At 33.9% G+C, this 144,179-nt stretch overlaps 1 protein-coding gene across 1 annotated transcript; it reads right to left on the bottom strand.

Moving 5' to 3' along the window:
* Nucleotides 1-69,962: 69,962 nt before the first annotated feature.
* LOC117793767 (transcription factor Sp9) lies at nt 69,963-114,631 on the bottom strand. Its single transcript, XM_034634157.1, has 3 exons — nt 114,397-114,631; nt 73,055-73,455; nt 69,963-71,806 (listed from the first exon to the last, which is right to left on the bottom strand). The coding sequence occupies exons 1-3, from the start codon at nt 114,511-114,513 to the stop codon at nt 70,309-70,311; spliced, it is 2,016 nt and encodes a 671-aa protein (XP_034490048.1). The 5' UTR covers nt 114,514-114,631; the 3' UTR covers nt 69,963-70,308.
* Nucleotides 114,632-144,179: the final 29,548 nt, after the last annotated feature.

The following is a 144,179-nucleotide window of genomic DNA, read 5'->3' on the forward strand; positions in this document are numbered from 1 at the left end:
CCGTCTGTCTGTAAGTCTGTTTGAACGTGTCGATATTTATTCATCCTGCCCAAATTTGGTTCCAATCGGACCACCATATCATATAGCTACCATACACTGTAAGAAAAAATGTTCTAAAATCAAAATTTTGGTCTCAGAACTAATATTTTTGGTTCAAAAAATGAGTCGAGAACATAAAATTCTTAAATTTAGAGAACACATCTTGGTTTTAAGAACATTTAAAATAAGACCAAGTTCTCATTTTAAGAATAAATGTTCTAAAAATTAAAATAAAAAAATAACAATTATTTTTTATATTTATAATTTTCTTTTTTTTTTAATTTGATTTATATAGATTTTATTTCGTTTTAGTAAATTTATAAATGTTATTTTATTAATTTGTTACGGGATTCGAACCGGCGCCTACTGTTTCACAACTTTCAAAAAACACAAGAACTTTTCATACTAAAGGTCATGCTGCTCCTTAAGAAAGTCATAAAAATCGAAAAAACATCGATACAGATAAAAAAAATTTTATATCGCCATAGATTTCTATGAATCATGTCTTAAACAACGCCTATTTAATACAGCTATGTTAATAAAATAAAATCGAATTTAAAACAATAAAACAATTTAATTAATTTTTTTCGAGTTTTCCTTAAATTTAAATGTAAAAGAAAGCTAAGCAAAAAATCATAATTTTCTTAATTCAAAAATTGATAGCTCTAAAACTACTAGTTTAAATCTAAGTCTGTGTATAAATTAATTATAGACATATTCAAAAGCTTTTAGGAAAAGTAAAGTTTTTGAAAATCGGCTTTGGCATTAACAAGTAAGGATGACAAAAGTACGCGCACCTTTAAAAAAAAAAGTAAAAAGAAAACGACAGATTTTTAAACATTTCTAAAAAAGTGGGTTTTGTTCGATTAATTTTTAGGCTATTGCCTAGTGTAATCATAGTTTCAGTAATTTGGTCTTAAAATAATAAGAACAAAATATTTAAGATGAATGTTCTTGATATTAGAAGTTGTTCTTATTATACATTCATTGGAATTTTTGTAACAGGGTGAAGGAGGCATCTCCGACCCAAAAAAGTATATATATTCTTGATCACCATCAACAGGAAAGTCGATATAGCCATGTGTGTCTGTCCGTTTGTGTGAGCGCCTATTTCTCAGAAACTATAAGGGATAGAGATACCAAACTTTCACACACAGGCTCCAAAGGCGTTGGAGCAGGTCAAGTTTGCTTGAAATTTTTGTCACGCCCCCGTAAATCGCGAAAAACCGTTCGTTTGCCTGTTTAAACACAAGGATCTCAGAGACCATAAGAGATAGAGAAACCAAATTTATCCCACTGAATCGCATCGAGATCGGTCATGTAGAACTGCAGTTATGGCGAGTATTGCATCACAGGTTAGCGCTTTTATTATTATTACTTGCATTTTATCAGCAGGAAGCAATCGGCTTACATTTGAATTTGCATTGGCTGCTTAGACAAGGTCTCTTGCACAGTCTTACAGTCCGCTTCTCATTCAACCGATGTCTGCACCCATGTACATTGCTTGTGCATCTGATGCACTTGTGTGTTGTTGTTTGACTTGGCCAGTTTGGCATTCGCAGTTGCTTATTAAATGTAGTTTGTTTTGCTATTAAGCTTTAGCATTCTTGGAAATTGTTACTTGCTACACTTGATTGCTGTTGTTGCTGGTCCTGGTACTGCTGCCTGTGATATCTCAAGAAGATACAGCAATATCTGTTGCTCTGAATACAATTCCACCCGTTTGTGTGCATATATCAAAGAAAAAAACATTCAAATTTAAAATTCTTGATTTTAGCATGTATTCTTTGCTCTTCTTTGGTGCGGCTACAGTCGAGCACGGTCGGCAGTAGGATACCCTGTGCTCAGACACTCTGCACTAACAGTTGATTTTCGGCCGATTGTTTCAATGACAGTTTATGATATACAGGGATGCCACAGAAATCTCTGAAGATTTTGGCTCGAGCTGATTTGCAAATCTCTCAAACAATCTGACACAGAACTGTGAAAGATTTCATTTTTCAGAGTAAACAAAAACATAGCCGCACCAATTTTTTTTGGTGTATGCATAGAAAGAGTGAAGCTAGAAAAATTTTGCGATTACCGTTTGAAAGAGCATTAAAAATATGAGAAAAGAGATAACAAACAATTTCACTCTCCATGCAAAAATTAACCGTTATGCTTCATTTTCGTTTTATGCAAGGTGCAGAATTATAGCCGCACCTTATAATTTCTTATTCTATGTTTGGCTGCCGTCGCTTCTGTGCGCGCATACTTGATTGTATAACTATTTTCTTAAATTAAATTATAATGCCACGTGGACCAGTACTTTCAGATATTGAGAAAGGTCAAATTTTGGCGCTCAAAATAGAAAATTATTCATTTCGAGAAATTGGCAGAAAAATTGGTCGCTCTGACAAAGTTGTAAGAAATTTTTGGAAATATGGCAAATTAAGCCAAAGATTAACGGGACGTAAGCCAAAGATTAATCAGCGTGATCAGCGCCGATTAGTGAAAGCTGCAAGCAATTCTTTGAAAACCGCTTATGAGCTAGCTGCTGATTGTGACCTAAAAGTGTCTCGTTTAACTATTGCACGGGCTTTAAAAAAGTCTGAAGTAATAGTAAGACAAAAAATGAAGGTTGCCTCAAGGTTATTGGACCGACACAAGGATTAATAATAATATGTTTATATAGAGCGTTGCAAATATTAACTTATCTTTTCTAGATAATTTTCTCGGATGAGTAAAAGTTCAATTTAGACGGTCCTGATGAGTTTTCACATGACTGGAGGGATTTAAGAAAAGAACCCATGTATTTCTCTAAGAGAAATTTCGGAGGAGGTTCATTGATGGTTTGGGCTGCCTTCTGCGAGTCTGGATGCTTGGAATTAGCATTTCCAAGCACTCATATGAGCTCCAAGTAGTACGTGGAGCTACTGCAAATGAATTAATTTTTGCATGGAGAGTGATAATGTTAGTTATCTCTTTTCTCATATTTTTAATGCTCTTTCAAACGGTAATCGCAAAATTTTTCTAGCTTCACTCTTTCTATGCATACACCAAAAAAAAATTGGTGCGGCTATGTTTTTGCACCAGAGTTTATTTAGTCCGAGTAATCGCGCAAAACGAGAACGGCAATAAAGAGTTGCTACCGTTCACAAAAATTAATGTACTAAAATGTATTGTTATTTTTGTATTTGTTTTCAAAGTCATTCCCAAAATCTTAGCATGAATGGCTAAGTTATTAGCATATAAACAAATAAACAAGTTTCACGCAAATGTTGATTTTTGACTGATTGGTCCCATGGCAGCTATATGTTATAGTGGTCCGATTTAAACAAAATTTGGACAGGTTGTATAAGATGATACGAGGTTTACTACTTACTTTGTAAGTTTGGTACACTGATAAAAAAAATGTTCTTAAATCAAGATTTTGGTCTCAGAACTAAGATTTTTGGTCTAAAAAATGCGTCGAGAACATAAAATTCTTGAATTAAGAAAACACATCTTGATTTTAAGAACATTTTAAATAAGACCAAGTTCTTATTTTGAGAATAAATGTTCTTAAAATTAAAATCAAAAAATAAAATAAATGAAAATTATTTTTTATATTTATATTTTTTTATTTTTAAATTTTGATTTATTTATATTTTATTCTGTCTCAGTAATTTTATAAATGTTATTTTAATTTGTTACGAGGGGGATTCGAACCGCCGCCTACTGCTTCACAACTGAAGCGGCCTCTCTAACCAGAGCGCCACGGTGCCACCATTTGTTTGATACGAAATAGTACCTATTTATACTTTCCTAACAATTTAAGATTTTTATTCTTATATTAAGATTTTAAGATTTTTTAGATTAATAATCTTAGTTTTAGTAATTTGGTCTTAAAATAATCTTATTTTAAGAACAAAATATTTAAGATGAATGTTCTTGATTTTAGAACTTGGTCTTTTTTTTCAGTGTACAGGTAACTTAAAATATAAAAAGTTTTTCATACTACAGGTTGCTTATCGATCGTATCGATCGTTCCTATGGCAGCTATATGATATAGTGGTCCGATTTCTAGCAAATTTTGTAAGGGCAATTAAATTTATTTAAAAATTTAGACCGATTTTAACCAAATTTGTTCAGGATATATAATACCAGCCCTGATGCTTATTCTATTAGTTTGGTTCTGATATCTCAACAAACAACGAACTTTTTTATGCTAAAACTTCATTTTCGACGTATCGTTCCTATGGCAGCTATATAATATATAACCTACATACCAAGTTTAAAGTCTCTAGCTTTTATGGTTTCTGAGATCGACGCGTTCAAGCAGACGGACGGACAGACAGACGAACATGACTCAATCGATTTACTGTTGATCCTGATCAAGAATATATATACTTTGGGGGGTCTGCCACGCACCCTTCTGCCGGTTACATACATTCTGCCAAACACATTATACCCTTTTTTGCCCATTTTTAATGGGCTCAGGGTATAATAATAGCTTTTCTTATTTTGAACAGATTTCGATATACCTACTGTGCCGACAGGGACACGTTTAGGATGATTTTTAATTTAATCGAAAAAAAAACATGGCATCTATTTCTCACTTTGTGTAAACAACATACCACAAACACTGCAAAAGTTGCCACTTATTGAAAACAGAAGTGCTGCATTAATTTTTTTAATTTACACTAAACTCTTCCCTGCTTAGAGCTGCAATTTTGTCAACTTCAACTTATAAAAAACTTATAAATTCGAAAAAAAACACTTTTTTCGGTAAATTCCGCTTTCTATTTTCGTGTTACCATATGGGAATGCTGGGAACCACAGGGTACAGGTTTTTTTTTATACATTTTAATTGCGTTTCGGGATTGTTTTGTTCATAAAATATGATTGTTCCTGTGGCAGCTATATGATATAGTTGACCGATTTGAACCAAATTTGGTCAGGATGTATAAAACCAACTCAAATGCATATTCTGTGACTTCGGTCGAGATATCTTAGAAAACAAAAAAGTTTTGCATAATAAAGCTTACTTTTACTTCGATTGATTTTATGGCTGCTATATGATATAGTACACTGATTTGAACCAAACTTGGTCATATATATCAAGGAGGAGCCCCCTGTTGGATAAAGCTGTGTTTATTAGACTTTTTCGCACATATTCGAATTTTGTAGTATTTAAAAAACCTGTACCCTGTTATTCCCAGCGGTACCATATGGTAACAGCCGAAAAAATGGTCCTGTCGATTATCCTGTCAAGGACGAACAAAAAGATGGTATTTTTCTAATTTATTAGTCCTGAAAGTTTCATGAAGAAACTCGAAAAAAAACGTTGCTCAGGACGATTCGGGCTAAGATATCTCAAAAAACAAAAACATTTTTTATACTAAATGTCAAAATACCTCCGCTTGGAAGTAATCAAAATCGACAAAAGCATCCCTGGCAATAAAATGTTAATTATATAATGTAATTATGTAATTACTTATTTCTAGTTTTCCTGGAATTTTAAATTTAAAAATCGTAAAATAAAAATCTTAAAACAAACATAATTTTCTTAATTCTAAAATTTATAGCTCTAAAGCAGCGGTGCCCAAACACATACATTGACAGTTGGCATTTCATTTGTATGAGTGAGAAAAATACCGAAGTTGTCTGCGAGAGAGACGTTTTTTCTGTTTTACACAAATAAAAAGGAATTAACGAAACAATAATAAGAAATTACGAAAAAATAATAAGAAAAATAAAGTAAAGTAAGATTATAAAAATAAAAATTAAATAATAAATAGTAAATTTTATTTCCCACTCTTCTTTACACTTTTTTTTCAGTGTACAAATAAAAAGTTAAGCAGCGAGGTCTTTCTTAGTCGACGCCTGATCAGCAACTGTTTCTGTTTTTTCTGCCGCTCACCACGCTTTGACAACAAAAAAATGACAAAAAAAATGACAAACCGAACAGAAAAAAAGGCAAAAAAAAAAATACAGATGCTTTTTACACCAAAAGTGATTACATTTAGATGATATTATTATTAATATACTTTATTAGGCACCTCTTTTTTTTTGACCAAGTGTGCATGAATTTCATAAGTTTTAGAATTTATAAAATTGGATAGATTTTCAGCTAGAAGGTGTTTGTCATATTTTCCGTCTGACGTAGTTCTATAAAGGACAGGTCTGTTCAGAAAAATGCAAAGTTGGCAACACTGCTGAAGTGACAAAAGAGAGCGCGAAGCCGAAGCACACGCCGAAGCACATGGCGAAGCACACGAAATGCATTTATACTGTGTGTGTGCAGCAGAACGCCGGCAGAGACAAATCCTATGCTCACTGTACACTATTTCAAATCTTTAGCTCTGTTTTAGAGAGCTGCATGAAATCATTTAATAAGTTAGCTCTAGTGAGATCATAGAACACTCTTGAATGCGTTCGAGAGAACGAATTGAGATTATCAGGTGTGCTCCTGAAATCTCTAGAGTTTTTGAAGAGAACTGCTTTTGAAAACAACCGCTCGAAATGTCGGTGCTCCTCAAATGTCAGAGATTTAGTTTTTTCGAACATATTTCTTTTTAAGTAAAAAAAAAATCAACTTTCTTCCAGTTTTAACAACATTTTTAGGTTGAGATATATTTTATATAATTTACAAAATTAAAAAAAAAATGGATTTTATGCATTTTTATTCAAATTAAAAATTAATTTTGTTAAATTCAATAATTATTTCATTTTGTGAAATCTCTCAACAATTTTTTTGAAATTTGAAAGCAATGCTTGCTTGTTTTCAGGAACCCCAGCAATTGCTTTTGAGTTGCTTTGTCGCAGTTAGAGATTTGTAGAGCACCTCTGTATATGAATTTGAGTTGGTTTTTCAAAACTTAATTTGAATGAAAGGGAATTTTTGATAATCTCAAAGGTTCTGAGGCTGCTGTTTCCTATGTTTTTGACAAGTAAAGAACTTTCAAATCAAGACATCGTGAAGACTTGAAACAGTTTTATGTACTTGGTAGCTTGGTGGATAGAGCAGGCGCGTGCTAATCGGTCGGCGAGGGTTTGAATTAGAGCCTTGCACGAATACATTTGTTGAAAACGAACAAAACAAAGTACAAGCACACAATGTATTTGTTTATGTTTTGCTCAACGATCATCAGCAAACTAACATGAATATCGAACGAATACTATGAAAGAACATTTTAATCAAAGGAGTAAACAAAATACTGCAGTATTTTAGAGTAGTTTTGGTTCTTTCAAGTACTTACAAGCCTTGCTTGCAAGTAGTGTTCTCGTTATTACATTATCGTAATTTTTTTTGCTGTGTTTTTTGCTGAAAAGAATAGAAGCGAAAAAAAAATGGACAAAACAATTGAAAATCAAGCTGAAGAAAATGTATGTATTCATAATAAAGTAGTAAATAGTAATATTGGTGTCATGTCCATTACATTTTATTAAAGAAGGTGAAATGGTCAGCCTCAGGTAGAGAAAATTATTTTAACAATCCAATTTTTATTATTATTATTATTTAGAATTTCTTCAAGAGCAAATATTAAGAAAAAAAAACAAGGGGCTCCGCCAAATGCTCGCTTCGCTCGCCTACCCCCGGCTCGCTTCGCTCGCGGTACCCTGAACCCATGTACTCTTTTATAAAAGTTGATTGTTGCCCATTTTCAATGGGCTCAGGGTATAAAAATTACACACGCGAAACTATGAACAACTTTTGGTTTTCTTAAATCACTGTGTTTATTACTGCAGACTACGTTATTAATGCCCCACTGAACTAATATATCACTCGGTATTTTATTAAACGTATTTAAAATTAATTAGAAATTGATAAATTGGTAAATCGCAAGTCGTAATCGTAATCGCTTGCAATCGATGTAGAGTGTGTCAAGAGTAGCCACAAACTACAACTTTACTCAGCCTGCACTCTGGCAGCACCCATTTTCCTCTCTCACTCTCTCCCACTCACGCAACACATTTGAGCCTGCCAAATGCTGCTGCAATGCGCGCGAAATTTGAAATAAAAGACAATGGCTAATTTTATGAGATTTTTAAAGCGGAAAAGGTAAAGTTTTTTTTTACAATGATAATAAGCAGATACTTATTATATATATTTGTGAGAAATCGAAAATATTAATAATTAAAATTATTGTTTTGCAGCTTTCAGTGCTCGGCAAAGATGAAAAAGTAGTGCTGCAAAATGATCGCTTTTTCTCTCATGCAATTTCATGCATAGCTATCAGCTTCTGCCCGACTATATTGAAAATTGTGACGTCATAAGGAATTTTGCCATGCAAAAATACATACTTATATATAAACACAATTATATTTGAATCAAATTGTATATTTGTATCCCACAAAAAAAACCTCTACACGAGGTAAAAGTCAAGTGACGAAAGCCATTTCTAGCCCCAACATTTCTGATATCCAATTTAGTGACGAACAAAATTCAGTTTAATCTAAAAATTTTAAATAAAAATATAAATTATTAAAATAAAAATCGAAAATTGGCAATGTGCACTGTGAGCAAAAAGGGTGAGCTTCTTTGTACAAAAAAATTACTTTTTGCGCAGTGCCGAATGCCAATTTTCGATTTTTTATTTAATAATTTATATTTTTATTTAAAATTTACAGATTAAACTAATATATAGAACATATCTGTAGCTTCTATGGTTTGGAAACTGTTGAGGTTTAGGTTTTAGCGGGATTTAGCGTTTTCCCGCTAAACTAGCGGGAAATTGAAAAAGTCGTAAAACAAACATTTCTAGATTTTCAAAGAGAAATAAATCCCTATCATTACATCTAAGCTTTTTTAGCGCTTTGATACAAACAGACAAACAAAGAAACTAACTTTTCATTTCATTTTGAGAAGTCCACTAAAAATTTCAAATTTATTTATCTTTCGAACCAGTTAACGGATTTGGGTCATCGAGCTATCAATCGACGAGTATTTTTGATAAGATTTTTTAAAAAATAAATAATTTTACCAAAAAGCCCCAACGGCACCACAAGCTGCGATGATACAAATTTTTTTCCTCCCACTAACACCCCCGTATCTCATGACCCAGGTGAATTAGAAAAAGTTTTAGTATGCCATTTTGTAAGTTAGGACTAAACCTTTCGATCAATTTATAACTTGATCTGATCGGACAGTCGTAGCAAATTTTCCAACTTAGCTGTATATATTGTTAAGTTAGTCGCACCCTACGTGCTGCTTTCGTCACAAACGCGAACTGCCGTCCGCAGTGATATACATAAATTATACATTAACATTTTCATTACATGATATCGATAATATTGTTGCTTATCGCTCGATTCTTATTTGGTACCCAAAAAAAAAAAATGTTTACTATTTCGTAATGTCTTTGTGCGCGCCTTGCATACAAACGTATACATGCTGTCTCGCTCGCACGTTCGATTTGCCATGCAAATGTAATTATTGAATTAAATGTAATTCCGAAATAACTTCTCTAATTATGGGTCAATCGCTTTGAAGTTTTCAGGGTCGTTTAATACGCATACTTCTCAACTGATTGTTCAGTTAGGGAGTGCTATGTCATAAATTGCGCCTGTAAATCGTCTTGTGCAATTTGTGGGCGAAGGGGGCGTGTCACCTAAAATTGGAAACAAACTTGACCTACGTATGGTATCCAGGAACCTACATAACAAATTTTAAGTCTCTAGCGCTTATAGTATCTGAGATCGACGCGTTCAAACAGACGGACGGACGGACAGACAGACGGACAGGGCTAGATTGACCCGCCTGTTAATCCTGATCAAAAATATATATACTTTATCGGGTCTGCCACCCCTCCTTCTGCCTGTTCCATACATTCTGCCAAACACATTATACCGTTTTTTGCCCATTTTCAATGGGCTCAGGGTATAAAAAATAACTAATATCTTGGCCGAATTCAATTGCAAAATGGATGAGGACAAAGCAATCGTCGTTACCGATCGTGGCTCGAATATGATAAGCGCTTTTAAGCAAAATAATCATATTCACTGTATAAATCACCTTTTAAATAATGTGGTGGAAACTTCTTTTGGGAAGATTTTCGAGTAAACCGACCTTTTTCGTTGCTGCAACAAACTGGTGAAGTTTTTTTTAAAAAGTCTGCAATTAATTCTCTTCAATGTTTGTGTCAAAATATGTTAAATACTGTGTACTATACACTCATTTAAATAGAAAATAGGGGGGCTACGCCCTCTGCTCGCTTCGCTCGCCTACCCCCGGCTCGCCAACAAGCAACTTTTTCATACTAAGACTAAATTTTCGATTGAGCGTCTCTTTTGCAGCTATATGATATAGAAGACCGTTTTTTACCAAATTTGGTCAGGATGACCAATGAGTTTGGTTCCGATATCTCAGCAAACAAAAAACTTTTCCATACTAAAACTTCATTTTCGATGTATCGTTCCTATGGCAGCTATACGACATGGTGGCCCGATCCAAATATAAAAACAAACTTGATCTGCCTATGTTATCCAGGAACCTACATACCAAGTTTTAAGTCTCTAGCTTTTATGGTTTCTGAGAACGACGCGTTCAAACAGAGGGACGGACATGGCTCAATCGACTCGGCTGTTGATCCTGATCAAGAATATATTACTCCGCCACGCCCCCTTCTGCCTGTTACATACATTCTGCCAAACAAATTATACCCTTTTTCAATCAAGTTTATATTTATTTTATAAGTAGATATGAGTTAAATAAGAATAAGTTTTAAATTTCATAATTTTCAGTTGGTTGGAACGACCATCAGGTGCAAAATAGTGAAGACCGTCTGTAGACGGTCTTGTCGGTTTGAGCGGAAGAAAATATGGCCGTTCGCTTGCATCACAAGGGAATATCGCACGCGACCTTTGGCGATTACATTTGCTATTGTTTGTTTCTAAAGTTTTTTTAATGAGTTGGTAATCACTTATATAGCTATAATAATATGCAATTGGCTTAAATCAAAGTGACTTTTAAAAAATATATCAATTTATAAGCAGTTCTAAATTAACAACTGCTTGAGTTGACCATTACTACGTAATATGTGGAAAATCCTATTCACAGGTATTTTTTTTGAGTTAGATGTCTTAAAATATATTTATTTTTGTAATGGTAGTCCCAAAAAATAGTTTAATAACTGCCCACTAGGCCGTCCATCCATGGGACTCCTTCCAATGTGATTATTGTATTCCTCATTTATTTGGAGGCAACTGTTTTTTTTTATATATTGCTTCTGCATCTTACTATTATGCATTGCTTTAGCTCTTTCCTTATTATGATTGGTTCTGAAGAGTGGTGATATCCTAACATATGCCAGCCTACCGCACTTGTTATCTTTTCACAATACCGAATTTATGAAAGCTCCTTGAATCTTGGAGCAGAACTCGGCGGGAAGTAGACTGGATTTGAGGACTAGTTGGTTCAAGTATGGGCAACGAAGATTGAATGCTTTGGAAAGACTTGAAGCATGCGGTTTTTGATGAGAAAAGTTCTTCTATCCTTGGGATAGTTCTTCGCCTTGGGAAGCATGGAAATTTTTTGAATAATTTTCCAATTTTCTAATGGTTTTGGAATAGTATGGGTTTCTAGATCAAATGTTGTCGACATTACATAATCGGAGTCCCATCACTATTATAACTGCTAAACTTATCATCGCTTCTACAGAATCTATCAACTCAAGCAATTGTTCATATAAAATTGCTTATAAATTAATATATTTTATAAACATTAATAACTTAAATTAAAGAAAATTTTACTTTAATAGTTATATTACTGATTATCAACTCAAAAAAAACTTTGAAGCAAAAAATAGCAAAAGACATCACCAAAAGTTGCGTGCGATATTTCCTTGTGATGCAAGCGAACGGCCATATTTAGACCCCGTACTTAAAAAAAGTACAGGGGTCTATTGGGTTTGTTTTAACGAATATGTGCTTAATAGGCAGAAGGAGGCGTGGCAGACCCTATAAAGTATATATATTCTTGATCAGCATCAACAGCCGAGTCGATATAGCAATGTCCGTCTGTCCGTCTGTCTGTCCGTCTGTATGAGCGCCTAGATCTCAGAGACTATAAAAGCTAGAGACACCAAACTTGGTATGTAGGTTCCTCTATATTGCAAGCAGATCAAGTTGGTTTCAAAATTCGGCCATGCCCCCTTTATCGCCCACAAATCGAAAAAAAAAAGTTCATATCCAAATTATAAGAGCAATTTAAAAGCTAGTGACACCAAATTTGGTATGTAGATTCCTCTATCTAGCAGGCAGGTCAAGTTTATTTCTTTTTTGAATCGGACCACTATATCATATAGCGCCCATAGGAACAATCGGTCAAAAATCAAGTTTTAGTATGAGAAACTTTTTTGTTTTATGAGATATCGTAACCAAACTTATAGAATATTCATTGAAGTTAGTCTTATACATCCGTACCGAAGTTGGTTCAAATCGGTCAACTATATCATATAGCTGTCATAGGACCGATCGGGTGAAAATTAAGTCTTAGTATGAAAAACTTTTTTGTTTTATGAGATAACGTAACCAAACTGATTAAATATTCAAAGCAATTGGTTTTATATATCCTGTCCAAAGTTGGTTCTAATCGAACCACTATATCATATAGCTGTCTTAGCACCGATCGGGCGAAATCCAAGTCTTAGTATGAAAAACTTTTTAAATTATGAGATATCGTAACCATACTTATAGAATATTCATTTAAGTTAGTCTTATACATCCGTACCGAAGTTGGTTCAAATCAATCAACTATATCATTTAGCTGTCATAGGACCGATCGGGTGAAAATTAAGTCTTAGTATGAAAATCTTTTTTGTTTTATGGGATATCGTAACCAAACTGATTAAATATGCATAACAATTGGTTTTATATATCCTGTCCAAAGTTGGTTCTAATCGAACCACTATATCATATAGCTGTCTTAGCACCGATCGGGCGAAATCCAAGTCTTAGTATGAAAAACTTGTTTTTTTCATAATAAGTACGGGGTCTCCGACAGTAGAGTATGCTCGGCTGTAGCAACGCGTGTAAAGCGAGCAGGGGGCGAAGCCCCCTAGTTTTTCTTTATAATTAAAGAAACAATTTTTTTTAAATATGAAATACGTTTAACAACTAAATTAATATATTTTACTATTTGCCTGCATTAATGATAAAGTCACGATGTCAAAAGCAAAAGCAATTAAAAAAATTCTTAAATATCCCACAAAAAAAACCTCTACACGAGGTAAAAGTCTAGTGACGAAAGCACTTTCTAGCCCCCAAATTTCTGATATCCAATTTTGTGAAGAACAAAATTCAGTTTAGTCTAAAAATTTTAAATAAAAATATAAATTTTTAAAAAAAAAATGAAAATTGGCATTCGGCACTGCGAAAAAAGTAATTTTTATGTACAAAGAAGCTCACCATTTTTGCTCACAGTGCACAATTCCAATTTTCGATTTTTATTTTAATAGTTTATATTTTTTTTTAAAATTTTTAGATTAAACTGAATTTTGTTCGTCACAAAATTGAATATCAGAAATTTTGGGGCTAGAAATTGCTTTTGTCACTAGACTTTTACCTCGTGTAGAGGTTTTTTTTGTGGGATACAAATATACAATTTGATTCAAATATAATTGTGTTTATATATAAGTATGTATTTTTGCATGGCAAAATTCCTTATGACGTCACAATTTACAATATAGTCGGGCAGAAGCTGATAGCTATGCATGAAATTGCATGAGAGAAAAAGCGATAATTTTTCAGCACTACTTTTGCATCTTTGCCGAGCACTGAAAGCTGCAAAACAATAATTTTAATTACTTATATTTCCGATTTCTCACACATATATGTAATAAGTATCTGCTTATTATCATTGTAAAAAAAAACTTTACATTTTCCGCTTTAAAAATCTCATAAAATTAGACATTGTCTTTTATTTCAAATTTCGCGCGCACTGCAGCAGCCTTTGGCAGGCTCGAATGTGTTGTGGCTACTCTTGACACACTCTACATCGATTGCAAGCGATTACGATTACGACTTGCGATTTACCAGTTTATCAATTTCTAATTAATTTTAAATACGTTTAATATAATACCGAGTGATATATTAGTTCAGTGGGGCGTTAATAACGTAGTCTGCAGTGATAAACACAGTGATTTAAGAAAACCAAACTTTGTTCATAGTTTCGCGTGTGTAATTTTTATACCCTGAGCCCATTAAAAATGGGCAACAATCAACTTTTATAAAAGAGTACATGGGCTCAGGGTATCCTACTGTCGAGCGTGCTCGACTGTAGCCGCACCTCACCGCGAGCGAAGCGATCCGGGGGTAGGCGAGCGAAGCGAGCAGGGGGCGGAATACTTGCAGGTACATTTTTGCATTTGTTTTCTTTTACAAAACATAAGAGAATAATATGACCTACTAGCAGTCTAATTCACAAATCGATAGACTTAGTCAATAAATTTTTTTTCGGCGATTGAAATTCCAATTTATTTGTTCATAATTAAATTTGGTATTTTTCACAATTTCAATTCAACTAGAACTTGATTTTCGTCCAATCAGTCCTATGACAGCTCTATGATATAGTGAACCGATTTGGCTCAACTTTGGGCAGGTCCAACTTGAATGCAAATTCTATCAGTTTGGCTACGATTATTCATTAATTCAAAAAATTTTTCATGCTAAAACTTGATTTTGGCCCGATCAGTCCAATGGCAGCTATATGATATAGGATGTATTAGACCAACTTAAATGCAAATTCTATCAGTTTGGCTAAGATATCTCATAAAACAAAAATGTTTTTCATACTTAAGCTTGATTTTCGACCGATCAGTCCTATGGGATCTATATGATGTGGTGATTCGATCCAAAAACTGACTGCAATATAGAGGAACCTACATACCGAATTCGGTGTCTACAGCTTTTATATTCTCAGAGATAATGTGGATATGTTGATTTTCTATGTCGATTTTTTTGCCGTTAAAGGGGCCATGGCCGAATTCAGAAACCAATTTGATCTGCCTGCCATAAAGAGGAACCCACATCCCACAGTTTGAGTCTATAGCTGTTATAGTCTCTGAGATCTAGGTGTTCATACTAACGTCAGGACAGACGGACTATTATTTATTTATGCACTACTAAAAACAGTCGGCAAGAAACAAAAAAATCCAAGTATAAAAATTAAGTTAAACATTAAAAATAAAAATATATATAAATTATGAACCGTAAAGAAAAAGTTCAAATTAGAATTATAATTAGATCTGGGGTATGCAAAAATTATAAATGATCCAACATTTGCTGCAAGGACTACGGAAAAACCAGAAAAACCCAATCAGATCAATTAAGATTAGCGTTGTTATTAGTAATTGTATGAATGTTAAACTAGTATAATGTAATAAAACAAGTTATAAGTATTAGTAAGGTCAGGGATTTAACGATAGGTAATGGAAAAGTGCGGATTTTAGGGAAGGGAGAGAGAGTTCTGAGTAGAAAACGTGAAGGAGGCTATTATAGGTAGTGCATAAAACGCGAAACGAATCATGTGAGGCGTAATCAGTTGTGCATGTAGATAAAAATAAAGGCTTGTAAATTCTGGTAGACCTGCGGGGGACTGAAAAGGTGAGGCGGGCCAGAAGGGAACTAGAATCGATCTCACCAATAATCAATTTGTGAAGAAAAACAACACCAAGAGTTTCCTACGATTAATTAAAGACGGAAGATTGAGAAGACGAAGCCTATGGGAGTACGGTGGTAAACGAAGGTTGGGATCCCAGTTAAAACCACGTAAGGCGAAAAGCAAAAATTTCTTTTGAATTGATTCAATTCGATTCTGGTTTATTTGATACTGCAGGCTCCAAATGCATGAACAGTATTCCAGGATGGGACGAACTAAAGAGAAGTAAAGGAGTTTAGTGGTGAAAGGATCATTAAATTCTTTCGACCAACGTTTAATAAAACCAAGTACTCCTTTGGCGTCATTAACTATAGTGGAGATGTGCAAATTGAAGCATAATTTGCAATCAAATAAAATTCAAGATCCTTTACAGGATCCTATTAACCCTGTACTTTTTTTAAGTACGAGGTCCAAAAAGCCAAATTTTTAAATTATTTTTAAAAAAGTTACATAATAGAAAAAAAGAATAAAATGTTTTTTATCATGTGGGGCCCCAAATGTAAAACAAAAGTGGGTTTCGTTCGTGTAATAGCCAAAAAGTTCAAATTTGTTGCATTGTGTTATAAAACGGCAAAAAGAGTTTTTAAATAATGAAAGCGTCAACAATTTTACATTAAATGAGTCGACCACGAATAGTGATGATGAAAAATTCATGGAAAATATTGAAATTAATCAAGAAATTTGCAATAAAGGGTGTCCCAAAATTAACGCAAGATTTGAATTAAATAGAAAACAAATTTTTTAGTCTTTCATTGTGATTTTTTTATTGAATCATAATTGAAGTGTTTCACGGGCGGTAAGGCATGTGGCACCGTCTTGTTGAAACCACATATTGGTCACATCAATATTTTCCAATTTCGGCAAAAAGAACTGTGCTATCATGTCGCGATATCCAGCACCAGTAACAGTCACTGCTCGACCAGACCCATTTTCAAAAAAGTACATTATTTTTTTAATATTGTTCAATAATGAAGACACGTTGTTCTGTCGTGGAACGCTCCATATTTACTAACCCTAAACTAGCTGTCGATTCGATTTTATTTTAAGGCTGTCACAACTTTACTGCATAAATGACGGCAAAATTAAATCTTGCGTTCATTTTGAGACACCCTTTATTAAATCTGTTAACGACATAAGTATTGGACGATTTGATAATTACCCACGAAAGGACACATTAACTAAAGTTACAAGGTTTTGGTAGTGCTACAAAGATGATTTAAAAAGAGTTGCACACACTTTTCATTCTGTTCCAGCAACTAAAGTATCTGTAGAGCACTCCTTTTTAAGTTTTATTAAAAAGCTCTGCCTCTCTTACTTATGATTACTTATGAGCAAAAGATAAAACTCCAGTAATAATTATTATTTTATGAGATTTGTTTATTTTGCTCGACTGTAGCCGCAGCTCACCGCGCGCGCAGCGAGTAGGAGGAAGGCGATCGAATCGAGCAGGGGGCGGAGCCCTCTTGTTTTTCCCTCACACACATCTCAACAAAACTAAAAAATTAATATTACTTATAATATGTTCCTATGGCTTCCTATATGATATATGATACAGTCAGTGTGTAACAGGCTGTTCCGAAAACACTATTTGTATTTTTTGTATGAGATATCTTAAACAAAAAAGTTTTTCATACTTAAGGTTAATTTGAGCCCGATTGTTCCTATGACAGCTACACGTTTATGATATAGTAATCCGATCATATGCAAATTTGGTCAGGGTGTAACAAATGGTAAAAAAGACACAATTTGTGAGTTTGGTTGAGATAGATTGAAACTAACAAAGTTATTGATACCAAGCAATTTTCTCAATGTGTGAACTTTGACCTCCAATTTGATTCTTTCATTTAATTTGGCAAAGTAAACAAAAGAAATAAAAAAAATATTACTGCACTTTTACCTCCCACTCGTTTATTTTGATTATTTCGTAATTGAATTCGCTCCCTTTGGAGCCGTTCTGCACAGCTGGTCGGCGGACCCGAATTCATAACAAAACCAAATCTGAATTTGTTTCCCGAATACCCCTATTGCTTACGGATTGTCCCTATTGTTGACGCATTGTCGTCACCACAGTGTCGATAATCAAAAATTACGCGTTATGGCACAACGCTTTCTTTTACTGACTTAATTTGGTTCAAATCGGTCCACTATATTATTACTTGGCATAAGCCGATATATGATCTGACTCTCTCGTTTGGAATTTTGGAATTCAATTTATAATTTCAATTTGAATTATAAAAATTTACGATTTTTTTTATTAACATTTTTTTAATTATAAATTTAAAATAAAAGTATTGGTTTAATTTGAATACAAAAATTGAAATATTATATACAAATTTAATAATTAAAAATAATTGTTTTAATAAAAAAAAATAAAAATTTTTATACTAAACAAAAAATTATAATAAATTAATTATTAATTAAAGTCTTCGCAATTGTCAACTTACTAACCGTAAGTATTTAAATAGCAGGTTGAATAAGGTAGCGGGATGAAAACTATGGCTTGGTTTGGACTAATTAATGAATTAAAATTTGAAGAATGTCAAACAACTCAATTTCCATATAAAATTATGCATATGCCTTATACTGCAACCGTATAATGTAGGAGACTTTCAAAGGGACAGGGAAGCTAACAATGATTGTATAACAAGAAACCAGGCAGCTGCGAAAAAAAAAACTAAGGGATCTGAACCTGGTATCGACAGGATGCTTGAAAACCGATACTCACGCTTTGTTTTGATAATTATATGTTGCAAAAAAGATGGGGAGATGGTAATGCTTCGTATTCGGAGTGGAATGTTTGACATGTTTCATAGGATTTTAGTCAGGACTAGGATTTGATTTGCAGGAGCGCAGGCGCACAAAGCTTTGGCACCCCGTGCAGGATGCTTGGGTTACTTGGGTGCTGATGAATGCGCTTCCGGCGCTAGGTCTATAATTTTATTAGTGCGTTGTCCTTGCAAGCGTCAAAAGGGTGCAATATGTGAAGACTGCGCGAATGTAATTATGATATGCACCCTAAGGGAGAGCGAGAGAGGAAGAGAGAAAGGGATCTAGAGAGAAACTAAGCAACCAAATCTCGATTGCTTGCACGCTTGCGCCCCTTTGATGAAGTTAATTTTTGCACACTTCCGGCTGGGCATGTGACAGACAACGCGTTTATTTGTACATATGTACATACATATAAGCATATACACACGGGGGCGTGATTCGCCCGCCCGTCAAATGAATCGCTTCACAAATGCAAAACGCGCGCCAGAAATGGGCCGGCTGCTAAACAGCTACTGGGCGTTCACCAGCTGGCTCGAGGTTTTGCACCTAGTCATCGCCATCCACCAGGAGGCAGAAGCTGCTTGCATTCCTTTTCGCACTCGTGCTCGCTGCCACGCCACGTCCTGCCTTTAAAGCCGCCTTCGTCAAATTTGCTTTGTTATAGCTAAGGATTTCTTGCTGTGTGTGTGCGTCAAGACAATACTGTTTCATGAACTGTGCACTGCTGACCGAGAATTTATTCAGTGTTCCACTCATTTCCTGGAACGTGTCAACATCAACTCATATGCCTATGAATCCTTCTACATATAATCCTTTTCTACTGCAAACCAATAAATCCATATTTATAATACGGTTATGAAATGCTAGGGTTTCTGCCTAAAGACCGATGGGGTGTAAGCGAACTTGTATTTGTGTGGGCACTAAAAATGTAATGTGCTTAGCAGAAACTCAGAGGCGCAGAGTGTTCCATTTCGATGGTTTAGTGTGAGGAATATTCAATTTTAAACTTGTATGGTATGCACTTTAATGAGCTGCAAATTAAACAATCTCACAGAATATCAATTTGTTGTTGTCTTACACATTTTGATCATATTTGGTTAAAATCGTATTACTATATCATATAGCTGCCATCGGAGGGATCGGTTTAAAATCAGCCTTTTATATATATCTCACAGGATTTGTATTTGGTAACGTGTTAAATATCACTACCAAATTTGGTTCAAATCGGCTTACTATTCAATTTAGCTGCCATAGGAACGATCGGTTGAAAATACGCCTTTTGTATGAAAAGCTTTTTTATTTTCTAAGATATTTCCACCAAACTCATAAATTGTGTCTTATACATCTTTACCAATATCGGTTCAAATCTGTCCACTATAACATATAGCTGACATAGGAGCGATCGGTAAAAAACCAAGGTTTGTTATGAAAACTTTTGTTGCTTTTTAAGATATCTCATTTAAACTCATAAGACCAAATTTGGTTTAAATCGGACTGCTATAACATATCATATAACTGTCATAGGAACAATCGGTCGATCAGCAACCTTAAGTATAAAAAAACTTTTTTATTTTTTTAGCTATCTGTACAAAACTTACAAATTATGAATTTCGTATCGTCTTATACAACCTGTCCAAATTCGGACCACTATAGCACATAGCTGCAATGGGGCCGATCAGTCAAAAATCAACCTTTACTTTAAAAATTTGTTTGTTTGTTTATATTCTAATAACTTAGCCATAGATGTTAATATACCATATCTTAAACGACGCCTTATTAATACAGCTAAGAAAATAAAAGTTTAAACATTCTTTAAATATTTATTTTCTTCTAGTTTTTCTAGAACTTTAAAGTCAAAAATTATAATTACAATTAATATACATATATTAAATTGAATATCGTTCGTCACAAAATTGGATATCAGAAATTTTAGTGCATCTAAAGACTTTCGTTTCCCGAGGTTTTAAGCACAGTTTGAGTTCTTATTGTAGCACAGGACTTTTATTTAATCCTGGATTGCCAAAAGGGTTGGCCGTTTTCGTGTCAGGCATTTCCGTGACTATTTCTAAAAGATGCTGACGTCAATGTAAGTAAGTCCATAGTCTATGACTGGTGATGTTTTGAATGCAATTACATCGGCAACAAATGACACATGGTCGGGGGACAGGGCTAGAAGCAGAAACAGAGGTACGAATTCAGAACCTGGCATATGCGGTTTCTTTTTTTAAATTTTTTTGTATTCCATTTAAATTTTTAATTTGCAGCTAAATGGCAGTTCGAAATGCACGCAATACACTTTTTAGACCCGTTAATAAAATGGGTGAAGAGTCTACTTGGGTTGGCGTAACGGACAGAAAAAAAATGTTGTAGAACAGGGGGGCTCAGTGCCTATACTCACGACGCACATTTGTTTTTGTTGTGCACATACCATATGGAAATGTGTGAGAGCACACATTAGTAGGCTTCTAGTGCACAATGACCAATTACACAAACAATTTTTGACTTTTCGTTTTCCGTCCCTTTCGATTCTTTCGAAACAAAAACAATTTTACGCATTCGCTCTCTTTCTTTTCATTTTCTGACATGTCGCCGAGCTCAGCATCAACAATTTGTAATTTAATTTTTTTACTTGAAGAAACATGTTCCTATTTTTTTCAGAGTACACATTGAAACAAAAGAAAATTAAGTTTCATGTGTGCGTACGATTTATTTTATTTGTATTGGTGCGTGCACATCCATCAGTCAGTTTTGAGCACCCCTGTTGTAGAACATTGCGTTCCATGAGGTTGGTCAAGAATGAATCCAAGGTTTGTTCAAAACTTGGCTGAATAAAATACATTTGGCTTGCTTTAATATTTATATATATACAAGGCGGCTTCGCCCCCTGCTCGCTTCGCTCGCGGTATTAAAAATTAATGTTGCTGCTGTAACAAATTTTGCTTTAACACGATATTGGGTGCGATCACCAGAACTCATCGACAACAGAAAATCGATTAAATTTGCTCGATTGTTCTGCTGAACGTCTGTGATGTACAATGGTCGAATTCACCAGAAAACAGGCTCCCTGATCAAGTATCTCACAAATTTTATGCTACTGATACTTCCTGGTGAGCGCTTTATTAAATTTTCTGCCAACACCTGATAATCGAATTATCGATAATAAAAGTTATGAACAGCGCAGATAGGAAATTAAATTAAAACTATCTAATAAATTTAAATAAATTATCTGCTATTGAAAAGCTGCTGCTGCTGTTGCACATTGATAACAAAGAAAACTTTCGATAAACATTTCATGCATTTCGATAAAAAAATCTGACGTGAGCAAAAAAGTAGCACAAACTAGCAGACTTTTTTTATGGTACATGCTCAGGCAGGTTTGCTCCCTAATAATTTTTGTGATACCTATGATACTTCTGGTGAACAGCAGTGATACCGTATCATGATACACAAAATTTGGGGCAAACCTGCCTGGTGAATGCACCCAATCATGATTCCTACATTTTGTGATTGTGATGAGCGAAAATTCATCACCAAAATAGTATGCTGAAATTCTCTGATTATGATGCTTTGTTATCGATAAAACAAATCGTAAGCAAAATAGCACAAGAATTAAAAATTAAATGAAACGAAATGTATACTAAAACCACTTTATTGGTCTCTGGAGGATATGCAGCCCATTTGTAGGGCAAATGGCTTCGAAAAATGCTTTAAATCTTTTCATATATAATGTTAAATGGCCGTGCAATAATGGCTTAATATTTCTTATTACGTCATAACATCTTTTATTTCATAACTGGCATCTTGCTCTTTTGGCTTTCATTTCATTAAGCATTATGCGCCAAATTGATCTTTATTTTTAAAATATATTTACAGCTGTGACATGAAAAGAAATGACAACTTTTAATTTTTTTAAATTCCATTAAAACGTTCACCAGAAGTCCATTACAATTTTTTATAGGTGATCAGTGATGTGCCGCGTAGACTACACCATGTAGATTACACGATTGTCCACGAGTGTCAACTATAAATTGTAAACGTGTAAGCAATGTCAACAATGTAGACAATGCCGACAATGTGGAAAGAGTGAGCTGTCGCACTCAAGGGAAACAAGTTATAAAAAATTGTTGAATATAAATTAATTATATTCAATTAAAGTTGGGTAATTATCCAACTTTATTGTTCATTATTATAATATTATGGTGCACCATAATGGAGCTGTATTAAATAGTTTGAAATTAGTTCGATTTGTCGAATGACAGAAGTGATCGAGCGAGGTAAGTCCGTGATTATGAGTAATTTAGTTCGTTCATTTGATTTTTCTGTTTGCTTGTTCAGATGGAGATGTATGGAGTCTTGGGAGATTTTCGGGCTGTTTTGCTTTCTGTGTCACCCCTGATTATAGTGCATTTGAAATACATTGTCGAGCTCTATAAGAGTTTTAAGTAGAGGATCAATCGACATTATTAAAGGCGACAGAAATATTAACTACGAATACCAAAATTATTAAGAAATATATAATTTTATATAAATATAAGTTATATCTAACGTAATTCATTCAAACGCCTGTGATCTGTGGCCAAATTTGGTTGCCCTATCTCTTATGGTCTCTGAGATCTAGGCGCTCACAGGGACGGACAGGCGGACATGGCTATATCGACTAGGCTGTTGATGCTAATCAAGAATAAATATACTTTATAGGGTCGGATATGCCTCCGTCTCCCTAATACATGCATTTCAACGAACACGATATACCCTTTTGCTTAATTTTTAAGTAACGGGTGTAAAAATCGAACATTTGTTGACAAAGTTTTAAATTAATTAGGGGGCTCCGCCCCTTGCTCTCTTCGGTCACCAACCCCCGCCTCGCTTAATTGAAATGTGATAATAAGGAGCACTTCTAATTTTTTTTATTGAATAAACTTCTTTTACGCAAATATAAATTACTGTTCTACTTCAATAATTGGAAAACTTGTTAATTAGGACAACCCGGCATTTCGGACACTCAATTGTTATCTTTAATATATTCTGTAACACGGAATTATTGATTCTAAAATTTGATCATAATAACGTGTTTGTATGCAAGAATAGAATAATAATAGAAAAAAATTACAAGTGAGGGCATTTCAACTGCCGTTTCTGTCGTTTAAGAGCAAAGGGTCGCTTTTTCAGCATTGGGTTTATTCGGCAGATTTTTTTTTAGCAGTAATCCCTTCTTTACTTCTGTTGGATCAGTAATCAGTACCTGCTAAAATACATGATACCTTTTTATACAAATCAGACTACTACGTTTTTCATCGTTCGTACGAAGCAATTATTATCAGCTATCAGTTATTTGAGAAGAATTTACAATTTTTTGTTGGTGAAAATTTTCTGCTGAATGTAATAAGTAGCAACAAATGTATAAAATATAAAATTTTTTGAAAGAGAAAAGAATAATTACATTCACGCTGCCAGCTGCCCTTGCAATTGGACTTTGGGAAAATCGACAGATTTGGCGGAAAAAGGCCGGATTTGACGGAAAATTCCAGATTTGGCAGACGAGTTTGAGACTTTTTGTGCAAAGGTGAATCTGTTAGTTTGGTTGAGATAACTTAAAAAACAGAAAAGTTTTTCATACTAAAGCTTAATATGATCCCGATTGTTCCTATGACAGCTATATGATATAGTAACCCGCTTTTGACCAAGTTGTTAAATATCGTAAGATTTATAAAAATGTTTATATAATGAAATTAAAAAATAACAATAAAATCTTTCTCGGTCTAAGTTCGAACCCGCGACACCGTGCGCGTAAGTCCACGACACCACCCTCTCCACTACCTAAGTACTATACCCGTTGGCTGACCAAACGCTGCTATATGTAAGTCAAAAGACAAACAGATTTATATATATAGATGAGCCAATTTTATTTAAACGAAGAAATGTTTTTAAATTAACCAAATTATTTTCTTTTATTTAGTCCAAAGTTTAAGAACTTTCATTTGCGATTTTAAAAATGAATATATGTTGGAAAATCCGTGTATTGTACAATACATTTTTTCTGTTGGTATCGAAAATATCTAGATCTTAATTACATTCTTTGCATATTTCAAAAACCAAAAATGAGCCAATTTCAATAAAGAAGTGCCATTGCACCAACAGAAAAATACGCCAAGTGTGTTAACCGTGACTCCAGCACTGATACAAATGCTAATAGTTCGAACGGAAATAAATAATGTTTGTTGTTTTGCAAAACTTTTAATCCGAGGAGAAAATTTAAATTTCTATTATTCATATTTAGAAATAGCTAAACCCAATTAATCTTATTATAAAATGTTGTTACTTCTGTGAACATTATAGTTGCAGCCTGTTAAATGCAGCTGTGCCATCTGTTAAACAGGGCTACAGCAGATTTGGCATATTTTAAACAAATTGTATGCTGCAGCCATTTGGTTTTGTTTTTGTGTGAGATTAATAGATAAAGCAAAGATTAAAAAGCACAACAAACAACAAAAATCCAGAATGTAGCAAAATATTAGTTTTTATTTTAAAAAATACGAATAACAAAAAATGAAAAAAGAGTGATATTTGCCTGTGCTAAACCGGCAGGTCTTGAACCCGTGAAGCCTTGCGCGTGAGTCTAACAGACCACCCTCTGCAATAATTTGCCACTGAATGCCGCGCTTGACCAAATTCTACTATTTTAACTTATAAAAATACGAATAACAATAAATTAAAAAAAGAAAGTAATTTTTGCCTGTGATGAGCCGGCAGGTCTTGAACTCGTGAAGCCTTGCGTACTTTGCCACTGAATGCCGCGCTTGACCAAACTCTACTACATGTAAACTGAAAATACATGTGAATTTTGACCTCCATTATGACGCACTTGCAGGTCGAATTTGGCAAAATGCTGCCTTATCTTCTGATTAAACTATCTTAAACTATCTAAGTCAGTCAGTGAGTCAGTCGGACAAAGAGTCCTAAGTATATAGAAGATGGAAGCTAAAATGACTAAAAGAACCACTGTGCGTCAGACCAAACTACAGGATTTCTTACAGTCGCTTTTGCTCGACTGTAGTCTTCCCTACTAGCTATTGTTATTTTCAACTTTTATTGGCAAACCGCAACGGTGAAACGATTATAACGTCTATCAACCATAGCAATGAGAGCACAGATGGCCAAAAGATTTGGCCCCTAGCTGCGGCGACAAACGACCATGAGGGCCCATGCCAACTACGGGTACAACGAAGAGTCGACTGCGTGCTGTGATCTTTGGGCTAAATTAAAAGGCGAGACACTGCCAGGCCAGGGCCAATCACAGGCAGTGCAGTTGGCAGTCACAATAAAAATCGGTGGCTTACTGAGGCTTGATTCGACAGTTGATTTAAGCTTCGGGTTGGAGGTTGTGCATGGCCTTCAATGCTAGTAATTGTGCGTATCCATCAGAAGATACAAAAACAAGTCGAAAAGGGTTTATTAACTTAACCGCGTAATTATGCCAAAATGTAACAAAAGAGACAACAAAAACAGCGGTATATAAAAGGAAACGTTGTGGGCATGGCAAGCGTTCCGTTAACAGTTTCTAGTTGTCATCCATATGCATCCATGGCTCACAGTATATACTTAAAACCTTTGTATTAATTGTCTCATTCGTATTTATTATTATATTTTTTTAGTAATCAAATACTTGAAGCATGTTAATTTTTATACTCACGCATGTTAAAAATCGAAAAAAAGAATGTGTATTGTTCTTGACCTGGGCAAATGGACTTATCAGACAGATGTAAATGATTTGAGATGTCAGAATAGAATTTTACATACTTAGCATTGGAACAAAGGCAGAGTAAATAGAATTTGTTCGTAAATGTTTCTGTTTGAACATGCCCTGCAGGAAAAAGTTAACTAGTGCCAAAAACGAATAGTTCTAGATCTACTATAAAGATTATTAACTAGTACAAAAAAAAAAAAAAATAGTTAATTAAATTGTATTAAGGCAACTGAAAACAGCTAAAACTAACAGAAATGAGATGAGAATTTTACTGGTTACAAAGGACTAGATTTGTGTAAGTTAAAAAACATCTTATAACAGACATCCCAAACCAGAACTCTTATCAATTGTCATTTTAAAACTATCTATAAAATAGTCAAATGTTATGTAAGTTTAAGTGGTTGCAATGAGAGTAGATTTGGTAAGTAAGCGAGCAAAACAATTTATCAAGTTGTAAAAAAACTGAGTTTATGCGTATACGCTTTGAAAACTACACTATGGAGTTATAGGAGATTTTCGGTTTGTTTTGCTGATTAAAGTGCATTTGAAACACATTGTAGAGCGCAATAAGTATTTTAAGTACAGGATCAATCGACGTAATTCAAGGCGACAGAAATATTACCTAAGAATACCAAAATTATTAAGAAATATATAATTTTATATAAATATAAGCTATCCTAACGGTGTAAATAAATAAAAAATAACTATTATAGATTTGGGTGACATATTGCATTTATCTTTTTGTTATTTATTTTTTTTTAGCTGGGGATTCAGGCCATATTAACAACAACAAAAATCAATCAGCAGCGTAGCTAAACCTATGAAGGATATTTTGTTTTACAGATGTTTACAGATTGTCGCATTGCTTACGGATTGTCTACATTGCTTACGCATTGTCGTCACCAAAGTGTAGACATTCAAAAATTACGCGCAATGGCACAACACTGGTTCTTACAATAAGATTATTTTAAGACCATAATAATACTAAGATTATTAATCTAAAAAACCTTAATATAAGAATAAAAATCTTAAGTTGTTAGGAAAGTATAAATATGTACTATTTCGTATCAATCAAGTAATGGCCCAGTGGCGCTGTGGCTAGAGAGACCGCTTCAGTTTGTAAAGCAGTAGGCGGCGGTTCGAGTCCCACTCGCGTAACAAATTAAAATAACATTTATAAAATTACTAAACTAAAACAGAATAAAATGTAAATAATTCAAAATTAAAAAATATAAAGAAATAATATTCTTGAAATAGGAACTTGGTCTTATTTAAATTGTTCTTAAAATCAAGATGTGTTTTCTTAATTTAAGAATTTTATGTTCTTCGACCCAAAGCTCCTATTGCAGCTATATGATATAGTGGACCGATTTGAATTTTTTTTTTATTTTGTTTGTTGAGATATCAGAACCAAACTGATAGAATATGCATTGAGGCTGCTATTATACATCCTGACCAAATTTGGTTGAAATCGGTCAATTATATCATATAGCTGCCGTAGGAACGATACATCGAAAATGAAGTTTTAGTATGGAAACATTTTTTGTTGAGATATCAGAATCAAACTAATAGAATATGCATCTGGGCTGGTGTTATACATCCTGATCAAATTTGGTTAAAATCGATCCACTATATCTTAATCAAACTGATATATATATATTTAACTTGGTTTTGTCCATCCTGGCCGAAGTTCGTTCAAATCGGTGGACTATATCATATAGCTGTCATAGGATCGATCGGTCAAAAATCAACTTTTAGTTTGAACAAGTTTTTTATTTTTTGAGATATCCTTTCCAAACTATTAGAATATGCATTTAAGTTGGTTTTTTACATTTTGACCAAATTTGGTTTCATATAATTGCCATAGGAACAATAGGTCGAAAATCACGTTTTATGAGATATCTCAACCAAACTAATACAATATGCATTTAACTTGGTTTCATATATCCTGACCAAAGTTGGTTCATGTCGGACCACTATATCATATAGCTGTCATAGGAACAATCAGGCGAAAATCAAGTTTTTCTGTGAAAAACTTTATTGTTTTATGAGAAATCTCAACCAATCTAATACAATATATGCATTGAACTTGGTTTTATATACCCTGACCAAAGTTGGTTCAAATCGGACCACTATATCATATAGCTGTCATAGGACCGATCGGACAAAAATCAAGTCTTAATTTGAAAAAGTTTTTTGTTTTTTGAGATATCTTAACTAAACTGATCGAATATGCATTATGTTGGTTTTGTACATGCTGACCAGATTTGGTGCAAGTCGATTCCATAGCTGCCATTGGAACAATTGGTCGAAAATCAACTTTTATAAAAGAGTATCTGGGCTCAGGGTATCCTACTGTCGAGCGTGCTCGACTGTAGCTGCACCTCACCGCGAGCGAAGCGAACAGGGGGCGGAGCCCCCCTTTTTTCTTTTAGGTTCCGGTATCAGTATCGGAACGTACCGGTACAGCAACTATTATTTGTTATAAAACAAAAATGTATTCACAGATTTTAACAGATATATTCGTATTTTATTGAGTCAAACCTGATTAAAATTTAAAGTTGTTTTTTAGTACAAAGCAAAGTTAGAAAAATTATATGCACACAGAAAACAAAAAATAATTTTTAGAAAAGTGTACCAAAAGCGTACCGGTACAAACGATTCGGTACTTATAAAACATTTATTTCGGTTACGGTTCCGGTTCCGGTAATCAAAGTGAAACGGTTAATTTCGGCTAAAGGTTTCGGTATTATTCCCTGTTTTTTACCTACCGTTCCTATTGATTTTTATGATTTATGATTGAGGTCTGATCCAAAAATAAAAACAAACTATCCAGAAACCTACATACCAAAATTGAAGTCTCTAGCTCTTATGGTTCGACGCGTTCAAACAGACGGACAGGCAGACGGATATGGCACAGTCGACTCGGCTGTTGATCCTGATCAAGAATGTATATTCTTTAGGGGTCTGTCACGCCCTCTTCTGCCTGTTACATACATTCTGCCAAACACATTATACTCTTTTTTGGCCTTTTTAATGGGCATGGGGTATAAAAATTGTAAGCAGCAAATTAAAGATATTAGCGGTAGCGTCAGATAAAACAAAAAAAGTTGATACTGCTAGCCAGCGGCCGTAGCTGTTTTAAGTTTTAAAATAAAACTGCAATCTAACAATTACTTACAAACTTTAACTTAAAGTCACGGCATAACACTTTTGAATTTTTTATTTAAAAAGTGCAAAATAATAACTAAATATCATATTTATTTAAAAGTCCATATAATGGTAAAAAGTAGGATTCTTAATAATCGGCCTTGAAGAACATGTGATGTATCATATGAAAAATATAGCATCATAGAATAAAAAAATTTTACATTTTGGTAATACACCACCTGGTTCAAAAGATAATCAACTTAACTTTAATTTCTTGTATTTAAAAAAAATTCCGGAAAAACTCTTTTTTGTAACTTTAAAAAAAAATTTGTCAAAAATAAATGTTATTTTGTATTGTTTTAAATAAAAATTAAGAATAAGAGTTAAAAATGATTTGTATTATATAAATCGGAAATAGAATTTTTTGGCTGATATCGCTTATTACGACAAAAATAGGAATTTTGGTTTATTTCATGTTATCTTAACATATATCTTTCACATTGATTTATTTAGTTAACTCTTATTTACGGTCCTTGCTGCTCAAAATGTTAAAAAAAACAACAGAAATACATAAATATATGCAAATTTAGCATTTGGAGATAAACATAATTAAATTAAATTTGCTTTGAATTAAATTATACCGATCTTAAAATGTAAAAATAAAAATTATTTTCCAATTTAACCCCACAAAATACTTAGATTGAAAAAAAATCATCGTACATCTTAATTATAAATTTGGTTTAAAATTGGCAAGGCATTGGAAGTAGTGCATTTCATTAATAGGTTGTTGTATTATTATTATGTAAAGTTCATCTTCAACTGAATTCTCTGAGTAAGTTATTTTTACAGCACAGTCAGCAGCTTCTACAGTGTTACTGTTCGTAGGCTCAGTCATCGCATTCGGTGCCATGATAGCAGAAATAGTTTCGAATGGAATGTGTTTATCTCACCCTTTTTGGGGATGAAAACTGCACCTTGACGCAATGCTTTAATAGTAAACATATTTCTTGCTGTTCGACTCATCAAAAAACTGATTCGTCTTTTTTAAGCGTGAATGTCCTTTCTTGATACAGCTTCGATTCTTAAATGTGGTGCTACAGTTTAAGCATTAGTCAGCAGTGACAGCCAAGAAAAAAAAACCAATCAGAATTTTATCCACGTTGATCGTGCTCTAAAATAATTGGGTCTCGGTATACGATATTTCTAGACAAGAAACAAATAAATAAAAGCGCACACCGAGCGCCGCACAGTGGGACGGAAAGGGGTGGGGACTGTATTTAAATAATTTTTTCGATGAAAGCGACTGTTAAAGTAATAAATGCATTCGATAGAGAAATCTTCAAAGATTACAAATCCAAAAGATTTTTGAAATCAGGTAAAAATTGTGGGCGTGACAGCCTCTCAAAGTTGACCCTTATTTCAGTGCGCTCACAATTGTGCAAATTTTCATAAAAATGCAAACTTTAAAATTGTTTTGTTGTCTAGTTATACGACCGATGTTTATGTATTTGATTTCATCTGAAAAGCATGTTCATGTTCTAATTAAATGCCGTAGAATTTTGTTTTTTCACTTGTTAACTTTTTATCCCAGCGATGTTTTAAAAAAGCACTAAAATTAGGCTATTTTTCAACTTTGATGGAAGATAAAAAAAATTAGACACTTTTGGACACCATCCCACTACTTTAGGACGCTTTAGAAATCGATTCTCTAACTATATTTTCTAGTTCTAGAGCCTTTTTTTTTAAGTGCAAAAACTGATGCAACCTCGCGTAAAAATGGTGATGGAAGAAGAAGAGCGCAGTGCAATTTCATAAGTTTTCGATATGCCAGGCATCATACAAGATTTATCAAAAAACAAAAAAAATTTTTTTTCGAATAAGCGTAATAAAACTTTTTTATATATTATAATATATAAAACAATGCTGATTAAAGAATAAAAAAGATTGAAATGTATACTTCGAATAAAAAATAAATAATTTTTTTTTTAATTTTACATGTATAATATGCTCTGAAAATATTTTTCAACTTTCACCGAAAATAGAACACTCACTTTAAAGCTCTAGAAGTTCTTTATTAAATGCTTTTTAAATTTTTAAAATATCGTTTTTGGTTCAAAAGATATGATTTTTGTACAGAAAAATCAGAGATTGTCCCACTGTGCGCCGTTGCGACGAAAGTTGCTCCCGGGGCAAAGATTTTGTCGGGGCCCCCTTCAACCCCTACAATTTCTTTTTAGCAACACATTTTTTAAGCAAATAAACAAAACAAAGATAATTCCTTTAAAAACATATTAAATTGACAACTCCAGTGTCAAAAATGTTTACTAAAATTAATTAAATGTTACAACAATAAACACTTATAACTTGATAATGAGTTCGTTACATAAAAATGGGGACTATTAGATTCGTGACAGATTATGGTACACCATTTTGAAGACTTTTATCTCCAAGACTATTCGAGTTAGAGGAACCAAATTGGGTGACAATACTCTTGGGATGTTGACTTATCGGAAGTTAATTTTAAAATTTGGCCAGGCCCCCGTCAGACCATGTTTTTTTTAGTTAAATCAAATATTTTAGACTTCTTTGACTTTTAAAATGCTGAGTCGTTGCCATTTTATCCGCATATTGTCTGAATTTAACAATAAACCCTAAATACATACTTTAAAAATACATGATAAAATTAAGAATTTTAAACTTTAATTTTATAATGGTTTGTTATTTCTAAAATTGTAAAATTGATTAAATGTCCCCCAAATTGAGGTATTCATTGTTAGCTTTTATGAAAGCAAAATCATAAATTACTTTACCCATATTTGGAGATATTCGAATGATAGCAAACGAAGACTGCTAAGTTATCTTGTCCAATTGATGATCGTAAGTGTTTCAAATTTATTTGAAGTTTGCTAAATAAACGATGTGCTAATGCTGATGTGATGTGAAGGATGTGATGTGAATCGTTAAAAAATCGTTGTATTGTTCATTGTTCAGCTTTTCAAGTTCACTGTCCAATTTGCATTTAGTGGTAAAGTCCTGTTTATTAATTCAAATCATCAAAAAAAGTGCCTTAAATCTCAATTTTAGTTGCTAAAGACGGGGTCGATTGATTCTAAAAATGGAATTCGCAATGTAGCAGTTTCTGGTATGTTTTTGCTATCATCTGCAGCCACATATTAAAATTGTTTTCGCACTTTTCGTTGTCTGATTTATTTAATTTCAGGCTCAACGTTTTGAATGTTTTGTAGTTTTTTTATACTTTGAGCCCATTGAAAATGGGCAAAAAAGGGTATAATGTGTTTGGCAGAATGTATGTAACAGGCAGAAGGAGGGGTGGCAGACCCCATAAAGTATATATATTCTTGATCAGGATCAACAGCCGAGTCGATCTAGCCCTGTCCGTCTGTCTGTCCGTCTGTCCGTCTGTCCGTCTGTTTGAACGCGTCGATCTCAGAGACTGTAAGTGCTAGAGACTTCAAATTTGGAATGCAGGTTTGTGAATACCATACGCAGGTCAAGTTTGTTTCCAATTTTTGATGCCACGCCCCCTTCGCCCACAAATTGAAAAATAACGATTTACAGGCGCAATTTTTGACATAGCACTCCCTAACTGAACAATCAGTTGAGAAGTATGCGTATTAAACGACCCTGAAAATTTCAAAGCGATTGACCCATAAATAAAGAAGTTATTTCGGAATTTAGATTTAGTTGAATAATTACATTTGGATGGCAAATCAAACGTGCGAGCGAGACAGCATGTTCACGTTTGTATGCAAGGCGCGCACAAACACAGTAAGAAATAGTACCAATTTTCTTTTGGGCTTCGATTTCAAGTACTATATGACCTAGAGACTTCAAATTTGTTATGTAGGTTCCTGGATACCATACGCAGGTCAAGTTTGTTTCCAATTTTAGGTGCCACGCCCCCTTCGCCCACAAATTGCACAAAACGATTTACAGGCGCAATTTTTGACATAGCACTCCCTAACTGAACAATCAGTTGAGAAGTATGCGTATTAAACGACCCTGAAAATTTCAAAGCGATTGACCCATAAATAAAGAAGTTATTTCGGAATTTAGATTTAGTTGAATAATTACATTTGGATGGCAAATCAAACGTGCGAGCGAGACAGCATGTTCACGTTTGTATGCAAGGCGCGCACAAAGACAAAACGAATTAGTACCCATTTTTTTTTTGTACCAAATAAGAATTAAGCGATAAGCAAAAATATTATCGATATCATGTAATGAAAATGTTAATGTATAATTTATGTATATACAAATATACAATTTGATTAAAATATAATTGTGTTAATATATAAATATGTATTTTTGCATGCCAAAAATCAGCAGAAGCTGATAGCTATGTATGTATGAAATTGCATGAGAGAAATAGCGATCATTTTGCAGCACTACTCTTGCATCTTTGCCGAGCACTGAAAGCTGCAAAATAATAATTTTAAGTATTAATATTTTCGACTCCTTACACATATATATAATAAGTATCTGCTTATTATCGTTGTAAAAAAAAACTTAGCATTTTCCGCTTTAAGAATCTCATAAAATTAGACATTGCCTTTTATTTCAAATTTCGCGCGCACTGCAGCAGCCTTTGGCAGGCTTGAATTTGTTGCGTAAGTGGGAGAGAGTGAGAGAGGAAAATGGGTGCTGCCAGATTGCAGGCTGAGCAAAGTTGTAGTTTGTGGCTACTCTTGACACACGCTTCATCGATTGCAAGCGATTACGATTACGATTAGATTTACCAATTTATCAATTTCTAATTAATTTTAAACAAGTTTATTATATTAAAGTTTATTATATTAAACTTATTTAAAATTAATTAGAAATTGATAAATTGGTAAATCGCAAGTCGTAATCGTAATCGAGTGATGTATTAGTTGAGTGAGGCATTAATAACGTAGTCTGCAGTGATAAGCACAGTGACTTCAGAAAACCGAAAGTTGTTCATAGTTTCGCGTGTGTAATTTTTGATACCCTGAGCCCATTGAAAATGGGCAACAATCAACTTTTATAAAAGAGGACATGGGCTCAGGGTATCCTACTGTCGAGCGTGCTCGACTGTAGCCGCACCTCACCGCGAGCGAAGCGAGCCGGGGGTAGGCGAGCGAAGCGAGCAGGGGGCGGAGCCCCCTTGTTTAAGCCTATCTTATGTAATTCATTTTGTGACAAAGCTATCCAATCTATGAGCACAAAAAAAAAGAGAAAATCATTTATTATATCAAAACTATAAATTTTTTACATCATTTCTATTTGGTAACAATTAAAGAAGCTCACCATTAATGTGCAGTTTAAATTTGGAAGCGGTGTTTTAACCCTAGTCTTGGACTAAAAAGACTGCCATTGGAACTACACTCCCCGTCAAAAGGTTAGACGCAGCTTCAACTCAAATGAAAATACACGTGTAGTTATTATACGGAATCATATAAAAATTTGAAAAAAGATCCAGTATGTTCGTTTATCAAGCTCTTTAATGTGTGTTATTAAGTTCATGCATAAACATAAAGGAACAATTAAAAAACAATAATTTGCTCTGCAAGTGTCAAAACAAGGCACATTTTTCTCGTCAAATGATTAGACGCACGAGTAATATTTTGAGTTTTTGAGAAAACATTTAATACATTGCATTGTGATTTTGTTTAACACGGTTAAATCTTAAATTATTTTATGCGTGGAGACACCTATCTGATATATCCCTTCGCAAATCCCGTCTTAAATAAGGAAGTAAGGCGCATTTAAAGACTCTGTGTTTTAGATCCAATCATCTAAGATCGTTATTATAAGCGGTACTTTATGTTTGTATTAGTATTCCACTATATATATACTATATATAACATTCGATAAATCCACCCTCTGTAATTTTCTATCATGTTTATGACTAAAAAATGAGGCAACCAAGTCATAGTATTAACTCTTTTAATTTAAAATAAATTATTTTACCACTCGAGAATTGTGAATTATCGCATTATTTTATTGTAATTTTCATGGTACAACTCTGAGAAGGGTTTCCAATTTAGAATAAAAAATTTTAAGCTGAAATTTTTTCCGCAATCCATTCATTCTCTGTTTAACAAAATCGAAATCAATCGTTCCGTAAAAGGTGATAGCAATAACAGCCCAAACTGATTTATCTCTTTTCACAGATCGTGAAGATAGTATTTTAATCCATCAGGTTCATTGAAACTTAAACATTTATAATCACATGCTTTCAAAATTTTTCATTTATTTCCGTACATATTCCATGTTACAGAATCCCTTGTGATTATGATTATGATTTTTTACTGGCAAAAAGCTTTAAATAATTTTTTTTGTTTTTTTTTTTCAGTTCCTTCAAATTATTTCCTTTCGTAATAATTGGTATTTCTGAGAGAAACTACAGTTAATACCACCCAATTCTTCAATATTTGCTACTGATTCAATCAATATGGAAGCATGTCCTAATTTTTTAAGCTCTTCTTGTTAACTTAAGACTTTGTTTTCTTCTTTTAATATATGCCTATATTGTTTGTGATTTTATAAGCAATGCAAAAAAAATTTTAAGCCTTGATCGATTAATTTTAAGCAATTTTTCTGTTTTATATTAAAATAGCGAAAAGCAGGTTGTTTTTTCTCCTAATCCTGAAGATCTCAAGCTTTAGGTTATCACATTTTTCTATTACAGAAAAACTTTATTTTGATATTTTAAGTAACTTGTTATTTAAATTTTATCTGAGTATTGCTTTATTGTTGTTAAATGCGTCTAATTCATTGACAAACTAAAGCATGATGAATTTCAATAGACATATCGATAAGCTTTGATAGCAGTGTATTTTATTAGAAAATTAGAAATTTTTTTATGTGCTTTTATGGACAAAAGTTCAAACTATTTAATCCACCCAATACTAAATAGATCGCGAGTGCCAAACATTTTTTAGAGCCATTTTAGTAAAAAAAATTCGGTGCGTCTAACCAGTGACGCGCAGTGTATAAGTCGACAATTTAATGCAGTGCTCTGAAAGGACATCAAATCTTCAACGTGCCAAAAGGCTTTTGATGCCCCAAAATTTCTGATGTCCAATTTTGTAGCAAACGATATTTAATTTATTATATAAATTTTAAGCTTGAATTTTAGAATGAGTTTTTTTTTAGTGTAACTGACTAATTTTTATACCTTTTTATCAAATACGCCGATTTTTAATTATTCTATTAAAACACTACTATGTATTACATATCAAGGGACTAGCTCATCGCAATAAAGCGTTTTAGGAAGTTGTCAATGAAAAAAAGAGAATGCCGCTTAGACAGACAAAACGGACGTGCTAAGAGGACTACCTTTTTATTAACACAAATTGCAAAAAATTGCAATAACAATGAACAAAGTCAAAAGTGGCCAAAGGGCCCAGAGCATGGCAGGCAGCCGGAAACAAATGCGGGCCACAACAATAAAAAAAAAAAATGATTCCACATATGAAATGAAAAGGAAGAATAAAAGTTACGTTTGAATATATGACAAAAGTTATTGTTTGTCTAAGTAATTGATAGGGTCTCAATGGAAATCGGTGACGGGTGCATAGAGACGGGAAGCTCCTGGTCAGGGGCATTTCCAATAATAACAACAACAACAGCAGGAACAATAACAATAACACGCATAAATGTCAACTTCATGTAACTGACAAACTGACTAGGGATGCGGTTGGCCTATGCCAGTTGTTCGCTGCGTATTGTCTGTTGTTTGTTGTCCGTTGACCTGGCCCTTGGTAAGGACGCAGCATGTGACACAATTTATCAATTCAATTTTTCCTGCCACTGGGAGTTTCCAACCTTCTAATTACGTAACGTACTGACAAATTTGTCTCTATACTGGTAGAAATTTTGGTTGTAGCACTTTTCATTTCGACCCTCTTTGCGATCGGAGTCATCGAAAATTAAAAATCCGGAGAAAATCGTCGCTCGTAAATTCTAACAAATAAAATAATAGTTGTCAACTTTCCGTGCTCATTGTCACTTTTGAATTGTACTGATCGATGATTGGCCGAATGGTTGGGCTGCATTGATGGCCATAGCCCTGGCATTGACAGGCATGATGCTACAGCATTTATGCATTTATGGCATGTGTGAGTATGTCCTTGTACCAATTGTTTATCTGGCTAACCACAAAGCATCGTGCTTGACTGTCTGTCCTTTTGGTTGACTGTCTGAATGTCTGGCAGACTGCACGGCTTCTGGGCTGTTATTTTAATCAACAACAAAGCCGCAGCATGTGGTCTCCATCCAGGAATTGCGCTGTAAATACTTATCCTGCAGCTTACACAAAGCAATAAAAATAACACCAGCAACACCAGCAACGACAACGACAACAACAACAACAACAAAAACAACATTAAACAGCAAAGCTTTAAATATAAATCGCTTAAATCGTTTAATGTGTTTGCGTGTTAATTTTTCGACGCTGTTTTAAAACTTTTTAATTGATTGACAATTTTCATATTTATCGCTCAAATTAACAACCAGCGGACAAAACACAATACGGCTTTTACATACGAGTTCTTTTGAATGAGGTCCTATATTAGGTACACTTCACTGAATCATGCCGTATCCGTGTGCCATTCACAATTTGATTGAAAACTCAATGAGTTCTTGTCAGATTTGATTATGTGTGAGTTGTAGAATCAGAAGAGTTGTTTATTACTAATCTCATTAAAGACTTTCGCATAGAGTCAAAAATACAAAGCCAAAGCTAACTAGTGCAATAGTCCAAAAATATATTATGTAAGTAAGTTATAGTGTTGTCAACACTTTTTTGTATTTAGCAGACGTCGCAAATAACTGTCAACATATATTTTCAAAGCTGTCTGTTCACCTCAAAAACCAGTGTTCCCAATTTAGCATATTGTAGACATTGGAGATTCAAAATATAGTCATTTGCTGGATGAGTAATGGGGTCGTTAAGGCCTTTTGGTAAATTTTATTATTTTTTTTAAATTATCAAATATACGCGTCGATTGATACCTCGATCACCCAAATTCGATAACTGGTTCAAAAGATAAATAAATTTGAATTTCTTAGTGGACTTCTCAAAATGAAATGAAATGTCAGTTTGTTTGTTTGTCTGTTTGTATCAAAGCGCTAAAAAAAGCTTAGATGTAATGATGGGGATTTATTCCATTTCGAAAATCTATAAATGTTTGTTCTACGACTTTTTGAAAAAACCGCTAAATTAGCGGGAAAACGCAAAATCCCGATTAAATTGAAACCTCAACAGTTTCCAAACCAGCTACAGATATGTTCTATATATCATTGGAAAGGTGTGTTTGAGGGCTTTTATGCGTACCCTTAAACTTTTCTTCTAAAGTACTCAGGTAACATTTAACTGGTGAAATAAGGTTTTTAAGCTTACATTTTGGCGATTCCTGACAAAATGTATCTAACGATTTTTATTTACCTTTACATACATTTTTCTATCGGTCGAAAATCACGTTTTAGTACGAAAAACCTTTTGGTTTTATGAGATATGTCAGCCAAACTGATACAATATGCATTTAACTTGGTTTAATATAAATTGTGACAAAAGTTGGTTCTTATCGAACGACTATATCATATAGCTGTGATAGAACGGATCGGTCGAAATCCAAGTGTTTGTATGAAAAATTTTTTTTTCATGTTAGTACGGGGTCTCCGACAGTAGAGTATGCTCGGCTGTAGCAAAGCGAGCAGGGGCGGAGCCCCCTTGTTTTCTTTATAATTAAAGAATAAAATTTTTTTAAATATAAAAGAAATTCAACAAATTTATATATTTTTCTATCTGCCTGCATTAATGATAAAGTTACAATGTCAAAGCAGAAGCAATTGCAAAAATTTCTGATACCCAACTAAAAAAACCTCTCCTCGAGGTAAAAGTCTAGTGACGAAAGCAATTTCTAACCCCAAAATTTTTGATATCCAATTTTGTGAAGAAAAAATTCAGTTTAATATAAAAATTTTAAATAAAAATATAAATTAATAATAAAATAAGAAGTATAATTGGCATTCGGCACTGCGCAGAAAGTAATTTTTATGTAAAAAGAAGCTCACCCTTTTTGCACACAGTGCACAATGCAAATTCTCGTTTTTTTTTTTTAAATAATTTATATATTTATTTAAAATTTTTATATGAAACTAAATTTTGTTCGTCACAAAATTGGACATCAGAAATTTTGTGGCTGGAAATTGCATTCGTCACTAGACTTTTACCTCGAGTAGAGGTTTTCTTTAAACTTATTACATTTACTTTTTATAAAGATACTGTTTAAAGACATGTAGAGACTAATTAACATTTTTCAAAAGCGAACAGTCTGCATTATTTCACTAAAAGATAAAATAATACCATAATAGAAAAAGGCAAGTTGTTATTTTTTTTCATTTTTATAATATTAACATGTCCTATCTCCTTATTTCCTGAGAATTTTGAAATTCTTACAGATATTTTATTCGCCACTCAAATGTTCCTTTCCTTTTTCAAACGCTGAAGTTGAGAGCGTATTAAGCCAAATAAGTTGGGGTAAAACAAAGCTGCGCAACAAAATGCATTTAAAACATTAAACACAATATTATGCATAAGGTTCGATTTTAAAATTTATAAGAGAGTCGATGGCCAAGTAGCTAGTACTCGAATCGTAGCTATGATATTATAAGAAACTTAGTTACAATAATTATTAGAAAATAAATTTTAAGAAATTGTATAATATTTATAATTTAAAATTTATATAATCGGGTCTGTTCCGAAAACGAGTGGAACTGCCGCAAATCGAGTTGATTGCTGTTCCGAATTCCGCAAATCGACAAGAATTGTCGTTTTCAAAACTTGTGCTGTTGAGTGAACGGAATCAAAAGTAAATGCTACATAAAGCATTAAAATAATTCCCCAAAACAATTAGCTGAAAATTCAAATAACCATGAACATTTTAAGAATCGTTTACATCTCTGCTTCAACTGTTTAAATTTGAAGTATATTTTAAAAGAATTTTTTTATTAACAGCTATAAAATATTGCATAGAAAACAAAATCGAGCGGCAATGACTAAACCGAGCTGTTCTGAATTTCACTTTACTTTTTATTATCGATACTAGCTCTTGCAATCGAAAGTTGCTAGAGTTATTTAAATTAATAAATAATATTCGAACAACGAAATTTTAATCTAATTTAGCTTCTATGTGCTATATTTAACATGACATATTTAAAATTAATTTTCATAATAAATAATCAATTTATATTATTCAAGCAATTTCTATTTCTTCATTGGCTAAAAGAGCTGATACGGTCGATGACTTACTGCTATCGAAACGTTTTCGAAACCGAGTTCAAAAAGTAAAAACTAGTCCATTTCGGTCGGAATTGGGAACAGCAAATAGTAAAACGTTCGTTTCGTTTCGTTTTTACTTTTTAAAAACGTTTCGAATTCGAAACAGGCCTGATTGTTTTTCTATAAAATTTAACTGTCAAAAAAGGATAAAATTCAGGGACAGTAAATAATGATTATTTTGTTTTTTTTTTTCAATTGAAAAAATCAAAGTAAAATAATAAAATTTATAGAATAAGGATTATTTCTTGAGTTTTATAATAAAACTTATAATTGGGGCAGCTGGTAATTCAATCAGTAATCGCTTTTTTACATGTAATCAGTACCTGCTGAATGACATGATATGTTTTTATAAAAACATGACAACTCCACGCAGTATTAAAAATGCATTTATCTAATTAAAGTTATTTAAAAATACTGCATCAAGCTTATTTTGACTCATTTGGCAAATATATGTATATTTTTTTAAGCCAAGAATCGTAAAAAGCACAAAATAGCAACACAAAAACTGTTGTTTGTCGATAAGTATCAGTAATCAGTATCATGTGCCACATTATTTGTACGATACCTTTTTTTGTAATACCGATACCAAAATTTGGTATTTTTGAATACAAAAAGTATCATGATTGATGATCAGAATTACCTGCTGAATGCCCCCAATGATTACAGTCCCTGAATAAAATTAAATTAATGCAGTATGAAATTTTTCCTTTTTGCAACATGTATATCAAAATTAAATAATTATAGCAATAAAATAATCGAATATAGTAATTTATATTCTAAAACTTTATTGGCGAAAAGACAAACACTTAAAAAGTTTTGCTAATAAGTAGAAACAATTTGATTAAAGTGTTTTTGCTTGAGCAATGAGAATTAAAACAGAATTAAATGTTCATGTTTTTGATGTGTATTTTTCTGAGAGTCTGAGAGTGAGGCTCAACTTTTGCTACCTCTGGTATTAAGGTAATTAATTTACTATTAATAATAATATTCAAATTAATTAGTACAGTTGCTAACTACAATTAGTATTGCCGATATGCATATCTATGCATGCACTTGCTGTAATAAAGCAATATAAAACCGGCAATCCTTAACTGCTAACCCAACACCCCTGAAATTTATATACATATCAGTCGGACATTTCTAAACACAAAGAGTGTTTAGAACAGGGGTGCTAAAATATGCCTTATGGATGTGCACGCACCAATACAAACAAAAAAAATCACACGCACACATGTAACGAAAAGTTTGTTTTGTTTTAATGTACTGAAAAAATTAGAAACATATGTTTCTTCATGTGAAAAATATGAAATTACAAATGAAAAAATTCGAAAAAAATACATCGTTTTTCAGTGTGCACGAAACGGTAAGGCAAAAACAAATTCCATTCGGATTGTTGTTGCAGAGCTCATCGACATGACAGAAAATAAAAAGAATGAGACTGAATTCTTAAAATTGGTTTTTGTTTTAAAAGGAACGAAACGGACGGAAAACGAAAAGTCAAATATTGTAATTGTTATTTGTCAATGTGCACTAGAAGCCTTCTAATGTGTAAGCTCACACACTTCCATATGCTATGTGCAAAGCAAAATCAAATGTGCGTCGTGTGCATAGGTGCTGAGCACCCCTGGTTTAGAATAACTACATAATCGAACTTGTATGCGGCATTCGAGTGAAATCTGAATCGAGCAATAAAATCGAAATAAGTGCGGCTATACAATTGTCTCTAATTTTCTAATTAAGTCGTTAAATTTAATAATAAGGCGTGGCCAAAGACAAGGACAGTCATCGACAGTCGCCCGCGTACAACTTACTCGTAGAATTGCATTAAGTTCAATTGAAGCCGGAACTCGTCTACCGGAAAAACCCTTTCTGTCTTGGCCCACGTTAAATATGATTTCGAGGGCTCATGAAAATGAAAATTAGTATAAAGTTTTCCATGAACGTGACAATTATTGCGTCTCAGTTACTTTTGTGCTGGCTTTATTGGGATACATTAAGTAAGTATGTGTAATTGTCTGTAGTAGGCAGAGCACGACGTGTCAGATACCATATTTATAATATATATATAGTATATACAATATAAATATGTACATTCTTGATCAATATCATCAGCTGAGTCCATTTGACCATGTCCACCGAGAGGTAGAGACACCAAAATTTGTTATAATGGTTCCTCTGTATCATAGGCAAATCAAATTTATTTTATTCTTTTCTATTTTTATATATATAGCCCTTTGCTTTGCCAAATATTATATCATAGTTCCAGTGTACACTTACTGAGTTTTACATCACACAAAAACAAGCAGAACTGTTCGAATCTAAGCTGCGGGAATAGGAGAGTCGTCTGATGAGTATGTTGGAAGCCAAACTTGGTGCAATATCTCACGAGCTGCTGACTCAAACCAAAGGGTTCAGAAACTTGCAGCTGACGATGGATCTACGCAAATGATCTTCGTATACACGGCATACCATGCATGGCTGACGAAAATCTCAGAACCATTTTGAACTCACTGTGCTTCGCGTTGAACATCACGCCGACTCCTAGACCACTAGACATCTTTAGGGTCAAACCGGGCAAGTCAGCATCATCTATAGTTGACCCTGCAATTATAATTAAACTGGAACACGTGGGGGACAAAGCGAAAATTCTGAGAGCGAACGGACAGCATCGTAGATACAAAAAACAACAACTTGCAGATGCTTGGCTTTGACTCCGAATGAGCCGCTCACAAGAGACAATTATGAGCTTTTTAAAGAGGCGATGCACCAGAAAAAGCTTTACTCGGCGAGGTCAGGTCATTATGATTTTGCATTTGTGTGGTTTTGTATACTGTTAACTCATTTTCGTTTTGTGTGCTGTGAAGTAAAAAAAATCAAAATAAAAAGCAATGGCATGTGTTTATTATTTTTATTAATTAAAGCACATCACGACGACCTTTGCATTCGTAAAAAGCAATCGTGGACCCGAAAAAGAGGCAGCGTCGAGCGAAGCCACCTCCTTATTATAATTTCATCATGGGTCAGGTGTTTGTAAAATTAAGAGAGCACGAAAGCCCGCAGTGCATAGAGAGCAAGCACACTCTCTTGGCTCTTATCAGTATAAGCGGATTGCCATTGAACGATCTCCCTTTTCCCTCTATCGCCGACGGTATTGCAGCCGATGTTAATTGTCAACAGCCCTCAACCAGTACTGTTAACAATAATTCCTTTAGTTAACCACACAGTCTTTAGTATTTTATTTATATTTAACATTACTCATAGATGAATTGTTTGTTTATGTACGGTGTGCAGGTTTTCACTTTATTTTATTATTTGTAAATTGTGTACGCAGACAATTGTTCCTAAATCAGTATTAGGTCTAGAGATTTAAGTAATAGTTCCACAGCGAACAGTCATACAGCTCTTAGGGTGTTATGCAAGCCAAAAAGGGCCTGAAAGTATGATATATCAATGCTCAAAGCCTGGCCAAAAAGATTGATGAGTTTAAATTTATGTTTGTAGATTCTAATGTAGACGTTGTGTGTGTGTCTGAAACGTCCCTGTGGTTCTGAATGTCATTTTGCTTGATTGTCCCTAACATTGTCCATGATGTTGTTGTCATTTCTTGACATTTTGTTGTTAGATTTGTAATAATTCTGCCAGCGTCAACTGTCCGCTGCTCGTAGGCACTTTAAAATTTGAGTCAATTGGTACATTATTGTTAGGTGATAAATCTTAGGCCGAGTGGCGTAATGGTTAGAGTCGCCGACTTGCCACAGGCAGACCTATTCAGTTTGGGTTCCCGGGCTCGAATACCGCTCTAAACAGTCTTCATAAATAAAATGAAATAAATATACACGCCCGTCGTCAAAGTATTAAACATGTAGTTTTAAATTCTAAAATAAAAAAAACGAAAAAAAAAATTAAGAAATAAGCAAAAAATTTTAAATATTTTTTTTCACTTTAATGCTTAGGGATTTTACGGCAAAGTTCCACGAGGAGTCCCTAAAGTTTTTCGAGAGGACTATTTTAGGGAATACCTAGAGAGGTGTCCTCTGTCCTCAATCCTAGGACGTGACAATGGTAAAGTCCTCAACGTTTTTCCTATCGATTAGGGACAAGTCCACATGGATTCCACAACTTGTCCTTGAGGTCTGGAACTACTGGGGTGGCTTACGTTCAATATCTCCAATCTAGCCGTGTCTTGTGTGGGTTTTAATTTGTTTCATTCAGATCGTGTTGGCCATGGTGGTGGGGTAGCGATTTATGTCAGGAAAAGTGTTTAATGTAAAATTATATGCAAACAGCCGTTTGACAGTCCCACAGAATATCTATTCCTTAGCTTAGAATCTGAACTTAACCACAATAAAGCTCTTATTGGCTGTGCAAATCGGCCAAACAAATACGTCATCTGCACTGATTTAATGAATGCCTTATCAGAAATCTCAATAAGGTATAGTAACCTAGTTCTGACCGGAGATCTCAACAGCAACATCTTGACTGAACGAAATATATTAGACGAAATGCATTCGCTAGGTATGTACCTCGTGAATACAACACAGCCCACCCATTTCGCAAGTACCTGAAATACTTAACTTGACGTATTTTTTGTTAATAATGTTTATAAGTCAACACTTTTTGACCAGCCCTCAGTCCCTGCGTTTTTAGACTTAAAAAAAGTACAGGGGTCTATTGGGTTTGTTTTAACGAATATGTGCGTAACAGGCAGAAGGAGGCGTGCAGACCCTATAAAGTATATATATTCTTAATCAGCATCAATAGCCAAGTCGATATGGCAATGTCCGTCTGTCTGTCTGTCTGTCCGTCCGTCTGTATGAACACCTAGATTTCAGAGACTATAAGAGCTAGAGACACCGAACTTGGTATGTAGGCTCCTCTATATTGCAAGCAGATAAAGTTTGTTTCAAAATTCGGCCACGCCCCATTTATCGCCCACAAATCGAAAAAAAAATTTCATATCCAAATTATAAGAACAATTTGAAAGCTAGTGACACCAAATTTGGTACGTAGATTCCTCTATATTGCAGGCAGGTCAAGATTATTTATTTTTTGAATCGGACCACTATATAATATCATAGGACCGATCGGACGAAAATCAAGTTTTAGTGTGAATAACTTTTTAGTTATATGAGATATCGTAACCAAACTTATAGAATATGCAATTAAGTTAGTCTTATACATCCTTACCGAAGTTGGTTCAAATCGGTCCACTATATCATATAGCTGTCATATTACCGATCGGGCGAGTCTTAGTATAAAAACTTTTTTGTTTTTTTAAGATATGGTAACCAAACTGAAACTGATAGATTGTAAATAAAACTTGGCTTTATATATCCTGTCCAAAGTTGGTTCAAATCGGAGCACTATATCATAAAGCTGTCATAGGACCGGTCCAAAATTAAGTCTTAGTATGAAAAACTTTTTAGTTTTAATGAATATCGCAACCAAACCTATGGAATATGCATTTAAGTTAGTCTTATACATCCTTACCGAAGTTGGTTCTAATCGGTCAACAATATCATATAGCTGTCATAGGACCGATCGTGTGACAATGAAGTCTTAGTATGAAAAACTTTTTTGTTTGATAAGATATCGTAACCAAACTTATAGAACATACATAAATTTGGTTTTATATAGCCTGATTCAAATCGGACCACTTTATCATATAGCTGTCGTAGGACCGATCGGATAAAAATCAAGTCTTAGTAAGAAAAACTTTTTTCCATTATTAGTTTTTGCATAGTAAGTACGGGGCCGACTAGTTTAAACATGACCTTTTTTGTATTAATTATGATATATTTGTGGATAGTAATTCGTGTTCATTTATGTATAGGGATTTTAAAAGAATTGATCTGGAAATGTTATATGTTGAATGTGTTGATTTAAACTTCGATGAACTTTATTTATCGTCTAATGTGGACTCTAAACTCAACCTGCTCAATTCCAAATTTGCATATTTGTTTAAAAAATTTGTTCCAATACGTCGTAAAACAATTAAGCCAACACAACAATCATGGTTTAATGACAATATTCAAAATCTTATAATACTCAGCGATAAGGCGTATGAGAAATGGAAGCGATACAAAACTTCATACCATAGCTCTCAATTCAAAAGCTTAAGAATACGGGTAAAACGAGCAATAACGTCTTCAAAAAGAAATTTCTATTTTAACAAATTTAATAATGTGAATGCTACTGCTCGTAAGTGGAAAGATATTAAGCATTTGTGTATTGGTAAGAAAACCGGGTCAGCTAATGTGGATATGTAAATGACTTGAACAGCACGTTTGTAAACTTATCCATTCCCGAGGCTAATGAAATTTTGTACCTGAGCTCTGTACCTGATTTTAACTGTAATAAGAGCTTTAGTTTTGCGCGTGTTAGCCAGTGTTATGTTATAGAATCAATTTTTAGTGTCAAATCGAATGCTGTAGGTTTAGATAAAATCCATCCCAAGTTTTTAAAATTACTGGTTCCTATTATTATTAATCACTATTATTATTATTAATACAGCACTTACTTTCTCAAATTTCCCTAATGCGTGGAAACTCGCTAAAGTTATTCCTATCCCGAAACCCAATAACGATTTCAGACCAGTGGCCATCCTGTCATTTCTATCAAAAGCTTTTGATAAAATTATGGCGAAACAAATCTCAAGCTTTTTGACAGATAACACTATGTAACAAGTTTTTTGTCCTTGGGATGTAATTGTTATTTCCTAGTCAGTTAGGTCCCAAAAGTATAGAAAACAGTTATTGTCACAAGATAACTTTACTTTTGTGACCATGGCAGCGCTTTTTTGAAAAATACGTTATGTTCATGTTCAATAAAGCATACCAATTAAAGAATGCATTTGAAAACTATTTTACAAACATTGGTTAAACCCTAGATGCAGTACACACTACATTAGAGATTTGTTGTGGTTTATTTAGAGTTGTTTCTTATTTTATTACAGATAATTTCGTTCAAACATGGCTTCACGAGGCTGCAAGTATCCTGCAGATGCCTGGTGACAAAAGCAAAGTTTTCGAGGAATATTAGGTGGTTTCCATACTTTTACAGTCCGGGTTTCGGAAAAACAGAAGCTGCATTACAGCTGTAATTGGTGTAGTAGAAGATATAAGGAGTAAATTGATGATAGCTCTGTCACATTACTTTCATTACTTGATTTTAGTAAGGCTTTTGACACCGTCAATCACAAAATTCACTGCACAAAACTAAACAGATTATATAATTTTAGTGATAGTGCAATAAAACTAGTCTACTCATATCTTTGTGACCGTCTTTCGTCTTTTTTTGCCGATTGGTGTCCCGCAAGGATCGATACTAGGGCCTATATTGTTTTCAATGTATATAAATGATCTTCCATGTTCTTTGTCGTATTGTGAATCACACATGTATGCAGATCACGTTCAGTTGTATTTAAGTGGCAGGTTAACTGAACTAGACAATATTATAGATTACTGTAACAGTGACATTGACATTGAGGCAGTAGGTGAGTGGTCCAAGATGAATGGTCTGGCAATAAGTCCTAGTAAATCGAAGTGCAATTTACAAAAATAAATTAAACACAGAAAATTTTCGGAGGCTAACCATTGATAATTCTCCGATAGAATATGTATATCAGGCCGTTAATCTTGGACTCACAATAAACGGAAACCTGTCTTTGTCTGATCACATAATCAAAGCGGTTGGTAGATCATATGGCCTACTTCGACATCTTAATATGACAAAGCGTATACTCCCAGTAAAAATTATTGATTGACAAAAGCTATTTGATCCCTTCGCTGTTTTATGGACATTGGAAGCACTGACGCTGCTAGCCTTCGCAAATTAACAGTGGCTTTTATTAATATTGCCAGATATATGTTCGCATTTAAATTTGTCTCTTCAAGAAGAGTTATAAGTCTTGTCCCTATAAGACATAAGCTTGCAGCATCCGCAAGACATGTTTTCATTAATGCTGTTTGACTGTGGAATAGTCTACCTCAAAACTTAAAAACAATTGTCAGCAGTACACAATTTAGGGCCAAACTATCCTCACACCTAAAATCAAATCATAGTAATTAATTATTTAACTAATATTTAGTCTAAAATAAAAAACTAAATAAAAATAAATATAAAATTAAACCCTTATATATTAGCAATAATTAAATCAATAACTAAAATTAAATTTAAGCTAAAACAATTTATAATACTGAATACAAAAATCAATTATAAAAATTTGGGATTAAGCAATCTTGTGATTAGGCTTAGTTATCATTATACTTATATAAATTATGTTTGTCGTGACTAGTGCGATAAATTATAAGTAACTTAATACTTGTAGCGCTGGGAATCAATGAGATAAAATTTAAAAAAAAAATTAAATTAAACTAAAAAAATTTAAAAGAAAACCTCTACAAGATGTAAAAGTCTAAAGACGAAAGCATATTCAATCGCCAAAATCTTCTGAGCCCCTTACTCAAAAGCTATGTATCATATACCAAAAAACTCGAAATTTTACAAAATATTGAAATTCAACAAAAATCGTTAGCGCCATTTTGTTAGAAAACGTCAAAATGTAATATAAAAAGGACTAAAATACCTCAAAAATACCCATCCAACTACATATATATAGGACATATATGTAGATTTTATGGAAATTTGTTAGAAAACGTCAAAATGTTAGCTAAAAAACCTTATTCCACCTGTAAAATGTTACCTGAGTACTTTAGAGAAAAAAGTTTAAGGATAGTCCTAAAATACCTCAAAAATAGCCTTCCAACTATATAAAGGACTTATATGTAGCTTATATAATTTGGAAACTGATGGGGTTAAAATTTTATCGGGATTACAGATATGTTCTATATATCATTGGAAAGGTGTGTTTTTCTAAAGTACTCAGGTAACATTTTACAGGTGAAATAAGGTTTTTTAGCTTACATTTTTGTGATTTCTGACAAAACGGCTCGAACGATTTTTACTAAATTTGAGTATGTTGTAGAACGTAAAATTTTGCGGTTTTTGGTATATAAAACATCTCACAAATAAAACCTCTACACGAGGTAAAAGTCTAGTGACCAGTGATGTACCGCGTAGACTACACCATGTAGATTACACGATTGTCTACGTGTAAACAATTGAGTGTCAACTATAAATTGTAAACGTGTAAACAATGTAAGCAATGTCAACAATGTAGACAATGCCGACAATATGAGAAGAGGGAGCTGGCGCACTCATGGAAAAAAAGTTATGTAAAATTGTTGAATATAAATTAATTATATTCAATTAAACTTGGGTAATTATCCAATTTTATTGTTCATTATTATAATATTATGGTGCACCATAATGGAGTTGTATTAAATGGTTTAAAATAAGTTCGGTTTGTCGAATTACAGAAGTGATCAAGAGAGGTAAGTACGTAAATTTGAATAATTTAGTTCGTTCATTTGATTTTTCTGCTCGCTTGTTCAGATGGAGATGTATGGAGTCTTGGGAGATTTTCGGGCTGTTTTGCTTTCTGTGTCACCCCTGATTATAGTGCATTTGAAACACATTGTCGAACTCTATAAGAATTTTAAGTTGAGGATCAATCGACATTATTAAAGGCGACAGAAATATTAACTACGAATGCCAAAATTATTAAGAAAATATAATTTTATATAAATTTAAGTTATATATAACGTGTAAATTAATAAAATATAAATTGTATAGATAATTGCAATTGGGTGACACATTGCATTTAGCTTTTTGTTTTTAATTTTTTTTAGCAAGGGTTTCAGACCATTTAAAAAAAAAGATAACAACAGCAAAAATCAACCAGCAGCGTAGCAAAACCTATGAAGGATACTATTGTAGACATTGTTTATGCATTGTTGGCATTGTTTACGGAAACAGGAAAATTGGCATTCTGCACTGTGCGCAAAAAGGCTGAGCTACCACGAACATAATAGTAATTTTTTGCGCAGTGCCGAATGTCAATTTTCGTGTTTTTTTTTTTAATTTATATTATTATTTTTTAAAATTTATTATTTAAAATTTTTATTTTAAACTTTATTTTTTTCGTCACAAAATTGGATATGAGAACTTTTGGGGCTAGAATATGCTTTCGTCACTAGACTTTTACCTAGTGTAGAGGATTTTTTTTGTGGGTATTTATTCTACTTAAGCACATTTAATATTCGTTACCTGTGACTAAGCCAGCTCATTTTTTTTACCACTTTATACTGTATAGCTGCCCCCTAGATCCTTCAAAATAAATAAAATAAATGGAAAATTTTTATGTATTGTATTTCAAAAATCAAATCAAAATCATTGTAATAATACAATCAGTTGAAAAAAATATATTAAGGAACGAATTTCTAAACATAATAGATGCAAAATATGAAAAGAGTTTGCTTATGCTTGCGTAGACCCAAATGTTTAACAAATTTTTCTGTAATCAGACTTTTTTAATTTTTAAAATCTATCATTTTTTAAAAGCTTATCTCTAGAGGTGAGCGTGCGTTATTCAACATTACTTAGAAATCACTCAGCCGATCTTAAGGAGTATTATACTTTCACAAAACTTATATATATATTTAAAATAAGAAAATGAATAATGTTTTTTTTCCATCTTGTGTTTACATAATTGGATTAATTAAGCTTCCGATAGGAAATAAGACTTCAAAATCTATGGTGGAGAATCGGCTGGGTATATTTGCAAACCTGCCAACGTGAATTGAGGGGTTTGTTTGGAAATATTATAATAAGGCTTCATTTAAAATTCAAAAATATTTATAGGACGCCAAAATGCATCTTGCCATAAGCCATAAGAAAACCACTGCAACTTGATTGATGTTTTGTTAATTTTGTTTTAAGTGATTTAAAACATGCCTTCACTTGGAAAACAAAATTAAATTTTGCCAGCTAAATAATACTATTATAGAATATGTGAAGTTTATCCAGTAAGGAAGTCCGCCCCGTGCTCGATTCGATTGCGGTGATGTAGTTAAGCCCAGGTGAACAAAGAATTTTTTTTTTTACGTATGGCGGCTATATAGTATAGTGGGCAGATTTGAATAAAATTTGTTTAGGATGTAGACATAGACAGACACTTGCCAGTATTCACATAACCCACCAAGTTTTATTAATAGTCTCGGTTTTTTGCAAACTACGCCCCCCACAGTGGGCAGAATATTTCATAGAAAAAATTTGAGTGTCCGTTCCCGAATTGTTAAAATTGTGCTGTAATTTATTTTTGTTGAAGAAGATTATTCAAGAAATATATAAAAAGTGCTACTGTTTTCACCCTTAAATTTTGCGAGCGAAGCGAGCAGATGCCTGAGCCCCCTAGTCTAATATAAAACAAATTACAAGGGCAAGAAGGTTAATCCTTCAGCAACTTCTCATAATAAACTCGTGCAAAGAAAGACGAACTACACACTGTAGCTACAACATACATTTGTTAGTATGAATGTGTTCAACTGTGTGTATGTGTTTGTCAATACATAGTAAAGTACTTGACGGCTAAGGTACTAAGGTATTTAGTATCGACCACTAAGGGCTAGAGCAATACACGAAAGCAGTGTAAAACCGTAAAATGCGGTCAATGGAGGTGTGCAGTGAAAATAACTAGAGAAAAGAAATAAAATCGAATTGTAAGTTGTTTTATTTAAAAAAAATTTAATTATAAGCTATATGCCCTCGTGTTCTCATTGCTGGCCTTTGTATCGTACCGAAGCAATTTGTAGTAAAAAATTTAGGTTCATAAGTACAATATCCATTGTACATACATAGTATAAGCTAGTATTTCTGGGCTTAACATTTGTTGTACACTTGTTATTGAATACTGTATTCGTTTCAGTGCATGTTACAGGGTGAAAAAGGCATGACAGACTCCATTAAGTATATATGTATATTAATTCTTGATCAGTGTCAACAGCCGAGTCGCTATAGCTATGTTTGTCTCTCCATCCGTACGTCCGTCTGTATGGCACCTGGATCCTAGTCTGTGAGTCTATTAAAGATATGCATCGGTTTTAAATATATGCATGATTATTATTTATGTATTTAAGTTTAATAATGGGTATATTATATTCGGGGACTCGACTTATTACTTGTTTTTTTTTTACATTTTCTGTGGAAAAATCAAATGAAATGTTGACAGGTGGGCGTACCTAAACATAAAAATTGGAACAGGCTGACGACCTTATTGTGAGAACCAACGGATGTGCAAGTAATCTGATAAATAGCCAGCAACCCGGGACTCAAAACCATTCCAAGGCCGCTACACAAACATGATTCAGTCACACATGTTGCACGTTACACTTGCAAAGTTTAATGCAATAAACGCATATTAGCTGACAAAACCTAGACAAAACAGGACAGGGCAGGACATTTAAATTCCACATTGCCATCGGCATCGGTATTGGCATCTAATGTACGATTGATAAACGATAAGTGGTACAATGCGATTATTTCTGTGAACCATTTCCTGTCTGTCTACGTCTCTCATTTCATCAATGGACAAATTGAGTAGCACTCTGGAAATCATTTTTGCACAGCGTGGGAGCCACACCCTAAACGGAAAGATTGTCGGTCGGTAACCGGTGGACAACAAATGGTGCACAGGACGCGGAAAGGTATAAGAGAGTGTGAGCAATAATTTCATTGTTTACCGCAGCACCCAAGCGCGATCTCGCAGGTCACATGATACCACTTCAAATACACTTGCAGGCAAAGGAATAATAACGAGGCTAATAGACGGTATCAAATTATCTCTCTAGCAGATAATCATCTGGGTCCCTGGTCCGTCTTTCCTATCCTACGTGTCTGAGTATGTACGTATACGTAAGAGACTGCACAAGCACAGGTAAAACTAGACGATGCAGTGACAAGTGGGTCCGCAGTGGCTCTTAAGGATACTGTCTTGAGGTTAAGGAACGAGCAATCCGTTTCTGTTTTTCGTTTCTTACATACATACACATGTATGATCCTTTGGTGTGCTTTTTTCTCTTATTTCTGACAGTTGGCAAATGAAGTGTGCTGTCTGCCAGATCCAGATCCCGATAAATGCAAGGTTGACTGAACTATCGAACTACTCGTATGTGTACATAGAAAACTGAATAGAATATGCCTGAAGAACGTAAGGCATTGCGTGCACTTTTTAAGGATCAATTGTCATTTTGCTCTATTATTAAATGTCATGTAAATAACGCCTTCCAAAAAAGGGTTCGATTCGTTTTTAGTTGTTGCTTTATAATTACCATACGAGTATCATGCCTTCAAATGTATCATAATTCCATAACAACGCTTACTATGTACATTCATATATTGTCAACCCTTTATATTATCGTGAGACTCATTTAAAATGATAGGTTCCACAGTTAAAATTTGAAAATTAACTAATAATAATACCTGTATGGCATTTGAAGAGTTGTTAACGAACTTATTAAGCGTAACAGCAACATGCAACTGTACATCAAGAAGTTAGAAAATTACTATTGCCATAGCCATACATCTATTTCCAATTTATAACCATGTAGGTTAATACATGCACACATACATTCGTATAATTCATACATTCAGCGCCGTTGCGACAAAAAGTTGCTCCCGGGGCAATAATTTTGATTATAATCATTACGGTTCCTATTCATAGCTTAAAAAAAAAAGTCACAAAATTCACTCCACTAAAGTCTTAGTACAGCCTGCAAGGTAAATGGATCGGGACAAAAGCATTTCCATGCTCCAATATTTCGGTAATCCAATTTTCTGACAAACGATATTAAAATCACTACGGACGGCAGTTCGCGCTAGTGACGAAAGCAGCCCGAAGGGTGCGAAAGGCGTCCAGCAATGTATACAGCTTATTTGGCAAATTTGCTATGAGTGTCCGATCAGATCGAGTTGTATACCGATCGAAAGGTTTAGTCCTAATGTTTAGTACAAAATGGATACGGGGGTGTAAGTGAAAAATTTCAATGATTGCATCTAACGGGGTGTTGGGGCCTTTTGGTTAAATTTTGGTATTTTTTAAAAATTCTTAAAAATACGCGTCGACTGATACCTCAATCACCCAAATCCGAAAACTGGTTCAATAAATAAATAAAATTGAAATTTTATAGTGGACTTCTCAAAATAAATAAAATGTCGGTTTGTTTGTTTGTCTGTTTGTACCAAAGCGCTAAAAAAGCTTAGATGTAATGATGGAGATCTATTCCATTTCAAAAATATACAAATGTTTGCTCTACGGCTTTTTAAAAATAACCGCTAGTTTAGCGGGAAAGCGCGGGAAAACGGAAGGAACTCAGGTAATATTTAACAGGTGCAATAAGGTTTTTTAGCTTACATTTTGGCGATTTCTGACAAAAAGGCTCTAACGATTATTAAATTTGAGTATGTTGTAGTATGTAAAATTTTGCGTTATTTGGTATATGAAACATAAATTTTGGCTGAGGGGCTTGGAAGATATTACCTGTTAGCTGAACATATACATTTTTCTATCTGTCGAAAATCACGTTTTAGTACGAAAAACTTTTTGGTTTCATGAGATATCTCAACCAAACTAATACAATATGCATTTAACTTGGTTATATATATCCTGACCAACTTTGGTTCAAATCGGACCACTAAATCATATAGCTGTCATAAGACCGATCAGGTCAAAATTAGGTTTTAGTACGAAAAACTTTTTTATTTAATGAGATATTTTAGCCAAATTGATAGAATATGCATTTAAGTTAGTTAAATCCCGAACGAACTTGGTTCATGTCGGACCACTATATCATATAGCTGTCAGGAACTTTGTGAAGAACTTTTTTTTGTTTTATGAGAAATCTTAACCAAACTAATATGCATTTAACTTGGTTTTATATATCCTGACCAAAGTTGGTTCAAATCGGACCATATAGCTGTCATAGGACCGATTGGTCCAATAATAAATTTTAGTACAAAAAACCTACCCCTAGTTTTCTTTATAATCCTTGAAAACAGTTTCTTTAAATATGAAAGAAATTCAACCAATAAATTTATATAATTTACTATCTGCCTGCATTAATGATAAAGCTACAATGTCAAAAGCAAAAGCAATAGCAAACATTTCTGATATCCCAACAAAAAACCTCTACACAAGGTAAAAGTCTAGTGACAAAAGCAATTTCAAGCGCCAAAATTTCTGATATCCAATTTTGTGACGAGCAAAATTCAGTTTAATCTAAAAATTTTAAATAAAAATATAAATTAAGAAAAAAAAGAAAATTGGCATTCGGCACTGCGCAAAAAGTAATTTTTATGTACAAAGAAGATTATGTAGGTTCCTCTATATTGCAAGCAGATCAAGTTTGTTTCAAAACTCGACCACGCCCCCTTTGTCGCCCACAAATTGATTTGAATCGGATTACTATATCATATAGCTGGAATAAGCTGACGAAAATCAAGTTTTAGTATGAAAAACTTTTTAGTTTTATGAGATATCGTAACCAAACTGAAACTGATAGAATGTAAATAAAACCTGGCTTTATATATCCTGTCCAAAGTTGGATCAAATCGGAGCACTTTATCAAAAAGCTGTCACAGGACCGGTCCAAAATTAAGTCTTAGTATGAAAAACTTTTTAGTTTTATGAGTTACCACTATATCATACAGCTGTCGTAGGACCGATCGGATGAAAATCAAGTCTTAGTAAGAAAAACTTTTTCCTTTATTAGTTTTTGCCATAGTATGTACGGGGTCTCCGACAGTCGAGTATGCTCGACTGTAGCACCGGCCGACTAGTTACAATAAACTTTATTTTGCTCTTCAAAATATCAGAAATTTCGGGGCTGCAATTTGCTTTCGTCACTAGACTTTTACCTCGTGTAGAGTTTTTTTTTGTGGTACTGTAAAACGGCGGCAACTCAGAAAATAGACTGATCAGGGTGGCCACAAATGAGAAATTAACGAACCCCTTATATAAAATACATAATTTCATCCCGCAATACACTAGCCACAGGACAAAAAATTTAAATTACTTGAATGTCATTGCATCCACAAGGAACAATAACAACAAACCAATCAATGACAACAAAAACGGCGAAAGTTAATGAGATCAAAATACGCTGCGGGTGACCTTGTGTCGTTTTAAGTCCTGCGCAGCGGGATATTGGTGCAGTTAAATCCAATGCTCTGAACTGCTATAAATTGCTGTGATGTGGAGAAATTGCCACTTGCTAGGCAAAACCAAGTAAGAAAGCTTTAGGCGAGAGCGCTTGAATACGAAATATTCTGTGCCCAGACCTTAAGGTACTATACACTGACAAAAAACCAACTTCTAAAATCAAAAAACATTCATATTAAATATTTTGTTCTTCAAATAGGACAATTTTAAGACCAAATATACTAATACTGAGAATATTAGTCAAAAAAATAAACAAGTCTTAATGTAGGCAAAAAAATCCTAAATTGTTAGGAAAGTATAAATATGTCATATTTTATTTGAAGTGAATAGTGGTCCTGTGGAGCTCTGGCTAGAGTTGCCGCTACAGTTTGAAAACAAAATGCGTCAAGAAAATAAAATTCTTCAAGTAAGGAAACACATCTTAACTTTAACAACATTTCAAATAAGATCAAGTTTTTATTAATAACATAAAAAAACCAAAAAACATAAAACTTTTTCATACTAAAACTTCATTTTCAACTCATAGTTATTATTGCAACTTTTTGGACCCCATACTTAAAACAAGTACAGGGGTCTATTAAGTTTGTTTTTTGTTACGCACATAACAGGCAGAAGGAGGTGTGGCAGACCCTATAACGTATATATATTCTTGATCAGCATCAATAGCCGAGTCGATATAGATCTCAGAGACTATATGTTAAGAGCTAGAGACACCAAACTTGGTATGTAGGTTCCCCTATTTTGCATGCATATCAAGTTTGTTTCTAAATTTTGCCACGCCCCCTTTACCGCCCAAAAATCAACTAAGAAATTTTGATATCCATATTATAAGAGCAATTTAAAAGCTAGAGACACCAAACTTGGTATTTAGATTCCTCTATATTGCAAGCAAATAAAGTTTGTTTTAGAATTTGGTCACGCCCCCTTTACCCTTTACTTTAAAAATCGACTTAGAAATTTCACATCCAAATTATAAGAACAATCTTAAGGCGGGAGATTCCAGATTTTGGTTAGACGAAGCGGGAAGTGTCCCAGATGTTTGCTGAAAATTTCATTTCGATCGGACAGTAAACAGGGAAGATATTCAAATAATATATTTTATTGTTTGATTTGATAAGGGAGCGTTTGCAAGTAATTAAATCTTGAATATCTTGAAAACATAAAAATTGAGTTAACATATTATATAACAAATTGGCGTCCGATCAGTCATGGGCTTATGTGGCGTAGTGTGCTAAGTGGCGGAAAGTCAGACAATGTTCGTGGGTTCGAGTCCTGCCATGGACGAAAGACATACAATTTTTATTCTTTTTCATTTAAAATTCAGTGTTTATTTATAAATTTTTTATTAAGAAGTCTAAACGCATATGTGTAAGTGTGGCTCAATATGTAAAGCCTCTGTTAATTAAAATTTTTTGGAGCTTTGTTGCGGGTTCGATTCCCGCCGGGGACAACTTTTTTTCAGCTGATGTTTCAGCTAGTTTTAAATTTTTTTAAAATTATTATTTAATTTAAAATTTTTTTTTTAAATATTATTTATTAATGTTATATTGACATATTATAATTCTATGTAAAAATTCTATGTGAATTTAATGATCAAGTTTGTATCTTTTTTGAATCGGACCACTATATCATGTAGCGCCCATAGCAACAATCGGTCGAAATTAAAGTTTTAGTATGAAAAACTTGTTTGTTTAATAAGATATCGTAACCAAACTGTTACAATATGCATAAAACTTAATTTTGTATACCCTGTCCAAAGTTGGTTCAAATCGGACTACTATATCATATAGCTGTCATAGGACCGACCGGGTGAAAATCAAGTCTTAGTATGAACAACTTTTTTGTTTTTTGAGATATCGTAACCAAACTGATAAAATATACATAAAACTTGGCTTTTTATTTCCTTTTTAAAGTTGGTTCAAATCGGACCACTATATCATATAGCTGTAATAGGACCGATCGGGCGAAAATCAAGTCTTAGAATGAATATCTTTTATGATTTATGAGACATCGTAACCAATCTGATAGAATATGCATTTAAGCTAACTAAATATTCTTTAGTTTTTTCCATTATTTGTTTTTGCCACAGTAAGTACAGGGTCTGCGATAGTCGAGTATGCTCGACTGTAGCACCGGTCCACTAGTTTATAAATTTATCTGTTAACTTTTTTTTTATAAGATATATTATTTAAAAAAATTTTGAGCTTCAATTATGTTACTACATGAATTAAGTGTTGGTTAGTTTATTTATTACAACATTTTGCATGTTGAGCTTGTAGTTTTAATTTATTCTCTGTTAAGGATTTACATTTATGTAAGCTTATATGTAAACATTTAAGTTTATCTTAAATATTATTTAATTTTTAGAAGGGGCTGTTTTTGGATAGTAAGTACGGGGTCTCCGACAGTCAAGTATGCTCGACTGTAGCACCGGACGACTAGTTGATAAAGTCGACCGATTTGAACGAACTTCGGTCAGGATGTAAAAAACTTATTTAAATGCATATTCTATCACTTTGGTTATCTCAACAAGCAGAGAACTTTTTATATTAAAACTTAATTTTCAACCTACCGTTCCTATGGCAGCTTAATGATATAGAGGTCCGATCCAAAAATAAAAACAAAGTTGGTCTGCGTACGGTATCCAGGAACCTACATACCAAAATTGAAGTCTCTAGCTCTTATGGTTTCTGAGATCGACGCGTTCAAACAGACGGACAGACAGACGGACATGGCTCAATCGACTCGTCTGTTAGTCCTGATCAAGAAGTTACATACTTTTGGGGGTCTAGGGTCTACCACGTCCTCTTCTGCCTGTTACATACATTCTGCCAAACACATTATACCCTTTTGCCCATTTTTATAAGCACAGGTTATAAAAAATAAGGCAGGTTATACCCTGTGCCAATTAAAAGTAGGCAAAAAAGGGTATAATGTGTTGGACTGTATATATGTAACTGTATAAAGTAAAGAAAAGTATAAAGTATGTATGGGCAATTCCATCACTGCGGACGGCAGTTTGCGCCAGTGACGAAAGCAGCACGAAGGGTGCGAAAGGCGGCTAGCAATATATACAGCTAATTTGGCAAATTTGTTATGACTGTCCGATCAGATCGAGCTATATACCGATTGAAAGGTTTAGTCCTAACTTACAAAATGGCAAGCAATTTGCAAGCTTACCTGGTTCATGATATAAGGGGGTGTAAGTGGGAGGGAAAATATTTTAATTATTGCAGCTAATGGTGACGTTGGGGTCTTCATGTTAAATTTCTTTTATTTTAAAAATTCTTATAAAAAATTCGCGTTGATTAATACCTCGATCACCCAAATACGATAACTGGTTCAAAAGATAATTAAATATGAAATTTTTAGTGGACTTCTCGAAATGAAATAAAAAGTCATTTTGTTTGTTTGTTTGTTTGTCTCAAGCGCTAAAAAAGCTTAGATTTTATGATGAGGATCAGTATGATTCAATAATCATAACTAACCCGAATAGAAATTTACTAAAACTTGATTTTTCGACAACATGTAAACATAAGACCAACTTTAATATGATATTCTAAGAATAAATTGTTGTATTTAACTGATAAAAAGTTGATTGAAACAATCTCTTGAAGCTAGCTAATCGAAAAATGCTCTTCTAGTTGCTTCCTATATTCTGCAGTGCAAATATTGGCAATTTGTCGCAAGTAAATTAAAATCGTTTAACTAATTTTAGTTCTGAACTATATGCAATGCACACATCATTAGAAAGGTAAAAGAATGCTCTTTATAATTATTAAAATTCGGAATTAAAAACACTTTTTCTCGGTAAGTTTACGCTTTTATTTTTCTTGTTACCATATAGTAACGCTAGTACCGACAGGGTACAGGTTTTTTCCATACATTTTATTCGCATTTCGGTATTGTTTTGTTCACAAAATATGATTGTTCCTATGGCAGCTATATGAAATAGTGAACCGATTGGAACCAAATGTGGTCAGGATGTCCTGAACCAACTTATATGCTTATTCTGTGAGTTTGGTTGAGATATCTCAAACAAAAAAGTTTTCCATACTGAAGGTGAATCTGATCCCGATTAATCCTATGACAGCTATATGATATAGTGCGCCGATTTGAACCAAATTTGGTCAAATATACCAAGGAGGAGCCACCCTGTTGGATAAAGCCTTGTTTTTTAGACTTTTCCTTAAATATTTGTATTTTGTAGTATTAAGAAAACCTATACCCTGTTGGTACTAGCGTTACCATATGGTAACAGCCAAAAAAATGGTCCTGTCTATTATCCTGACAAGGACGAACAAAAATAATGTATTTTCCGAATTCAGCGACCTCAAATTTATCAGTCCTGAAAATTTAATGAAGAATCTCGAAAAAATTTGCTCAGAACTATTCGGGTTAAGAATAAAAATAGTTCGGCGTTCGGCACATTGTGCAAAAACCCACATTCCTTTTACCCAAAAATAGCTTTTTTTGTGCCGATTGCCGAACTATTTTTTTATTTAATTATGATTATAAGTCACGTGCGGCATGTCGCGTGCGATAGTGATTAATGTTAAATAAAAATTTAACTACTACTAAATATGTTTAAAAATCAATATTGAGATGCATTAACTCATAACGTTCTTCAATTAGTCGCATTTAAATATTCCCTCAGGTTTCGCTGATTTCAGTCTTTGAATTGTACGCTGCGAGAACGACTTCTGCTTTAAGTCTCATGCCTTGGTTTTTCGTAGTTTTTTTTTAAAACAAACTATTGCCCAAAATCAACATTAAAAGCAATTATAGTTCTAATCATTAGCTGTAAGCTTCGCCTTTTGTCAAAATTTAAAAATGTTTTGGCTCATGTTTTTATCACTTTGAATGCGTACAAATGTCGCATTCGGCAGTAGAGAATTGCCCATACATATATACTTGATCAGCATCAACAGCCGAGTCGATTTAGCCATGTGCGTCTGTCCGTCTGTTTGAACGCGTCGAGACTCTTAGGCTACGCGCACACTATAGCTGAAAATAGCGAAGCTGAAAGCGGAGATGATAAAATCAAACATGTTTGGTTGATAAAATAGAGCGGAACTGAACGCTTCAATGTGCGCACTTGCATGAGTGCTTCAGCTTCGTTTTCAGCTATAGTGTCCGCGAAGCCTTAGAGCTAGAGGCTTCAAACTTTGTATGTAGGTTCCGGGATACCCTACGCAAATCAAGTTTGTTTTTATTTCTGAATCGTATGTTTTACGTTCTATTAGCTATCGTATTCTATTGCTGTTTGGGAAGAAATGGACGTAACAGGGTGATTTTGGTATGAAAAATCGTTTTTCTGGTTATTATTCGAATGAGCTCGCAAAAATGGCCATTCTTGTCATTTTGTCAAAGTGAATTTCATACTCAAGTTTATTTAAATTCGGTCAAAAATACTCAAATACGTACTTGTCATTTTGAGCTGATTCATGCAGTGATTATTATATTGAAAACGTCTGTATAGTCCCTTAGTTCCAGGTTTTTATACAGACAGACAAACTGAGCTCTACCACGGCTCCTTCACCTTGGTACATACACTGCAACGAATACAATATAGCAGTGTACTCTACGAGTTTCAACTATAATAAGAGGAAAGGAATGAAGACAGAAAGAAGTGAAAAATGTATGAAATGCGAGCTCACCATATACATAAATCACTACCATAAATTAGTTTGCATTTAATTACGAATATTATGCTGATAATAGCGCGTATTAAACGCGCGATAAACATAAATAATCGTGTCAACCGCAAACAGATGTGGAAACTCTGAAATAAAAGAAACAAACTGAACCGCTCAGAGACAAGCGATGTCAATGCCAATAAAAAAAAACAACAACAACAACGAGAACAAATCAGGCGCTCATTGAGCAGCAGCAATAGCGTCAACCGCACTGATTTAAGATACAAAGCCAAAGATGAAATTTCTGTGTGCGTCTTAATGAAAACAATGTGTGAACAAGGAGGAAACACCCCGCATAATTAAGAAATTTTTGAGCTACATGCCTTCCGATTGCCTTCTCTCCAACAAGCTACCAATTCCAAATCCAACTCAAACTTAAGTGTTGACAATTTAAAACAGCTGCTATGCGCCATAGTATTCAGTGTCCTATATCATGTCGATTCTTCTGTTCACACTCAACCAGGAGGATGCAGGAGGATATCGACAGATATTGTACAACGATGCTTTAATGTGTGAACTATACCCATTACAGTCATCGATTTGTATGGGGTAAAAAAAATTGAAAAATGTTAACACAAATTCGTACTCTACAATGAATACTAAGATGTTTTTACTGAAATAAACTCGTAGACCACGCTTTTTGAGTTGAAAAATTGTGTTTTTAGTCCTTGCATGGCGAAAAATTATGTAAAGTACATATATATGTACTATTTTGCAATTTTCTTTCTTATTTGTGCTCTATCGGAAACTTGTAAGCATTGAAGGAGTACTATTCATTTCGTTGTCTAATTTGAAAAATTTATACAAGTTAATATACATTGTATATATGTATGCATGGGCGTAGATCAACTTTTATCAAGAGGGGAGGAGAGGGGATGACAAGTTTTACATTCCCGTAAATCTAATATAAAATAGTAATAATAATAATAATAATAATAATAATAATAATAATAATAATAATAATAATAATAATAATAATAATAACAATAACAATAATAATAATAATAATAATAACAATAATAATTAAATAATAGAATAATAATAATAATAATAATAATAATAATAACAATAATAATAATAATAATAAAAATACCAATAATAATAATAATAATAATAAACAATAATAATAATAATAATAACAAGTAATAGTAATAATAATAATAATAACAATAGCCAGCTAAACAATAACAATAATAATAACAATAATAACAATAATAAAATAATAACAACAATAATAATAACAATAATAAATAATAATAATGAACAATAATAATAATAATAACCAATACAATAATAATAATAATAATAATAATAACAATAACAACAACATGACAATAATAAGACACAATAATAATAATAATAATAATAATAATAATAATAATAATAATAATAATAATAATATATAATAATAAATAATACATAACATACACACAATTATATGTGTGTCAGCTCAATAATAATAATAATACACATAGTAACACACACATAATGTAATAGTACATAATAATACACATATAACCACAATAGCTGGCGTAAATGTAATATTAATAGTGAAAAAATATCAGAAATGTGGCCCACGACTTATGTGTACTATAAGTCGTCTAATATCCAAAGAATTGTAAAATGATCTTCCTCAAATTTTTCCAGCATCTGAACAACCATTTGTCGATGTAACCTCGTCAAACATTACATAAGCCTGGCAAGGAATTTTTACAGAATTACAGATGTCAATTTTTCTTAAATCTTCAAAATGCAACATTTTTTTTACCTATCCAACAAATCTTTGTGCAAGACGATTGAGCATGTCTCAGTATGTCTCTATATAAACTATTTTTTTATATTAAAACTTCATTTTTGACTTATCGTTCCTATAAAATATATAGATTCGATCCAAAAATAAAAACAAATTTGATCTGCGGACGGTATCTAGGAACCAAGTTTAAAGTCTCTAGCTTTTTAAGTCTCTGAGATCGACGCGTTCAAACAGACGGACAGACAGACGGACATGGCTATTGGCTGTTAATCCTGATCAAGAATACATATACCTTACGGGATCTGCCACGCCTCCTTCTGCCTGTTACATACATTCTGCCACACACATTATACCCTTTTTTACCCATTTTTAATATGAAAAGGGTTGAAAGATACAAGAAATTTTGAATTTCATATGCTTCTGACATTGATACTTTAAATGATACCCTCCAGTACTGAGCACTAGCTCGTGGCTGGTGAAATAACTACTTACTAGGAAACCTACTCTACTTATATTGCCAACCCTAAGAAATGCTTTTCATCATTTTGTTTTTTGTATGAAATGTTCGCAAATAGGATCAATCGCCACCACATCGTTTACCGCGAACTAGTGAAATGGGTACCCATAGAAGGTGTGGTGAAATGAGTTCCCATACAAAGAGTACTTACTTAGGTGCCCATGCAATGGGTGGTGATATGAGTACCCATGGAAAGAGTACTCATATAGGTACCCATGAAAAAAGTACTTACATAGGTGCCCATGCTAGGGGTGGTGATATGAGTACCCATAGATAGAGCACTTACATTGGTACCCATGATAGGGTTTGTGAATGGGTCCCCAGAAGTAAATGATTAAAAGTGCTTTAATTTGAAATCCATTTGTGTCTATTTAAAATTTAATTTTTTGGTCATTTTGGGGCTAGAAATTGCTTTCGTCACTAGACTTTACCTCGTGTAGAGGTTTTTTTGTGGGATATCAGAAATTTTTGCAATTGCTTTTGCTTTTGATATTGTACTTTATCATTAATGCAGGCAAATAGTAAAATATATAAATTTAGTTGTTGAACTTATTTCATATATAAAAAATTTTTTTTCCCTAATTATAAAGAAAAATTTGGGGGCTGTGCCCCCTGCTCGCTTTGCTCGCGTTGCTACAGCCGAGCATACTCTACTGTCGGAGACCCAGTACTTACTATGAAAAAAAAAAGTTTTTTATACTAAGACTTGGATTTCGCCCGATATATAAGTCTTACTTAAATGCATATTTTATTAGTTTGGCTACGATATCTCGTAAAACTAAAAAGTTTTTCATACTAAGACTTAATATTGGACCGATCGGTCCTATGACAGCTAGTTGATATAAAGGTCCGATAAGAACTTTCTTCAGTCAGGATTTTTAAAACTAACTTAAATGCATATGCTATCAATTTGGCTAAAATATCTCACTAAACAAACAAGTTTTCATACTAAAACCTAACTTTGACCCGATCGATTACGGCAAGAGCTAAGACTAGTACCAATTAGGAAATATTTAGATTATTTGACTGTATAATACCAACTAAAATGCAAACTCTATCAGTTTGGGCACAATGTCTCAGAAAACATAAAAAGTTTTCAAACTGAATCTTGTTTATCGACTGATTGTTCGTATGGATCCGATCCAAAAAAAAAAAAATTACAAGCTTGACCTGCCTGCAATGTAGAGGAACCTACATACCAAGTTTGGTGCCCCTAGCTCTAATAGTCTCTGAGATCTAGGTGTTCATACAGACGTCAGGGTAGACGGACATGGCATTATCGATTCGGTTATTGATGCTGATCAAGAATATATATACTTTATAGAGTCTGCCTCGCCTCCTTCTGTCTGCTAAGCACCTTTCTTTTAAACAAACTTAATAGATCCCTCTACTTTGTTTTGAGTATAGGGCATGAAAATCATGTTTACTTTAAGTTTAATATGAAAAAAAAAAATTAAATTTGATAAAATAAAATGTGACAAAAACATAAAAAAAAGTTTGGTTTTTAAAAAAGTTGTTTTATATCTAAGTAGCAATTCAGTTAAACTATATTTAGAGAATAAGATACAAACAATCGTCATTTTCGATTAAAAGATATAAGCAAAAATATGCGTTACGAAAATGGAAGTTGGTTTTGAGTTGGGATTGAAAAACGCAAGACTCTGCGAAATGGGCAAGCCTTTTTGAAAATAACTTTTTTAATATAATTTTAAATATTGTTAGTCAAACCTCTTAACAAGGTAAAAGTTCTTACCTGTGTGGGTCACAATTTTAGTGGACTTTTGCGATTTCCCGCTAGGCTAGCTGTTTTTTCAAAAAGTCGTAGAAAAAACATATGTAATTGTCCGAGTCGAGCAAATTTTCTATTCTTCCTGTAAATATTGCTTGTCGCCTTTCGTCAATAGAGCGTATAATAAACAACGAGGATATTAATAACAAGGGGGGCTCCGCCCCCTGCTTGCTTTGCTCGCGTTAAGGTGCGGCTACAGTCGAGCACGCTCGACAGTAGGATACCCTGTGGCCAAATACTCTGCACAAAAAGTTGATTTTCGACCGATATATGATATATTCAACCGATTTGAGCCAAATCTGTACTTAGTATAGTAAAAATCCAAATGCATATTTTTTTCGTTTGATTAAAATATCTCAAAAAACTTTTTCATACTAAAACTTCATGTTCAACCTATGGTTCCTATGGCAGCTTTATGATATAGAGGTCCGATCCAAAAATAAAAACAAACTTGATCTGAGTACGGTATTCAGGAACCTACATACCATGTTTGAAGTCTCTAGTTTTTATAGTCTCTGAGAGCGACGCGTTCAATCAGACGGACTATTGGTTGATAATCCTGATCAAGAATACATATACCTTATGGGATCTGCACGCCTCCTTCTGCCTGTTACATACATTCTGCCAAACACATTATAAAAATAATTTTAGCCTTGCACATGGGTCGTATCAGTATAATTTAGTCTCTGCTTTTTAATTGTTTTGTATATCACATGTACAATATATTGTATATTCATAAATTTGAATAAAACTATTTTTTTTTGCTTTTTAGTGTGCTTACATGCCTATGCATAACAAATTTCAATAATGCAATAAAGGCTCTTTATAATGCTTACCCCAGATGACTTATAGAATTTGTTTTAATTCTTCTTTATTTAGCAAATTTGCGTCATTTTAAAATATTTTTAATTGCGATTGATGAAGATTGATGTAGAACATTTCTTACATAATGTTCATGCATAATTTAATGAATATTTAAATCACTTTACCGAAGCGTTTTTTGGGTCATACTATTTTATTTAAGGGTATTTAACCGAACGTCGGTGCCGAACATTTAACTGTCGAGTGCGCTCCACTGTAGCCTTTCCACACCTTACCAGGAGCGAAGTAAGCCTTCCTACTAGTGTAGGCGACCAGATAGAGGATCCCATGTTAAATTGTAATAAGTGGGGTCAGAAGGTGGCGTAAAAGAACTCTAAAAAAAAACTGGATCTGTTTAGGATAAAGACGCACAAGCACTTGAACAAACAGGTGCTCCTAGAGGCTTCGTAAGTCAAACAAAACCAATTTCGGGAGCCATTTTAAAGCTAGTCAAATATGATGTATTCGATCTTGATCGGATAGTAAACGCAAAGGATATTTAAGAAACAATTTTTCATAACAATTTGCGCAAGCTCTATCCACCCTTTGTAGCTTGTAAGTACAGAGTCTAAATACTTATGAAATCCAATCTGTATACACTTCAAAATTAATTTGTTGATTCCCTTAACCTAATGCAATCCGTTAAACACCCTAGCCCTCTATTCATATTGTTTGGTAACAACCCAAGGCAACAAATCTACGGTAATAAAATTTAAATCACCCAAAACAGCACGGGTAAGTACGGGTACGGGTAAGTGAATGGCGAAACCAAAGCAAATAGCGTTAAGCGTTTTCTTTTTTCTGCGCTTAAGTCGTTAACGGCAAGGTTGGCCGGACCGCCCACATTGACATCCACTACGCAGTTTTCTGAAAGCAAATGTTAAATAAACCACCACAAGTGCCACCCTCATACGTACGAAAATGTACTCCTGCATCCCCTTCCATCAATGATCCGGTCAAAAGTGTGCGCGTCAGCATCCCCCATATGCTGGTCTCTACTGAGTGAAGACTTATTTTACGATTGCGACCCAACTGAATTCCGGCATCGGCAATAGCTTTACATTTACAAAGATGCAGATACAGATACTGTTTACGTTATACAGCAACCGTTGACAAATTGATTTTTATTGAGATATAACCATGAATGGGGGCTCCAACGAAACATTTGATTTTCGATTTACTCAATTTTTCAAAGGCACAGACCAAAGTGAAATTACATCTTTATGTGTCTTCTTTTTATTATACATTTATTTTTAGAAAAATGTTAATATATATGTTTTATTTGAATAATTAATTTTAATTTTGTTAAAAAAAAATATGTATTGATATATAGATAGAAGTTGACTTATCAGAACTTTTTAGTTTCTTCGGAAAACTACTTGAAAACTATTCAAACACTATTTTGTAGTTGTTGTATTCTCTTTTGTTTAATTATTGTTTTTTTAATCAAGCATTGGTATACCAAAAATCTAATATAGCTTAAACAAGTAAAACAACAAAAATATTTAGTCATAAAATTTAAAGCACTAGCGCCTAAAAATAGGATACATGTTAAGCTTTTGGTTTTTTATTTTCTTTATTAAATGGAAAGCAAAAATAAAACAAGTATGTAAGAATGAACCGGAAAAAGTAAAGAACAAACTGTTTAGCTTTAGCTGTAGCGTATTAAGCCGACCTTCTTACTTTTGTGAAGATCGCCTCATCTCTGTAGATTACTGCAATATACAATATTTTCGCTTTGGTTGTCTCTCTAGCAGCTTCGGCTGTGAGCACTAAATATTCTCCGAAAGTACTTAGTAATTTCATTATGCACATCAAATTCTCTATTTACCTTTGAATACATTTATCTTAGTGGTTTGTTTTTCGATTGAAGCAGAGAATTTTTACAATGTTGGTTCTTAATCCTCATCTAAGTTTTTGTCTAAATTTTTATTATCTCCTTTCTTTAAATTGGACTAGAAATATCAATTTCATTACGTTTGTAATATTTTTCCATGTTCAACAAAATGAAATTAGATTTTTCATTCATTTCTTCAGTTTTATTTCTCACATGTCTTCATATGTGTTTAGAATATATATGTAAGAGTAATAAACATTGCGCATATTAATTCATAAGTTTTTTGCAACTATATAATTGTTTACTTATGGACTATTAAAAAAAATAATCACAACTATGTGCTAAAAAAAAAAAGTTTTTTTTCGTGATTTTAATTACATCAAAGCAATATTTTATAGTTTAATATAATAATATATCAACACATATAGTTATACGATTATATAACGTTTTTATATCTATGTATATGTATACATACATATATAGACGGTTAATTGACGTTTAACTTATTATACATATAAGCATAGACATCTAGAAATATATACGTTATATATATATATATATATATATATTTATATATTTAATTACATATATATATATATATATATATATATATATATATATATTCGTAAAAGGTTAAAAAACTGAATTCCATTATATTATTATGCCTCGTAGATTAAAAATTATTTGATTTCCTTGCAATTAATTGTTGGTATTTATGATAGCTAAATATATATTTTTGCTTACATTTGCAATGTACAATTTCTATGTAAATGTACATATTTAATAAAGCACCTTACGCACGGCCGTTTGTAAGGGGCTTAATTATATTTAAAATGATTAGTTCTTACTTTTTATCAAATACCTTAAGACTTGATGAATAAAATGACATACATTTGTATTATGACGTTAGGCAGAAAAAAAAAACTTACATTGAACAAAATTTCAACATGATTAATTGGTATATCGTCATTATCGCCGTAATCGTGTACATTACATATAATTTTGGGCAATCTTATTTCCAGTTGTATCCAGGAACCCATTTTTGCTTAATTGGTGAACAAAAAGGGTCCCAGCGAACCTCAAACCATTGGTGGCTTAATATCCACCAAAGCGCTGTGATCCAATCGATGATCTAGGCCAGGACTGCGTGCCGATGCGCCAACCATATGATGATGATGATGGTGATGTAAATGTGCATGTGGATGCGAATGCGAATGTTGTTGGGAGAATTGTTGCTGTTGCTGTTGCTGTTGCTGATGAGACGACTGATGTGAGTGCTGTTGCTGCTGCTGTTGCTGCTGATGCAGCATCACCGGCGAGCCGCCCGCGGCGACCATCTGGTGCGGCGTGGCCAGGTGCAGACCGCCGCCCAGCAGGCTGTTGCTGGGCGTGCTTGAGGCGCTGTGCGCGTGCAGCGAAGTTGGGGTGCCGGGATGGCTTCCAGCTCTATTATTGCCGGCACCAGAGCCAGCGCTTCCAGCGCCGGAACCGGAGCTGGCAGAGCCACCCCCGCCGCCACCACCTGCGCCCGTCTGTTGGCCACTGGACGCGCCGCCCAGCCCGTTAGACTCACCCGACTGATTGGCAGCCTCCTCAGAGTCGCTGCACGACTCCGAGGAGCCCTTTTTAATGCCATTTGGCGCCGTGCCGTTGTGCGTCTTAACGTGCTTCGCCAGATGGTCGCTGCGCATAAAACGCTTGTTGCACACGGGGCAAGCAAAGCGTTTCTCGCCGGTGTGCGTCCTCAGATGCCGCTGCAGCTCGTCGGAGCGCGTGAAGCGCTTACCGCAGAACAACCAGTTGCACACAAAGGGACGCTCGCCGGTGTGCCAACGCAGATGTGCCTTTAGATGCGAAGTCTTGCCGTACACCTTGCCACAGCCAGGTATGTGGCAGGAGTGAATGTTTTTCTTACGCAAATGCACCCCAGCTGGTCCCAATCTTTCTGCCTCCTGGCAATTGGGGCAATCGCATGTCGCACGACCCGCATAACGTCGCTGTGATCGCGGTGACGGCGTCGATGGTGTTGAAGCCTGCGGTGAAGCTGCTGTGGCTGCCGCTGATGGCGAACTATGTGGTAAAGAGAATCCGCCGACACCCTGACCCGGCAACATGCTCTTATAGGTGTCCTGTAGCAAGTGCTGTCCGGAGCCCAACAAATGTGCCGTATTCGAAAGCGAATGCGATAGCGCCGAACTGTAATCCGTACCAGCGGCCGCGGCACTCGCATAGTTCGCCATTGTCGAATGCATACCAGCAGCCGCAGCACTGCCCATGTCCAACCAGCTGCCAGCGGCGGCAGCGCTGTGCATATCCCACCATCCCGAGTTAACACTCGCTGCCTCAGCCGCCTTATGCGCGGATGCAGTCACAGCATTGAACGGCCAGTCGTATGGATGACGGGAGTACACAGAACCAAAGGCGCCGCCTTCAACCTTACTTAATAATCCCTGATGCATGTGATGATTGTCCGCCACCATGCTTGCTGTCGATGTGGATGTGTTTGGAAAGTACAAATCACTGCCGTAGGAGGACGCCGAGCTGCTCATGGCCGCGCAGGACGAGGCGAGCGGGCGACTGTAAGGATAGATACTAAAATTACTCAAAATTTGTATAGAACGTTATGGTGGCTGTGCAACGCACAGTGGTCCACACGATCTACGAGGGTGGTCCGATAAGTATTCGGCCTAAGTAGGAAAATGCAACTTTATTCAATTGAAATAAATGTACTTTTCAACACAATCTTCTTTTAAGACACTTCACATTACATGGCCAATCTACAGCTTCTTTATGCTTTCAGAAAAAAAGGTTTGTCAAGGTTTTCAAGGTTTTCTCTGATAAACTCTTCAAAAAGTTTCATATCCAAATTATAAGAACAATTTAAAAGCTAGTGCCACCAAACTTAGTATGTATATTCCTCTATATTGCAGGCAGATCAAATTTATTTCTTTTTTTAGTTCGGTCCACTATATCATATAGCGTCCTTAGAAACAATCGGTCGAAAATCAAGTTTTAGTAGGAAAAACTTTTTTGTTTTATGATATATCTCAACCAAACTGATACAAAATCCATATAGCTCGGTTTTATATATCCTGACCGAAGTTGGCTCAAATCGGACGGCTATATCATATAGCTGTCATAGGATCGATCGGGCGAAAATCAAGTTTCAGTGAAAAAAGCTTTTTGGTTTTATAAAATATAACAACCAAACTAAAACAGGATGCAATTTACTTGGTTTTATTTATCCTGACCGAAGTTGGTTCATATCGGATCGGTCATAGGACCGATCGCTCGAAAATCGTAAGCAAACTGACAGAATATGCTTTTAAGCTGGTCTTAGACATCCTTACCAGTTCAAATTGGAGCAAGCCGTCGAAAATTTAATAAAGCGCTCTACAAGGGCGTCGAGTGAGCTAAATATTTTTGAACTTTTAGCAGTCTTTGCTTTTTTCATAGTAAGTGTATGCTCGACTGAAGCACCGCAAGCGAAGCGAGCAGGGGGCGGAGCCCCCGAGTTTTTCTATAGTTTATATTTAAAAAAGTAAATTGTACCGGGGGCTATATCTGAAGAGTATGGTAGGTAAGGGACCAATTTGTACAATTTTACTGTGAACTACGCGCCTTTGTGCCGGCGGATGTCCTAATGTTTTTTACAAAGTTTTTTACTATAACATATAACCTGTGACCTGTGACTGTACTTATTAAATTTGATCAGCCATCAGTAAATGATTTACACTGTTGTTCTTTTCAATTTACTCCGATTACTTATCAGTCCGCCCTACTATAAAATATATGTAGACCACTGTGCGCCGTCGTGCTGCTTACCTAGCAGTGATGTTCACCATGGTACTGCTGCTAGTGTTGGATAAGAGGCTACGCGATGCCTGGCTGCTGCCAGCACCTCCATTCCCACTTACACTGCCACTTGAGTTTGACGAACTGACTGCTGAGATGGCACACGGTGAGTGTTGACCGACGCTGCTGCTACCGCTGCCACTGGCAACATTGCCTCCTCCTCCTCCTCCTCCTCCACCACCACCACCTCCTCCTCCTCCGCCACCAGCTGTGCCACTATTTCCCGCTGCAGGTGAATTTGGGCTCTTCTTCCACGGATGAAACCCTTTGCCAACAGCCGCATCGGCAAGCGGTGGTGGTGATTTGTTCGATAGCTTGTTGCACTGTGCAGCCAGCATGGCCAGTGGAGTACCGCGCAAGCTGGGATGATCCTAAAATGATAAAAAGAGCAAATCTTTCAGTGAGCTAAGTACGTTGCAGCGTCATCTTGAGAGCTCCACAATTTACATTTACTTTTTAATTAGCTAGGGCTTTTGGAGCAAAACTGCAAAGTACTTAAATTTAAATTAGTAAGGCTCAATTTCTTTTTTTACTGACAAAATTTATAGATACGTAAATCAAAATGAAATGCGTCGAGTTTTTGCAGCCTTAAGTCTTTAGTCTGTTACCCAAACGGTAATAATCTCTTTATGTATGTGTGATGATCTTTAAAACTTTAAGAGCTATACCAACCAATTCTAGTGACAGTAGTTCTAGAGTATTGCCGCAAGATCAAGTTTTTTTTTTTTTACTTTGACGTCAAAATTTTGAAGCACAAATAAAAAAAATATATAATAATAAGGATCGAACGAATTTCAAGAACACTAAAACATATTTTGAAGCAGTGACCTTGAATTTTGGTTATTATCGCATTCCCGACGTTTAATATAAATTTCTTCACGATCGCATATCACTGCGGAAATAAATAAATGAAATAAAAAGTCAGTTTGTTTGTTTGTCTGTTTGTATCAAAGCGCTAAAAAAAAGCTTAGATGTAATAATGGGGATTTATTCCTTTTCAAAAATCCAGAAATGTTTGCTTTACGACTTCTTGAAAAACCGCTAGTTTAGCGGGAAAGCGCTAAATCCCGGTAAAATTGAAACCAGTTTCCAAACCATAGAAGCTACATATATGTTCTATATATTATTAGAAAGGTGTGTTTGAAGGCTTTTGCCCCTGCAAATTGCGAATAACCACCACACCCACCGATTTTAAGATGTTACGCTATTTTTGGTCCCTAACGTAATCTATTTTTATTATCTATTTGTTTTTTTATTTTTGAAGAGAGCAAAGAAAAGCTTGGAGTAACAATGAACATGATATAAAGAAGAGGAGGATGCGACTTAGAATTGTTTGATTGTTATAATTATTATTATTATAAGAATACCTACAGGGACTCTCAAAGTCAAGTTCACTCGACTGTAGCCTTTTCGCTTTTGCTTAACGCCACTTGAATTCGGCTCATTTGTACACTGTCTTGCACTTTATTATTATTTTTCCCATCTCTTTCGAGCCGAATCTAAATGTATATGTAGGTGCTATTACTTCATGATTGATGACGGTCGAAAATCGGACTCTGACTTAGCCGACCCAATCCCATTGTCTGTCAGTGGCTGATCCTTTTGCCAATCCTCATCAAACATATTTTCTTTGCCATTTGCCAGCTCAGCAGCTGTATGATGCACCCCAAAATTGTCAACGTAAGCGACAACAACAACATCAACAAATCTAGTGGTAAAAGTCCACTTGACTTGGCGACTCTGGGGCGCTCAGTATTCTGTCTGTCAAGGAGAATTAAGTTAATAGCTTTAGTTCGCCATGATTTTCAGTTGCCTAGTTGGCTTTACCGTTATCTCGTGGTCAATTGAGCAGCACAGCCCGTGTGTAGTAAGGGGTAAAATGGGAACGGAAAGAGAAGAGAAATAAACAATGTTGACAACCAGCAATCAGGCGAAATTCGAGGCCGCGGAAGCTGCTATTTGTCGGATAGTTTCAGGGGTCACCATTCTGCTTACCAAGATCAAGTTCAACTTAGCATTCTGTTTCCACACTGCTTTTGGCTGACATTTGGGAGTGCGCTAATTAGACCGACAGTGGGTTGTGGTAGCGGGTTACGTTAATGTCGATGTCGCTGCCATGGTATCGGTAGACAGGTGCCACGACATGCTCCTTTTTCAGTCAGTTCGGTCGGTCGGTCGCATTAAATTATTATCAGAAGGAACAGACCATCAGGGCAAGCATCAAAAGCAACTGTACTATTTTGGATTAAGATTCAACACAAAGCCAAAGATTCGATAATGGTAACACTAGACAACAGCCAAAATGTGGGGTTTTTTTTTAGAGAGTGTGTGACAAATTTGGTTGGTGTAGCTCTTATAGTATGTGAGATCTATGCGCTCAGACGGACGGACACACGAACATGGCTATATCGACTAGTCTATTGATGCTAATCAAATATATATATACACTATAGGGTCGAAAATGCCTTCTTATTCCTTTTACATACATTTCAACGAATACAATATTCCCTTTTATATGTTAAGTTGGTGTCTCGAAGCCTTCGTGAGTTTTAAGAGTGACAGTTTTATTGTCATTATCAAAAATATATTGGAATAATTTCAAATCTGTTCCGAATTAAATGGAATTGTAAACAATAGCTAACAATTTGTTTGGAATTTGTGAGCAACGGGGGGTGATACTGGCGCCAGTCAGTCGATTCAACACCATTTAAACTGACCAAATTAACGCACCGAGCCACTGCAACGCCCCATGTCTGTGAATGTATTCATGCATATGCGAATGTCTAAATACAAGCAGTCATAAAGTCCTAAGCTGGTCCGAAACATACCGAAACGAGGTGAATTGAATGACAGGTCCATATAGCATACATATATGGTGTATCACACACCAAATGAATAATGGATTGTTTTTTTTTTCAAAATTTTTTTTGTAGCTACATGTATAAAGCCGCAACTGTGCAGGACAATATAACAGTTCTCGTCCCCACTCATCGGACTTGACGGCCTAAATGTGACTTCAAAGGCGAACGCTTCTGGCCACATCGAATTAGATCTTTTTTATGATTTTATTGTTATTGCCGACACGCCGCCGACGCATTTTTACCGCTGCACTTTGTTGCAGTCTCTGTTGTTACTCTGCTGTTTGCCTAAGTGGTCCTCTCTCTGTTTCTCATTATGCTCCTATCTCACTCGCACTACTTGAGGTCATTAGCAGCAACACCTGCTGTGAAAATTATGACACTGACTCCATTAGATACACCCAGCTTATGGTTGTTGGCTACTCATGGACCTGCAGCATTGTCTTCGACGTTGATAGCGCCTGCTGTGAGCTGGGTTCCAGTTCCAAGTTCAGTTTCTATGTCTAGTAACTGCCAGATTCCCTTACCTGACGCCACCTGCTGAGCAAACCAAATTTGTTGAGCCCCGCGCCTTTTCTCAATGCCTTAAGCGTTCGGATAGTTCTAAGCTCAAAACGACAACGCACTGCGTTTAGCAATTATCTAAATGCATTTCACTATCACTCCTCTTTAACATCCCAATAAACAGCGACACACAGTGTATAATTTACCTACCGTCGTCGCAAAAAAAATAAAAAAATTGTTACATAGGAAAACTTCCGAAAACATCAATGCCCCTTTTTAGGCAAGTAAATACTCAAAAGTAAAAAAGGTACGAAGGAACTGTTTAGTTCGCCAAACGCACTTTAAAAAGTTCGCATCTTTCGATTTTTTAACCGATCGTGATGAGTACAATAAGTACAGGGTCACAGTGCAGCTGTATCTGTTTTTTTTGCTTTGGATTGATTTTATGTTTGAATATACCTTTGCTGTGTTACTTTGCCTATGTATGTACTCTCTAAAGTGCTCTGTGCTCAAAGCCGCTCTCTTTCTATTTTCACCTCGGTACCCAAAAAATTGGGTACTAAAGCCTATTAGATTGGTGACAATTATGGTACAGTACTTTGAGCACTTTTATCTCCGAGACTATAAAAGTTAAAGCAACCAAATTTGGTGACAATACTGCGAGGATGTTGACTTATATCAACCTTATTTTAAAGTTTGGCCACGCCCACTTCCGCCCACGTAAATAATATAAAATCTAATAACAAGAGTTATTTTAGAGCTACAGTCAGAGAAGATATTTCAGGAAATATAATATATGGAAGACATTTAATCACCTGGATCTCAGAGACTATAAGAGCTAGAGCTACCAAATTCGGCGACAATACTGCTATGTTTCGCAAGCAGATCAAGTTTGCTTTAGAATTTTGCCACGCCACCCAGTTTTCCTGTGATCGACAAAAAAACTAAATTCAAAGCCATTTTAATAGGTAGAGATTTCAAATTCAGCACACGTATAGATAAGAATCTTTATGATGTCTGCTAAAAATTTCATTGCGATCGGATAATAAACAACGAGTATATTAAGCAAATAATCTTTGCTTTGCACGCCGTGGTACGCACAATCTGGAGGGGTGGGGGTAACAGCAGGTACACATGTTATGTTAATGTTATAATAACAGAATATAATTTAAGTAATACATGTTATATCAATGTTATATTAACATAGTATATATGAATGTTATGTTAATTAATTTTTTGTTAATATACATTTCTTCTGTTAATTCAATTGTTTACTATATTATGTTAATCTATAAATGTCAAATTTGCATATATTTAGGTATGTTTGATGGTAAGTATGTTTAATCTTCTTTTAATTTAACAGTTTCAAAGTTAAAAGTGTCAATTAAATTAAGTCTCTGTGCGAGTTGATGTGTTGTAAGTATTTATTTATTTAATTAATGATCATTATATCTAACTGCCGCGAAGATGTGGGTAGCGAGCATATAACTGTCGAGTCGACTGTAGTCCTTTCATATATCACCGCGAGCGTAGCGAGCAAGGGGCGGATGCCCCTTGTTCGGTTTGTTTACTAATCTTAATTCTCTCTCACTCAACCAGTTGCCGGATTCTACTTAAATTCTATTTGTTAATTGCTGGTTCTGTGAGAATATCTTCCACAATCTCTCCCCATTTGCACCACTGATTATGCTTTGTACAATCATTTCTGTGTACTCTGCACCCATTAAATTCTCTTTATCGTGTTAAGCTTTCTATTTTCTTTCACCTAAGGTTACGCGCACACCTAAACTGAAAACGGAGCTGAAAGCTAAATTTTCATCCGAGCATTCATCTGCACTGCACTCGTGTAATTGCGCACATTGTAGCGTTCAATAAATAACTATAATAAATAACTATTCAATAAATTGAACCAAAAATAAAGAGTTTATCATTTCCGATTTCAGTTCCGTTGCGCTAATAAATTTGAACCATGAGATTGGACTTTTCATCCTTTTTCTTATTAGTTACTTAGTTATAAATTCCTCTGTATATATTTACAAGTTCTTTCCTTTCTTCTCTATTTCATTTCTATTATATTTTAGATTAGGTTCTAATGAGAGCCCTTAGCTGTGAATAGGGAGGACTCTCAGTGCTTGACTGGCAAATCAGACTCTTCCATCGTGTCGGCAACTCCTTAAAAAACAAAATTTTGTAAATTCATTGGATTCAGCACTGATTTTCCCTCACCAATAAATAACTGCAGACGGCAGTTCGCGCTAGTGACAAAAGCAGCACGAAGGGTGCGAAAGGCGACTAGCAATATATACAGCTAATTTGGAAAATTTTCTATGACCGTCCGATCAGATAATTCGTTCAATAAATAACTATAATAAATAACTATTCAATAAATTGAACCAAAAATAAAGAGTTTATCATTTCCGATTTCAGTTCCGTTGCGCTAATAAATTTGAACCATGAGATTGGACTTTTCATCCTTTTTCTTATTAGTTACTTAGTTATAAATTCCTCTGTATATATTTACAAGTTCTTTCCTTTCTTCTCTATTTCATTTCTATTATATTTTAGATTAGGTTCTAATGAGAGCCCTTAGCTGTGAATAGGGAGGACTCTCAGTGCTTGACTGGCAAATCAGACTCTTCCATCGTGTCGGCAACTCCTTAAAAAACAAAATTTTGTAAATTCATTGGATTCAGCACTGATTTTCCCTCACCAATAAATAACTGCAGACGGCAGTTCGCGCTAGTGACAAAAGCAGCACGAAGGGTGCGAAAGGCGACTAGCAATATATATACAGCTAATTTGGAAAATTTTCTATGACCGTCCGATCAGATCGAGTTATATACCGATCAAAAGGTTTAGTCCTAACTTACAAAATGGCATACCTAAACATTTTCTAATTCACCTGGGTCTTACGAGGGTGTAAGTGGGAGGGGAAAAATTTAAATGATTGCAGCTAATGGGGCTGTTGGGGCCTATTGGTAAACTTTTTTATTTTTTTAATATTCTTATTACAAATACGCGTCGATTAATACCTCAATCACCCAAATCCGACAACTGGTTCAAAAGATAAATAAATTTGAAAATTTTAGTGGACTTCTGAAAATGAAATGAAAAGTCAGTTTGTTTGTCTGTTTGTCCGTTTGCATCAAAGCGCCAAAGAAAATCTAGAAATGTTTGTTCTACGACTTTAAAAAAAAAAACCGCTAGCGGTTAGTGCCGCTAAAAAAAAATTTGTATGTACAAAGAAGCTCACCCTTTTTGCTCACAGTGCAGAATGCCAATTTTCGATTTAATTTTTGTTAATTTATATTTCTAATTAAAATTTTTATGGGGGATAAATAAATACGTTAGATTTTGCTTCAGCAATCATTTATAATTTAACATTTAATCCTGTAGTTTGAAAAAGAATATTTTGAAATTTTTCAACTTCTTTAGCTGTTTTTTTCCAAATCTTCTAATTCTTTAACTTTTAATATTAGTTATAGACGGCAAAGATGTAAAAAACTTTTAGGGTAGTATTGGTGTTAAATTTATGGTACTCGTGCAGTTTAAATAAACCTTTTCAATTTAATAATGATTCTTTTAGTTGAAAAACTGATGTTATTATGCATTTCGATAAGTTTAGCTCTTTCCCTATATCAAATTAACTTCGGCTTGAAATAAATCAGCTGCATCTTAATAAGCTACCGCAATAAATTGCCAAACTTTGTGCCACAGTGTAACAATCCAGCACTCATCCAATCAAAGCAGGCCGACAACTTGCGCTAATTTTCGAAGCAAGCTACATAAAATTTAGACAGCGGCCAACTCGCAGTTAGTAACGGCGCCAATGCGCAAATAAAACAGCAAACTGCAAAAGTTTAACTTGCGTCAAAACCGCAGACCAGAGTCGTTGCCATAGCCAGGGTCGGAGACAAAACCAGCAAAACGGAACAGGGCTGGGCTCCCCAAATACGCGACTCGCCAAACGGCAGATGAGCCTAAACTAAGTGGTGTGATCTGTGCTCTGTACTCTATGGGATGCGAAGGGGTATTGTGATGCACAGACGAGTTTCGTGGGCAATTAAAAATTTTCATTGGTTTCATTTTAGCACGCAGACACAGGAGCTGGCAAAGGCAGGCATGTTAGCTGACTTGGCTGAGTTGGCCTGCCAGCTATCCAGAAGCCAGAATATTGCCATCCTCTAGCCCGAGGCAATTTCTCGAGGACTCGACAGGCTCAGACTCTGTCTCGAGCTGAGGCTCAGGGTGAGCTATTGCCATTAGCATGTAAAGTGTAAACTAATGGGTTTGATTTTGGTTGGTTGGCCAGCAGCGTGGGAACTGTTGGGACTCTTGGGACTGCTGCAGAAATGTGAAAGAAGATGGAAATAGGTATGGTGACCGCCAGTGGCACAGTGGAAGGTCAATGTGGAGCACCATTCACACAAATATCTAAGAAGTTTATTAAAAAGAATCACACAGAAGTTAGCCAAATCTTTGACCTCAAGCTGAAGCAGGCAAATATAATGTAGGCTTGCTGGCAATGCCAAGACTATAGGGTTTTGTTACCAATTCTGTCTGCGCGCCTCGGAGTGGTCCACAGTTCCGTGGAACTGGTCCTTGCCTTTTTATTACCTGGATCCTCTTATAAGTGAGCCATACAAGAAAACTCATTAACAATGACGCAGACGCAGCAAACGGGGCTTAAACAAAATAAGAACAACAACAATAACAACACCAACTACGACAACAAAAATTAATGGAGTTTCATCATAATTTTCTGTTTTTTGTTTTTTTTTTTTTTTGCGTTATCTGCGAGCCAAAAGCGAGCCTGTTTATTGTTGATGCTGCTGCAGCTTTTTTTTTATTATTATTATTTATTATTTTTGTGAAATCTTTAAAAGCGGAGTCGAGTCAAGTCAAGTCTGCGCCAGAGATAATTACGGCTTCAAGTTGAGCTCAATATATGCAATACATACACAAATGCAAGCCACCGTTTTGTAGCCATAACCCAAATTGAAGAATTGTATTAAAGTGTCTTTAATGTGCGGCAACAACCCAAAGTCGATTCCAAACCCGATCTTGATCGAAACTCAAACCGAACAAGTGCAAACATGCTTTCAATGTACGAAATGCATTTACTTTATGTTTATGCCTTTTCAGCTTAGTTTGACCATTTAATTTAGACCCTGTACTTAAGAATTGAAGTCTCTTAAGTTTGTCAAAGAGCTGTGCAAAATTTTTTATTGAATCATATCCGAGTTTACTATCCGATAGAAGTTTTCCGTGCATATCCAAAATATATAACATAAAATATACGCCAATTCTCAAATAAGGGGACTGTTCAAAGAATTAATTATTTATCTTCTGAAATCCGCGCAGATTTGCATTTAATGCACATTAAATAGCAAAATAAAACTTTATTGAATATTTTAATGTTTAAGGAACAATGTCGCATTATCGGATATAGGTATTACTAAAAATTTATATGAAAAAAAATTTTTGTTTTTCATCACACCTCGTTGTAGGTTTAACTCTAGTCTAAGCATGTTGTGACTCGTTCTAACTTTGGCATGTACTTGTAAAAATGAATTGGATACCTACAAATTGTAAGGAGCATTTTTTTTGTTTTATTTAAAATTTTATTAAAAAATAAAGCAGTCGGTGGAAATATAAATTGCAAAAACATACACAACCGCACACTTAGAAGAGTAAAGACTTGGTTTCGAAATTTTTATGACCATTGTTTTTAATAATAAATGCACGAAATTTCAGAGAAATTTCTAGTGTGTGTATCTTTGATGAGTTCGTGAAGAATCCTTTAGACTAATATTTATTTATTAATTTTCTTATAATTATTATACATAAGTTCCTTATAATATAATAACTACGATTCGAGTCATAGCCAATTGGCCATCGACTGGAGACTAATATATAGTATTGGTTTATAAGCATTATTTGATTTTTACAAATGACTGGAGCCGTTTTTACTGCTTCTGATCACTACTTGTGCCGCTCATCTCATTTTTACATGGCTCATTTATTCCATTTCATTTCAACGCGCTTCATCAGAGACAGCCGCCCAAAATTTACTTCAATGACGACCCAGACTATGTTGGGCGTTCTAGAACCCACGCCCACTTGGTCTACACACAACGGTGCGGCGTCTAAAATGTCATGATTAACTAGCGGCTCATTAAGGCCAAATGACAGTTTTTTTTCTTCCATTTTCTCGCCCCTTTTTCGAACCCACTATTGCTCAACCCCCAACGGGGTCACATTTAATTTGTCTCATATTGCAATTAATTTTAACTGTAACTCAGGCGTCCACTTGAATTCAGTGGGTGGGCGACATTCAGACTTTGGCACGGCGGGTGCTTCAGTGCTGTCTGCAAGTAATTGGGGTTGATTATACTTATCAATTAAGTATCAAAGAAAACAGTGCTGAGCTCAAAGGTACTAGAAGATCAAGTTTTTTAAGTGTTTCGTTGCCCTATTTAAACTACGTTTTAATGCATAGTTTAATTCTGTACGAAAGATAGTTTAATAATAATAAAACAGACAGAAGGAGGCGTTTCATACTCCATTAAGTACATAAATATATTAATGACAAGCATTCAAAAGTCGATTGAATATAACCGTCCGACTGTCTGATTGTAGATATTAAAAAAGCTTTAAGCCCCAAATTTGCATTTTTGACTCCTGATACATATGTACATATATGGAGGTAGATAAACCATTTCTGATATCCAATTTTGTGACGAACAAAATTCAGTTTAATTTAAAAATTATTAAAATTAATAAAAAAAAAAGCGAAAATTGGCATTCGGCACTGCGCAAAAAGTAATTTTTATGTACAAAGAAGCTCAGCCTTTTCGCTCACAGTGCACAATGCCAATTTTCGCTTTTTTTTTATTAATTTATATTTTTATTTAAAATTTTAGGATTAAGCTGAATTTTGTTCGTCACAAAATTGGATATCAGAAATTTTTGGGGCTAGAAATTGCTTTCGTCACTAGACTTTTACCTCGTTACTTAAATTATATGTATATATGAGATATTCTTATAATAGGTATAACCTCACGCTTCCTGATAAAAAAGCTTTCAGTTATGGTGGGCTTACATATGGACACAATGCGACATCATATTCTGCGGCAATTTCTGACAGCCCGTGACACTAGGCAATGTGTTTACATTGACGTCACTTAAAATGTGCTATACAGCGCTGTGCCAAACCAAAATGGCTGCCGTCAATGTGAAAACTACTTGTCATTTTCACACGGCGCCACGGCTTCAGAAAGTTCACAAAAATTGAACATTAAACAAGTTCGTGCGCAATAAGCAAGTTCCACAAAAAGAATAAAAACAAGCCATTGGCGCGCATTTTTGTCCAGCAAACAAAAATAATTAAATGCATATTTATCAAATAATTTTTATTTCTGAGCATTCCACACAACTTCGCTAGCATTCCTTCATTTTTGCTAGTCCAATTAACATTGTTAATCAATAAATATTCGTCCAACATTACATTTGCTTCTCAATGGAATAAATTTCAAGATCATGTTAATTTAAAAACTATAAAATGTACAACAAATTCATTTCAAAACACAAAAATTTGAAAAAAAGAAAACATAATTAGTCGTGCCACAGTGTTCCAAAAGAACCAACTTACTCGATATGCTTGGCACGGCAAAAAAGGGTTGATTTGAGCTGGTTCTACAAAAACAGCTGTCAAACTATTTTCTGTCAAGTCCGTGCCAGCCTCTGGCACAAAAAATATGAGGCACGGAATGACACCGGTGTTCACATTGAAAGTGACACATTTTTTGTGCCACTTGAATTTTATGTCACATCATTTGTGTTCACATTGCTCCGTGCCACTGTGGCTGTCAAATATGACTTTTCTTTCAACTACGTAAGCCCACCATTAGTGTGAAAGCCAATGAAGACTAATTACAGAAATTATTCTGTTATAGTCTTAAGTTCAAAGTGCCCATCGAGGTACTCCTCATTGCAGGAAAGCAAGAACCAGTTAAGAATTCTAAGCAAGCGAACGCAAAAATGAAGTAAGAATTAGTGTACTTAATTCAAGATTGACGGACTTGATCTGTGAGTCGAGCCTGGGTCCCGATCTTAAATTAAAATTTTTTGTACTCATATCTAGTAATTTAGGAGTATTACTTTATTCAAGATTCTTTGTTTTTATATCAAGAATGTTGGTACTTGGTTAAAGAATTTTTATACTTATTTTCAGTAATTCGTACTTATATCAAAATCGAAAATATTGAAAATACTTAATTCAAGCTCATTCGAACTTAATTTTAGTACGGTTTTTTTTCTCTGTATATAAACAAATCTGTTAAAATATTTTTGTTTTTTAACATTTTATTATAAGACCCCGTTTAAAAAAAAATTCAGGCAGCGCCGTTGCGACGAAAAGTTGCTCCCGGGGCAAAGATTTTGTCGGCGCCCTCTCCACCCCCTACAATTTCTTTTTTTAAGCAAAAAAACAAAACAAAGATAATTCCTTTAAAAACATATTAAATTGACAACTCCAGTGTCAAAAATGTTTACTAAAATTAATTAAATGTTACTACAATAAACACTTATAACATGATAATGAGCTCGTTACATAAAAATGGGGACTATTAGATTCGTGACAGATTATGGTACACCATTTTGAACACTTCTATCTCCGAGACTATTAGAGTTGGAGGAACCAAATTGGGTAACAATACCCTTAGGATGTTGACCTATCGGAAGTTAATTTTAAAATTTGGCGAGGCCCACGTTCGCCCATGTTTTTTAGTAAAATCAAATATTTTAGACTTCTTTGACTTTTAAATGCTGATTCGTTGCCATTTTTCTGAATTTAACAATGACATCTTGAAAACATACTTTAAAAATACATGCTTACATTAAGAACTTTAAACTTTAATTTAATAATGGTTTGTTATTTCTAAAATTGTAAAATTGATTTAAGGTCCCCCATATTAAGGTATTAATAATTAGCTTTTATGAAAGCAAAATCATAAATTACACTTATAAAAAAAAATGTTCTAAAATCAAGATTTTGGTTGCAGAACCCTCTAACAGGCAAAATCGAAATAGTCATTCAATCAAGTTGATATTTATTTTATAAGTAGATGTAGGTTAAATAAGCTTAAGTTTTAAGTTTCATAATTTTCCGTTGGTTGGAACGACCGCCAGTGCAAAATACTGAAGACCGTCTATGGACGGTCTTGTCGGGTTGAGCAGAAAAAAATATGGCCGATTGCTTGCATCACAAGGGAATATCGTTCGCGACTTTTTGCTAATTATTGCTTCTTAAGTTTTTTTTGAGTTAGTAATCACTTATATTATTATAATAAAATGCAATTTACTTAAATTGAAATTAATAATCACAGGTGTTTTTTTTAAGTTAGATGTCTTAAAATATATTTATTTTTGTAATGGTAGTCCTAAGAAAGAAAGTTGTTGATAAGAAAAGTTCTTCAATATCGATGGGTATAGGTCCAACACTTCAGGTGAAACTGTTGCCTGAGTGTCTTGGGAAGCATTGAATGAAAGGCTTAAATCTTGAAGAAATGGATCAGAATTGTAATTTTCAATAATTTTCCAATTTTCTAATCGTTTTGGAATTTGTGGGATTCTAGATCAAATATTGTCGACAACATAATCGGAGTCCCATCACTTTTATCACTGATAAACTTATCATCGCTTCTACCGAAATTATCAGCTCAAGCAAATGTTCATTTAAAATTACTCACAAATTATTATATTTTATAAATAATAGACACTTAAATTTAAGTAAATTGCATATTTATAGTTAAATTAGTGATAACCAACTCAAAAAGAACTTTAAAACCGAGAAATGACAAAACTTATTGTTAAAAGTCGAGTACGATATTCCCTTGTGATGCAAGCGAACGGCCATATTTTTATCCGCTTAAACCAACAAGACCGTCTACAGATGGTCTTCAGTTTTTAGCTTTTTAAGAATACTTCTTGTTGTATTTTTGTGTTTATTTTTCTACAAATCATAAGAGAATAATATTACCTACTAGCAGTCTAATTCACAAATTGATAGACTTAGTCAATATATTTTTTTGGGCGATTGAAATTGCAATTTATTTGGCCATAAATAAATTTTGTATTTCCACAATTTCAATTTTTAACAAAATTCTGAAAAAATAACGGTTCATCGAAAAAAAATATATATTTTCAAACGTCAGAAAATTCTCAACTCTTAATATATAATAAATATATTCGCAAAGATATATTAATTAGTTTTCCATTGATATTGTAAAAACGGATGACCGTCTACAGACGGTCTTACCCGTTAGAGGGTTAAACAAAGAGAACACATCTTGATTTTAAGAACATTTTAAATAAGACCAAGTTCTATTTTTAAGAATAAATTTTCTTAAAATTATAATCAAAAAATATAATAAATAAAAATAATTTTTTATAATTATAATATTTTTATTTTTAAATTTTGATTTATTTACATTCTATTCTGTTTTAGTAATTTTATAATTGTTATTTTAATTTGTAACGAGTGGGACTCGATCCGTCGCCTACACTGCTTCACAACTGTAGCGGTCTCTCTAACCAAAGCGCCACGAGGCCACAATTTGTTCGATACGAAATAGTACCAATTTATACTTTCCTAACAAATTAAGATTTTTGTTCTTATGTTAAGATTTTAAGGTTTGGCCGATTAATTATCTAAGTTTTAGAAGTTTTGTCTTAAAATCATCTTATTTTAAGAACAAAATATTTAAGAGGATTTTTTTTTAGAGTTTCGTAAGTGGTTCAAATTTATTTGAAGTTTGCTAAGTAAACGATTTGCTAATGCTGATGTGACAAGAATCGTTAAAAAAAGCGGTGTCAAATTCATTGTATGCTTTTCAAGATCACTGTCCAATTTGGATTTAGTGTTAAGGACTGCTTATTAATTCAAATCCTCAGAAACAATAACAAGTGCTTCAAATCTCAATTTTAGTCGATAAATGACGCGGTCGATTGATTCTAAAAATGGAATTCGAAATGTAGCAGTTTCCGGTATGTTTTTGCTATCATCTGCAGCCACATATTAAAATTGTTTTCGCACTTTTCGTTGTCTGATTATTTTAATTTCAGGCTCAACCCCTCAACTTTTTTCAAAGTTCAAACTCTTTTTGAAATATTTCAAAATTTCATATTTTCGGCGCCCCTAATATCATAGCGCCCGGGGCGGTTGCCCCCCCTTTTGCGTTTATAGTCCTTGCCAGGGCGAAAAATATGTTTTATGGAAAGTTTGTCTTTAAGTTTAAAAGTCCTGGTCTAAACAAGAGTTTGGATCTTGTCAAGATCGGACTAAAAATAGATTGGACTTGCATTGGACTTGCATTCCTCATAAAGCTTGCTGCTCGATACCGTTTGAAAATTATGCCGGAAGCTCTTTAAGTTGATCTTTGTAATTCGAATGTTAAATTGTTGATTGAGTTATGTGCTTATGTTAAAAGTAAATAGTTATATGTATAAAAATCACTATATATTGTATGATTTTGAATGTTAAATAAAACTATATGTCAATGTTAACTTGTGTAGTTTTTTTTTTAATTTTAAAAATGTTGTTTAATTTCTTTTTTTTTCAGAGGTGAGGCCTAAATATTTCATGACCTCTCATGAATGCAAAAGCCAAAAGCCTTACTTTTTCTGAAAGCTAATGAATATATATGTAATTCATTCAATTAAAATTTTAAAGAAATTTTAAAAAAGAACTTTATAATAAAAAAAATTTTAAAGTTGTTATTTGTCACCTGGGGCCTCATATGTATAAACAAGAAGTGGGTTTGGGCCGAATAACTCGGAAAAAGTTCAATAGGCAAAAATTATCATTATTACTACTACACTACACTTAGAACTTGCTTAAAACGTCGTAAAACTTTGGACGCCCAGCAATGCAACAACCTTAATACTTACGGCCACAAATTCCCTGCGTCATAAGCAACAACAATAGCAACAACAACCACTGAAATATAGCAATTTTACCTATTCGTTGCTTTAACCCAAACAAAGAGAATTCAATGTTGGGGGTTTTGTGGCCGACGTTACAGCCAATTAGTTAACATTATGGTTGCTGGTTTTGTGTTTGTCCTAACCCCTTGTGAAAGGACTCCTTAATACATAAGTCAACAGAGCTACCCTTCACTTTTGGAAAATATCACTGCAGTCGGCAGTTCGCGCTAGTGACGAAAGCAGCACGAAGGGTGCGAAAGGCGACTAGCAATAAATAAAGCTAAAATTTTTTGTGTTAAAATTTTTTAATTTTTAAAAACTCATATCAAAAATACGCATCGATTGATACCTCGATTACCCGAATCCGACAACTGATTCAAAAGATAATTATATTTGAAATTCTTAGTAGACTTCTCAAAATGAAATGAAAAGTCAGTTTGTCTCTTTGTTTGGATCAAATCGCTACAGAAAAAATCTTAGATTAGATGATGGGGATTTATTCCTCTTCGAGAAATGTTTGTTCCACGACTTTTTGGCACACATATTTTAATATACACGCAGAGTTTGTTTGTTTTAAATTTAAGCCATGCTCCCGCAAATCGCGAAAAACTACCACACCCACAGTTTTTAAGATAATACAGTTTTTATGGTAATTAACGTAATCTAGAAGTATTATCTATTATCCTACTGAATCGCATCAAGATTGAATCGGATCGGATGGAAATACATAATAAATAATTTATTCTCGGCGCAAGATTATCAAAATTAACATATTTGAAATTGTTCAGTTGAAAGCTTTATTTTAACAAATATTTACACGACCAGATAAAATCTTTAGCTCATTTTTTTATAGAATGCACAAATTTAAACGTCGCCGCAAGCTGTCGATGCTCATGTCGATGGTCAGACGATCATGATCCTGACGACTTTGTCTGGTGCTTGGACTGAATTTTAAATTGAGACAGGGCGCTGAACAGAGGTGCCACAGCGAGTGACTCCAACTCCAAATGTTAGTTAAGAAAACTCGAGTCACTCTCGTACCAAGTAGAACTTACCAGAAAATGGCTCCACAAAGAATGTCTTAAAGTAGCTAACATTAAATGAACAAACCAATATATTTTTGCTGATCAAATTAAACATTTGTCATACCTTTGCCAATGCAATAAGAAACTAGAATTCACAATTTACAAATGGGAACCAAAAAGAGCACATCCCGCTGTATCGATGACTTCTATTTTCTATTTCCTCTGTAATGATGATATGATGTTCCTAGTTGTCTGGCAAATAATAACTCGCAAGTAGATTAAAAATAAAATATAATTATTTTTTAATGGTTATCACGTTTTAAACGTTTCCGTTTCGCAATATCGTTATAATTTCTGTTCACACAAAAAAACAATTTTTATAAATTTCTTAAAACTTAAGCAACATCTTTTTGAATTCAAAACAGAAGGTCTATTTAATGTTATTAATTGAAAAATATAATGTTGTTTGAAATACAATTACATTACACCTTAATAATGCTTAATCGAAACCAACTTAAAGCGGGCGTCAGACGGAGACTTTTTTACCAGTGTCGGTGAAAAAATCCTCCACTGAATAAGCTAAAAAGGGAACGTGTAATATATTTTTAATTGTTTTTAATATTTTAAAATTTATTATATAAATCAAAGAAATCATAATTTTTTTTCAATACAGATAATACAATAATACAGATAATAAATAAAACGCCCATGTGTACAAACACACATAGAACACGTGATCTTATATTGAAATACATTTTTGGATTATTTGAATCGATTAATTCAAGACCTTATTCAAATATTCGTATGTCATCGTCATAAATTAATGTAAGAATTGTACATTAGAAACATATAGTTTTAAGAGAAAATGGATAGCTTAAAAATTGATTTACAAGGAGACTGATTTAGTCGTTTCCCAAAGATGTTTTATAATATCGTAGTATGCGAATTTTAGACAACATTTTGGAAGCGTGAGTACTACAATATATCTCTTTGCTTGTCTGTGGGGAGATGTAAGTGGGTGCAGCTGCATGTCTTCATTAAAAGTGAACAAGTTGGTAATGATATTTATGGCGCAATAATTGACAGATTTTTAGTTGTATAGTGCCTACAGCTAAGTCTGGCGAATTTGAAAAGCCTAACCTGCTTTTGTTAAGTTAAGTGCAATCTATATTAAACCCTTATCGGCCCACTTTTAATGTGGTATTACAATGAAAGAAATGTGCTACAATTATCTGGTTGCTTTTTAATCGATCAGTCCAACTAGTTTTATTTTCAAAGTATTCTATAAGTGAATGATTTCGTAATTGCTCCTTCTTTAGGTGAGATATGTGCAAAGCATATAATAGAAACGTACCTATAGTATAGTTCATCATCCTTAGTTCATGTAAGGCTTAACTTGGCTTATGAGTACATGCGTGTCTCTACAATATGCAACGCGATGCATTTATCATTCGGTGGTAATTAAGTAGCTGGCTGCACACACACTCCTAAATGCCGCTAAATAATTCAAGTTTCACAGCAGGACACGAAGGTCAAAGTGTAAGGATGAGAACGATGCGGCACCCGCTGCTGCGATGAAGTACGGTATACGAGTAAAGAGGAGAAACAAAAAAGCAGGAGGAAACTGCAAAATGGCAGCGCTTGATGGATGGCATGGGATCGGAATCGGAATCAAAATTGGACGATGGGATGGAACGGGGATGCTGTGAGCCCGTGTGAAGCACTGAAAAGGAAAATTAGCGGACTGGCAGGCAGGCTACTCCTAGTCAGTTCAATGTCTACCCCATGTGGGGCTTAATTAGCTAAATGTGCAATTTTGTATCAAATTAGCAACCTATCAAAAATAAACACAAAAACGGAAAGGCGCTTTGTTGATTGAAAAGTGCCGCTGTATTTATCACCACGGGATAATTTTATAAGTATGTACAGATATACATGTACACAGAGAAAAAAAAAAACGTAATTTTCACTATTTACACTTTAAGTCAAATATTTTCACCTTTTTCATCGGGGGATAATTCTATATTAAATATGAAAAATATTGCATTCTTAATATTTTTACTGAATATTTAAATAAAGTTAATAACCATTGATTTAATGTTTTATAAAACAAAAAATAATATAAAGCATATTTACTTTAAATACAATTGAAAATGCTTGAATTTTTCAAACAAATACATTACATTAAACTGAATATGGCAACTTGAATTTAGTGTTCTTTTTTTTATATAAATGTCAAATATAACCTCTCACATTTAAGTAATATTTTAGTTGATTCAAAGTTAATACACAAATATTAAATTAACCCGAATAGCACCAGCGTTACCATATGGTAACACGCAATAGACATTTGCTAAAAATTAATTTTTAGACAACATATTAACATTACACCAACTTTAATATGATATTCTAAAAGTAAATTGTTGTCTCTTAGTGATAAAAAGTTGATTGAAACAATCTCTGAAGCTAGCTAATCGAAAAATGCGCTTTAAGTTGCTCCCTATATTCTGCAGTGCAAAAAAACGGCACTAGGCAATTTGTCGTAAGTAAATTTAAATCGTTTAAGTAATTTTAGTTCTGAACTATATGCAATGCACACATTATTAGAAAGGTAAAAGAATGCTCTTTTTAATTATGAAAAATATTCGGAATTAATAGAACTGTTTTTCTCGGTAAATTTACGCTTTTCTTTTTCTTGTTACCATATGGAAACGCTAGTACCGACAGGGTACAGGTTTTTCCATACATTTTATTCGCATTTCGGTATTGTTTTGTTCACAAAATATGATTGTTCCTATGGCAGCTATATGATATACTGAACCGATTAAAACCAAATTGGTCAGAATGTCCTGAACATATATGCATAATCTGTGAGTTTGGTTGAGATATCTCAGAAAACCAAAAAGTTTTCCATACTGAAGGTGAATTTAACCCCGATTGATTCTATGACAGCTTTATAATATAGTGCGCCGATTTGAACTAAATTTGGTCAGATATACCAACAAGGAGCCCCCCTGTTGGATAAAGCCTTGTTAATTAGACTTTTTCTTAAATATTTGTATTTTATAGTGTTTCGGGTTAAGCAGGGAAACATTTTTTTGAGTGTCTTTTTTTAACAGTGAATATTTACACGATTTCGCATGTACATCAGGTAGTAAAGTGAAGAGACAGTATGAGTGCAAAATGAACAGTGAAATCAGCTTACTGGCACTGGCTTAAATATTAATCCCCAGCTCTAAACTCTTTTGTTTTGCTTGTTACAAATCGCAAAATACATTGGTGCGTCTGTTAAGTAAACACCACTACAGGACATTGTCATTCAAAATGACCTAAAACTTTGCTCTAAATGCAAATCCGTAATTAAATCCGATGCCTAATGAGCAGTGGCGACCAAATGACACACATAGTACAAAAGAAAACACACAATACATGCCCAATAGACATTGTCTTCTGGTCACAACAGCTGTATAAGTATAAACAAACAAACGGACACTTGATTTCTAAACTATGCCACATTTGAATGTTTCTAAAACAGAAGTAGATCCGACACGCACTCGGATCAACTACACAAATAACACTAGGTAACGGGCAGATTGTAAAATTTATCAATATTTATTAAATACCCCCAAAATTTTAAAGCTAAAAACTAGTAATTTTCTAAAGTTAAGAGCTATCAAAATACTATTGGCTTAGATGTTACAGCTGTATTAACTAGTTAAATGAAAATGTAAATCCTTTAAAACTCCGTTGAAAAAAGTTTTGTAAGGTTTTTTTTCAGAAAACGTAGTTTTGGTAAAATGTTACAACAAATTAATTAAAATTTGTTGCCTAGTGTAATCTGTGTCATAGTTCAAGCTCAAGCTTGTGTGTGTCTTTTCGACACAAGTAAATTGGCAAACGTTTTCACTAAGATTTTCACTGGTCAGACACAGATATACTTAAAAGGCGGCTTCCTGCAACACCCACGGCTTGATGTACATATGTATGTACGAATATATGCACTTACATATACAATAGGAATTGGCATAGCGTCTGGAATCGCTAGATTCCTCGAAATACTGTAGTGATTGTCGGTAATAATTAAAGCCCAGCAAAAGTGTTCTCATTGCGAAACTTTTGCCGTGCCACCAGCCGCGGCGTGCAAGTTGTTGCTGTTGCCGTTGCCAGTCGAGAAGCGGTGTGCGCAGGTAACTGAAAATTGCTTTGGCATGCGGCTGCAGCCTTTAGAAAGTCGGCAACGGATAAAACTCCAACCAGCTCGGAACCAGGTCTGCGTCCGGCTATACGTGCACCTTAGACTTAAGTCGACGGTGACTTTTAATAAATGGTGACGAGTGTTTAATAAGTGTCATGCTGACCGAGCACGCTATGCGTAGAAGTATTCACTACACTTCAACTTTCATAACTTAGGGTTTTAGACCAGTCGCAGCAAATCAAGTTGATTTAACCAACACACAGGCCAAACCATCAGATCTTTGAGGTAAAAATTATCGTGTTTTTATACCATATGTACATATAATTTTTCTGGGTTTGCCTTAATGATTCTAAGATCGTCAGAAAAATATCGAACCTATAGAATTTTTATGTTACAGCTTGAGAATGGCTTGGAAACTTCCCAAAATCCACGAAATTTTTCGTGACAAAATTATTAAATTTTAAAAGTTTGTCGAGTGAGCTTGGAGTTTAAGTCATTGCCGAGTCGATTAGCCTTGTCCGTCTGTCTGTCCGTCTGCCCGTCCACCTGTCCATCTGTTTGAACACGTCGATCTCAGAGACCACAAACAAGAGCTAGAGAATTCAAATTTGCTATGCAGGTTTCTGAATACCATACCTGTTTTTTATTTATACGTGTATATACAAGTATATATTTTTTAAATATCGACCAATCTAATGTAACAGTGTATGCATCTGGGTTAATGTTATACATCCTGACCAAATTTGGGTTAAATCGGTATTATACAGCTGCTATAGGAACTATTGGTCGATAATTATTACATATAGTATATCAGATGCGTAATCAGCTCTGCTGGCGCATTGTCTCTGTGCTGGAGTCATATGTAATCAACGCTGTCATATGTCCATACAGACAGGCGAACACGTCACTATCGACTTGGCGTTGGTATTCGGTTTTCGACTAGTACTGCTCCCCGCTGTGAACGATGATCAGGTACGAGTATACATATATGTACTTCGAAATGCTGCCGAAAGCTTTCTGTATCTGGGTTTTCGAGACTGTCTCTGTCTCTGCCTGTGGCCCTGCCTTTGTATCTGCCACATTTCTGGTTTCCTTTGCATATTCATTTGAAGTGGTAGTCGGTAAAACACCGGTAGCCGATTGCCAGGCATTTAAGGTTGCACCGAATTCATTAAATCATAAATAACGAAACGCAAATATTTATAAAAACAGACTTAACATGCAAATAAGCAATAACAAATTAACTTTTGTTTTTGTGAATTCTTCATTGAAAATTTTTTACTCGTGAGTATTGACTATTTTTCAACAATATTAGGAAAAAATCTTATACAAAAGCTTTAAATTAAATGTGAGTTTTCAAAGATATTTTTAAGACGGACTGATATTGATCAATATTTGAATATTTTCGGATGTTAACAAATTTATTTTTTGTGACTTTTCGTGCCTACTAGGCTTTTTGCTGCGGACCAGGTTTACACGAAAAAAGCCCATTTTCAATTTTTATGCCAGAAGACCGTTGATTTTTTTACAGAGGCCTGTGGGACAGAAAGCCCGAAACGACTCGTGTTCGTTGTTCATCAGTTGGAGATGCATCTACAGACATACATTTTAACTAACAGAATAGGAAAGCAACAAAAAATAATATATATATATAAAGCTGTTTGCCCTGTACATTCATTCTCTCCCTCACTCATGTATCATTGTACAGGCCAAACTGCACGAGATACATGTTTGAAATTTTGGGACAACGAAGTTGGTCAAAATCGGGTTACTATATCATTTAGCTGCAATAGGACCAATCGGGTTCATATTCACCTTAAGTATGGAAAACTTTTTTGTTTTTTAAGTTATCTCAAGATTATCTCTCAGATTGTGTTTTTTTACCATATGTTACACCCTGACCAAATATTGTCAAATCGGATGACTATATCACATAGCTGTGGGTGGTGGTAGCAAGGGTACAATCAAGCTCAAATTAACCTTTAGTATGAAAACCATTTTTGTTTCTTAAGATAACTCAATCAAACTCACAGATTGTTTATTTGAGACTGCCTGTTACACCCTGACCAAATTTCGTCAATATCGGGTAACTATATCATATACCTGCTATTGAATAATTGGATGCAATTTAACTATTATTAAGAATTATTTTTTTTGGTTTTTTGAGCTAGCTCAACCAAACTCACAGAATATGTCTTTTTTACTAAATGTTACACCCTGTTTAAATTTGGGCTAAATCGGATGATTATGTCATATAGCTGCCATATGAACGTGGGGTTTAATTTAACATTTAGTACAACTTTTTTCATTTTTGCAATATCGTAACCAAACTCACAGATTCGCTTTTGCACGGCAAATATCAAACTTTTCTTCCAAATTTAGCAAATTTTCGTTTTTTTTTTTACAAACCATTTTTTTTATAGATAAAAATTGAGTGTCCTAATTAACAAGTGTCCTAATTATTGAAATAGTACAGTATTTTATTTCAATTCTGCGAGCGAAGCTAGCCGGGGGTTGGCGAGCGAAGCGAGCAGGAGGCGGAGCCCCCTTGTAAAATATACAGTCTAAGTATAGCTCTATAGCTTAAGCATCCGAAATGCTCAATTCTACCTACTTACCAAAAGAAATACATCTATTCGAGGTAAAAGACAAGTGACAAAAGTCTTTCCATGCCCCAAACTTTCTGATATCTAATTTTGTGCGAACGATATTAATTTTAATGTATTAATAATTCTTAGAAAAAAAATAATGGTTGACATTCGGCACAAAAAATTTGATTCCCTTAAACCAATTGTCGGATTGGAATGATCGAGGTATCACTTGACGCAAATTTTTGATGGAAATAATTTGAAACTAAATCAATCTACCAAAAGGCTCCAACGGCCACATCCACTGCAATCGTTTCATTAAAATTGTACAATGCCCACTTACACCCCTTGTATATATTGCTAATCGCCTTTCGCAACGTTCGTGATGCTTTCGTCACTAGCGTGGTCGTCAACGGTGGTACCGGTTGAAAATTATTGCTGTTGGCTTAAACTTTTTCATTAAGTTATATTTGCCTATAATGACATGAATGTCAATGACTATTTGTCATACACTTCGGCCCTGCCAGACAAAGCAAAAGATTGTAAATGATGTAAGTAAATAGATATAAAGATCTCCGACTATATAAATATTGTAAAAAGGTAAGAAAAGTATGATAAATATTTAATAACTTAATAAATCAAATATGTGTTTGCCATTTTGTGACTCGGTATATAATTAGTTATTGTCATTGTGGCTAAAGATATTTAGTAATGTTATTATTATTATTTTTATTGAACAGTTAATGGCTAATTTACAAAGCACAAAAATCTCAAGCAACAAACAGCAAACAGTCAACAGTGAATCACGATAGACAACATCGATTAGCCTTGTCAACAATAACAACGAAAACAGCACCAGCAACAAATACAATAACAGAGATGGATGCACATTTTAATAGAGGGTGCAAAACAAGCCATAAAAGGCGCCATCATTAATAGCTTTTGATTAAATTCCACACACGAAAGCCGTCAGCATGAAAAAATTTGCTTAAAAAATTGCATTCATTGTTGGTGTTGTTCTTGTTGTTGACTGAACAACCACAACAACAAAAACAACAACAACAAAATTGTGTAAATCATTTCATTTAAGTTAACAATTTTTATGAGTAGTTAGCAAGTTCCTCCATAGTTATGATCATATCTTGAGAGATCTTTTCGATAATGATCGCAAAGCCGGTCTAAGCAAGCTAGAAACAGCTCAGAAAACCTCAACCCGAAAAAATGGCCCATAGAGTCCTCTTGCCGTTGCTGATGCTTTCACTGTCAGCGATTTTAGGCGCAAAGTAGAAAATTACAACCTACACAGAGAAACGCTAATGCAGGCACACAGACCCCAGACTAGAAACTGCAGACCCAGAGACCATAGTCTTAAATTGGACAAAAAGAGCAAAAGGTTTTCGACGGGCCCCAAAAATGACCAACAATTTTCAGGCAACAACGTTTAAGTATTCGTTTTTGGTTTTGGGTTCAGATACTGATGCAGATGACTATCGCGCTACAAATGCTGCTTGACTGCATCTTCTAGCCTGGAGGCCATTTTCTCAAGTTTTTTGAAGACATTTCACTGTAGCAAGTGGCAGATGTTGTTCTTGTTGTGGTTGTTGTGGATGTTGTTTGCACGTCAACTTTGTCATGTCAACAGCAACAGCAGCAGCAGCAGCAGAGGCAGCAACGATTTGCTGTCAAATGGTCTTGACAAACAGTTTGAATGGTCAAAGGTGATGCTCCGATTTTCATCAATGGAAAGCCATTGAGAAAATTGTGCACTCGAATTTAATTCACTCCATTTCAATTGTAGCTACAGTAGCAATTTTACTGCTGCTGCTGCTGCTGATGCGGATTTTGCTATTTGCATGAAACTTATTTGTCAAAGAAGCAACAGCATTGCTGCTGCAGCAGCAAACTGACAACAATTTTCGTGTACACACTTAAATTGAGACAGTGGCTGCCATCCGCATCAACAATCGCAATGGCAACAGAAACAACAACAATAACAACAGAATCTTGTCTGCAGCAATGCAAGTTGGTTATTAGCTTGACTTGGCTTGTAGCCAATAGTGGGCGTTGCGTACTGTTTTGATTCGCTTCAATTGCATTTGCTGCATATTTTGTCGCCATCGTTTGAAAATAAACCGCATAAATATGTTTACCTCGCCATAGTTTTGCGTCTTCGGTATATGCGGTATTCGCAACAACGGCAACGCCAGCAAATCACGCTAATTTTACCCGGCTCGGTGCAAGGCGACGCACAGTGGTGTTAAATATGTTCTTAGCACGTATTTTATAGTTTTAAATAACGCCGAAATTTTTGGATTACTTATAGCTCTTGATAAGCACTATAAGGGGTGCTCGGATAGGTTTTTTGCTTTTGTTCGTTTTCAAGATAATTACAAAAATCCAAGGTATTCAAGTTGAAACCCTGATCTCAGTAAAGCCTGAGGGAATATTTTTATGCGGCTTATCTAAAACTGATACACATTTTAGTATCTTAATAATGTATTTACATGATTTAAAAATATTAAGTACTCGACATTTTGATCCCACATGCTTTTTATTTTTTATTTTTTACTTCGTATAGTATATAATATTTATTAACTAAATTAAATTGACTGCAGTATGAAAAATTTGCTATGACTGTCCGATCAGATCGATTATATACCGATCGAAAGGTTAAGCCCTAACTTACAAAAAGGCATACTAAAAGTTTTTCTAACCCACCAACGTCATGAGATACGGGGGTATAAGTGGGAGGGTCAAAATTTAAATGATCGCAGCTAATGGGGGCGTTTGGTAAAATTATATATTTTTTAATTAAAAATTAAAATTCTATTTAAAAACACGCGTCGATTGATAACTTGACCACCCAAATCCGACAACTGGTTCAAAAGATAATTAAATTTGAAATTTTTAGTTGAATTCTCAAGTGAAATGAAAAGTCAGTTTGTTTGTTTGTTTGTCTGTTTGCATCAAAAAATAAAAAATTTAATTTAAAAATTATATGAATATTATAAGCATATTTAAAAAAAAAAATAGTTCGGGCAAAAGCGTATATACCTTTTACCCAAAAGTATCTTTTTTGCGCAGTGCCGATTGAAGAACTATTTTTATTTTTAAATATGATTATAATATTTATATAATTTTCATGCTAAATTTTTTATTGTTCGTCACAAAATTGGATATCAGAAATTTTGGGGCATCTAGCCTTTCGTCACTAGACTTTTACCTCGTGAAGAGGTTTTTTTTGATGATTTAATATTTGGCTAAGACCACGTCCGCCCACGCAAACGAAATAAAAATTGAGCTTAATATAATAGAAACTGGAGTGTACAAAATATCCAAAATCATGCCCACTGAAGTAAACCAAATGTCAGGCGTGTTGTTGAATTTGGACCACTGTGCAAATATATTAATGCAGAAAATCTCGTATTTATTATAAGCAATATAATAAAATTGTCAAAGCAAGGATTAATCGCATTATTTATAAGTTAAGCAAAGTTATTAATTATTGCGTGCTAGGAACTTAATTAGCATCACTGTGCGATGCATTTAAGATTTTTGTTTGTGGCCTTAAATTGTCTTAAAAATGAAATTAAAACTAAAACGAGTTTCAACGCTGTTGATGTTGCTGTTGCTATTGCTGTTGGTATTTTTTGCCTTGCAGCTTTACGTGCAGCGTCGCAAATCAATCAATTTGCTTCGTTCTCTCTTGTTCATGTTGCTGTGGTTGTTTCTGGGGATAATCGTTGCGTTCATCAAGCTATAAACATGAAACTTTAACGTCATCAACGCCATTTCAACGCGCGTCTTGTTGAAAGTTATAAGCCCAAACCCAATATCGGCCGTATGACTGGAGACCCAAGTGCAACGTGGCCTAAAAAAAGCATATAAAATGTTTAAGTACACGCTCGCATTTGTGGTAATAGCTGCAGATAAATTTTAAGCAGCAGGCGCGTCGGCAACAGCAAAAATAACAGCAACAGCAACAATAACAATACCAATGGCCAGGCGACTTACGTTGTTACAATGCCGCTGGGAATATAACAACAACTACAATGTTTGTATGCTTAGGAATATGATTGTACGAAAACCAAAAAAAAAATATATACATATATACATTCTTATATATATTTATATACATGTATATTTAAGTGTGTAGGTCTCTTTTAAGTGCCTGTATGTTTCGGAAGAAACAGAAAGATGCTGTTGCGTCTGCAATTACAATCTAAAAATAATTCATATGTATATTTGCTTAGTGAAAGCTGTGCATAACATTTGGCATAAAATGTAATTGTGTTAACCTTACTTTTTTTAATTTCGGACCATCTTTATACTGCTTCACTACATTGGAATAAAATTATTAATACTCATTTAATTTAAATAGAAAGAAATATATCGAGCCCTATTTGCATAAATAACGTACGCGCCAAAAAGCAAATTTTACAGGAGAGAGTAATTTTGAGCAATCGTGTGTCGTGTTTTGTATGCCTCACGTTATAATTGACAGGTCAATATCTTCGTAGATATATACAAAACAAAATAAATATTTTGTGTGCAGGTGCGGTTGGTAACTATGAACACATTTGCATCAAAAAACAATTTTCGGAAAAATGGCACTTACGTTATTTATGCAAGTAGGGCTGGATATGTTTAACTAAATCTAGTAAAGTTGATACAGTCGCAACGTTCGACTGTTAGAAACCCTAAACATAAACATATTAGAACATTTATTTGGCCCTACACAGTGATGAGCCGCGGAGACTACACCATGTAGATTACACGACTGTCTACGTGTAAACAATTGAGTGTCAACTATAAAGTGTAAACGTGTAAGCAGTGTAACAATGTAGACAATGCCGACAATGGGAGAAGAGTGAGCTGGTGCACTTAAGGGAAAAAAGTTATATACAATTGTTAAATTTAAATCTATTATATTCAATAAAAGTTGGATAATTATCCAACTTAATTATTCATTATTATAATATTATAGTGCAACAGAATGGAGTTGTGTTAAATGGTTTACAATTAGTTCGATTTGTCGAATGACAGAAGTGATCGAAAGAGGTAAGTCCGAGATTGTGAGTAATTTAGTGCGTACAGTTGATTTTTCGGCTCGCTTGTTTAGATGGAGATGTATAGAGTGTTAGGAGATTTCGGGCTGATTTGCTTTCTGATTATAGTGCATTTAAAACACATTGTCGAGCGCTATAAGAATTTTAAGTACATCATCAATCAACATTATTAAAATATTAAGAATATTATATATTGAGAAATATATAATTTTATACAAATATAAGTTACACCTAACGGTGTAAATTAATACAAAATAAATATTATAGATAATTGCAATTGGGTGACATATTGCATTTAGATAACAACAACAAAAATCACCCAGCAGCTTAGCCAAACCTATGGAGGATACTATTGTTGACATTGTTTACGCATTGTTTTCGGACTTTTTACATTGTTTACGTATTGTTTTCGGATTGTTTACATTGCTTACGCATTGTTTACATTGCTTACGGATTGTCTACATTGTTTATGCATTGTCGTCACCAAAGAGTAGATATTCAAAAATTACGCGTAATGGCACATCACTGGCCCTACACTGCGCAAAACAGTGTATAATTTTCAACGGCCCATGGTTCTAGCTTTAATAATATTCATTTCATTTTTATTTTGATTTTGAAAGTTCACAAACCTAGGGCCCGTTTTTCAATGTCTATTTGAGGGATTTGATAACTATTTCAGAAATATTTTGACGTAAAATGTATAGAAATTAATGTAAATTTTCAAAATTTAAAACTTAAGGAGACGTTGAAAAACCGACCCTTAATCTTTTAAGTATATAGTAAACACAACCATATTTAGAATAATGACTACAATAGCTAGATTATTTTATAACTTATCCGCCAACCAATTCAGAGAAAACTAATTATAAGAGAAATTAAAGACTCTTCCGGGTCGGAATTTTGAATCTGGCCTGAAAATTTTATCAAGTTCGGATCGCAAGCTATTTAAGAATAATTTTTGCTTAGCGCATTTGACAATCTTAGTAGACCGATTGTACTTTTTATGTACAGGTCTGAAAAAAACATCAAACAGTTTAACAGCAGCAGAAGCAGAAGCACAGCGACAGCCCAGTAGGTATACGCAGCAGGCGACGTCGAGTTGAAAATATTGTGATAAACATTAAACATTAAATTAAGTCGTAAAATCATTTCGTGTTGCCCTTGTTGACAAGTGAAGCAATATTTAACGCCTACGCTTCATCTTGGATGGTGCTGCTGCAGCTGCTGGAGTTGGAGTTGGGAATTGTAACGCTGCGTTGCATTTTAGCGAGGCATGCAAATGACTGCCAGTCATGTGAATTGTGAGTTGACATTCTGAGAGTGTCAAAGCGACGCGGCGGCTGTTGTCAAAAAGAAACGAGAGGATGTTTGAAACCATGCTAAATTGAGAAATGCGTGCAAAGTGACTTTGCAGGCTATGGCAGCGTGATCGGTAGCATTACATTTTGTTTGCTAGTGCTTGTGGTGTTGATGTTGATGTTGCTGTTGCAATTGGTATTGAAGTTGCGTGCTGACATCCGTGTCGTGTGCTACATATATATTGGAAACAACAAATCGCCAAATCCTGTGCTTTGCAATTAAAACTGGTATTTGTCTAATAATATTGAAAAAAAAAAAAAAAATAACGAATTTGTTCATATTTATTTACTTTAATGTCGCGATCGCATTTGCGATTCTGGAAATGTTCTTTGACTCTTTCTCTCCTCGTTGGAATTGTAATTAATACTATAAGATGACACGGAATTGCTTTTTGTCAAACTTACACTTTTATTTTTTTTGAATCAACCCAAAGCAACAATTCAAATTCTCTATACTTCAAAAGTACAAAAGGTATATTTTCAAGTCAAGTATTTGTCAAGTCCAGAGTAAAATTGTTTCATTAAAAAATTCGGAGATTATTATCCCATCATGATGGAATTTTAGTACTTGTGTGATATTAAATTGTGGAATCGGGGCTCGACAGACAAAGAGATTTCATCGTGTTTGCTTTACATAACGGAATAAGTCAGAATCATTTGCAGTATCAGTTTCGATGGTTGACATATATCCAGAAATTTGTACACTACTGTAATTTTTAAAAATTTTATTTTTTTATTTAATTTTAATTTTTGATGGGTGATGTTTTCGAAGTATTTTTAACACTGATATAAAAGTTCACAAAATCAATTTAATAACAACATATTGAAAAATTAAAATTTCTTTGAATATCGATGATAACACCTAAGCAACCTGATTGAATTTATTGCTTGAGTCTCCAACTTATCTCTGAAGATCGGAGACTCCTAGTTTTTAAGCAGTTTTCATAACATTTTCGAAGATTCCGCAAATATGCGCTCTCGCATTTTAAATTGTCGAGGCGAATTTGGAAGTGGAAAAATTTTAAAATAAATTCGATCTGCTTATCATACACAGAAGTGTGCTTGCCAAGTTTGCTGTTTCTAGCTCTTATAGTCTCTAAAATCTAAGTGTTTATGTAGACGAACACGGATATGTCCACTCGGTTGTTGTTTCTGATCTACAATTTTTTTTTTGTGGTGTCTGCCACGATTTTTTCTAACAAACTTAATAGACCCTTGTCCCTTCTTACGCATGGCTCTGAATACTAACATATTTAACGCTAAAATAACAAAATAAATTCTCTTGTTTTAGTACATGATAAACTGCCAGTACACACTGATAACCGTAATAAAATAGAAAAGCTTTGAAATAATTGAATCTTTTTTATCCATATTTTACACCCTAACAACTACCAAGCAAACAATTAAAAAATAATAATAACAGGGAACATTTAATTAAGCACTTTATGTGCAACCCGCTGTCAATGAATTCTCCATTGCACTATGGCGTATTTCAGGAATTTAGGTGGCAAAAATCTGTAACTTTTTAAACCGGTGAGAAATCGGTCTAAAAATTTGGAATATATATTTTTAACACTTTATAGAAAATTTGGACCAAAAAATAAAAAAAGGCATGGTAAAGAGAGCAAATTTACGTTCAAACGCAAAATATCGTGTTTTTCAACATTTAAATGCAATAACAAATTTAAAAAAAAATAAAAATTGATACTTTTATTTATTATTTACTTTTATTATTATTAAGTAGTTAAACCAATTTTTGGTAAAAAAAATTTTTTTTTTCTACTTCGTAGGTCAATAAGTCATTTTTACCTTTAATTTACGCCTTTTGTCATGACACGCCTACTTGTATTTTGTGGTTGGAATTTTCTATAAAGTGCTCTTAATATATATTTCAAATTTCAGACCGATATCTCACCCAGTTCAATAGCTAGAGCTTTTTCCCATCAGCTTCAGCCAATCCTGCTATAGTAAGGCCTTTTCGATTTAAAGAGTTGCACCTTAAACGCAAATTTTCTCTCACTCAGAAGATTTCCGAAAATTACCCCAACTTTGAAACTCTCCACACGCCACAAAAATTTTACTAAAACATAAAACTTTCTGTATAAATTACTAGAACCAAATCTCCATCGAACCACATTCAAATTTTTGCCAAATGGAACAACGCAAAAATTGATTTTTGCCACGTAATTTAGTGAAATACGGCATAGTGCGTTGTTGCATAATGCGTGTTCGACGATGACATTCATTCCTGTCAGCACACTTAACCACTTGCTAGAAATACGAGTACGTTCACAAAAAAAGGCAAGCACTAAAATAAATCCACAAGAAATTCACTGGGATTCCACAAGTACATTCATCTGAACATGCAGAGAGCCTGGATGCAGCAGTTGTACGTTTAAGCCGCATTAGAAAATAAGCCCAATGCATAAGTCAAGAAATCCGTTAAGCCAAACAGCACACACATCACATTGTTGTAAATGGCACATTATATTCCTTTTTTGTTGCCTGTGCCAAACGGCTTTGTTAAACAACAAAGAATTTATCCCTTGGAATAAATGCCAAGTGGTACAAGCTAAACATCTTTTCCCGACCCTATATATGTACGTGTATGTATGCATACCTATCTCCCTCTCTTTTTTGTATCTTTCATAATTGTTATACTTTTTAGACACACATCCCGAGCCAGAGCCGCCAATATAGCCAAAGCTCATCTCTTATATGGCTCTCGATTTTATATCAAATTCACTTCAATAGCCTGCGAATATGCCTTTTCGATATGATTAGCACAATTATCTGTAATTCCGACCATAAATCATTTATTCTGCAGAAAACTATAAACGTAACCCAATCTGTTGTTGCTGTCTTTGTTGCAGTAGCTTTTATTTTATTTTTAGACCCTGGCCTTAAAAAAGTACAAAGGTTCTATAAAGTTGGACAAAAAATGTGCAGAAGGAGTCGTACCAGACCCCTTAAAGTAAAGTAAAGCATCCAGAGCAGATTCGGTATTGCCATGCCCGTCTGTATGAACACCTAAACTTTAGGGATTATTAGAGCTAGGGACACCAAACTTGGTTGATTGCCTTAGAATTCGGCTACAATTTGAAAGTGTAGGGCCAGAGGAAGATGGAAAGTAGGCCGAAAATACAAACCTTTCCAATAACGTTGTTAAAATAAGTATTTTCTAATATTATCTCTCATTAATTAAATAGTATAATAAATAAGTTTTTAAGACTCGTTAGTATTTATATCTTCTATATATTGTTATTCTCAATTAGTTTTTTTGGTAAAATCAAAAATTTGGTGTTTGAAAAAATGTAACATAGAGAATAATCGACGTTTCATTGACTCCAACAGCAGCTGTAACACTTTCGTATTTCGTATCGTAATGTATTTAATATGAAGTAGCTCCCTAAATATTTCCGTATGCTTTAAAAAATCTTGACTATAGAAACTATAAGTATCGGCATCTGACAGTAGAATATATTTTAGGTTTGTCTTTTTCTTCCATTATTCTCGAGTATTTTCTTTTACATCTTTCTAAACAGCTCTCGAATGATGTTCCGTTGGACTAAAGTCTGGCGATTGTGCCGTTAAGTCACAAACACAATATCATTATTAAAAGGTGCCCTTATTATTTAACACACTTATGTATACACATGTATGTACGTGTACATGTGTATATGTAAGTGTGCAAATATGTAAGTGTAACGTAACATAACATTTAACATTTTAACCAAAATTTGTTTTTTTTTCCACAGCAAATACAGGGTCTCTCATATTTGAGTTTACCTGACTTTAGTCTTTCCTACTAAATTTTAAACAAGTTGTAAAACGCTTTTAAAAATTATAAATGTTACTCACTAGCTAGCTTAACTAACTGGACAGCATTCTCCAACTGTCTTCGTGTTGGCCGTATGTATAAGGCACCTTGTAAACATCGACATTGCCGGTACCAGCACTAAAAAAAAACAACTTACAAAACGATCAGACAATTTATATATACATAAATATTGCGCAAGTGAAACAACCGAACCTGATCTGAAAGATCTTTACTCAAATCGATGTGCTCAATTTAGTTGGCAGTCGAGTTTGTTGCTGCTTTCGTTGCTGCCAAGCATTAAAATTGATTAACACATGAACTTGCATTCAAATTAAAGCCCACAAACGTTTTGACTTCACGTTAAGAATATTCTAATTTTTTGTCAAGTCGTTGGCTGTAATAACTATTGATGTTAGTGTTGCTGTCGTTGCATTTTTTGACTTGTGCAATCAACTTCAGGGTCTTACGCTTGACCAATATTAAAGTATCCAGCTCAAGGAAATAGAACTCCATCTGCACTATATCTGACAGTTGCATATTTAGATTGAGGTTCTATAATGGTGACATAAAATATGACATAAGATATAAATAAAAGAGTTTTCTGACTCCATAAAATTTAGAAAAATGTAAGCTCGTAGCTAGAAATTTTTTTATTAATTTGCTGATTGTAATAAATACTTTACATGAAACATTTTAAAGTTACTTGATTAATAATTTCACACATGAATTAACTCAAAAATTCTCTTAAAAATTTCCTTTTATAATGGATTGTTTGTATAATAATGATTATTTGACGAAAGCACTTCCATTCTGATAATAAAACTTTTTAGTTACTATTAATAGATGTTAAAATAAATTTTCAAAAGGTCGCGTGCCACAGTGATTAAAAATCGTCACAAAATTTTGGGGCATGAAAAGGCTTTCGTCACTGGGCTTTTAACTCGTAAAGAGATTTTTTTTAAGTACAAATAAATTAAGTATACTCGATTTTGATTAAAGTCTGCAATACAGTTACATCAAGTATCATGTTCATTTTTTAACATATACTTGTACTTAGTTTCAGAATGCTAAGAGCTTGGATGAAGTTTGAAATGTAATTAAATCAAGTACGCTTTATAGTTATTTTAAGTATGAAAATGATTAAATTTCATTCTTAAAAAATCGTACACTGATAAAAAAAATGTTCTAAAATCAAGATTTTGGTCTCAGAACTAAGATTTTTGGTCTAAAAAATGCGTCGAGAACATAAAATTCTTAAATTAAGAGAACACATCTTGATTTGAAGAACATTTCAAATAAGACCAAGTTCTTGTTTTAAGAATAAATGTTCTTAAAATTAAAATAAAAAAATAAGATAAATAAAAATTATTTTATGTTGCTATAATTTTTTTTTATTTTTAAATTTTGATTTATTTAAATTTTATTTTGTATTAGTAATTTTTTGCGAGTGGGATTTGAGCCGGCGCCAACTGCCTCACAGCTAAAGCGGCCTCTCTAACCAGAGCGCCACGGTGCCACTATTTGTTTGATACAAAACAGTACCTATTTATACTTTCCAAACAATTTAAGATTTTTATTCTTATATTAAGATTTTAATTTTTTAGATTAATAATCTTAAGTTTAGTAATTTGGTCTTAAAATAATCTTATTTTAAGAACAAAATATTTAAGATGAATGTTCTTGATTTTAGAACTTGGTCTTTTTTCACGAAAAACTCTTCTTTAGCATTTTCAGAACAACAGGTATCTCATTTGTCTGTGAGTCTTTAATTCGTATGTAAATAATCGAAGTAAATAAGTATAATATTATGGCAGTATAACCCACTCCCACTTATTCCAAGTGCTGTCAATGATGACATAATAACTGTTCAACTGGGTGCTAAAGTACACGCGGAAGTTGAGTCCATCGTGTTGAACCGCCTGTTAGCAGCTGTCACCGGCTAACTTACATTGCAATGCCGGCGCAGGTGCAAAGCACAGTGTGAAACGACGAGGGTATTGACGTCTCAAATTATACTATATTGTATTCGTAAGGAATGGACTCCATGACCTCGCCCATTTGTTGGTTATAATATCTAAGGTATCTTAAATATAAGTAGTCTATAAACTTAATTTAATTTTTAGTTTTTTAAGCAAATAAAACAAACTGAGCATTACTATATTTATCAGGTATGTTCTTCAAATGTCTAACAGGGGAGAAACAAACACAAAAACTGATGTGGCTGTTCCTAAAACCCAGTAACCAATGTTTCCAATTTGTTGAGAGATTTGACAAATTAAAAAATTTATTAAAATAAGATAAATTATAATGCATAATATTTAGTTGGTCCGGCTGCCTGTATACACAAACTGATCTCAGAGATGATAAGAGCTAAAAGCAGTTTTTGGTATGTTTTCTTTATATACCTATACTATATGTACAATTGAATCAATTTTATTTTAAATTTGTAATACCTCTGAATTCTACCATATTGTAATTTTAATTTTTACAAAATAACTACTGTCAGAGTCCAGGCCGCTCAACAGTAGCCGTCGAGTCGGAAAACCGATTCTATATTCTGTTTTTCCTCTTTGTTTTACTCTTGGTTTCTGTGAGGGCGTTTAACTTTTCAACATCATCATGGTAACTAATTTCCGAATGACTTAAGTTATTTGAGTCGGTCGAGCCTATTGTTAAAAAAAGTGGCAATACATAGATTGTCGGTCAAAACAAGCCACATTTATTAAGTTAAATAATATCAATCAAATACGCCGCAGATAAAGCTTAACGAACATCACTCAAAGTTGATAAAACAAGAAGAACTAAAAAGTTAACACTAAAAAATAATTATGCACAATAATGTATGTACTTAAGCAATATACTATAAGTAATAAAAAAGGGCTACTAATTTGAAGGACTAGGAATACGTTTCAGCCCCATATTTATTTGATCATCTTGAATAACCAAATCGATATAGCCATGTCTGTCATTTCGCCCGTCCGTCACCTAAATTTCAGCATCTATGAATCGCCTACACCCAGAAAAAAGACAAACTTAAAAGACCGAAAATTTCCGCTAGATCAAGTTGAGAGCTGATAGAACTAAACATGGAAAATATATGGCTAATAAGTTTTTATAAAAAACGCGTGCTTTAAAGCTAATAGGTATCTTAAAATGACCTTAAGAGAGACTTGTTTCAGTTAATACAATTTATCTATCAAGGCAATAATTTTAGATAATAAAACCAAATTTTCTTAGCTTATAGAAAATGATTCCTTTTTTTTTTGAGTGGACGCATAACAGAAACCAACCATAGGGTAGCTCTAGGACTTATATTGATACATAAATAGTATGTGACAGACATAAGGACTCTACAAGAAAGATATTCTCCTTGCTGTCTTTCTATTTTTCCGAATTAGCATATATTTCGATTCTTATATCGTATATACTCATAGTCATAAGCAGCAAATTTAATTTTACGTTTCCGATCATTTTCTTTATTTTGATGACGATAGACAAATGTATAGAAACTACAGGGATCCCCTAAAATTGCGCCTACTATTCAGGCGCTGTCAGGCTACTGATGCCTTTCCGATGTGCGACGCCCTGGCGCCTAACCAAGTTGAGAACACAACAAATTAGTCAATGACGCGGCGATTTTCATGCAGCTGGTCGCACATCTTACAGCTCCGTCCATAGAGCTTACTGAGTATTTGTATTTGTATTTCTTTTCCATTTTTTTTTTTATTAATATATTATTGCTTAATTTCTTTTGTTATGCTGATTATGCCGACAGACAGAGCGGTGAACAAACGAGGACTGGGACCGGAGAGTGGTCTACCAAGTCAAGTCAAGTCCAGGCAATGTTCATGAGAAATACAGCAACGGCGTTGCATGATTTTTAATAATTTAACAGCACATCTTGGGCACAAACATATTTCAATAATCTCTTCAAGTTTTTTATTTTTTTTCTTTTTTGCTGTCTACAACACATGTTTTGTGCTTTGTTTCAAGCATAAATGTTAATTTTAGTTTGTCTTGGTAATTTATCATTTTTTTTTTTTGTTTCTGTATTCCGTAGCGCGACTTTAAACGCTTTTAATTAAAACCAATGCGCATGTGTAACTTTCTTAAACAGACCCCAAGATAAGAGTGCTCCTCTCAACCTTTAGCATAGCTGAACTATTCTCTAGCCACTCAATATACTATATACAGATGCGGCTTTGAACTTGGCCGACAGCACTTTTGTAAAATGATTGATTGATGTGGTATTAATTTTAATAAACGCCTGCCTCGCCGCTTCATCTGTATATGTTACATATCATACCATGTTTGAGCTCGATAGCAAAGCACCAACAACACCAACTAACTCCGAGACGTGTTCCGACTCTGGGACTGAAACTGAGTATGAGTTTCTGTCTCTGATTCCGGATCCAATTTTGGCTCCGTTTAGAGCCGCATTTCGTTTTGCGGTTTTTATTTTATAGGCACGCACAGCTGCGTGGCGTCTGCTCTTTGTGCTTGTGGTATTACCGGATTTTCTCGGGACATTTGGGTAAGGCGCCAACCATAGGCACACTGACATAGGCTCTCAACAATTTTTCGCCCGTTTGGCTAACTGCTTTTTGGCCATTCAACCAAATGGCGTACCATTTGACCTGACATGTCTCCATCAATTTGAATAGCTACGAGTTGGACAGAAATCCAAAACCGACTGATAACGACAATAATATAAATTACTATCTCTATATAACTTTCTTGCTAAATCCCACACCACAAGTCGCAAGATGTTTTAAGCAGAAACTTTTTTTTACGTTTGTGTTCTTTTAGTTTCAGAGATTTCATATTGTTCATATATTTTTGAAGCCACAAAAGTCGACAGTAATAATATATGTCCAATTTCAATAAAAACAATTAATAAAAGATAGATGTATAATTTTTATATATTTAAAAAATTCATTCAAAATTTATTTCATGCAGTGCAAATCTATCTACAATTTTTGTTTTGACATTTTAAAGTATGAGCTTGGTTTGAGGAGCACCGAAAATTGCATTTGGGTTTTTTTAGTGCAGCTAGAGGATTGTAGAACACGCAAGTACGCTTTGAATAATATGTTACCTCGATCATCTCAATCCAAAAACTGGTTTAAAATATATATACATATATATGTATAAATTTTAAATTTTTGGTGGACATCTCAAAATGAGGTGAAAAGTCAGTTTGCCTATTTGTTCGAATCAATTTACATCTACGACTTAAAAAAATTTACCTCCCCACAGTTTCCACACCACAAAAGCTACATATAAAATCTATATAAATATAATACCCATTTTACACTGGAGTGGTCCATTTTAAAATGCTGTTTGAATATATCATCGTTAATGTTGGGCACTTCCAACTCAAAAAAGCAGCTGCGCCGTTTCTATCCAAGAAACATTAGTTCCACCTTACTATGTTCATCAATAAACATAATAAACTCACTTTCATGCAAATGACTCTTTCCACTGACATCAATGCTCTAGATGCGGATAAAAAGGAAGCATTGGCTTCTTGAAGTTGGTTATTGTACAATGCAACGGCTCTGTCATCCTTATCGCTCGCCAGAGTGTCAAATGCGTTGAACTACGGTCAGAGCCTCGAGAATCTCAACATTGGCTGCGTTCATTTTAGATAAATTTTTAATTGTGATACTATATACGTTTATCAAAACAATTCAGCTGTCAGTTAGTGACTATTTTTTAGTGGCTGATGCGGTGTGAACGAACTTTATTTTCGCAGCTAGCGACTTTGCTTAGTGACTCCAGTGTAAAATGGGTATAAAGGTTCTGATTCTTTATACCCAAATTGTTGTTTTGAGAAGTGACGAATGTCAAACTTATTTTTCAAGTTGTATTTATTCTGTATTAAATTTAAAATCGTTCGTCACAAAATTGGGTATCAAAAATTACATCTTGAAAATAATCCTTTTTGTGAGTCGATGCTGATGCTGATTATTACCTTTAAGTCCTTGCGAATTACGAGTTTATAGATAGAATAGAAATTTACTTATCTGGTACGAGTATAAAGTTAATTGACTTTGTGGTCTCTGGTAATATTATTCATCAATATTACATCAGAATAGAAAATTCAGAAATCATTCCATTGTATCTTTTTGTTCACCCCTCAAGTATTTGCAACTGAAACAAAATAAGTAATTGATTTCAAAAGCAGCAGATATACCGGATGGCACACATACAAAGAGTGATTTGTACTTCTTTCCATGCATCGGTATCTTTATATGTATAACAACTGTTGTAGTTTGCGTATCTGTTAAGCCGTAAGCCGTGAAATGAAAATCGTAAACGCACAAGACTTGCGGCGTTGAACAAGGCGAATATAATCGATTTCGGAGCAGCCATTGACAAAGATCTAAACTGAACCTAAAACTCACACCCAAACTCAAACACGTCAAGAGCATTAGATACTTTAAATCGTCAACTTTCATTCAACAACAAAGAAGCTTAACCCTTGTTTGTTGTGCCTGAGACATGGACTGGGATTGGGTTTGGGTTTAGGATTGGGAGTGTGATTCTTTCAGTGTATATATGTGACAACTATTGTTTTGTGAATTGATATGGCGTTCAACGATGTTCCTTCTGTTTCTTTTGTTATTGTTGTTGTTAAGCCAAATGCCGTGAAAGTGGTTGGATTCTTAAATATTCGCACTAGCCAAACTTGTAATAATTACACATTTAAATGTGTGTGTGTCTATCTTTTTTTACTATACCGGTGTGGTATAAATCATTAAAATGTAAAATTTTAGCACGATTCGACAACGTTTAAAGGTCACGGAAATAATAAAAACGTAACGTTGTGTTAAAGTCGTCACCTCTAAATACATATATTACTGGATCGGATAGAAACTTTGCATTTCATTGTTTCATACGTTTGCAAGCAAATCTGAGCCTTACGCTTTATTTTAGTCACTCTTTATTAGCCCCAAAAACCCTAATCTAACCCTAACCCTAATTTTCACACATAAGAACTTTATTTAAGCAAAATGCAACTATTTATCTGGCAGATACCACATCGAATTTGAAAGGTTTCTCTTCAAATTTACTTATTCATAAAGGGATTAAGCTTAATATGATATTGATATAATTTCTTAAGTATCATTTTATCGCTCAAATCTAATTCTTCGAATTACAGACACTTAGGGTGTTCACTTGACAGTGGCAGCATGGCATTACTGAAATCGTGAGCATCCCTTTACGTATCAGTCCTGCAAAGGAATTTATATTTCAGTTTTATAATTTCGTTTCATATGCTTTAGCTTCCTGGTAGTCTAGACGTTAGACGCTAAAAAGTTGCCGGTTAAAAACTTATAAATCTTTCAATGTTTATTTATTTTTATTCGATGCGCCGAATATTTACGATTTATATATTTATAAAATATGAAAATATCGTTTATTTTGTGTTGTTTTAACTCGCAAAAAAAATCTTCGGTTGCATTCTTAAATTTTCCTATTATTAAACAAATGCTTTTGTGTCGCGACGTCACTAAACAAGTGTTGTCAAAACTTTCACACTAAAATATTCCAGAAAATACTAACTTTCGATTGAAATTATCGACTTATAATCGTGTTTTTTTTTATCATCTTTATATGGACATATGTGCCTGACTTTTCGTAGTCAAGGGTCTGGGTCTAGCACCCTGGCAGGAAATTGTTCAGTACAAGTAGTTGTTGTGACGTCTGGCACATGTTCCCACTGGCATGCTGCCACTGTCAAGTGGAAACCCTAACTGTGTTAAAGATCTAAAAGTTCTTCAAGAAAGTATTTCCATAATGCAACACAGTCTAAGTTTCTCATCTATGCCTAAAATTACTCTATGTAAAATATAAAATACATATAGTAAAGTGCGCTTTATTCCTTTTTTGCCACTTACCGGATTAACTTGTGGTTTCTGCAGATGTGTAGCCAAATTTGTGATGTTCATGCCTGCCATGGCTGGAATCTGTGAGCCATATAATTGACCGGCCGTCGGGGTCATGTCCGTTAGCATTTTCGATGTTTCTGCCGTTGATTTAGTTATTTTGTTGGTTGGTGTTGTTATTTTCAGGCGTACAATGATTGTATGTTTTGTTTGTATTTCTATCAGAGTTTAAATTCATCCACAATGTGGAAATTAGTTAGCTTTGCTTCTGCTGATTTTGTTGTTGCTACTGTTGTTGTTGTTGGTGTTCTTGTCCCTACTGTTGATGCTAAGGACACACAATATAAGACACTCAGAAAAGCTCGCGCGCTTTTCGCAAACAATAAAAAATTTGCAACAAAAAGATTAAAATTGACTTGAATGCACTTTTTTACACTTGAGTTTAGCAGATGCTTTTTTGTTTCTGTTAAGAGGAGTGTGAGAAGTATTTTGGTTTATGGATTGCGTTGATCACTTACTCTCTCTCTCTCTCTCTCTGCTTAAACGAAATACACACACAATTCCTTATTAATTCCTTATCAAATAATGATGTTGAAATTGTCACTGGCACTGACACTGGTTATAGTATTGGTATTGGTATTGGTATTGGTACTAATTCTGTCACGATAACTTTATGATGACTTTTTGACAGTCGATCTCTGTTTGTTTATTGGACAGTTATTTTTATTTTATTTATTTTTTTGTTTTTGTATTTATTTTTCATGCTAATTTAAATGTGCCACGAACGCGATCGTTGTTTGAAGTTGTAGTTTCACACTGCGTGGATTAATGAACACAAGCAAAAAATACATATAATTGAAGCTATCAAATAAAATGCGTATTGACCACAGCAAGCAACAACAACAACAAAGTAAATTAGAAGTGTGGTACAAAACGCACTTGGAATGTATTTTGTTGCTCTTGTTGTTGTTGCTTTTGTTGCTATTCTTATTGTTGTGGTTGTTGTTGTTGTTTGCAGAGGCGGCGGCGACGTTGGCGATAAGGAGGCACCTGTACAAGCAAATAAAATATATCCGCGCAAAAGTTAACGTCGTCGTCGCTGATCGTTCAAAGGCTTGCAACTGTTTCACGCGATGCTAGCGCAAAAAGCTTTGGCCCGTTCTCGTGTTGTCGTTGGTGGCGACTGCGGCGACGGTGGCGGCGACTGCGGCGTCAACGTCACGCAGAGGGCGCGTCAAAACAAGTTGGCCCAGCCAGTTGCTGTTGTTGTGAGAAAGAGTGCGATTTGCATTTGTATCTGTGTGTGTGAGTGTGTGTGCGTGTGTTTCGTTGTGACTGAGTACGCTGGCAAACTGAGACAACGACAACGACAGCAGCCTCGTCTTTAATGCGTATGTATGTCTGTATGTATGTCTCTCATAGCAATAATAGCAGCCGTTTCCATTCATCATCATACAGTTACTCGTAACATTGTCGCACAGCTGCGTGCGTGCAAGCGAGACAGCAATAAAGCAACTTACCACGAAATGTGTACCACAGTCGACGGCGATGATCAAATCTGTTGCCGTTGCTGTTGCCACGCCTGATGATGATGTATTAGCTAGCAGAGACCACCGCTGCCGCTGTTGCAGTCGTTCGTTCGTTCGGTTGTTCGTTCGTTCGTTCGTTCGTTTCATGTAATTTCGTATCATTTCATTCAAAAAAAAATGAAACGCGTTCACGCGGTCAATACGGGTTTTTGTTTGGCCACGCCCCTTTATATGCGTGCTGCGCGGCGACGCAGCGGTATCGACCAATCAGACGATTGTCTACCGTAACCTATAATTAGAGCGATGGCCGCTGTGAGAACGAGCTAGCTATACAATTGGCACGCGCATTGGCTTGCTAGCGCACCCTGTCTTTCTAATGCTTGCCAGCTCTTGTCCTCTCTATCTGTCCGTGGAGCAAAAAAAAACAACTTCAAATTCTGGCATTATTATAAGTTGTCGGCTTCAGTGGAGTTCCATCGCGTGCGAACTTTAAAACGCTGCGCAGTTACATATAGTATCTTATGATTTGGTTTCCTTTTCTCCTTTATTGTTTTTCTTTCACGCTAAGTGAATGTCGATTAAACATTTTGGCGAATGCCAAAGTCATTTAATGGAATTATTGACCCTTTAAATGGTCAATAAAGGATATTGTATTAAAGCTATCTACACATGTATGCACGTACATATACCCAGCAGTTTCAGACCTCAAGGAATAGTTGTGGATTCCATGTGGATTTGTCCCTAATCGATAGGGAAACCTTATGGACATTGCATGAAAAATGTTGTGGACTTTAACATTGTGAGTTACTAGGAACGAGGACAGAGGAAACCCCCCTAGGTATTCCCTAAGGTTTTCCCCACATAAAACAGTTCTCGTAGAACTCTGCCAAGAAATCCCTAAGCATTAAAGGAAAAAAAAAATATTAAACAATTTTTTTTTTATATTGTTTTTTTCACTTTTTATTTATTATTTTAGAATTTAAAACTACATGTAAGATACTTTGACGACGGGCGTATATTTATTTTTAATTTTTTTTTTATTCAGACTGATCAGAGCGGGATTCGAACCCGGGAACCCAAACTGAATAGGTCTGCCCTGTGGCAAGTCGGCGACTCTAACCATTACGCAACTCGGCCTAAAACTTCTCGCCTAAAAATAATGTACTAATTGACTCAAATTTTAAAGTGCGAACGAGCAGCGGCCAATTGACGCTGGCAGAATAACTACAAAACTAACAACAAAACGTCAAGAAATGACAACATCATCATCTACAACGTTAGGGACATTTAGTTCTGCAGGGTATATTGTACATACACACATCCATTTCTGTACACCATACGCAGATCAAGTGTAATGTAAATTTTGAGCTTAGTTCTCCAATAATAAATTAATACATATTTTAATTTCTGTTTTATGAAATTATTACTTGATCTCACATCTTTTCATATAACTTTGATAAGTTTTCTTGGAAAATTGGGGAAATGGGAACTAATGCAAGTTGTATTTTTTGTTTCGTCAAAGGATCATGACATTATTTTCGTCACAAAATAAAAATTTCCTTTGCTAGGATATAACAAGGTCAATGACAGGAAACTACTTAAAAATATGTACATATTTTCCTGTCCCTCTCTACTAAACATTTTACCGTCTTAATCTGGTTTTTAGACAAATGTAAATGCATTTCAAATAATAGGAAAAAGGTGTGTAATAACGGATGGAAATGCACATAAATGTAGGAAAAAGAGGGTTTTATAGCCCCTTTCAAAGAGGCATTAGTTTTTTATTATGAAATGTGAAAGTTGAATTATTATTTATGTAGCTGTCATATAACCAATTTTACACCAACTTTTTTTAGATTTGAAGGTTTTGAAATTATTTCCGGTATTGGTTTCTAAGATGATTTGGCTCGGCTTGGGCCACTCTTTCTTATAGCTGCCATTTGGCCGATCGGATCGGCTAGCACTAAGATTATCGGCGCTAATGTTGCCAAGCAAAAAAGACAAAGACGTTGGTTTATTTCAACTGAATTACAACTTTTTGCAGCGGTTATTTATAAAAAAATACAGATCCATGAAAAAAAACTCGACTTTTGGACACTCAAATATTACACATAAACAAATTAGAACTTTAACAACTGTAATTTAAATTTTTTCCTATGGAGTTCGAGTAAAAATTATACATATATTCCTAGTCAGTAAGACAAACATCTAGATCCCATTTTGAGTGAAGAAATAAAGTTCATTATGATGTTAATTTTATGGTAAAATTTTATAATAAGACTTATTATGATGGCAGTTCCAGCTTGAAATTAAATTTATTTATTCTCGACATTATCTAATCAATCCTAGTCACAGGAAAAGGTTAACTTAAATAGCCAACCTAAAGTTATTTGCCAGCTGGCAACTCGGAGGCTTAAACGAGTCCAGCAAGTTTCCTGAATCAGTTCGGTCTGCGGACGGCGTTCACATTTGACCGACGTAGAGTTAATAGCAAAGATTCCGGCTGATTCACTGATAATAATATCAATATCAAGCACACATTCTGCGAATTCGGCTTAGATATTTTAAGAAGCAACGATTATTAAATTAAACCTTAATTGTTTACCAATAGTTTCTAATAAATATAGAAATCCTCTTTCAGCCAAACATCAATAGGATGTTTAAGACAACACCAACTGTATCACTGCGGACGGCAGTTCGCATTAGTGACGAAAGCATCACGAAGGGTGCGAAAGGCGACTAACAATATATACAGCTAAGTTGAAAAATTTGCTACGACTGTCCGATCAGATCGAGTTATATACCGATCAAAAGGTTTAGTCTTAACTTACAAAATGGCATACTAACTTTTTCTAACCAACCTGGGTCATAAGATACGGAGGTGTAAGTGGGAGGGGAAAAATTTAAATGATTGCAGCTAATGGAGCTGTTGGGGCCTTTTGGTAAATTTTTTTTATTTTTTTAAAATTCTTATCAAAAATACGCGTCGATTTATACCTCAATCACCCAAATCCAATAACTGGTTCAAAATATAAATAAATTTGAAAATTTTAGTGGACTTCTCAAAATGAAATGAAAAGTCAGTTTGTTTGTCTGTTTGTCTGTTTGCATCAAAGCGCTAAAGAAGCTTAAATGTAATGATGGGGATTTATTCCTTTTCGAAAGCCTAGAAATGTTTGTTTAACGACTTTTTGAAAAACCGCTAGTTTAGCGGGAAAACACTAAATCCCGGTAAAACCTCAACAGTTTCCAAACCATAGAAGCTACAGATATGTTCTATATATCATTGGAAAGGTGTGTTTGAGGGCTTTTAAGCGTACCTGAAAACGTTCTAAAGTACTCAGGTAACATTTTACAGGTGAAATAAAGTTTTTTAGCTTACATTTTGGCGATTTTTGACAAAACGGCTCCAACGATTTTAATATATATATTATTATAAATATTACCTGTTAAGTGAATAAATACATTTTTCTATTGGTCGAAAATCGCGCTTTGGTACGAAAAACTTTTTGGTTTTATGAGATATCTCAACCAAACTGATACAATATGCATTTAACTTGGTTTTGTATATCCTGACTAAAGTTGGATCAAACCGGACCACTATATTATATAGCTGTCATACACTGAAAAAAAAGACCAAGTTCTAAAATCAAGAACATTCATCTTAAGTATTTTGTTCTTAAAATAAGATTATTTTAAGACCGAATTACTAAAACTAAGATTATTAATCTAAAAAATCTAAAAATCTTAATATAAGAATAAAAATCTTAAATTGTTAGGAAAGTATAAATAGGTACTATTTCGTATCAAACAAATGATGGCACCGTGGCGCTCTGGTTAGAGAGGCCGCTTCAGTTGTGAAGCAGTAGGCGGCGGTTCGGATCCCCCTCGTAACAAATTAAAATAACATTTATAAAATTACTAAAACAGAATAAAATATAAATAAATCAAAATTTAAAAATAAAAAAAAATAAATATAAAAAATAATTTTCATTTATTTTATTTTTTGATTTTAATTTTAAGAACATTTATTCTTAAAGTAAGAACTTGGTCTTATTTAAAATGTTCTTAAAATCAAGATGTGTTCTCTTAATTCAAGAATTTGATGTTCTCGACGCATTTTTTAGACCAAAAATCTTAGTTCTGAGACCAAAATCTTGACTTTAGAACATTTTTTTTATCAGTGTAGGACTAATCGGGTCAAAATTAAGTTTTAGTATAACAAACTTATTTGTTTAGTGAGATATTTTAACCAAATTGATAGCATATGCATTTAGGTTAGTTTTAAAAATCCTGACCGAAGTTAGTTCTTATCGGACCACTATATCAAATAGCTGTCATAGGACCAATCAAGCGAAAATCAAGTTCTACTGTGAAAAACTGTATTGTTTTATGAGAAATCTTAACCAAACTAATACAATATGCATTTAACTTGGTTTTATATATCCTGACCAAAGTTCAAATCGGACCACTATATCATATAGCTGTCAAAGGACCGATCGGTCCAATATTAAGTCTTAGTATGAAAAACTTTTTTGTTTTACGAGAAATCGTAAACAAACTAATAGAATATGCATTTAAGTTAGACCTTTAAATCCTGACCAAAGTTGAGTCTAATCGAACCACTATTTCATATAGCTGTCTTAGGACCGATCGGGCGAAATCCAAGTCTTAATATGAAAAACTTTTTTTTTCATAGTAAGTACGGGGTCTCCCACAGTAGAGTATGCTTGGCTGTAGCAACGCGAGCAAAGCGAGCAGGGGGCGAAGCCCCCTAGTTTTTCTTTATAATTAAAGAAAAAAAATTTTTTAAATATGAAATACGCTCAACAACTAAATTTATATATTTTACTATTTGCCTGCATTAATGATAAAGTTACAATGTCAAAAGCAAAAGCAATTGCAAAAATTATTGATATCCCACAAAAATAAAACCTCTACACGAGGTAAAAGTCAAGTGACGAAAGCAATTTCGAGCCCCAAAATTTCTGATATCCAATTTTGTGACAAACAAAATTCAGTTTAATCTAATAATTTTAAATAAAAATATAAATTTATAAAAAAAATTATTTATATTTAAAGAATCTTTATCAATTTAGATATTCTTAAAAAATCTGTAAGTCAGATGTTTTTCAACCCATCATAACAGTTGATATCGTTTTAAAAAGCAAAATGTTAGAGATAACTAGAAAAAGTAATAAATTTGTTTGAAATTATTATATTTTGAGCTTAAATGACCATAATGGCGGATTTTTTGAGTTATTGACTGATTTCTCAAAATAGATTGTCGATGCGCCACCTCAGGATGACCTCCAAAAAAAATTTATTTTTTTTGCAGACATTGCTTTCATATCGTATCATAAACTAATAATGTAGTTTTCGAAAATAAATAAGTAATGCATATTCTGTCAAATTGGTTAAGACACAAACAAGCGGTTTTTCGTACTTAAACTTGACCAACGTTTCTTTGGCAACTATATAGTATAATATATTTGTCCATTTCAAAAATATAAAATGAACTTGATCTTGATGGTATCCAGAAACCTTCAAGTCTCTAGCTCTTAGAGTCTCTGAGGTCAACACGTTCATACACATGGACGGAGAGACAGACTGACAGGGTTAATTCGATTCGTCTCTTGATACTGATACTTTACGGGGTCCGCCACACCTCCATCTGCTTGTTACATACATTTCACAACACCATTATACCATGTTTAATGGACACGGGGTATAAAAATGTTATCATACTTTCATAGATTGTCTATTAATGTTTTAGTCTGTCTTCACTCATCGTGAATTTGCAGGAGCGAGAGGAAGCGTACCAAAAATTATTTGATCTCCTCCAACGCCATTGGCGACTTTGTACCGACTTTGTTTGCTCTAGCTATTACAGCTCTTTGATATATTCGCTCACACGGACGAACAGATCTATATATCAAAAATGACAATTTCTGTGTCAAAACTTTTCAAATGTTACGAAAATAATATAACAATTCCAGCGTCAACAATTAAAACTATCTAGGGGGCTCCACCCCCTGCTCGCTTCGATCGCCAACCCCGGGCTCGCTTCGCTCGCAATTTAAAACGTTAATTAGAGGAGCACCTCTTATATTTTTCTTTTACGCAAATATAAGCTACTGTTCTATTTCAATTATTCGGACACTTGTTATATAGACAACATATGAAGGCATTTCAACTGAAGTTTCTGTCATTTAAGAGCAAAGCGTCGTTTTTTCAACATTGGGCTTATTCGGCAGGCTTTTTAATCACTTCACTTCTGATTGATGAGTAATCAGTACCTGCTAAATGACATGTTAGCTTCTTATTCAAAATAGACTACAATAAATTTTACCGTTCGTAAGAAGCAATTATTATCAGTTATTTGAGAAGAAATTACAATTTTTTGTTGTTGGAAATTTCCTTCTGAATGTAATTAGTAGCAACAAATTTATATAATATAACATTTTTTGAAAGTGAAACGAATAATTATATTCACTTTGCCCGCTGCCCTTGCAATCTGTAAGTTTGGTTGAGATAACATAAAAAAACAAAAATAATTTTCATACTAAAGCAAGTATTTATTCACTTAACAGGTAATATCTTCCAAACCCCTCAACCAAAATTTATGTTTCATATACCAAAAAACGCGAAATCGTACGTATTACAACATATTAAAATTTAACAGAAATCGTTAGAGCCGTTTTGTCAGAAATCGCCAAATAGTAAGCTAAAAAACTTTATTTCACCTGTAAAATGTTACCTGAGTACTTTAGAAAAAAAGTTTAAAGGTAGGCATAAAAGCCCTCAATCACACCTTTACAATGATATAGAACATATCGGTAGCTTTTATGGTTTGGGATTGCGGGACTTAGCGTTTTCCCGCTAAACTAGCGGTTTTTTCAAAAAGTCGTAGAACAAACATTTCTAGATTTTCGAAAAGGAATAAATGCCCATCAAAACATTTAAGCTTCTTTAGCGCTTTGATGCAAACAGACAAACAGACAAACAAACAAACAAACTGACTTTTCATTTCATTTTGAGAAGTCCACTAAAATTTTCAAATTTATTTATCTTTTGAACCAGTTATGAGATTTGGGTGATTGAGGTATCAATCGACGCGTATTTTTAAGTAGAATTATAATAAAAAGAATAAAAATAAAAATTTTTACCAAAAGGCCCCAACAGCCCCATTAGCTGCAATCATCTAAATTTTTCCCCTCCATCTTACACCCCCGTATCTCATGACCCAGGTTGGTTAGAAAAAGTTTTAGTATGCCATTTTGTAAGTTAAGACTAAACCTTTCGATCGGTATATAACTCGATCTGACAGTCGGACAGTCGTAGCAAATTTTCCAACTTAGCTGTATATATAGTTAGTCGCCTTTCGCACCCTTCGTGATGCTTTCGTCACTAACGCGAACTGCCGTCCGCAGTGATCAACGAAATGATAGAAAAGCCTTATCATGGTGTTTCGGCTCTTAGTCTTGATGTAGTAACGGCTCATAAGGCCGTGCATCAAATCAAATCCCATATGTGCATTGTATTCTTTTATAATTTGGGGGAAACTTATTTCAATGTATTGCTTATGCTTTCTTTCATAACGTGGTGCTTTGGCTCTCTCCATATTGCTGTTGGCTCTGAGAAATAGTTCGATTCCAACATACGTAGATGCCAGCCTAACGCACTTATTATCTTTCCAAAGAACCGAAGTTAAATCAACACCTTGAATCGTAGTCATGGATTCGGTGGAAAATCCTCGAATTTCCTTGCTCAGTTCAACGTCGGTAGGCAGCTTGCACGCCAAAATGCGATTGGCTATTTAAGAAAAGCTAAATTAAAAGTAATTTCATAAAAACAATAGAATATGTGTATACCTCTCACTGCAACCAATCTATAAATTCCTCTTGCTCGTAAATATACTTATAGTGCCAGCGAAGTATAAAAGTTGTCAAAGTAGACAATATGATGATCTAAGTCAGGAATGGTTTGGGATAAGCGAACAACAATGTTTGATGTGGCTCCAAGATCTGGTACTCCAGGCAATATAATATTATCTCCGGCGCCATTATACACTTCGAATCGGTTAGCAAATTAATTTGAATCGCAAAGCACAAAACGTTTGATTCCCCACTTATGGGGCTTATTAGGCATGTGTTGTCGAAGATGATGCTTTGTCTTAGTGCTGCACATTTGTTCATCGACACACAGTCTTGCCGACTTAGGAATTGAGTCAAATCTTTCATTGAGCTTGTTAGCCAAAGACCGAATATGAAATAAGGGATCATATCCTGACTCCTCTTTCTTTTTTCGCTCCGACTCATCTTGGAATGATAAATATATTTTTATCGTTAAAAATCGCTTCAGTGGCATACAGCTTTGAATTGGAGGGAACGCAATCTTGCCCCAGTAGCTCTAGAAATTTGGATAATTATATACTGACATATACATCAGTATTCCGATGTAATTCATAATTTCAGTGGATGTTGTCTTGAGATTTGAATTTATGTTTTGCAGATAAGCTTCAATATGGATTCTGTAAAAAAGTATTTAAAGAATTCCAGTGGGGTCTCAAGCTTTTTTACTTCATCTGGTAGTGATAAGTCATCACGAAAAACCACTTCGTTAACATGGAACTACACGGACCGTTTGCGCCACAACAAGTTCGCCTTAACAGAGGTTTCATTCAAAGCTGGGGATGAATAAATAAACACAATGAATGTTTGTTTAAAAAGTACTAGAATTAAAATATTACCTTTTCCAATAAAGCCACCCGAAAAAGGCTGGATATGAAGATCAGTTGCTTAGCATATAGGCATAAGTTCACAAAAGGGGATTCAATGTTTATTAACTTGCCAGTTCACAGTTATAGTAGTGTTTACCATCTCCAAAAAATTTTACCACCAAAAAATCCCAAGAATAATCGCCAAAAGTGGCGCGCGACATTTCCTAGTGATGCAAGTGAACGCCCACATTTTTTTCCGCTCAAGCCGACAAGACCGTCTACAGACGGTCTTCAGTTTTTCGCTATTTAAGAATACTTCTAGTTGCATTTTACATTGAACAAAATAAAATGCTTCTTTATACATAAAAATGACTTTTTGCGCAGTGCCGAATGCCAATTTTCGTCTTTTTTATTATTAATTTATATTTTTATTTAAAATATTCTCAAATAAATATAAACTCAATTTTGTTCGTCGCAAAATTGGATATCAGAAATTTTGGGACTTGAAATTTCTTTCGTCACTAGACATTTACCTCGTGTAGAGGTTTTTTTTTGTGGGATAAAAACTACGACATTCTATGAACCCTGTTTCACCATTGATACCAATTTTGCTATCAATCGAATATCTCCAAATATGGGTAAAGTAATTTATGATTTTGCTTTCATAAGAGCTAACAATTAATACCTCAATTTCGGGGACCTTAAATCAATTTTACAATTTTAGAAATAACAAACCATTATAAAATTAAAGTTTAAAATTCTTAATTTTATCATGTATTTTAAAGGTATGTATTCAGGATGTTATTGTTAAATTCAGACAATATGCGGATAAAATGGCAACGACTCAGCATTTTAAAAGTCAAAGAAGTCTAAAATATTTTGTGGGCCTGGCCAAATTTTAAAATTAACTTCCGATAGGTCAACATCCTAAGAGTATTGTCACCCAATTCGGTTCCTCTAACTCGAATAGTCTCGGAGATAAAAGTGTTCAAACTGGTATACCATAATTTGTCACGAATCTAATAGTACCCATTTTTATGCAACGAGCTAATTATCATGTTATAAGTTTTTATTGTAGTAACATTTCATTAGTTTTAGTAAACAATTTTGACACTGGAGTTGTCAATTTAAAATGTTTTTAAAGGAATTATCTTTGTTTTGTTTATTTGCTTAAAAAATGTGTTGCTAAAAAGAAATTGAAGGTGGTGAAGGGGGCGCCGACAAAATTTTTGCCCAGGAGCAACTTTTCGTCGCAACGGCGCTGCCTATAGGGCTATTAAAATTCAAATACCTAATTTTTAACAACTATTAAATTTTTCGTTATGAATAACAATATGTAATACCTTATAAGAGTAAAAGCACAGGGGGATAAGTTCATTCTAGTGATTTTGTAAACGTGAGCTCAAATACTTATATTATTTTTGGACTCAAAAAATATTTTTCTGTTTTTCCAGTACTTCAGTTATTATTTTTATAATGTGATAGGGGAAAATTTGTCCATGGTTGGTATAGATAAAAGGGAACCAAGTGTGTAATTTTAAAATATTTATCTTGATTATAAGCGGAGATATTCACAAAGACTTTTACTCAAAAGTTTTCATATGACAAAAGTCTTTAAAGACTTTTATTTCATTCCTCAAAAATAAAAGTCTTTTGAGGCTTTTAAAATTTTAAAATCAGAAATAAAAGTCTTTACAGACTTTTATTTTATTCATCAAAAAAGATTGAAAGACTTACAAAAGACTAATAAAATAAAAATAAAAATAATGATTAATTTTAATTTTTATTTTTATCAATAAAAGTAACTATTAATTTGTTTTTATAAAATAAAAGTCTTAAAATAACCATTTAAAGTGATTTTTTGGATAATCCTTATAACAGTTATGGTCCCTGCCCAAAATTTCTGATATCCAATTTTGTGACGAACAATATACCAAAAGGCCCCATTAGCTGCAAAATTTTGCCCCTTCATGTTGATGTGGGCGAATCAAAGTCGTTGACTATTTATCTCAATTGCTGTCTCATTCACTCTGCCGCTTTGTCAATAGCATGAGTGATGGGACTGCAGGTCCCCAAAGCTGTCACCAGTGGATGGTTCCCTCAGGTGAGTACCTTTCCGAGTCGTGATTGCCCCAAACCTACATCCCCTACACACATTAACCAACCCCGGCAACGATTTGTTTCTCGAAATTTTTCACTCGAATGCGGCAAGAAACATTTATTGTGTTCACTTCACAGTGGCAGCATGGCAGCGGGCACATGTGCATTACTGAAATCGTAAGTATCCCTTTACATTTCAGTCCTGCCCAGGAATTTGTATTTCAGTTTTATAATTTGGCTTAGAAATGTTTGAGCTTCCTGGTAGTCTAGATGCTAGAGTTGACGATCTACGTACAAAGAGTGCCGGTTCAAATCTGGAATCCCTTTCAATGTTTTTAATTTATTTTTATTCGATGCATTGTTAAATTTTCCTACAATCAAACAAATGCTTTTGTGTCGTGACATCACTAAAGTGTTGTCAAAACTTAAAGACTAAAATATGCCAAAAATACTAACTTTCGATTGAAATTATCGACTTTTAATAGTGTTTTTTATCACCTTGGCAGGAAATTTTTCAGTACAAGTTGTTGTTGTGACGTCTGGCACATGTGCTCAATGCCATGCTGCCACTGTCAAGTGAAAACCCTAAATATTTGATTTACAGCCTACATACAAGCAAAATAAAAAACCTCTTTAGGAGGTAAAAGTCTCCCGAAATGCCCCGAAGTTTCTGATATTAAATTTTGTGACGATATTAAATGAAGTAAATGAATAATTTAAAAATTTTTTTGGCAATGTGCCGAATGCCAAATATTTTATTTTTTAAGTCTTCTCACTTTTTAATATATATTAAATTAAATCGTTCGTTAAACATAATCGTTTGTCACAAAATTGGATATAAGAAATATTGGGACATGGAAAGAGTTTCGTCAGAAGGCTTTTATTTCCTGAAGATGTAGATTCTTGTAACTTAATCAAACTCACAGGTTATGAATTTTCTATTGTCTTATTTGTCCTGTCTGAAATTGGTTGAAATCGATTGTCTATTCACAGCAAGGGCATTAAATCTTCGGCGTGCCGAACGGAATCTAAGTGCTTAGGCACATGGTATCCTACTGTTGAGTGCGCTCAATATCGTTTCGTGTTTATTTAGACTATAGTCCTAACTTACGGCTATTGATTAGCAGTAAGGGTTGATATTAGGCGAATGCTCGTTTTATTATTAAATAAAAAACTAGGGGGCTCCGCCGCCTACTCGGTTCGCTCGCCAACCCCCGGTTCGCTTTGCTCGTGGTGCTACAGTCGAGCATACTCGACTGTCGGAGACCCCGTACTTACTATGAAAAAACCAAAGACTACTAAAAATTCAAAAATATTTAGCTCACTCGACGCCCTTGCGGAGCGCTGTAATAAATTTTCGACAACTTGCTCCAATTTGAGCTGGTAAGGATGTCTAAGACCAGTTTAAAAGCATATTCTGTCAGTTTGGCTACGATTTTCGCCCGATCGGTCCTATGACCGGTCCGATATGAACCTACTTTAATCAGGATATATAAAACCAAGAAAAATGCATACTGTATTAGTTTGGTTAAGATATCTCATAAAACCAAAAAAGTTTTTCACACTAAAACATGATTTTCGCTCGATCGGTCCTATGACAGCTATATGATATCGTGGTCCAATTTGAACCAACTTTGGTCAGAATATATAAAACCGAGTTATATGCATTTTGCATCAGTTTGAATATGATATCTCATAAAACAAAAAAGTTTTTCATACTAAGACTCGATTTTCGCCCGATCGGTCCTATGACAGCTATATGATATAGTAGTCCGATTTGGGCCAATTTTGGACGGGATATATAAGTTATATGCTTTTTGTATCAGTTTGGTTGAGATATCTTATAAAACAAAAGAGTTTTTCATACCAAAACTAGATTTTCGACCGCTTGTTCCTATGGGCGCTATATCTATATCTTGATCTGCCTGCAATATAGAGGAATCTACATACGAAGTTTGGTGTTACTAGCTCTTAAATTATTCTTGAAATTTGGATATGAAATTTTTTTTTCAATTTGTGGGCGATAAAGGGGGCGGGACATGGATATATCGACTCGGCTGTTGATGCTGATCAAGAACATACCTATATACTTTAAAGGGTCGGAGATGCCTCCTCCTCCCTTTCACATACATAACAACAAACACAATAGGGTATTACTTATTTTTTAAGTAACGGGTATAAAGAGTTTAAGATTTTCTGTTTTTGTCGTATACAATTGCGTTGTTTTAATGTTTTCAAAGTAATTCAAGTAATTTCTTTAAAGTACTTTTACTATATACATTGAAATATGTAACGGGTATAATATGTTCGGGATCTCAACTAATTCCTATTCCAATTGTTTAATATTAGAGATCTAAAGTTTCCTTTTCAAAAAGTGTATTCTTTTGTTTTTTTTTTAAGTTTTAGATTGCTTAAAAACTGAAAGAAATGAATGGAAAAATTAATATCATGCGTTGCACACTCTTATCCAATTTTTTTTTTTTGCAAAAATCATGTTTTTGAACCAGTGAAGATATTTCTTTTAAATTTAAAAAGCATAAAAAGCTTTATAAATTTAAAATGACTGACTGACACAGGGTGATAGTCCTACTGGATGATTCGGGTTTGTCGGTCAAAGTTGAAAAATATTTTTTTGTGCATATTTTACTTGTAAAATTTTCCAAAAATCAATTTTTTCAAATTTTTGCTGTCCGAAATATACATTTTAATCTTTTTTTTCATTTTTTAAGCAACATGGTTTAATATATAAATTTATTTTATATATGTTTTTTTGAAAAATCTCGTATGATGCCAAGCATAGCGATATCGTATGTATGTTATTGCACTGCGCTCTTCCTCTTCTATCACCATTTTATTGCGAGGATGCATCAGTTTTTGCACTATGGCTTCCGTAGACGCACCTGGGCGCAGGCAAAACCGGGCTGAGTAAGTTGGAGTATTACTTACCAAAGTGTTCTGTGGTAGTGGGATAGTGGCCAAATGTGGCGGTTGTTAGCTGTCTTCCATCAAAATTAAGAAATGAACATACTTTTCATATGAATATTAGAGTGAGTCATTTTTTTTCGCGACAAAGCGGCTATGAAAAACGTAATCTACGATGAATTCTAAGAAGAAGTGCCCAAGAAACCATATGTCTAAAATCAATATCGAGCTTCCACTATTTTCGAGAAGGTTTTCATGTGTTTTGTATGGCGAAACCGTCTGTTAGGTAAAAATTATCTCAAAAAAAAAAAAAATCAAAAACCCTAATAGAGGGCGATTTATGATGAATTTAGAAATAAGAATTAGTTGGCGATCTTAACTAGTTTTTTTTGATTGAATTTTAAACATTAGCACTTTTGTCAAGTTTCAATAAAAAAGTTAATTTTGCATTAATTTTAAAATTCAATTAAAAACAGACCGCCAACTTATTCTTATCTCAAAATTCAACATAAATCTCGATATTAATTTCAGACCCATGGTTTCTTGGGCAAATTTTCTTAGAATTAATCGCAGATTACGAATTTCATAACCGCTTTGTGCATTTTTTTACTTCATACAAATTGACCCACTCTAATGAATACACTTTTAAAGTTTGTATTTTTTGTAAAATTTTCACATTTGTGCGCGCACTAAAAAATGGGTCAGTTTTGAGAGGCTGTCACGCCCACAATTTTTATCTGGTTTCAAAATCCATTTAGATTTGTAATCTTTAAAGATTTTTCAATAAAATGCATGTAATTTTTTTTCAATCGGTTTCATCGAATAAATGATTTTTTAGCACGTTTTCACGCCCTAATGTCCCACAGTGCATTGTTGCAAAACGTACGGAATGTCCGCACAGTCAGACTTAACTAACGATTTCAAATACTCAATGCTTGCACTGCGTGAAGTGGACGTCGACATCACTGGTATATTGTGTCATCTGACTTAAGCTTCCACTTAATTGGGGCGTGACCCAGTCGTGGAAGAGGGAATCTTTGTGGCAATGATTCACAGTTTTCCTTATTGAGTCTGTCAGTAATTATAATGACACTCTTATTGCCAGCCATTTGTTAATTAAACCATTTGCGATTTATTACAACTTATGCACACAAAGTTTTTCAATAAGAAATCACCTGACCATTATGAATAATTTTCTTTTATTTTAACAATTAAATTTTAGCGGGATTTAGCGATTTCACGCTAAACTAGCGGGAAATTAAAAAAGACGTATGACAAACATTTCTAGATTTTTGAAAAGAAATAAATTCCCATCATTACATCTAAGGTAGTTTATCGCTTTAAAGCAAACAGACAAACAAACAAACAAACTGTCGTTTCATTTCATATTGAGAAGTCCACTAAAAATTTCAAATTTAATTATTTTTTGAGCTATGTAGTTGTCGGATTTGCCATTAAAGGTACAAATATGTCCTGTATATCGGTGGAAAGTTATTTTAAGGGGCTTTTGAGTTTACCTTTAATCTTCTTCTTAAGTACTCAGGTAAAATTTTACAGGTGAAATAAGGTTTTTAAAATTACATGTTGGCAATTAATGACAAAAAGGCTCCAACGATTTTTATTTATTTTCAATATGTCTTAATACGTACAGTTTCGCGTTTTTGGTATATGATGCATTAATTTTGGATAAGGGGTTTGGAAGACATTAACTAAATATATACACTTTTCGATCGGTCGAAAATATCGTTTTAGTTAAAAATACTTTATTGTTCTTTGATATATCTAAACCAGTCTGACAGATAATGCAATTAATTTAGTCTTAGTTATCCGGAGCAAAATTGGTTCAAATCGATCCACTATATCATAAAGCTGCCATAGAAACGGTCGGTCGAAAGTCAACCTTTGCTTGAAATTTGTTTGTTTGTTCATATTCGACAGATCATAGTTTTTCAACTAACGAAATAAAATAAAATAAAAAATTTACATTAAACGACGCCTAATAAATGCAGCTATGCAAATAAAAGTTTACCCTTTAATAAATTTTTTTTTTGTAATTTTCTTAATTACAAATTTCTTGACATTCACTCGTTGTGTGAGCTTTGACCTCGAATTTAACTCCCTTTCAGATAGAGTTTCGTACAATGCATTTTTTTTGCACGATTTTTTCGCTCAGCTATGTTGTGCAAAAATTCAGCCTTCTGGGTATAACCGTTTAGGCTGCAAAAGGATCAGTCATTCAGTCAGAACAAACAGATTTGGCGATAAAGTCTATATTTGGTGCGATAAGCTAACCTGTAACTTTAGCCAATAAATCTAAAAAAACAACAGAGTTTTTTATTCTACAGGTTATTTTGCATCCGTTTGTAACTATGTGTAGTCCGATTTAAGCCAATCTTGGTCGGGATGTATTAGAATATCCCAAATATACAATCCTTGAGTTTGATTCAGGCAAAATCGAAATAGTCATTCAATCAAGTTGATATTTATTTTATAAGTAGATATTGGTTAAATAAAATTAAATTTTAAACTTCATAATTTTCCGTTGGTTGGAACGACCGTCAGGTGCAAAATACTGAAGACCGTCTATGGACGGTCTTGTCGGGTTGAGCAGAAAAAAATATGGCCGTTCGCTTGCATCACAAGGGAATATCGCACGCGACTTTTGGCGATAACTTTTGCTATTTATTGCTTCTAAAGTTTTTTTTGAGTTTGTAATCACTAATATTATTTTAATAATATGCAATTTACTTAAATTTAAATAATAATTATAAAATATATCAATTTATAAGCAGTTTCAAATGAACAATTGCTTGAGTTGACCGTTACTATCTAATATGTGGAAAGTCCCTACTTACAGGTTTTTTTTTAAGTTAGATGTCTTAAAATATATTTATTATTGTAATGGTTGTCTCAAAAAAATTTTTGGGAGACTGATTTGTATAAATTGAGCATTCACTTCTACCAAAATACTAAATACATGCATATTCTTCCTTTTTATCCAGCCAAATTGAAAAAATGATTTACACTATCATATCTTTATCTGATATCAGATGAACAGCTCATTTCCAGTGAATGCTAAGCCGGTCAAGTCATTTCATGCCATTTCCTTGAAGAAAACAAGTCCTGCTGCTATTTTTGTAAGGAACTCTGCATGCTATAGCTGCTCTCCGATGTCATACTCTGAATCGGAAACTTTCTATACAAGAACCCACCTGTATAATATGTTTACATTAGTGGTATTCATGTTCACGAAATGATAGAAAAGAAACTGACCATACAGTAGAATAGTTTTTTTTATGTTTCCTATCTTCGTCCTTGGATTGTAACTGTCATATGCCCATGTGAAGATGATAAAAAACATGTTAAAAAGTCGATAATTTCAATCGAAATTTATTATTTTTGGCATATTTAAGTGTGAAAGTCTTGACAACTTTTGTTTAGAGACGTCACGACACTAAAGCATTTGTTTGACTGTAGAAAAATTTAACAATGCAACCCACAAATTATTTTAAAAGTGGGAATAACAAAAAATTTTCGTTATTTTTATATTTTAAAAATATATAAATCTTAAGTAATGGGCGCAGGGTATAGAAAATAAATAAAAAATTGATAGAGCTTCCAGATTTGAGCCGGAAGATTATGCACAATGTGCGCAATGCATTGCACATAGATTTTCAGCTCTAGCATCTAGACTACCATGAAGCTCTAACAGATTCTAACAAAACTATAAAACGGAAATACAAATCCCTGGGCAGAACTGAAACGTAAAGGGATGCTCACGATTTCAGTAATGCACATGTACCTACTGCCATGCTGCCACTGTCAAGTGAACACCCTAAATCTGTAAGTTTGGTTGAGCTCCAAAGTCAACAAGTTTTTCATTCTAAGTAATTCCATCGAAGTGTGAACTATGACTTAGAATTTGATCCCCTTCTAGTTCCAATACGAAACACGCTGTCTTATTTCACTATGAATCCGTCTCAAATATTTTTTGTGCAAATTTCAGCCTGCTAAAATATTGACCAGACCTATTATATACATATATTTCGCGTCTGTCCAGTAATTTCATCGCAATCGGTTACGTAAACAATAACTTTGCAGAGCGACAAACTTAATAGACTCTTTGTACTTTTTACGTGTAAGTACAGCTTCTATTCGCGAATTCTATGCGAATTCCCGTTACTAAACATAATTATTGGGGAAAGTAACGTGTGGTATAAATACAACAAATCCAGCTGCCTTAAGCAACTAACTAACCGTAGTCAAAAATAACTGTCTATATGTAATATAGTTAGTAAATCACACCCTTCGCGATGCTTTGTCACTAGAGTGGACTGCCGTCCAAAATGATATGCATACAAACATACATATTATAAGTACACACATCTGTGCTAGGTTACGACTTCGTATATCTATATGTATGTTTATATATACCTTTATGTTTTTTTCGGATGGAGATTTATTCTCTAAATTGGTAGGCGAGGGCGTGTCACAAAACCGTAAATCAGTTTGAAGTGGGTCGTAGACGTCCAAGCGACGTTTGAAACTTACGCTGATACAACAATGACAACAACAACAGCAGCAGCAGCAGACACTAAGCAACCATCTACTGTTTACGTCCAGGGCAAGGGCTAGTGGAAGTTAAAGGTGGACTACCCCTCTGAATGACCCGCAACGACAAAAAGAATCAAGTAAGACACTGCCGTCCTGACGCACGGTAGCCGTTAAATGTCAAAGAAACATCAACCACATACTTTAAATTTCTCTGATGGATCGACTTCAAATGCAAAGAAATCAAAAATTCGGTTTGAATTTTAAGACATTAACATTTGTGTATCCCAAGTAGAAAAGCATCCTTCACTATACTCGTAAATATTTCAAGGTGCTATTAGGTGCTTTTCTCCTATTTATATTATCACAAAGGGTATTATTACTTTGTCACAAAATTTGTAACGGATTAAAACTTCGAAGATGAGCTGAGTCGATATAGCCATGTCCGTCTTTCAGTATGCTGGTCTGTTTCTATAAAATCTGTTCTCTCTTGGTCTTTTTGCTTTAGTCAGTTCATATATCGAAACCTGCCGGATCGGATGGTTATACTCGGATCATATAGCTGTCATGGCAGTAATAAAAAATTTGTGTGAAAAATGAAGTTATAATTACGAATATTTAATTTAATATTTTATTAAAATGCTGTTAACTAAACTTCCAAAAAAAAACCTCTTAACGCGGTAAAAGTCTAGTCTAGAAAATTTCAATTTAATACGTAAATTTAAAACAAAATATATAAATTAAAAAACAACTTTTTTTGTAAGTAAGTCTGTAGTATTCTAGTATGAAAAACTTTTTTGTTTTATATCTTAAACAAACTTATAGAACAGGGGTGCTCAGCGCCTATGCACAAAACGCACATTTGTTTTTGTTTTGCGCATAGCATAGGTGTTCGAGCTTGCACATTAGTAGGCTTCTAGTACACATTCTTACTACAAAAACTAGTCGGCCCGTGCTACAGTCGAGCATCTTCGACTGTCCCCCCCGTAGACCCCGTACTTACTATTCAAAAGCAGTCACTTCTAAAAATTAAATAATATTTACGATAAACTTAAATTCTTATACATAAGCCTACATAAATGTAAATCTTTAACAGAGATAAAATTAAAACTACATGTTCAACATGCAAAATGTTGTTATAAATAAACTAAACAACACTTAATTCATATAGTAACATAATTGAAGCTAAAAATTTAATTAAAAAATATATTTGAGTAAAAAAAAATTAAACAGATAAATTTATTAAAAACATAAATTTACATACTAAATTTATAAAACATTAAATTTACATAGAATTTTCACATGACATTTATAAAAATGTCAATATAAAATAATTTAAAAAAAATTATTAAACATAAATTCAATATAATATGTCAATATAACATTCAAAAATAATAATTTAAAAAAATTAAATAATAATTTGAAAAAAAAAATTAAAAAATCAGGTAAAATGATAAAGAAAAAAGAAAAATGAATAAAAGTTATATGTCATTCGCCCATGGCAGTACTCGAACCCACGAACATTTTCTGACTCCCCGCCTCTTAGCACACTACGCCACAGAAGCACATGACTGATCGGACGACAATTTGTTATTTAATAAGTTAACTCAATTTTCATGATATAAAGTTATGCAAGATTTTTACTTGCCAACGCTCCTTTATCAAATCAAACAGTAAAATTTATTATTTGAAAATCTTGACGACTGTCCGATCAAAGTGAAATTTTCAGCAAAAAACTAGGATACTTTTCTCTTCGTCTATGTAAAATCTAAATTCTCTAACGTTTAAATTGCTCTTATAATTTGGATTTGTAGATTTGTAGGCGGTTACGGGGGCGTGGCCAAATTTTGAAACATTCTTCTTCTGCCTGCATTTAGAGCAACCTCCATACCAAGTTTGGTGTCTCTAGCTTTTAAATTGTTCTTATAATTTGGATATGAAATTTTCTATGTCGATTTTTGGGCGGTAAAGGGGGCGTGGCCGGATTCAGAAACAAACTTGATCTGCTTGCAATATGCAGAAACCTGCATACCAAGACTGGCGTCTCCAGCTCTTATAGTCTCTGAGATCTAGATGTTCATACAGACGTCAGGACGTCAGGACAGACGGACATTGCAATATCGACTTGGCTATTGATGCTGATCAAGAATATATATACTTTATAGGGTCTGCCACGCCTCTTTCTGCCTGTTACGCACATTTTTTTTAAAACAAACTTAATAGCCCCCTGTACTTTTTTAAGTACGGGGACTAACAAAACGCATTCGCTCTAGTTTTGTTTTATTTTCTGTCATGCCGTCGAGCTCAGCAACAACAATTTCATGGATATTTTTGTTGTGTGAGAGACTCGACGCAAATTCGAATTTGTTGTTGCCTTATCATTTCGTGTTCACTGAAAAACGATGTATTCTATTCGCATTTTTTTATTTGTACACATTGAAACAAACAAAATTTTCGTTATATGTGTGCATGAGATTTCTTTAATTGCGTTGCACTATGGTCCGGATGACGATTCTTTTGGAATAAAGTCATTTCTTCAACATGTTCAAAGTAACGATTTTTTGATGGCGATGCATTCAAAATACATCCAGCTCAAATGTTGCATAGCTACAATCTTAGCATTTTCCAACACTGTTTAGCAATCAGCTGTGAAACAGAGTTGATTTGAACAAAGAGCACATAAAACGGATATTCTCATTTTTAAGATTAATTTGAATTGTCTTACGGCACTAATTTAAAAGCTTTTTTAACCAAATTTATCATGGATTATATGTATTGTGACTTTTACTTTGTATTTATATATTTGCGTTGTTTAAAAATCAACGTGCTATATGTTGTTATTTGTAATTTAAAAACTTGCTTCGAAATCAAATTGTTCAATAAAATGTTATCTTTGAAAAGAGATAACTAATTTTGTCAGCACTTGTCAGCAGTGTGACTGTATGCATTTTAAAGATTGATCAATTCTAAAATTGAAGTGTTAAGCTCAAGTTGCGCATTTATGCGCATTTCTCAAAATTTCTCTTTATTGCAGCTAACCTCCCATAACGACAACATATGAGACCAAATATAGAAATTTCTTGTTTCGAAAAAGCATGGTTTTTGTACAAAAAGTGACTTTTCAACCTATTATTCCTATTATTTCTATATGATATAGTTGTCCGATTTGGATCAAATTTTACCAAAACGTTAAGGGCATAGAAACACGCATATCCTGCAAATTTAATGCAGTTAGCTTGAAAAAACAAAAAATTTGCATATCGCAGAATCCAAAATAAAGGCGGCACCACGCCCACTTTTGTGGGCCATTTGCGTATTTATATCATTGGCCCAATGCAAAAAACTAGACCAAAAAAACTTTATTCGTTCTTGAATTATTAGTTTATTCCTAAATAATCGTCATCCGGACCATAGTGCGTTGGTGTGTGTACATCCTTGAGCAGCCCTGTTCAAGGGCGTAGACAGTTTTATGCGAAGGGGGGGCTTAAAAAAATTGTTTCCCTGGTATATAATATACACGAATCTCTAGAGATAAAAAAAAATGCTTTCAAGAACAGCCATTTTAAAATTTTGTAGTTGGTTAAATGTCAGAGATTTAATTTTTCGGATATATGTATCACACAAAAAAAAAACACCTACACGAGGTAATAGTCTAGTGACGAAAGCATATTCCAGCCCCAAAATTTAATATATCCAATTTTGTGACGAACAAAATTCAGTTTAATATAAAAATTTGAAATAAAAATATAAATATATAAAAATAAAAGTGAGCTACCACGAACATAAAAATTACTTTTGTACTTTTTTGAAGTACCAGGTCTAAATAGAACACATAAATTTAATATACGTTGCAGAAAGGCACAACTAAACTGTCTGACAACACTTTTTATTTTTGCAGCGCAAAAGCTATCTGCTACATAGGCTTGCTGATATGACACTTTATTGCTGCTGTCATCATTGAACTCTTAGTAATATGAATATAAACATTTAATTGGTAATATCTTGCCGAAACGAATTTTTACAGATATGTTTGATTGACTATAACATATTGAAATTTAATAACGACGACATGTGTCAATTTTTTTTTTAAATCGCAATAATGTTAGCTAAAAAATCGTATTTCACCTGGAAAACGTTACCTGAAACACACCTTTCCAATGACTTCTAGGACATATCTGTACACTGAAAAAGAAGACCAACTTCTAAAATTAAGAACATTCATCTTAAATATTTTGTTCTTAAAATAAGATTATTATAAAAATCTTAAATTGTTAGGAAATCATAAATAGGTACTATTTCTTATCAAACAAATGGTGGCCCACTCGTAACAAATTAAAATTAAATTTATTAAATTACTAAAACAGAATAAAATGTAAATAAATCAAAATTAAAAAAAATATTTTAAATATAAAAATAAATTTTTATTTTTTTATTTTAATTTTAAGAACATTTTTTCTTAAAATAAGAACTTGTTCTTATTTTAAATGTTCTTAAAATCAAGATGTGTTCTATTAATTTAAGAATTATATGTTCTTGACGCTTTTTTTTTTATCTTAGTTCTGAGACTAAAATCTTGATTTAACATTTTTTTTATCAGTGTAGCTTCCATGGCTTAGAAACTGTTGGGGCTTAAATTTCACATTCAAAATGGGCAACAAAGGGTATAATGTGTTTGCCAGAATGTATGTAACAGTCAGAAGGGGGCGTGGCAGACCCCCCAAAGTATATATATTCTTGATCAGGATCAACAGACTAGTCGATTGAACCACACTGAAAAAAAAGACCAACTTCTTAAATCAAGAACATTCATCTTAAATATTTTGTTCTTAAAATAAGATTATTTTAAGACCAAATTACTAAAACTAAGATTATTAATCTAAAAAATCTTAAAATCTTAATATAAGAATAAAAATCTTAAATTGTTAGGAAAGTATAAATAGGTACTATTTCGTATCAAACAAATGATGGCACCGTGGCGCTCTGGTTAGAGAGGCCGCTTCAGTTGTGAAGCAGTAGGCGGCGGTTCGAATCCCACTCGTATCAAATTAAAATAACATTTATAAAATTACGAAAACAGCAACAATATAAATAAATTAAGTCTTAAAAATACAAAAAAATTATAAATATAAAAAATAATTTTTATTATTTTTTATTTTTTGATTTTAATTTTAAGAACATTTATTCTTAAAATAAGACCGTAGTCTTATTTAAATTGTTCTTAAAATCAAGATGTGATCTCTTAATTTAAGAATTTTATGTTCTCTACGCATTTTTTAGACAAAAAATCTTAGTTCTGAGACCAAAATCTCGATTTTAGAACATTTTTTCTGTCAGTGTATGGCAGCTATATAATATAGTGCACCGATTTTAACCAAACTTTGTCAGAAAGTAAAACACCAACTAAATTGCGCATTCTATCAGTTTAGTTAAGATATCTCAAAAAACATAAGACTTTTTATACTAAATTTTAATTTTCGACCTAAAGTTCCTATAGAAAATATATGATATAGTGGACCGATTTGAATGAACTTTGATCAGGATGTACAAAACTTAGTTAAATGCATATTCTAGCAGTTTGGTTCAGGTATCTCAACAAACAAAAAACTTTTTCGTACTAAAACTTTATTTTCGATGTATCGTTCCTATGCAGCTATATGATATAGTGGTCCGATCCAAAAATAAAAGCAAACTTAATCTGCCTATGGTATCCAGGAATCTACATATCAAGTGTGAAGTCACAAGCTCTTATGGTTTCTGAGATCGACGCGTTCAAACAGGCGGACTGACAGACGGACATGGCTCAATCGACTCCCTGTTAATCCTGATCCAGAAGTTATATTCTTTTGGGGGTCTGCCACGCCTCCTTGTCCCTGTTACATACATTCTGTCAAACACAATATACCCTTTTTTCAATGGCTCAGATGGGCTCAGGGTATAAAAATGAACATATTTTGGAAATTCCGAGTATTGTACAATACATTTTTTCTGTTGGTATCGAAAATATCTAGATCTTAATTACATTCTTAGAATATTTCAAAAACCAAAATTGAGCCAATTTCAAGAAAGAAGTGCCATTGCGCCAACAACTCCAGCACTGACCAATACAAGTTTGATACAAATGCTAACAGTTGCCATTCACAGTGAACGGAAATAAATAATGTTTGGTGTTTTGCAAAACTTTTAATCCAAGAAGAAAATTTAAATTTATTTTATTTGTATTTAGAAAAATCTAAGCCCAATTGATCTTATTATAAAATTTTATTTCTGAAATAAACATTATGGTCGCAGCCTGTTAACAGCAGCTGTACCATGTGTTGAACAATTATTATGCTGTAGCCCTGCTACATTAGCTTTGGCATCTGTTAAAATAATTTTTATGCTGCAGCCCTTTGATTTGTTTTTTGTGTGAGATTATTAGATAAAGCAAAGATTATAAAGCACAACAAACAACAACATAAATGCAGAATGTAACAAAATATTAGTTTTTATTTAAAACTAGATGGACAGGGTCGGAGGCCCAGTACTTAAAAAAGCTAAGCTAAAAAAACAAACTTAAAAGCATATTCGTCCTTTTTTTTTATTATATCTCATAAAAAAAATTTTTTCATGCCAAGACTTGATCTAGTTTTCCGATTTGAACCAACCTCGGTCAGGATGCATAAGATCAACTTCAATGCATATTCTATCAGTTTAGCTAAGATGTCTTTCAAAACAAAAAAGTTTTTCTTGCTAAAACTTGATTTTAGACTGTATGATAGACCGATTTGAACCGATATTTTAGAGATATATAAGGCAATATAAAATACTCGATTTGTGAGTTTGGTTGAAATATCTTATAAAATAGGAAAGTTTTTCATACTAAAGATCGATTTTCGATCGATCGTTCCTACGGCAGCTATATGATATAGTGGGCCGATTTGCAACAAATTCGGTTTGGATAAACAACACATTACCAAATACACAACCTGCGAGATTGGATGATATATCTTAAGAAACAGTAGAAGTTTTCATACTAAAGGCTGAAAGTAAGCCGATCCCTCCTATGTCAGCTATATGATGTAGCAATCCGATTTAAACCAAAAATGGTAATAACGTGTAAGACAACAACAAATTGATATTCTGTAAGGCTGGTAAAAGTTAAAAAAAAAACACACAAAATTTTCATTCTAAAGGTCATGCTGGGATAAGGATGTCATAAAAATCGAAAAAAAGTATCGACACAGATAAAATATTATTTTGTCGCCGTTTCGCCATAGATTATTATGAATCATATCTTAAACAACGCGTAATTAAAACAGATATGTAGATAAAAAAGAAACGAAAATTGATTTAATTTTTACTCGAGTTTTCCTTGAATTTTAAAGTAAAAAAAGCTAAAAAAAGCTAAGCAAAAAATCATAATTTTCTTAATTCAAAAACTGATAGCTCTAAAACTACTGGTTTAAATCTAAGACTGTGTATAAGTGAAATACAAATATAGTGCCGAATGTCAATTTTCGTGTTTTTTAGCTGGGTACCCAAAAAAATGGGTACTAGAGCATAATAAATTGGTAACAATTATGGTACCCAAATTTGAACACCTTTATCGCCGAGACTATAAGAGTTAGAGCAACCAAAATTGGTGACAATACTCCGAGGATGTTGACCTATATCAAGTTTGTTTTAAAGTTTAGCCACTCTCACGTTCAGCCACGTAAATGATATAAAATCTAATAACAGCAGCAATTTTAAGGCTGCAGCCTTGAGACTTGGCACACAGAATGGGGGACAAGTCCTGAGGTGTGCTGAGATCGAGATCGGTTAATAAACAGAGATAGAGATATTTGAGGAAATATGAAGTATGGAGGACACATAATCACCTGGATCTCAGAGACAATAAGAGCTAGAGCTACCGAATTTGGTGACAGTACTGCTATGTAGCGCATGCAGATCAAGTTTGCTTTAGAATTTTTCCACGCAATTGTTCATTAAATTATGCTAATCTATAAATGTTAAATTTGTCTATATTTATGTATGTTTGATGGTTAGTTTGTTAAATTTTTTTTTATTTTAACATATTTTAAGTTAAAAGTGTCAGTTAAAATAAGCCTCAGTATGTATTGAGGTTTTTTAAGATTTATTTATTTAATTAATGGTCATTAAATCTAACTGCCGTGAAGATGTGGGTATCGAGAATATAGCTGTCGAGTGGGCTTGACTGTAGTCCTTTCACACATCACCGCGAGCGAAGCAAGCCGGGGGAGGCGAACGTAGCGAGCAGGGGGCGGAGCCCACTTGTTTTTAATTAATTTATATTATTATTTAAAATTTTTATATTAAACTTTATTTTTTTAGTCACAAAATTGGATATCAAAAACTTTAAGACTGGAATATGCTTTCGTCACTAGGCTTTTACCTCTTGTAGAGGTTTTTTTATTAATGCAGACAGATAATAAAATATGTAAGTTTATTTGTTGAATTTCTATATTGTATAGTCGACCGATTTGAACGAACTTCAGCCAGGATGGACAAAACCAAGTAAAATGCATATTCTATCAGTTTGATTAGGATACCTAAAAAAAACAAACAACTTTTTCATACTTAGACTTATTTTTCGATTGAGCGTCTTTATTGCACCTATATGATATATTGGACCGACTTAAACCAAATTTGGTCAGGCTGTATAATTCCAGCCCAGATGCATATTCTATCAGTTTGGTTTCGATATCTCATTAAACAAAAAAATTGTTCTTACTTAAACTTCATTTTCGATGTATCGTTCCTATGGCAGCTATATGATATAGTGGTCCGATCCAAAAAAAAAAAAAAAACAAAACTTGATCTGCCTATGGTATCCAGGAACCTACATACTAAGTTTGAAGTCTCTAGCTTTTATGGTTTCTGTGATCGACGCGTTCAAACAGACGGACGGACGGACAGACAGACGGACATGGCTCAATCGACTCGGCTGTTGATCCTGATCACGAATATATACACTTTTGGGGGTCTGTCACGCTTCCTTCTGCCTGTTACATACATTCTGCCAAACACATTGTACCCTTTTTTGCCCATTTTCATGGGCTCAGGGTATTTAAAGAATATATAAATTTCATATGCGTTGCAGAAAGACAACAACAAGTTTATGTCAATTAAACAAGTTTAAGCCCGAATCGTCAAAAAACTAAACAAAACTATCTGGCAGCACTGGTTTTTTCTGCAACACAAAACAAAATTTTCTGGCAACACTGGTTATTTTTGCCGCGCAAAAGCTGTCTGCTATATAGGTTTGCTGATATACCAGTTTATTGCTTCTGTCATTTTAGAACTCTTTGTAATATGTATATATACACTTAATCGGTAATATCTTGCCGAAACGAATTTTTACAAATAAGTGTGATATACCAAAAAACTTGGAGTTTTATTGACTATAACCTGTTAAAATTTGATAAAGATGTCATGTGTCAATTTTTGCAATTATGCAATTATACAAACAAACAAACAAACTGACTTTTCATCTCATTTTGAGAAGTCCACTAATAATTTCAAATTTAATTATCTTTTGAATTAGTTGTCGGATTTGGGTGATCGAGGTATCAATCGACGCGTATTTAGAATTTTCAAGAAATTAAAAATTTTACCAAAAGGCCCCAACGGCCCCATTAGCTGCGATCGTTTAAATTTTGACCCTCCCACTTCCACCCCCGTATCTCATGAATCAGGTTCGTTAGAAGAAGTTTTAGTATGTCATTTTGTAAGTTAGGACTAAACCTTTCGATCGGTACATAACACGATCTGATCAAACAGTCGTAGCAAATTTTCATTGTTAGCTGTATATATAGCTAGTCGCCTTTCGCACCCTTCGTGCTGCTTTCGTTACTAGCGCGAACTGCAGTCCACAGTGATATTTATGTATTTATTTTGCGTTTATAACAACTCAGCCTTGTAAATAATCAAATTTTTTTGCGTAATTTGCACCTTATTGATATATTGAT

Source organism: Drosophila innubila, chromosome X, assembly GCF_004354385.1.
Source record: "Drosophila innubila isolate TH190305 chromosome X, UK_Dinn_1.0, whole genome shotgun sequence".
Classification (NCBI taxonomy): Eukaryota; Metazoa; Arthropoda; class Insecta; order Diptera; family Drosophilidae; genus Drosophila; species Drosophila innubila.

Bases quoted from the DNA above. Each gene is read 5' to 3' on its own strand.
- LOC117793767 (XM_034634157.1), bottom strand. From the start codon at position 114,513: ATGCTAACGGACATGACCCCGACGGCCGGTCAATTATATGGCTCACAG. The intron at 73,456-114,396 runs GTAAGTGGCAAA...TTATCATTTTAG, and splicing joins AGAAACCACAAGTTAATCCG to GATCATCCCAGCTTGCGCGG. The intron at 71,807-73,054 runs GTAAGCAGCACG...CTATCCTTACAG, and splicing joins ATGGTGAACATCACTGCTAG to TCGCCCGCTCGCCTCGTCCT.